This window comes from Dreissena polymorpha, chromosome 15 (genome assembly GCF_020536995.1).
Source record: "Dreissena polymorpha isolate Duluth1 chromosome 15, UMN_Dpol_1.0, whole genome shotgun sequence".
Lineage (NCBI taxonomy): Eukaryota > Metazoa > Mollusca > Bivalvia > Myida > Dreissenidae > Dreissena > Dreissena polymorpha.
Genome location: NC_068369.1, coordinates 33,357,811 through 33,483,695, shown reverse-complemented (window position 1 = coordinate 33,483,695; position 125,885 = coordinate 33,357,811). Strand labels below are relative to the sequence as shown.

Genomic DNA, 125,885 nt, shown 5'->3' with positions numbered 1-125,885 from the left:
AACAGCAATTCCGAATACTATTATAACAAGGTTTCCTAGGAAAATGCTAAATATGACTTCTTGAATAGAAAGTAATTAACATATGTGATACATAACGGAAACCATACAATTTAATTCGTTAACTACATATTCTTGAGAAAAAAATGCAAAAATATCAATATACTGCTCAACCTAGTAATGCTTTAAATGAAGATTGAAATATGATTCGTTAATAATTTTTTTTCTAACGAAGTTTGTTTGCACTCTTCTTGTAATCTGATGAGTGTGTCCTGCTTTGTATCTCCAGTCTGTTTCGAAACTTTCATGTACGCGTGTGTTCATATTTACAAGAACACGTTATGTAAAGAATCCGATTTACTTAGGTTGGAATGCCCGAAGTAATGTCACTATATAATGTTTAAACATGCTAAACTATTACATAGTCTAATTTTAATCAGCATGCATGTAGATACATATCATTATTGTTAGAACTGGCCAAACTTCTTCTGGATAAATATTGTTCCATGCCGTTATTTGTGATCACGATTTGCATGTCAAGCCAGGTTTAGTCATTGTTGTTAACACATTCAACAACAGCGATCGTTTGTTTGTTTGTTTTTTGGCAGCGAATATTGAACAAAGCATCAGTCATTTCGAATTCAAACCAGAAATGTTGCTTCAAGGATCAACATGTTGTAGCTATCTCCCCTTACAACAACAGCTTATCCGACTTAGGCAGTTCATCTTGCTTAACAGTAGTGTTTTTGTAAATGTAAATTAACTAAGCCGTATTAATTAAATGACAACATGTATTTCGGCTTTTAAATACAGTTAATCAAATATGAGTCTAACATTTACACAAGGCCTATGGAAGATTGGTAGGGTTTAACTTCCTTTATTAGATATTCAATATCTATTTGCGTTTAATAACTTCAGCATTTCATTCCAAACGAAACAAAACTGTATATAAACCGATCATTTATCTTAATATAACTAAAGGTAATTCGCCAGCCAATATGTGTTTTAACTGTGCGTTCTATATACAGGTAACACACTGGTACAGCTATTTGAAGGATTAAACACGCTTAGTGTGATGAACATTTAATTGCTGGATATTTTACTTACTTATTTCGTATACTTAACACATACAACTATATGCTTAAAAGTATTGTGCGTAACTATACACAAGCAAAATTAAATGCAACAAACATGTAATTATACATATTCAGGTTGCTTTGGTCCTTGTGTTTCGTGTTTGTATGTTTCAGTTTAAGTGTGTATTTTTATTATTTAATCTTAACATATAACATCCGTATGCATGTGCCCATAGGACATCGAGGACCCCATATTCCCCTTTTTATTAAATATGCTTATGTGGAAAAGAAACTGATCCATTTATGCAAGTTCACAAGTTACTATGTTTTAAAAGTTTAACTTTTAGTTGATCGCGCGACACAGTTGTATATTGCCGTTGTTTAAACATCCGATTTTTTACCGAAAACATTCAAATCGATATACACATGGGCTCGTTCACATGATTTGCATTCAGGGAAGTATTAATAGGAGTTGATACAGCTCATAAATCAAAATGGCTTATATAATGTAACTCATTCAAGTGCTGCACGTGTTATGACAAAGGACCCTCGGTCGGCCTATGCATGGAAAACAAGTGTATTCATTAGTGGATATATTTCAATTCAGGTAAATTCACTTAAGTCATTGCTTGCTCCTTTGTCCCCATTAATTTGCAACTCACCTCGTATATACGTGTTTTAATACATCATTTTACATAACTAAATCAATGAAGTACATGTTCCGAACGTTTAAACTTTTTATGTATTGTGTCGGGTTCATATCATACACGAACTCAAACGATACATTTTAAGAACGCTGTGTATTTCGATGTGACGTCATACTTATTAATATTATCATGTTTTACACAACTCATCTGTTATTAAATACCACTTGAACAACTTCATCTTAAACTGCGTCTCATGTATATAACGAGCTCTAAATGATGCACATTTATACCACCGCACTCTTCGGAATGCTTGTACAACTTGATGAAATAGGGCAGTCACAACAATGCACGAGTTAAAATGTTCAATGAACTTGTATGCCTATAGTGTTATTCAACAATAACGGACGTAAAATACGAATTGAAATGAAATACTTCTTATCAATTATACCATCTAAATAAGTGAATATATTTATATTATAGTATTACACTGATAGTAGAAGTTACTTATAAGACTGTATGTACTATAACAGAAAGCAAATGTTTAGTAAAAGTTACCGTTGCGCCCATGGTGATATGTTACATTTGTATTACTGCACTAGGATTTTTCCGGGTTCGATATAATTTAAATGTCCCACACCTCAGATATTGAATCTTCAACCATTATTGCTAATGCAGTAACATTCTCTGTCAATAACACTACATTATGCATCAGTAACGGGCTCTATTCTACATTTTAACGCGGTATCATAAATGGGGATTTTAATTATGTGCATGCACAGTACAACGGAGTAGGGGTAGTAACTGTGAACGTGGTGCTCGATATATCGTCCATTAATACACAGTGCTTTGGAGTATCAGCACATGGTAAATACATTGATTGCTTCGTTTGTATTTGCATTATAAATATTCATAAAATAACTTAAATGTAATATATGTAACTCAAATGATATCAAAGACGAGTATCATTTTGAATTTATATTTCCTCTTTATACCGATATTCTTTTGTTATCAAATACTAAAACCAAGGTCCTAAATCGCTATATATTCTAAACGGCTTTTAAAATGAGAACTGATGTATTAAATTCAAAAGTGGAGTAATATATTAAATGCCATTGTGCATTATTAGCGCCTTATTATATACAATGTTGGTCACTTTCGTGTTACTATGAATGTGCTTATTGCTTATATATTGTCAGTTTTGTATGTATAACGATGAACTGGATTTTTCAATTTGTATGATGAAACTTTCTGTTCTGTTTATTATCATACGTAAACGCCGATGTTAGTGTAATACCTAAATAGTAAATATGAATACAAAATTGAACGAGCATACCATCATGTTTTAACATTTTTCTCTTTAAGTAGCGCTAATGTTCGGATCGTATGTTTTGAGGCACATCTAAGCATAGCCGAAGGCTTATCTAACAAAAATCATTTCCGGTTTATTATGTATTAATAAATACGTTGAACATTATTTATCAAATGGCATTATTACAGAAATCGCACGCATTGTCAACATATAAATTAGGCGCTCACTTAAACATATAGCATGCATTCGCCACAATAAACAAAACTTGCTTTTTGCGTCAGATGTAAACACCTTTAATGTTTCTTTTCACAAATGGTTAATAAATTCTTACCTCATTGATAATTGCATGATATGATTTTTTAAGTGGATGCGTGAAATTACACAGAATTTACACAATTAATTTCGATTATATTCTGACAAAGTTCGTATATGTGCGATGTGCGTTATATGACAAAGTAGTTTGAACCTGGTCATTGCATCAACAATTCGCATTAAATAGCCTTTTTACGCTGAGCAAATTACCACACCAGTTTATACTATACTACTAAAGAACCTAACGTGTACGTACGAAGCCATAAATGTCTAAAAGTTAACCGGATATTTTGTAACCTTTGCAAACTGCATGAAGAATATTCACACACATACTTTATGGGTCAAAAGTCATGGGGGTAAAATGGGTTAAAATGAGGACATGTTCACTCATTTTCTTAATAACATTCGACGCACTTGCTACTAACTTTTGTCCCAGGGTTCAGATCAAAATTCCAAATAGTGCACCGTCGCACATATGCTTATAGCTACCATGTGTGCAATTTCAAAGGTGCTACTGCTAATAGTGTAGGAGGAGATAGTGGCCGACCACGCCCACCCAAAATTTTGTTTTAACATAACTTCTTCATTTATTCACCAATTTACTTCAAATTAATACTGAACATCTCTTATGACAACACGGTCTCTCGACCACCCATGTCCACATTACCCACCCCAGGGCCAGTGATAAAGGAAAAGGCAGCTTGTTTCCCGTCTTCTTTCAAATTCATCGAGAGGTCCACGGGTCCATTTTGTTTCGTAATCACATTTTTTCGTACCCATTATTTGTCCAACCTAATTTTCTTCGTTCCCAAATTTGTCTTCGTACCCAAATTGTGTTTCGTACTCATTTTTTTCTAGTACCCCAATTTGTTTGGTACCCATTGTATTCGTACTCACATTTTTGTTCGTACCCAACTGTTTTTCGTACCCAAATTATTGTTTTGGCATAATTCTTTCGTACCAAAATTTTCGTACCCACATTTGTGTTCGTACCCAAAATGTTCGTACCCACATACACAATTGTGGTAATGTAGATAAACTTTAATTGATGCTTTTATATCTATCCTCTTCAAAAGAATCGTCACACCAGAACTGTCAGTACTTTGATTCTTATTTGTCATTGATTATCCTCACGCTACGAACTGGAGCGGGGGAATTATGTGGTTATCTCCGCTGTTTGTCCGTCCGTCCGTTCGTCCTGGCCATTATCTTATCCTACACTATTAGCACTAGAACCTTGAAACTTAAACACATGGCAGCTATGATTATATGTGCGACAGTGCACTATTGGGATTTTATGATGACCCCTGGGTCAAAAGAAATGGGGGTTTGGATGGGGCCGGGTAAGAGATTTTCAGTCATTTTTTAGGTTATTTTACTTTAACTTTTTCATTTCTACACCGTTTTACTTCAAATTGAAACTGAACATTTCTAATGACGATACGGTCAATCTCAACTACATATATGCATGGCCCCATTACCAACGCTGGGATGCCCCGCCTACATAGACTACACCCACCCAAAATTGTGTTTTAACATAACTTATTCACCAATTGACTTCAAATGAATACTGAACATCTCTTATGACAACACGGTCTATCTCGACCATCCATGTTCACATTACCCACCCAAGGGCTTCTTCCACACAGGTCACACCCGTCCAAAATTGCCTTTTACTATCACTTCTTCATTTCTACACCGATTCACTTCGAATTGATACTGAACTTTTCTTATGACAATACGGTCAATCTCAACTAGGCATGGTCCCATTACAAACCATGGGGCGCCCCGCCCACATTGGCCACGCCCAGCCAATATTATGCTTTAACATAATTTCTTCATTTTATTCGCCAATTGACTTCAAATTTATACTGAACATCCCTTATGACAACACGGTCTATTTCGAGCATCCATGTCCACATTACCCATCCCGGGGCCCCACCAACATAGGCATTGACCACCCAAAATCTCCTTTAAAGACAACATCTATGCGCCGTGGGGTAACTCGTCGACCTCTGCCGTGCCATTTTTTTTGTTATATTAATGTATTCTTCAACAGCTTATTTTAAACAAGCGTCCGATAGTTTACAAACAGGCTTATGGCTACAATGGTATTATGTAGCGACACGTTGAAACCCAAGAAACGTAACCATGTGGGAAACGTTCGTGACAGCAACGGCTGAAGAAATGTAATTTTGATTAAACTAGAAAAAACATGTAAAGATACACTAAACTTATTCGATACGGCCAATAAGAACATAATGGCAATGTAACATTCACCGTGTAATTGGTTGATATGTTATGGCACTTATATGACTGCATATACAATGTATTAAAATGTTTGTTACTGGCGTCGCTTATTCGCAAACGTTGGTGTTAAACCTGATCGACTGTATGCATTAGGCATCATGTTTCGAATATACTAAATTGATAAGTATTCTTGTAATCTGATGAGTGGTTCCAACGTTGTATAGGCTGTTGCTTCGGAAAGATTATTGTATGCATGTTTTCATTTTCCCCAAAACATATTTATGTTAAGAATCCCATTCACTAAATTGGGAATACAATACATATAAATGCTATTTTATTTAACAACAACGTGTCATATTATATCATAATCTTCAGTAAGTGTACATTCATGTGGGCGTATAAATTAAACTAAACAAACACCTTTTTATTAAAAATGTCCTTTGGTGTGCTAATTCTATTAACGAGAAACCGTAAAACACTTCTGAAAACTAAATATGGTCAACTATTTTAAGGAATGTTCGAATGAATGCAAAGACGTTGGAATGTACAGCAATTGCCTTATGATACTAAACTCGATTTCGTTATGCGATATTTATTATCGAAGTTTGTGTACGGTGTATGTATCAAGCCTTGTTTATTTTTTATTTTTTTTTGCTCAATCAAATGAGGCGATTTGATTATTTTGGTAGCGAACATTTAAAACGATTTAAGTCAAGTACGAATTGAGACCATCAAATGTTGTTTCAATAAACAGTATACCGTAGCTATCTCCCTTTACTTCAACAATGTATCGTTGGTGAGATGTTTATCTAGCTTAATGCAAGTAGACCAGTAAGATCTAGATCTGATCATTAACTTACATATAACGATATGTATTACACCGGGTACTTTTTTGTTTATTACTGTGCGTGCTTTATACAAGCCTTGTTTATTTTTTATCTTTTTTTGCTCAATCAAATGAGGCGATTTGATTATTTTGGTAGCGAACATTTAAAACGATTTAAGTCAAGTACGAATTGAGACCATCAAATGTTGTTTCAATAAACAGTATACCGTAGCTATCTCCCTTTACTTCAACAATGTATCGTTGGTGAGATGTTTATCTAGCTTAATGCAAGTAGACCAGTAAGATCTAGATCTGATCATTAACTTACATATAACGATAGGTCTTACACCGGGTACTTTTTTGTTTATTACTGTGCGTGCTTTATACAGGTATCGCAATGGTACCGCTATGTGCAGTCGTATTGATGTTCTAATGTTTTAATTATCAATAGTTATATTTGCTTGTTTGCTGTACATATATACGTTATATACATATATATACGTTTATCTGATTACATTATGGTTATCCGTACAAATTAAAACTAACATGCAACTCAAAATAAAGCTCACGTATTAGTTGCTTTTCGACCACTTTATAATGTACGTACTCTTATGCTAAAATTGGCTGTTTGTTATGTGTTCTTAACACGTAAAACACATGAAAACACACATAAGAACTAGACATATTTTCGTAGGAGACGGATGAACCCAAATCCGCTTTTGTTTTAAAACTACATTAACGTAAACAAACTGATATTAGTATAATACGCATGCGGTAAAGAAAAGCTCAGCTCTTAACTTGGAAACCGGCGTTTTATGTTTGCATTTTCTGTACATTTATCAATAGTTTTAAATGATTCATGATGATACAATACCACAATATCTAAAGATCAATATGAGATAAAGATACAGTGTATCACGATCGACAGGAAACACTTAAGCTCTTAGCAGACCCAACACTAATCTGTTTCAAAACGATACCTGATTAACTTTATTTCAAACTTCTTTTTATATATATATCTTGATTAAACTGCTTAAATATATTATATTGCTATATTTGCAATAATTGTAACACGTGATGCAGGAGGCCAATTACAAACATAAAGACTAGCATGGAGACTGAACATTGTATTGGAGACTCCAAAAAATACATACTAGTACATATGTTATAGTACATTATTTTTCGTACCTGCATAAACTCAAATTCTAGTGTGTGCTGAAAGACATTACATTTACAGTGAAGGAGCATTTGCTTTCTAACAAGTAACCGACATAACACGTTTTTACAGTTCAATATTATCTGATAATTAATTCAAGTAAAACACTGATTACCAGCGTTAAATTCTAGTAAAGTTAGTTAGTGAATTAATTTATATAACATGATGCCACTGTTAGAAACAAGTACACTAATAACGGTGTGTTTTATTAAAGTGTGTATTGGAAGTTACAGTATGTTATACAAATGCTATAAATCATAATATCGATCTGTTATAACGGGATGATTAGTCAATCAGTTACCCTTTAATGCGCGTACATATTGCTGTGTATTCATTAATATTAAATTCAACAGCTTATATTAAGAACAACGCCCAATATTGCACACACATGTGTATGGTTATATTCGCTTTATATAGAGAAATCACGAACCTCAATAGACATAGCCACGTGAGAAACTCTCGTCACATAAAACATTTGGGAACAAACATATGGGAAAACACAGAATAAATGATGTATAGTAAAATATATTCGTGGAATATAACATGGCATCCTCACATAATGCGATACAGTCCATCAGAACACCATTGCTTGCCAGCAAACGTTGGTGTAAAACGAAACGTTTAATATAGTTAATGTCTAATGAAATATTACTCATTGTACCACCGGTTAAAGTTTTATAGTTACATGCGTCATAAAACGTCGTTGATCGGGCTGACTAACATCCTCATTCAGTTCGGTTGAATCTTTATGACCGTAAAGAACGGAAAATAATGTCGCTTTACAAACTTGTCTGTGTTTTTGTCCTGGCTAGCGCAACGGTGAAAGGTAATATATGTTGTTTCATATTTACATTTACGTTCGTATTAAAAGATCTGATTTCTTGAACATACTTAAGCATGGCGTGGCCTAGAGTATCATTTGTGACGATGCGGTGGTTTTGATGAAATGTATAATTATGTCGTAGATAAGTCAATGTTGAGTTCATAATGTTTTATGTTCCTTTATATTTATAAGAACAACTATTCAACCTTTATACCTTCATACTAAGTCCACATGTTTCATCACTCGTTTAAAGTTGTACTTTGTATGAGTATTAACATAAACAAAGTACACTGCAGTTTCACAAACTGGAGATGAATCTTAACAATCACTGCGGGGCCTTAATGGCACTTTACTTATCGACCACTAAATAAATACGGGACCTAGGTAAAAACACTGTTTTTATCACATAGAGTTTGGTTAAGATATTTATTAATTATTATGCCATCTATACATCAGAAATAACCATGCAACATATCAGCTATTCTTTATTTTAATTTCAAGGAGGGAATTTTCTTCATTTGTTCTTTTTAATTTTATGATCGTAATTACCTTTATAGCGAGTGTATGGTAATAACAACAAGTTATATTCTATCACAGGCTCAATAAAGCAGTTTGTTATCTATTTTTTCTTTTTTACCGATATAATCTATTAAGATCCCGCGATTTGTTTATGCTGAACACTTTTCTATTCTCAATAAGTATTTTTTCCGGTGCTAACGGATATGCTGATTTTGTTATAACGATTTAGTGACGATAGATTTAAGAAGAAAATACACTAGTAAATTATATATGTTTACTAAGTGTTTATAAAATCACTACACAGAATAAAAAGAACATTTAATAAATCCTTGTGCACATATATAGAAATATAAGTTAGTTTTGATGTATGCTTTAAATGAAATCAAGAGTGGCTCAGGGCCCTGAGCAAGTGGAAGTTATGGAATGAACAAGGGTGTTATGTAATGAACAAGGGTGGAGCTATTATTGGATCATAAATATAAAGCAACACATGTATATATTGTATATTCTATTATATAATTCAGTAAAATACCTTTAGGTATAGCGGCGTTGTACCAAATAATGGCTATGTTGATGTTGTTGTATATATGTGTTGATTTGTGTGCACTCATTTGCACAAAACGAAACCGACACTGGTAGACTCATAATTTAGATGGAAATATATACAGTGTGAAACGTTTTAATACAGTATTGAACGTGTTTTTTTTAATGAAGTTTTTATGTTAAACGTACGTAAATACATCGCCCCTTGATGTAAAGTCTTTCTTTATATATCACACGTTTTTTATGCAGATTTAATGATCTGTTCACTACACTTATTCTGATTATATTCTAGTATTTGGTACGGATTGTGTAGAGACCAAATTAAACAAGTGCATGTTAAAAAGAAGCAATTTCACTTTATTGGCAGGTATTGTTTATCAGGGTTGTTATGAAGATAATCGTATCAAACGTGTCCTTCCGTATATGCTGGTAAACTCACCAAACAACAACACACCAGCGGATTGTGCACGTCGTTGCAGTGACTACAGATATGCTGGCGTACAGGTCGGGTTTGTCTTATATATGAGCCGTGCTCTGTAAAAAGGGGTTTTAGTACAGTCCTCACAGGCTAATCAGGGACGACACTTTCCGCTTTTATGATATTTTCTGTAAAGAATTTATATTCTTGGCAAAAAAACAGTTCAGGTGGAAAGTTTCGTACCTGATTAGCCTGGAGATATATATATATATATATATATATATATATATATATATATGTGCAGTGAAACAAAATAAGTCAAACTTTCGAGGGTATTATACTAGAACCTTTCTATGCATTCCGCATAACATGTTTACATTTAATATTCTCAAAAGCGTATGCCTTATTGCGAAACTTTTTTTAACATGATGCATTTATTATTGTTGTTCAACACAAATCTAAAACTTGTCCATTGTGTGTACGATCACAAAATGATTAATTCAGTATGTACTTTCCATAACTTGTGCATTTAGTACTGGTCGGAATGTTATTGTGGTAATACGCTGAACGCCACGCTAATGCCGGAATCGGAGTGTAGGCTAAGCTGTCCTGGAGACAAACGCACGAAATGTGGTGGTCATTCGATGATAAGCATCTATACAAATTGGGGTAATTAATATTAATTACATGTATAACCATTTTTATACGTGAAACAAGTTGATGAAGCACATCTGTACGTTTGATATCAAGGTATACAATGTTAAGCGCAATATATTGAAGACAAAACCTATACACGTCATAGGTAACATATTATATTATGTTCAATAGTTAATATTTTTAAGATTTAGTTCAAAAGTCATTTCAGCTTCAATGTTTGCCAGTGCAGAGGATCCATGGTTGTTCTTTGTGAATGGATGTTGAACCATGTGAAAAAGTATTCATCATAAACGTGCTCATAAAGAAATGATCTAAATGCATATAATCGGACACATCACATCCTTATTAATTATATATGTATCATAAGTGCCCACATTTAATTTACTCTTCACAGCATGCGGACCACCCCCTACAATTGCAAACGGAAATGTAACGTTACGCAAGGGTATCAATGTAACATACGGTTCAATCGCTGATATTTTCTGTGGCTCGGGTTTGATCAAAAAAGGAACAATCACTTGCCTTTCAAATACATCATGGGAACAAACGACTTGCGAACAACCAAGTAAGACTCTACACATGTGTGTTACGTTTATATCTGGCATAGTGTTGTACGCATGTTATGAGATTTGAACGACGCATGCGAGTTTCGAAATGCTATGTATGTATTACACTACAACACATATAAATATGTCTAATAATTGAATAATGTTGAACATTTTTGACAATTTGAACATTGGGCGAGTACATTAAATTGCTTCAGAAATTTGATATTCCTTAATTCATCGATTGAACTTTTCCCATGATTTATTCACTATGTTGTACTTTGCTATGATTTACATAACACATTGTTAAGGATGATTCTTGAAAAGCAAACCCTATATTTCACATTTTTCATGTACCGCAATTTTTCGAAGTTTTCGGACACTCTAAGTTTTTGGACACTTAGTTTTTGGAAACTCTCTTTGTTAACAAAAACTGATACTGAATGCGAGAATTAAGTGAACCATACGAATTGCGTTAGTTTACGAAATCGTAATGTGTACCGATTTTAGTATATGATTTCATCCAATATCTTAAATTATGATAATTTGAATTCCTTTTAATGTCGATAAACTATTAAAATATTAAAAGCGAAATGCCCTGTTTAAAACGTGTGTGTGATAAATGGGCTGCAAATGTACAGCGACACATTTGACCATAATAAACAAACGATTGAAGAACAAACACCTTAATCATAATTGCCATAGTTGTTTAAGTCTTATAATATTAAATTCATAATACAGTGTGGCAAATGCTAACCATATGGCAGGTGTCGTTAGACATGAGAATATCCTTCATTAATACAATCGGTATAATATTGTAGTGTCTCCAAAATTTCAGACATTTTAAGTTGGGCGGATGTTTATGTGTCGGACACAAAATATATAGTTTTATTTTTTCAAAAACTTATTGTAATCACGGGAACATTGTTATCATATGTATATATGTCGAATAAAATATGGACTTGAAAACTGTCATTGTATAGATGCTTTCCCATATGATAGTTCAATGGCATACTACATAGCTCAAACGATCCAAATAACAGCCATAGTAATATAGTGTTGTCTTGAATATGCCTTAACTATGTGTTTCAATTTGCAATTAATCGAATAATCCTAACTTAAATTTAAACAACGTTAACTATGCTTGATTATATTATACCTAGCATTAACTGATTTTTGCATTTCCTTAACATGAATATTATCTTATTATAACTGTTTCGTTCATATATGAATAAAGAAATAAACAATCTAGTGTTGTCACTATTATATATGACAAAAAGGTGTTATTGTGTTTACTAAAGTACAAAATAGCAGCCTGTCACTTACTAACCTCTGACCTAAGTTATCAATGTGAAGACTACATCCGCCATGTTATAAAAGGAACCACCAGATACATTATGTCTCTGAAATTGAAATGCCTCTTTTCGATGTGCGTATTCTACTCATTTGTTAATACAGGATCTAATAAAAATCGGGGCCTGTTCGCTGAGAATTATAGCATTAATCATTAATTACAGTAAGCGTAACCAAACAAAAACATAACTCAGCCAGTTAAATGCGAAAGAAGCATGCTTTTAAACATTCAGCGCATTTTTTATGTTTTATAGTTGACATTTTTGGCATTTTGTCAACACAGGTACGTCGAAGCCCTGTAGTTTGTACGTTTCTTTTTACTTAGCAAGAGGAAGAGTTGTCATACATTTTGGGCTTTGATAAATGTTAAAATTAAGTTTAATATGCATGCGTGTGTCGGTTAAAGTGCTGAATATGGACAGACAATCAACTTATATACATGTGTATACGAAGGTTTCAGAAACATCTACCCCGAAATATTCAATAACTTGCTTTTCACTTACAGAAACTGAAACTGTTTCTACCATGAGCACAGTAAGAGTAGTTACAACGAATTCGTCAACCCATGAAGGATCCACTACTGGTAATTATACTACTAAACTTCCTTCCATCTTCTTATGGTTCTTCTCCTGATGGTATTACCTCAGGAAATACAAACCATTCAAGTATTCGCCGGGAAAGTATCCTAGACAGTTTAACGACCGCACATCTCGACGGTTGTACGACAATATATTCCATATAAATCATCCCCTCAGGTAAAAGTGAAATGATAGTACGACAAATGTTAAACATATAGATTGTCCCAATATTGGTCAGATCCTCTAAGCTTGTACTGATATCGGGAAAAACTACGCGCTGAAAACAATACTGTGTTTATATTTATGACTGTGTGCGCAAATCGTTCCACTCCAGTAATGATGCCTTAGACAAATATTATATTTCATACATGTTTAGCCAATTTGCACGAATCTGATGCGAGAACTAATGTATATTTATCGTAACGGAATTTAACAATATTCATAAAGATCAATATCAAGTTTGCATCGGCAAGTAATACTAGTATAGTTGCTAATCTGGGATTGACGTGTATGACAATACATTTGCAGCATCGCTTTTGATTAAGAGAGTTGTGCATGATTGACAAATACAAATGTTAGATACACATATTTACTTTACAGTAATGATTTTATATTAACATTTGTTTCAGCTGTATATGTAGGTATCGGTGTTGCAGTTGGATTAGTGTGCGCAGTCGGAGCAGTGATTGTCATTATTGTACTGCGAAGAAGGTATTGCGTTTAATGTGTAATAAGTTAATGTAATATCCATGTCAAATAGCTTAATCATACATTTAAAATGTCTCTTTATTCGAAATAATTTATAACTGTGCTACACACGTTAATGGTATCACGACAAATATAGCAATACAGATAAAGATTGTTGTTATAACTGGTACTATGAATATTCAAAATGCCGTTCCAAAAATCGTTTAATATCAATATAGTTTTGCTAGAACGTACATGCACTCTTAATTTTGAAGATTAGTTTTATTAATGGTTGCATGTTTTTATATGTTATACATGAATAATGAAACATTTGATGTTATAATTAATTATATGTTCGGATGAAACAATTTCAGAGGTGCATTTGCGTGCAAAAATGGGAAGAATACTGACACAAATGACACTTCTGCCGGCGGATCACACACGTTAGGAATCCGACCACATGACAAAACCTGTGAAAATCAAGTCTATTTCGTGCAATCATTTAAAGGCACTGTCGATCATTATAACTCAGCAGAACCAGCTGAGAGCAATTGTGATGCTGATCATTATTATTCAACCGAGGTCACTGACCAAACATATGAACGTATGCCTGATGGCAACGATGAGTATGACCACACAACGAATACCTTATCATCTGAATCCGATAGCAGGAAACGGGATAATATATACAACAAACCTAAGATAGAACGGCACGGAGCCTATGACCACACAGGAAGACTCGAGAATAACATGACTCGTACAGGCGACGACTACGACACAACTCAGTTTGTGGGCAGGAACGATGATGTCTCGGACTATAATCATGTTGTTAGTACAACCGTTACACGAGGATATGGAAAGAACAATTATGAACAAGGGGGCTATGATTTGTTCCATGGGATAAAGACAAAACTTCCACAATGCGACGATACGGATTATGCTCACGCCAACATTTAGAAAGTCATTGAGTAAAGAAATTATGGAATATTTATTTTTGTATAGATGTAAATTCACGTGTAGGACATCTTTAGTATATTAAAAAAATATATCATTAATATATAAGGTGTAACACCTGCAATATTTAAAGCATGTTCATAGCATCGAACGATTAGTGGAGTGATTGTATTGGTACAATGTTTTGCGCGTGTACTTCAAACATGATTGCATATACGTACATGTTGCAGTAATAACAAATAATTGTACTTAAGCCACACAGTTGCCGTAATTAAGTTCCTTATATTAAGATTGGAGATTCAATTAGCTTGCTTGCTGCATATTGCATTACAAAGATATCTCAGGTAACTGGACACTTTATTTGGAAATGTATCTATGATTTGTTTCTAAACTTGTACAAATAAATTAAAGGTCATGTTCTTAAATTGTTACGTCGAAAATTTAATATAAACGGCCGCCGGTTAAAAATTGTCAAAAGCAAATGTTCGAAAGCTTAAATACCCTTTTTCTTTAAGGTTTGCCTCTTAATTTATGCGATAAATACGTATTTATGAATACAATCGATTATGTTTTCTTTAAAACAAATGAGATTTTATCACTATGCAATGTACATGTATGTGTAAAATAAAATCTTACTATACCATAGTACAAATTCTGCCATCGCATTTGATTTTTTAAATTCCTCAATGGACGTTTTCCTTTTACCATGGAATTGTTTCTAGTGTCGAATGCAATTTGTGTTCCACTTTCTACATAAGAAAATATTCCATTTGATTTTCGATTGTTTACAGTATTTTGTTTATACTTATTTGTGGAATATTCCTATAACTGTTAAAAATTAAATGTGTTTAGAATAATACGAGTATACATTCTTTAAAAGGCGTTTAAATTCTTAAATACGAGAAGAATTCACGCTTTTAAAATTTCCTATATGGCAATGAGTGTATTTTACCATCTGAAAAGGGGAAAAAGAAGATAAATCAGTTGGGACATTGGGACATTGAAAGAAATGAGAATAGTATATACAAAACCTCAATAAATCATTACAAAGAAGCATTGTATCGCACACTTTATTTGAAATATGTATATTTAAAAGGAAAACAGTACCCATGCGTGCGAAATCTCAGTTTTGCAGTGTTTATCCCGTTGGACGTTTAAAGACGTTTATAGATAAAGTTTTCAATGACGACTTTCTCAACTCCGAAAACACAAGCATTGATGTTCGCGAAGTTCACAAATGTGCATTCTTGAAAAAGACATTACTTATTATGTCCGTTCCGTCGTGTTGTCACTTAACGCATTCATATTTTCAGTGTATACATTTTGAAATGCTTTGAATCGGTTTTAAAATAATGTGCACATTCTATTGAACTGGTATTCCATTTAAACTAGAAATCTATTCGATAATAATTGAAAGTATATCTTGTTTAAAGATATATTTATTGATTGGAAATACGCATGTTTTTACTATCATGTATTGACAGTCTAAATAGTAGATACAACTTAAACATAAACCTTTAACATGAACATATGTAATTAATGATATATACAACACGTATAACTTGAATACTAGTAATATACAGGTATTTTGTCATGTTTCATCTTTTTAAATGTGTAGTTCTTGGTATAATTTGTAGTTACGTGAAATATTAAAGTGTAAAAGAATGCGTCTTTAATATAAAGCTAAGAACTAGCATATAACTATTGTTGGATAGGTTTCAAATTGTAATGTTCTGAAAGTGTCAGTCCAAACAGCCAAAACAGGTCTTATTAAGTCATTTATTGTTAAATATATAGTAAGTTTTCAGCTAAAGAAACATTATCTGGAATACTTTGCATTGGCTTGCATTTTATTTTTAACACTAACCAATTGCATATTTAATACAGTACACATAAAACTACATAACACATTACCATAATCAAGCTAGAACGGTCATTTTGATACCTTACAGGTTAAAATCGGATTTAGGTATATTTGTATTTACACGTGAATTGGTGAATAATACCAGGCAAAGTATAAAGTTCGGTGCGATATTAAACATTAGACAATTCGGGGACATAAAATACTTTTGATGGGATGCATACATATAACTTGTTTGTATTTCAATTTGACAATTGCATTTGACTGGTGATTACATAATTATGTTTCTCAAATGAAACAGTTGATGTTAAAACAAGACAAAAAATGATTGTGATATATTGTTTAGAATTATTAATCGCGACTGGTGTATTTAATGTATACATATTTTTATTATTTCGCATACAAAACGTGAACAAATATGTATCCAAATAACCAATAGGGTGAAATTGTACAATTCCATCAGCGAGATAATAATTTATAATGTATTTGTATAATTTAATTGGTTTCTTATATATGGAAAAATTAAAGAAAAAATGACAACAGCAATCGTTCGCCTTGAAAAGCGTTCGTTTAATCAAGAGGTAAAAATATAAGGGTTATTGAGTGTCATGGGAATTTGCAAAACAGCATAGGTTAAATAACAAAACCACGTATAGCCAATACCTATTTAGACATTAACAAGTAGATATATAGCGATTCATCGATTTTACTAAAAGTTCATTAGCATCTGTGACCTCAAATGAACAAAATTCACGTTAAAACAAGGTTTTATTTGTTAACACCATGACGTTTAGGACCACTATTGACATAAAATTAACATGTGCGTGAATTGAAATATTTCTGATAGGATCCAACGCATATTTGTAAGTTTATTTAATCGACTGCAACACAAATAATATTGTTGTATACCTAGTCTAATAAAGATACATTTGTTATTCTATTATTCATCACTTCCGATTGTAAAATCCCAAAATACCTATTCGGGCTTAATTTTTTATGCAATTACTATTTAACGTAACATATCCCGACGGCGCTTTACTGTTAAATGTTCATTGCGTCTTGGTGTTCAACAAATTACACGGATTTTCATTTTTTTTAAACTTAATAATTAGTAAATACTATAAAAATAAACGCGAAAATGATGGTGATGAGCGCTTGATTTTTCAATAAAATCTGCAAGTAATACTGTTGATTTCCGTAAATAGCATTCGACCTCGAATTATATAGCTCTCCTTAATAAGCCACCTTTACTATACCCTTCAACTGTCTACGACATTTATGTAATATTTATAAAAAGATATCGAGATATTTGATTGACTCATTGAATTATCCTTAGTTCATTCGATCTTTCTTAACGAGTGTGTAGTCCGAAGAGTCGGATTGGACGACCTTGAACTTCATACTATTTATGGCATCGTAATCGCCACCTGTATTGCCTTTGATGTCATCACCTGTTCTGTCTGCGTTATCAGCAGTGAGTGGTATATGATTATAGTCGCTAATGTCATCCTTCACATGGGTTAATACTGCTAAAGTTGTATCGTAATCGTCATCTGAAGCCTTAGCCCCTTCCTGTCCTTGTATTCCTTGATCATAATCGCCTGGTCGGCCAATCTTGAGTTTGTTGTAAATATTGTCCGGTTTTCTGGCATTGAAGCCTGATGTTAAAACATTGGTTGTACAGTCATAATTACCGTTCTTCTCAAAAGATTCACCTGTCTCTTGTAGGGTGTTATCATCTTCGTCCATATTTGCCTCACTTGCTTCATTGTAACGTTCAACGTTGTCTTTAATAGATTGCTCACATTTCTCTAGGATAAAATAATTATGATTAGGCACATTCTCTTCAATGCTTTTCCCGTGACTCTTATGCTCTTCCAATTCCGGATTGTCTTCTAGATGTTTCTGATTTTCTGTCTTTTTATTGCAAGGTATTGATCCTCTAAAAAAAACAACCGTGTTATTCCGATACACTACACAACAGTTAGAACGCATAAAATAAGTAAATACATACACATTCAGTAGCATCAACAGGGCATTATTGTCACCGCTTCATTGGCATTGATTCATATTTCAGAGGATAATGATCATTTGCTGTACATATGGACCAAAACAATACTTATTGATGAACCTGGTCGTACTTTTAAACCAGAAGCATAAGAACATTAACATTCTGAGTCACGATAAAATGAGACCAAAAAGCGCTTTATTGTTTTTGTTTTAGTTTTTCAAAATTGGAATTTAAGTTTCACAAATAACATTACATGTTTGTTTTGTGTATTTTTTCTAAATACAGAAAATAAAGTAGACACCTTGTTGCGTGTATGTCACATGTCTGTCAGAGGGGACTAACACATTCATAAATAACTATAAATTATACATTAAATAAATCTAATTGGTATTTATATACAATACATTTATCTAATTGGTTCTATTACGTGATTTGATATATTGTATATGTATTTAAGAGTAAACACAACTAAAAATTTAGATATTAAAGGGAGATTATACGATTTTGTCAAATATTTATGAATTTATATAAAATGTGTAAAAAGGTATTATACATATATTTCAATATAAATAAAAATAAAAGTTAAGAACAACATGTGTCGAAAAATGCGAAATAAGCCAGATATTTTATTCTGAAATCGAAAATGTATGTACAATCGAATTCGCAAGCATGTATATCAAGCATGTACGATTTGAATCTAAATTTAGTTTTACGGATCATTTTAATTTCCTGCAACGATATCTATTCATACGACACACGAACACTAACTCCGATCCTAAAAAAAAGACGAATGCTTCGGTTATTGTAGGAAACTATGTACGAAACATCTTCGTCGCAATTGGCTCTTGGCGCTAATTTGTCTTTGCTGCATTTTATGAAATTCGTCTTCAATGTATAATTTGTATTGCCTATTTTGTGTAATTGTAACATATTTTTATCAATATATTACAATTTAACACATATACAAATCGTATAATCTCCCTTTAAAAAATCACTGGAACTTATAAAACCTTCCCGTCATAGCATTGGTAAACAAACGTATACATCACACAATTATTTGATATTTTACTGTCAGTTTGACCATAGCCTTTAATGCAGTATTATTGTCTGCTATTATATATTATATTTGCCTCATTATTTTAAAATCTGTAAATGGACTGGACTGTAAAAGCTGGGGACAGGTTCCTTACGAAAATAAATTGCGTTAGTGTGTATTGGCATTAAAGGTTGTTCACATCATCTCGAATAGGTGTACAATTAAGTAAATTCATAACGTATGTCTCGGCATGAATACATGAAAAACAGTTAAATGTGTAACAAACCTCTTATATAAGACAATCACAACTACTCCAGCGATCATGAATATAAATCCGATGGTGATACCAACTGCGATAGCAACAGTCGATGTTTCTGTAAAGAAACGTAAAAACACACTATAAATTATTTACATGACTACACGAATTAATATTGGGTTATCATCAATGATGATTTATTTCCTCCTGAATACCAATAGCTATCGGTTATTAACTTCAAGGTATACTATTGTTAACGCGACATATTTAAAATCGGTCAACATAAACAGCAAGTTATTTCCAAATTGTGTAGAACCCTTTAAAGTTATATATTTATGGGCGAATACGACACTTAATATAATAATATGTTCTTTAGTTGTCATACTCTTCTTCAAGAGAAATTGTAACCTTGTAGTTATTAAAATAATTTTGACGCTAGCATGTTTTTATCAATATAAATTTTAATTTTAGCTTGGCTATACTTACTTTCATGTATGAGCAGAAAACGAACAATGTTACCACATAAGCTAAAACCTCAATATAAGTGTAAAATTCTATTATAACACTTCTCGACTTATGGAGGAAATTAATCTGCCATAAATACAATTATGATAGATCATCATTCGTTACGGCTATATCATTTTGTTAGCAAAACTTTCAGTAAAAATCTTCATAGTAATTGTGCGCAAACACTGTTGTGGCAATTTAATAAAATAATAATGTTTAAATGACTAGGTTCAACTAAATGTTGTAAACATCTTTTAATGCTTGCTTAAATGATAATGTTTCTGTTGCTTCGAGAAATATCCCAGATGATCAATATTTAAATTTGTAATGCAGCAATAAAAACAAACAAAATATGCACAATTACCATTAGTATTGACTATTGCAAATATGTATTGCCCGTTTGGTGATCCGAACGTGATACACATCTTTACAATATTTACTATTTGCACATAACATTTCATTCTCGGTGAACAAATTAAAATATAGGTTATGAAACAGAAAATTTATATCGACGTTTTAACGTAAATGAAGAGTTACTGGCAATGTGTACCTTGAACTTGCGATGTTTTGGTATGTTGTGCTGTTGACATCAAAGTCGTAGTCCATGAAGTTATTTTTGCAGTGTTTGATTGTGTTGCAGCTGTTACACAAAACTGATCTTATTGTTTCGATTAAAATATTTAAACCAATGACACACATAAATAATGTTCAGTATTAGTTTCTGATATTTCATTTAGACATGTTTTGTTCACGTATATAAATAATATTTTATGATAAAGGCGTAACCATTTTTTTAACTATGCACTTTAAATGTAATGTTGACGCATGCATACTTATAAACGAAACAAAATTGATTGTTTACCATCTGCTGGTGGTTGTTGAGTGACCATCATGGTAAATGGTGTATTTTGTTCCACTGTACTTGGAACTGGCGGTACTAAAACAAATGAATATGAAATATTTGCATGTTATTGTGTTATTGTTTGTCATTTCAAAACATTTGCATGATGTAATTAAATGGTGTTGTGCTCTAAACACACCCGATATAATATTAGTATACACATATAGATTACCTCCAATACAAAGTCGGTGTCTCAGTCTGTCGACCTTAAAATCAATGTTGCCGTCAATTGTAACGAAAGCAAACACTTTCTCCAGAGCCCATTGATCTAAAATGTACGCATTCAAGTTTTTGTTCATATTATACACATATTAATCGGATGGCAGTCTGGTTTTCTTCCGAAGTAGCGCTGCTAAATTTTTAAGTATTGACAGAGGCCGTAAGGCCTAGGGCAACAGTTCAAACTAAAACTCTCGATACTGAAGGAAAACAATTTGACAGGCTTTTCCTAAACATAATTGAAGTCTTCGTTTTATTAAATGCTTATTAAAATGATTTATCAGTTACTTAATGTAACTTTGCAATAACTTCTGCGCAGTTTAAATAGTGAGATATCATACCCAAATCAAAGCAACAGCACATAAAAAAATGTTGCCTGCTATGTTCAACAAAGCGGTTGATAGTTTTAAATGCGTTAAATAAGCATGTATCATGTGAATAATGTAGTGTAATGTGAATAAGGTACTTAATTTATATTACGCATCATCATATATTATAAATCTAGGTGGAGATGTTACTGTTCATTATTTGTTATTATTCTTTTATTTATATTGAATAAAGTGTTTTTTCCCAATAAGTTAAACAAAGCCATTACCGTGATTGTCAGCATTTAGCAAAGTATGCGTTTGTATAACCCCTGTCCAGTGAGGTTGATCATCTGATTGACGAAATGTCCCAAATTTCTGTCCATTTTGTATACTTTCAATTGTTGCCGGCATCAGCCCATTGTTCAAACAAACTATATTTGCTTCAGACCATGAAGTCGGCAATTCATTCACATCTTGGACCGCAGCAACTCGGTTGTTATCTCAACAACAAAACGAAAAGATTTCCTTATTGTAACTGTGTATTAACCCATGACACTAGTAAATTTTTATTTAAAATTTAAATAAGTATTTATTCGTAAACATACAACTAATATAGTTTTATAAAAGGACCCCGTTAATATACCTTTTAACACACTGCTGCAAAGGAGTCTATTAAATCGGCCACTGCAAGTTCCCCATTTGGAACTTACATAGTAATAGTCCAGGCAAGACAAACCATAAGTAAAAGAGGGCATGGCCTCAACTGAAACAGATGAGACATAACCACAATGTTGCTATGCATATATATACATATTATATATATACCATGTAACCATTTGCATATAACCACTGTGAAAAATACTTCAACATTCAAAGTCAAAAGTAAGAAAGTTTAGAGTATTCATACCTTTAATAATATTATAAACTGCGTACTTATTTTCTTTTCCACACATATATTGATGATCACAGCTGTAGGTACATGACGTTTCGTTTAGATTACCAAACTTCGCCATGCACACGCATTCGATATTTCCCTGCTGCTCAAAAACAAACATTGCAACTATAAAAAGACAAAAAAGAAATTACTCTTCGCGCTTTTTGATTCAGTTCTCCTAACATACGCAAGTCATGAACCTAGTTTTAAAGAGGGTATTTCTGATTGGTACTCACATTATTTATCGTATTACTGTGTGTTAAAAGTTAAACATTTCGCTGAAAAGTGAACTTACCGGCTAAAGAATACAATACAAATTCAAAAGAATAGCATTTTCCTAAAAAGCCTACTATATATCCAACAAATACGAGTATACTGACTTGTGATGTTTTAACCCCAAAGGCAGTTCCCATGCATAGATGGCAGCAATCACCAATGCTTTTCACATGTATTGTGTCATTAGTATTGTTTATGGCACATCCTTAAGCATAAAAAGGGAACATGTATACTGATAATTCAAAACAAGATCCTCCTAATGTACATAGTAAAACGATTAAGCACTTCTTTTGTCTATAATGAGACTTAAGAAAACTTATCTCGTCATAATTGATATACTCGTAGTTACCAAGATAGTCTAACGCTACAGTAGCGTTTAAGTAGCCAATCCAAAATCCGTCTGCTGGGATATCAGGCAATGTCTCGTTCAATTGCCAACCTCCGTGTATAGAATACTTCAATTTCGGAACAGCGAGCGTGCAACCTGCATCAGTCCAATTGGATATAGTGTAGATGATATCTGAAGCTGGAATATGTTGGATATGTGTTTTATTGTTATGGTTAATAAGCTATTATAACATCATAAATCTGGATATTTTTTAACATTTTACATATCAGCTTTTTAAACATTTTCAATAGGGCGTGTTGCATTGGAGTCATAGATTGAGTTGGACGAATACGTCGGCTTCTTTGATAGTGCCGCTGTTTGTATTTCTTATGTGTATACATGGGCGGCCTTTTTTGTTCGAATTGATTCAGGTGTTTTCTGTCTTAGACAGTTTTCGTTGGGTGGGTTTGCTTAGGTGTTGTTATAGTCATGGAATCACTCGTCTTTCACGGGTATATTTTTTCGTAAAACCGAGACTATGTAAACATGCATGTAACTGTATTAATATCAAGTTCGTTATGTAAGAAAGTTCAGATACGCTTGAAGAAGTCTAATATTTTCTGAAAAACCCATATATTAAGTTTATTTCGGCTGTTTTTTGTTTCTATATTTATAAAAATATACGAGAGCATTTTTAGTTTGTTCGTGTGGGTATCGATGCTTTGTACGTTTCGTTACACCATACTTATCAATTAATTAAATTGGTATATGCACTACTAATTTATAGATTGTACGTTATTTATGTCGTCATAACTTTTGTTGAATGCATCGAATAGGCATACTAGTTGTACATCAAAGCGAAAAAAAAAATCAAGATCAGTTTTAACCCGTACATTTTTTCTGCACTCTCCTGTTCTTTTTGAAATTGCAACTTCCTAGCAACTTCCTCGTCCACAAGCAACACACGTTTTCATTCTCAATCCCGTGTTACACCATTCAATATCATATTTGTATCATTATATCATAATTTAACCAATACGCTGGGTTATCCAAAAAAATAATTGTTTTTCTCATACTTGAATTCGGACCTCTACCATTGACCGGTTGTGCCGAGATACATTGTAATCGAATACAGCGATGTATTGACAACATTACATTTGAAATCGCCATACATATAATCTACAAGTTCCGGCATAACAAGTTTTAAAAAGCTCCGTTAAATTATGCGCTTTATCTAAGATTTTACAGAAAATAACAATGATATCAATGTGAAATTTAATGTAAATAATAGAGTATTTGACAGCGGTCATTTTGATACCAATTGAACATGGCAGAACGGATACAGAATTGCGCGTTGATCGCTACAAAAAAATCCGGACTTGAAACAACAAGTGGACCGATGGAAACAAGAGACTACGAGTTAAATAGTGAAAAGGCAATGAGAAAGAAACTCTATGCGACCACAAGGGACCACGCGATTGTCAAGGTGACTGGTGGTGGGCTGAAAATCGAATTTAGTACTGGTATGTATGAACTTTTCAAAAGCTGTGCTGATGAGTTTTACCAGTCTGAAACTTTGAAATTTAAATGTCAAAAAACACCAGTGTATGATAATATTGGTAGTTTAGTGGAAACTAAATACAGGCTATCATCCGGAAGAAATGGTGTGTATACAATTAACTTGTATCACACAAAATGTTCGTGTCTGGTTAATGGGAAAATGGTGAATCAGTTTGCGGAAAGTGACTTATTAGAAATCATACAACTCACTTCAAATAAATTAATAACAGAAAACTTGACCGTCGATGAAGTGAACGCAAAATTTCAAGAAATTCTTCAAGAATGCATGCTAGTGTTGACAAATAAACAAACTGAAGAAAAAGATGTATGTTGTTTGAGACCGGAAATAAATGATTTCAATTTCATGGTAAATACCAAGCAACCTGAACATTTCGAATCGGTGTTAAAAGTTCAACACGTGAAAATTGACGCAAGTACTCAAACGGAGAGCACTGGGATTGAATTTGATTTTGAAACACTTTTTTGTTTGATTCAAACCATTCAAAAGTCTGTAAGTGATATGCGCAAAGATGTATGTGAGCACAGCTTAAACACCAATCGCGGATTCAATGAGATGAAAGACATTATCCATAGTGTAAAAGTAATTAGTACAACGAATTCCCGAGGTACGGAAGACAAATGCGATTGTTTACAGGAAAACGTTCAAGACCTGAAGCAAACACTCGACCAATTAAATATATCTGTACAGAAAAAATTTCAATCGCTCGGAGATATACTTAAGGCAAACTCCCTACCAAGTGTTCTTTCCAAAGGTTATAGGAATGGCTCTGTAGAAGCAACAAGTAAACGGATGTCCGATGATTCCGTTGAAAATGACACATTACTAGAAACCGAACAAATGACACTTGAGCCTAGCCCACAAGCGATCTCCGATATACAAGAAAGTACTGTGCATTTTGAAGAAGAAACCAATAAAGGCGAGCATAGATCGAACATTACGCCACAAACGTCGAAGACGTTACTGATTGGAGATTCAATTTTGAGAGGCATAAATAAGCGAGGATTATGCGAATCTGTGGACATATGCACTTTGCCAGGGAAGACAATGCTGGATATCTGTGAAAAGCTGCGAAAAATGAATATCTTTGACTTATCAAAAATAATAATATTTGCTGGTGGGAATGATGTCTCGAATGGCCAGCCAATTTCAATAATCAAAGATGTAATCTTGCAGACTTCGCAATGCATTCAAGATCAAACAAATTGTGAAATATTTATTTGTAAAATAAGTCCTCGACGTGATGTTGATGTACGCGATTTCAACTCAATGCTAGAAGATGTATCAAGCGAACTTCCGGTAAAGCTGATCGATTGTTATAATTGTTTTGTGTACGGAAACGGACAATTGGCGAATCGACTATTCAGACCTGATGGAATTCACCCAAGTAATTATGGATCAAGTTCACTTGTGGCAGCAATCAATGAAGTAGTGCATATAACTAAGAAAAGAATGCAGCAGCAACAACAACAACATCGTCAACTTGATCAAAATCAGCGGAGGCGAACTTCTAACGGTGACTTCAAAAACGGGCATCGTGAATACCGGAGCGCTAAACCGAACTTCCAATACGGGCTTCATGGCTTTAGGAACGGGCATCGTGACTTCCGGAACGGTTATCATGACTTCCGGAAAGGGCATCATGACTTCCGTAATGGGCACCATAACTTCTTCAGGCAGCATGATCTAAGGAACGCACACCTGGACACCCGGAGTGAATATCAGGATTGTCATAATGAAAATCGTGACTTCCGGTACGTTCGTCGACACGTCAATCATGAAAACAGTCGACACTGCACGAACTGTGGACGTCAAAATCATGTTACACGTGACTGCAGACTACCCAAAAGACAATAGGTTACTGATGACAGACGTACTACATCGTTATATAGCACAAATAAATTTGACATTTTTTCGTCGGTATGTAACCAATGTGACTCGCACAAATGTAAGTGTAGTTTAATTATTGCTAATGATGATACAAATCAACATAAACCACATTGCTTAAGATTGAATAATATTAAATGTAGCACAATAAATAATTTAGACACTGATATATCATCCCTGGATAGTAACGTTCTTATGGAATCTCACATACAATCTACTTTAAAATGTAACATAAATAATGATTATTATATTCCATTTACATATAAAGGTTTGCATATTATGCATTTGAATATCCAACATTTATTGCCTAAATTGGATGAAATTCGTGTTTACTTACACGAAAATAGTTCTTTAGATATAGTAGGCTTTTGTGAAACATTTTTAAATGATAAAACGGAGATTAATACAATATCCATTTCCGGTTACAGCATTGTAAGACGTGATAGGGCTATTTCTGCTGGAGGCGGTATAATAGTTTATATAAAAGATAGCATCTCTTTTGTACGTAGACATGATTTAGAAAGTGACGATATTGAATCTATTTGGCTACAAATCAACATTGTAAAGTACAAACCATATCTAATTAACTTTGTTTATCGCCCACCAAATAGCCCTCAATCTTGGATTGACTCATTTGAATTACAGATAAATAAGGCAGACATGGAAGATTGTAATATGTATTCAACCGGGGATTTTAATTTTCATTGTTTAAGCCAAAACATATTTAACAATAAGAAATGGGAAAAACTTATCACTGATTTTAATTTAAAACAACACGTGTCTTTTCCAACAAGGGTTACGGAACGTTCATCATCAATATTAGACCATTTGTATTCAAAATATGACAACATTTCTGAGATAATCATACCAAAAATAGGCATAAGTGACCATTACCCAGTAGTTTTTACATTAAGCGTCAAAGGTAAAATTGTTAAAACAGATGATCATAAAATTATTAAGTACAGATGTTTTAACAAATTTAATGAAATCAATTTTCAAAATGACTTAGCAAATGCTAATTTTGATATGGTTGAAACAATAGAGGATGCTAATGAGGCATTTGAAGTATTTTATAACATATTAAACTCAGTCCTTAATAAGAATGCCCCTATCAAATATAAAAAAGTGAAGAGATTACAACAACCTGGTTGGTACAACGAAAACGTAAAACAAGCAAGGTCTTTAAGGGATAAATATAAACGTGAATCTAATTGGCCACAATATAAGTTGTGGCGTAATAAATGTAACAGTGCAATCAAAATGGCTAAAAAAGAATATTTTTCGAATGCGGTACAAAACAAAACAAGTGCGAAATCGCTCTGGAAAACTATTAAATTAGCATCAAATGAACACACAGAATCCTCTATTTTGCCAAATGTAATAAGGAAGGATGATCGGATAATATCTGGTAAAACAAATGTAGCTAATGCACTTAATGATCACTTTGTTGACATCTCGAAACTTATTAAAAAGACTAAATTTGCTGAACACGATTTCCACTCACTAAAAACATATCTGGATGCTAAGCTAGAGTCTAAGCATTTCTCTGTTCAGTTTATTACCACATCAGAAGTTAGTACTTTAATTAATCAACTTCATTCAAACAAATCTGCTGGGGCTGATGGTATAGGACCCAGCATTATTAAACTTTGCAAAGATTTCATTATACAACCAATCACTGCTCTTATAAATAACTGTATATCACATGGAACCTTTCCCGACATGCTTAAAATTGCAAACGTAATACCTTTATACAAGGGTGGATCGGTAGAAGATCCCAATAATTATAGACCAATATCACTTTTACCTACTATATCTAAAATATTTGAAAAGCATATAGCTAAACAATTGCATATATATCTAGAATCTACAGGTCTATTAAACAAAACCCAGTCGGGTTTTCGCAAATATCATTCTTGTCAAACAGCATTGATTAATATAGTTGATTCATGGCTTAAACAAATTGATAATGGAAATCTGGTAGGTACAATTTTCTTGGATTTTAAAAAAGCATTTGATCTTGTGGACCATAGGGTTCTTTTACACAAATTAAAACTTTATCATTTTAATGATAGTTCATGCGACCTATTTTCTTCATATCTCCGCAATCGATTTCAGTTTATCAAAGCAGAAAACACTACCTCTACTTGTAAAAGCATCATTGCTGGTGTTCCCCAAGGATCTATTTTAGGACCTCTTCTATTTCTTATTTACGTTAATGATCTTTCGCTAGATCTTACATGTGATTCTGCAATGTATGCTGATGATACAACATTGCACACTGTGGGAACAAATATTCAAACACTTCAAAATAAGCTACAAACAAATCTTTCAATTGTAAATGATTGGTGCCAAACTAATAACATGATTATTAATCCACTAAAAACTACTTGTATGGTATTAGGGTCAAAACGGAAAGCTCAAAACATGACAGATCTAAAACTTAAAATTTCAGATACAATTTTAATGTTTCTTTTGCAAAAAATAAAACCATATTTAACCCTTGAAATGCGTAAGCTCTTCTATAATGGTTATATCTCACCTATATCCGACTACGCATGCGTTACCTGGAGTTCAGCGGCCAAAACGGAAATTAATAGAATAGTCAAAATACAAAAGCGTTGTGGTGCACATATTTTAAATAAAAAGTACAGCACAAATTCAAAAACACTATTTAAAGATCTAAAATGGTTGACTTTCGAACAGCGTAATCACTATTTCACGTCAGTTATTGTATTTAAAGCATTTCACAATCAAACCCCAACATACATACGTGACCTTTTGACACCATCACAAAATATTCACTATAACTTGCGATCTTGCGAAAAGGGGGATTTAAAGCTAGTGCGAATACCAAAAACAAACTATTTCAAACAATCGTTTGAATTTTCTAGCAAAACAATTTGGAATTCGTTACCCCAATCTATACGTCAAACAAACAATTTAATTACATTTAAGAAAAAATTAAAAGCTTATCTTTCTTCCACACTTTATGAAATAAACTGAACATGCTTCATGTTGTTTTAGTAAATAACATTAGTTTAATGTTTAAATACTGTTCTTGCATAAATGGTTATTGTAGTTTTATGTCTGTCATTTTGTTTTTAATTATAATATATATCATTATATGTGTATGCATATATGATTCTTTATGTTTTGTTCTTATTGCTCAAGATGAAATATGATGTATTTGTTGTAAATTGTTTCTTGTTAGAAGACCTTGTTGAAAATAAGAAATGTATTATATAAATTGCATATTATGTAATTTCATCTGATGTATTTCTTAACAAGTCTATCTTCTTTAAATAAAGATTTTATTATTATTATTATTATTATAAGTTCTCCGATCTGTTTACGGTAGAATTGACAAATTTGACAGACTTTGTTGACGTTCATCGATTCCAATATTTTGCCAATACTTGAAAATAAAAATCATCAACAGAAAGAGAAAGTGTACATACAAACCTTTAAATTTTGAAATGCCAGCAATGAAAGACACATGTGTTATTGATTTAGTACATTAGTATTTACACTAGTTGTTCCTATTTGTTAGAATACCGTTTTTTAGTTAGTGCTTTGTGAAATAAAAGAGTTGACGTAGTTTTAATTGTTAATGTAACGTGAACTTTATCCAGTTGATAGCGTAATCAACTGCAACCATATGCTGTATGCGAGTGAAAGAGATAAACAATTTGACCTTTCAATATTTTGAAGAACCAGTACAAAATACAGATCAGAATTAAAGTATCTCAAAATGCAGTTACTTAGTTTATAGTGAGTATACACAAAACGCATAATGCACATGTGTCTTGATATTGCAACGAACAATTACTTTTAAAGTGAATCTGTAATAATTAGAAAGTAGCTTTAGGCAATTAATTGTTCGTCGCAGTACTCTTACCCACACGAACATAACTTTACGGAGAGAACATATTTCAACATGCACACGGCTAACTAAATCAAATGCCTCAAGTGTACTTATTTACAACGACCATATTTCCTCAAAACTTAAGTCCGTTATGAAATTCAAACTTTTTTGCGGGTAATAACGCAGCAAATAATAAGTCGATGATTTAAAACTTTAAGTGACATATTACGCTAAAATCGACCAATGTTATGCAGATAAATTGTTGAGTCAAACATGTGTTGTATCATACTTCGTAACATACATTCTATGGAATGTAATTCAATTGAGGATTGCATTTCAACATAAGCATTTGTATTATGCTCATTCGTCTTACCATCTCACGATGTTCATATCAAGCATAAGTTATATCGCAACAAACAAAAGCTATATTAACATCTGAATATATGTATCCGTTCGTGTGGCATGACGAAAAATCCTATAAATGTTGATTACGTCAGCAAACATCTTCAATACATTGTTATGACTTAATACAGTACAACCTGTGCTTTTTTAGAACGAGTACTTACTGCAGTAGACAATATATATATACACAATAATTAAAGGAGCGTTTTCCACTTGAAACTCAAGCAAATCATTTGCAAAAAGTTAAGGAGATCTTCCACATAGTTAATGTTTTTATGGAATGGTTTATCCGCCAGTACATGCTTGTTGCTAAATGACAATTTCATATTTCTAAATGACAATTTGTATTCCTTATTGCCAACTCCACTTTGACGTATGATAACTTGCATTTGAATTCTGTTGCATTACAAGTGTATGTTTGTTTCTTGCATTTGCTATAGAAACAATTAATTTTTAATGCGCCTTAAGGCGTATGTTCGGTCCCTTAATGAATACTATTTGTTTTTGGTGTAATGAAATTTGCGTTCAGCTTCGCAATATTGAAATGTTAATTTATACCACTGCTATTTACTTCTGTGCTCGCCTAAGTGCAGTTTACTTTGTTGCTTCGATGATCTTTCTATGCATGTACAGCGTTATTTTATTAGATAGAACCAATAATAACGTTCTAGCGCAAATATAATACAGGGAGACAAAAAAAATCTAGCAGGTGTACGATAATTTCCGGCGTGAAGACTACTTTTGTGGAAACAATTATATTGGCGTCCGAGCTTGTTTTGCTGATAGTAAATACCGCAAAGAGATGTATTCGATCAGAAAAGTGTATTTGAAAGAATATGATATATTCAAAGATTTTAAGACATAATGACACTTAGTTGTATGACCGCGTTGTCAGTGCTCGATACGCACGTGTTTGAATGTGTGCATACGCGTGTATGCGTGCGTTTATATATGCGTGCGCGCATTTGATTAATTTCGTGTTGCGTCATGCCTTGCAGCATGCTTAGTGCATATTGCTTTCGTTTTGTTGAATTGCTAGTGATAATACTAGTGTAATTGCTAGTGTAATTACTAGTGTAATTACTAGTGTAAAGTCGGAATGTACAAACAATATGTTGGTAACGAATAGCACAATACAAAAATAATTCGTCATGTACCAAAATGTAATGGTAATATGTCATCATGGATTTGTCGTTAAGCAATATGCATTTGTCATGATGCTATATGCAATTGTCATTTAGCAAAAACGAATTGGCTGGCGGACATTCCCTTCCATATGTTTTATGTGTAGCATGCCCGATGCATATATATATATATATATATACCACTCCAACGTGATACTGCGATAATGCTTTCAGAGTATTGTTTTCATTTCTACCGTTATATGAATGTATAGCATACTTTGAAGCGTAACTCTAATAATAAGACAACATACTTGCTATTTTATGAATAGTTTACTTTGCATGCAATTAATGTTTAAAAGCTATAAGTATAACAAAATTGTTTTACAATGTGACAGTGAGGTAATACATGTAAATATGATGATACCAGAAAGTGTGTCGTCGTGAATCATTCGTTAACTTCTGTGAAGATCATCGGAGGGGGTAATCGCGTGACAGATAAGATGGAGACGTCCATGCCGAGGCAGACATTTTTCGTAGTTTTATACCCTTTATTACTTTTATTATTATTTTTTATGCCCCTCACTTTCCAGCCATATTAGGAAGAAAGTTACTGGCTTTTATATTCGCTCTATATCTCGACTTTACTCGGTGCAAAATTTCTTAGCGGAATGACCTAATTAGGGCTCCACTAAGAGAATTTGCGGGGAGTAAAGTCAAGATATAAAGCGAATTTAAATACATAATAAACGCTAATCACCATTTTACTGATATGTCTGGAAAGTGAGCGTCATTTACAAAATAAACAGAAGTAATAAAGGGTATAAAACGGCGAAAAATAACTGTCTCGGTATGGATGTCGCCATCTTGACTATCACGTGATTACCCCCTCTGATCATACGGAATCAAAAATATCGATGCGACTTGTTTAAAGGGACTGTCAACCAGATTGATGAAAAAAATAAAAGTTCTAAAATTGCGGGTTTTTTACAATTATTAGTTTATATTGATTAAAATATCACGACTGTAATGTTACATTACTTGAAAAAATTGGTAATCATCATCGTCGCGTGGTAAACCCGGGAATTGTGCATTCGTAGTGAATTGTATATATTTAATATATAAAATGATCTATCTACTTGTGTTATTTATAGTGTGTTTATCGCTATGCCACCTATTTTCGCGAAGTACTTTCGATTTCACATCGCGAAATTTGATTACCAAATATACTGAAAATATGAACTTTTTCAAGTAATGTAATATACCAGTCGTGATATTTTAATCAATATTTTAATCAGTGTAAACTAATAACTGAAGAAAATGCGGTATTTTAGAACTATTCTTTTTTCGTCAATCTGGTAGATTAATTAAAATTAATTAAAAATGGCCTTCAAGGTCGTCTGGATATATTTAAGAGCAAGCTTAATCAGATTTAGCAACTCTCGTTTGAAGCAAATCGAATGATACGTTGTATATGTATGATGTATTAAGTAGCCACTTAACGCGACATCTAAATCGATGAACTTGCTGAAATTGTACCTACTATTCAAACCAGCTAACTAATAAGGAACATGTTTTCTTCGGCCTAAGATTGTATGAATTTCTTGAAATATAAAACGGGGATTTCTATCCCCTTCAACTGATTTGAGAAAAGTACATCTTAACTTTTTATAAAGAATAACGGCTGTAATGTCGCGTAACTCCTGCTGTAGAGCTACGATAACTTTTAATAAATATACCTGTGTCTAATTGTTGCGTGATTTATAACATCCTATAAATACATGTCCTCTTTGTTTTTATAATGTTTATCTTCTTACCATCCGCGAGTATTTATTATTTGTAATCTGTAGCATATAGTATTAGAGTATTTACATAGTTTGATACAGCGGTTAGTGTAGGTCGTTATCATATTACGAGCGTTTTTATCTGAACGGGGATTTTATTGGGTCGAATGTATCAACAATTTAAAGTCATCATGTTAGATACTAAGAAATTCAGCGTACATATTTGTTCTGGATGCTTCCGAATGTGTTTAATTTTACATAAGATATTTTGTAAAAAGCATTGACATCTATCGGGCTCAAAGTTGATTAAAGATGTATATACATAACACTGTATTTATAAACACAAACATGAAATTGAGCGTGTATAACTTCTCAATGTCTTTCCGGTATCCACTTTGAATTCGCTTAGCTTTATTATTCGATTAACGCTTTTATACGTCAAAGTTAGTAGTTTAATCCTACTTTAAAACTGTCATTGAGTGTTGCTCATTAAAAATGTAGCCCTATAACTCTGCGGTTGTTCACGTGGTGTCATCGTATTCATATAAAAGATACACTGACTTTACCAAAAAGAATCGATGAAATGATCCGTATACAAACTATGTTGAGGATATGAAATTATATAAACATCGAAACACAAGTTTTTTCTACCAGCTACAAGTTACCAGTTAAGCACCATAGTTTTCTTTTACTTTCTTTTTTGATGTTGTTAAAGCAATGCTTAAACAAGTTATTTGAATCATGTAATATTATTTACCGGCTAGTCGTGGGGACAAATTGTCAGGTTATGGGGATTGGCGAATTATTTGACCATGAAACTATATGTTATAGGCACTCGCTCGCGTTATTGCATGTTTAATAACAATAGGTTGTTACAAAGACCAAAAACAATTTAGCGACATACAAGTCAGAAACTGACAGTTAAAGTTTGAATGCAGGGTTAGTATGTTCATAATGATGAGAAAATAACTCTTGTTAAACAGTGTTTCAAAACATTTTACTGAATATATGTGAGAAAATGGCCATAGTAAAAACCGATCGCCTCCGCCGGACGTATTGTTAATAAACAGCTCTTTACCTGTTGTTTGTACACGGTGCGCATTCTTTAAACTGTGTTGAAAAATATTATGTTGAACAGTCTTTGAAATGAATACGTTTCTTATTATGTGCAATATATACGCAACGTATTATATGTATCATAAGCGTCAAATGGTTTGTGCAACATATATCTTTAACAGTCTGTTGAAAAATAGATTGGCAGCAGTCTGATCAGCACATACGTTCAACAGTCTTCGAAGTATTTACGATTAATATTCAAATCCCTTGCATTTACATGGAGATATTTTGAACAAACTGAATATCGTGATAGATACCTAATGATATTCATAATCTGCTAAAAATAAATAATGTGCTGCTTTATTGACCTTTAAAAATATGTCTTGTTTTCCTTTTTTTTTTACTCTAACCCGTTTGTTAGTTATTAAGTCATATCATATATGTTTTTGTGAGAATAAACCATTGATCAGGGGAAATAAAAAGTGATCTTAGAACAAATATACCAAAATATGTTTCATATTTAAAGCAGTAAAAATACAACATAAAATAACCATATATTCATACATAGCATCGATCTAGCAACGGACATTATACTTTATATCTTAAATACGGTGTAACAGGCCATTTCCCCCCCCCCCCCCTGGCCACTTTTCCCCGGGGGAAAAAGTAGCCTAGGCCAATTCTTCCCCCCCTAGTCCAAGTCTTCCCCCCCCCCCTGATTGTTTTCATTTAATATATCTTTCCGTCTACATCTTTCGGCCAGTTTCCTTCCCCCCCGGCCAGTTTTTCCCCCCTACCTTGTACAAGTAGTTTTAACAAAAGAATTTGATAGAGAGTTGCTTAAACTGCCTCAACACTCTTGTCTTTTATTTTTCTTATCTTTTACATTTATTCTTCACGTTTCGGCTATTTTTCCCCCCTGGCCAGTTGTTCCCCCCTACCATGTAAAAGAAGTTTTAACAACAGAATTTGATTGAGAGTTGCTAAAACTGCCTCCACCCCCTTATTGTTTATTTTAATTATTTTTTACATGTATTATTCACATTTTGGCCAGTTTTTCCTCCTGGCCAGTTACCCCGCCCCCCTACCTTGTAAAAGTAGATTAAACAACAGAACTTGATGGAGAGTTGCTAAAACTACCTGTACCCCCTTATTTGTTATTTTACTTCTGTTTTAAATGTATTCTTCACTTTTCGTCCAGTTTTACCCCCTGACCAGTTTTTCCCCACTACCATGAAAAAGTAGTTTTTACAAAAGAACTTGATGGAGTCAAGTTGCTAAAACTGCCTCCACCCCCTTATCGTTTATTTTACTTATCTTTTACATTTATTCTTCACTTTTCGACCAGTTTGTCCCCCCTTGCAAGTTTTCCCCCCTACCTTGTTAAAGTAGTTTTAACAACAGAACCTGATGGAGAGTTGCTAAAACTGCCTCCACCCCCTTATCTTTTATTTTACTGATCTTTTACATTTTTTCTTCACTTTTCGGCCAGTTTTTCACCCCTGGCAAGTTTTTTCCCCCTACCATGTAAAAGTAGTTTAACAACAGAATTTGATTGACAGTTGCTAAAAAAAGTACTAAAGATATTTTAACCCGATTTGACATTTGACCTTGATTGCCCTTTTATTAACTTGATACTTGTATTATTCTATCAAGCACATCTGTACAGAGGGGGTGAATTGCTCAAGGGGAGAAAAATGGCAGACAGTCGCGATCATGTTAAAATAAATAATTTAGGTGGGGAAAGAATTGGGTGAATGGGACAAAAATGGCTGAGAGTCATGTAAAATAAATTCTTAAGTAGAGGGGGTGGGGGGGGGGGGAATTGGCTGAGGGAGAAAAAATGGCAAAGAATCATGTTGCAATTAATTCTTTAAGTAGGGGGGGGGGAAATTGGCCAATGGGAGAAAAAATGGCCGAGAGTCTTTTTGCAATAAATTCCTTAGTGGGGGGGGGGGGGCACGGGAGAGATTGGCAGAGGGGAGTAACAATGGCCAAGAGGCATGTTAAAATAAATTCTAAAGTAGAGGGGACAATTGGTCGAGGGAAGAAAAAATGATCAAGAGGCATGTTGCAATTGATTCTTTAAGCAGGGGGAGGGGAATCGGCAAATGGGAGAAACAAATGTCAGAGAGTATTTTGCAATAAATTTTTAAGTAGGGAGGGGACAGATTGGCCGAGGGGAGAAAAAATGGTCAAGAGTCATGTTTAAATAAATTCTTAATTATGGGGGGGGGGAATTGGCATAGGGGAGAAAAAATGGCCAAAAGTCATGTTGCAATAAATTCTTAAATATGGGGAGGGGGGGAATTGGCAGAGGGGAGAAAAAAAGGCCAAGAGTCATGTTAAAATTACTTCTTATGTAGGGCGTGAAATTGGCCGAGGGGAGAAAAAATGGCCAAGAGTCATGTTGCAATTAATTCTTTAAGTAGGGGGGGGGGAAATTTGGCCTAGGGAGGGGGGGGGGAAGAATGGCCGGGGGGAAAAATGGACCGCTACAACGGTCAATAATGCTTGTTTAACGCCATTTTTCATATCAACGTCGATAATTACACAATTTTACATTAATGTTGAATGAGATTTTAATTATCCAAAGATGTAAAAACGACGGATACAGAAAATGTTCGTGCATACGTTGAAGTACGTTTGGACAAGATTAAATTGTACACGCCGAAAACTCACACATTACACAGCGCTACCGCTGTCAGATTTCATGAATACTATCGAAATATACCATACTTTGAAACGTAATTTATAAAAATAATAGACCATCATTGTTTTAAATAAATGAGTTATGTTGTATTCTGCTACTAATAGTTCAAAGGTAAACATGCACAACCGGGTAACAATTTGTAGGTGATATGATTGAAATGATGATATGACTACGTGGAACGTCATCAACTATTCCTAAATTTCTCGGTGAACCAGGGTTGTGAGTGCTACTTGCTTAGATGAAAATGGCTTAAATCAAGGTTGTCAGAATACATTCAACAGCAAACTAAATGCGATAATCTAGCAACAATACTTTTCAGAAAAATCAATAACACTGCCTACCCGTGTTCCTGATCGCTTTGTCAAGTATTCACTTAACGCGAGATCACAATCAATAAACTGATTGAAAGTGTACACAACTTTTAAAACCAGCTCACTTAGTATGAACTGCGTTTCACCTGCCTATGGTTTATAAAATCTTGCCAGTGTTACACTATACACTGCTTTACAACACTTGAAAACAAGCTTCACATTATTGAGACACGTCAATTCATGTTCTAATTAAGATTAATTATCACTAAATGTGTTGCGCAATGTATCAAGTGTCATACATTAATGCCCATTTCGTGATTGTTAGATGTATGTCCTGCTGATGCAACTAAAGTACACGTTTTCATATTTTTAAATAATGCTTGAATCCACCACAACATCAAGGGATAAAATTACATCAGAAATTCTATTAGAAATGAAAGATATGGAATGTTAATTAACAGTTGATTCTTAATTAAAATTCTTAACCAAATAAATACTCTTACTTTCACTTGCCTGCACATTTAATAGATCTACACAAGAATAATATATTTAGGTAAAACACCATAGCGTCACAACAGTTAAAGGGTAAACACATGTTATATTTGTGAGCACATAAATATGAACATAAAACTATTTACCGTTTACTGTAACGGTAGCAAGTATAAAAACACACGCACGTGTGTTACTCCACATTATTGTTCGTTCTTTACGCTCCAAAAGATTTAAACTGACTGAATAAGGAAGTAAACTCCGACCAACTAGCGCAGGTTCGCGGTCATATAAACGAAGTCGACATTTTAACTGCGTGTTTTAATGTGTTGATAGAAAAAACTTAGTCATGTTTAAATATTGCGGTAATGGATAAGCGAGACGTGTTCATAATCTATTATTCAGCCATATCCATTGTACCCCCAAAAAATAAATCGTCTTCTATTTTTGTTCCGTAATATAATGATATAATTCTTCCTAGATGATGTTGTTACTATTTGGTAATTTCCCTAACACCATTTGGACGTCAGCGGCGACCTGCTGTTAGTCAATATATGTTTAAACAAGATATATTAGTCAAATAAGATAGGTTTGAAGGCAGGTGACAAACTTATAGTCTAGTAATACCGCCCGCTAAACAAAGATGATTGGTCGGCAAAAAGGGTTAGGCGGTATACTGTATCAAGTCGTCCGGACGTATTTTGGTTTCTGGCACACGTCAGCGTTATGGTCTGGGGCCTATTTTAAAAAACTTAAAGGAGATTCACACTTTAAACTTCACACATGTAAATACATGTAATTGCGGAAAAGTGCGAAATACAAGAGACATAACTATTGCCTTCATTTTTATAGTTATTGACCTTTGTTAATTTGTGTACCTTAATTATTAGTGTTCGGATTAAATCTTGAACAATTGAAGAATTATCAACTTGTAACTGTATAAGTGGGTATATCACATTGAAATGGTGTAAAGTGCACGTGTAACCATTTAGGATCGACTTTCGTTTAGCGTGCGTCTTCCGTCTCGAGTCGAATGTCGTTTCATTCAAACGAAATCTCCTGAACCGCTTGGCAGATTAAAAAAAAATTCTTCTTTTAAAAATGATTATTTTTTTAATCTCTTTTACAGATATTCTACTAGTTTCTGTCCGCTGCATATGGGGATTGACAGAGCTGACTATAGGTTATAAAATATTCAAACTTAAAAAATATGTCTTTCTGCTACCGCATTAGACCTCATTGTGATATATGGTGTATAACATAACTTGGTAGTTGTATACTAAGTTTGTGCAAATCGTGCCCTAAGGGCTAAAATAGCAAGGCCCAATGTTTGGTGGTCTTATATCGATTGTGTTCAAATCATGCTCATTTGAATCAAAACTTTGACCAATGCTTAAAACATTGTCGTTGCATTAACTCCTAAATTAAATAGAAAATACTCATTTCATGCATAATAACCACAAGATGAGCGTTGTCGATCAATAAATAATGCATACGTATTAGTTGCTATATACATGCTATTCGATGTGATTACGATGTAATTTGGTCGAACATTGTTTGAAATAATTTTAAAGCAAACATAAAATTAACCTTTAACAGTAAATGTATTAACGTTAAATTTTTAAAATCACCAGCAATACACAACATTAACCATTGCATAAGCACACTGCTTTTGTCACTGGTTATCACGTTTCCTTAAAATATCAACTGTACAAGGAAGTTAACGGTTCGCGAGATAGGGTTGTTCATGTAAAACGTGTATCATTGAGTTAACTTAAAGCCACACAACTTGAAATGAAATACATGTTAATCAATACATATAGGTGCAATTTGAAAATGTACAAAATTGTCATTAAATTTATAACCTAGTTAGTAAGTAATTTATTTATTTTTTTAATTTAAAACCGAAAGTAGAATTTCTATACGCGATTATTTTTAAGATTTAAAGCGCAAAAAGACGGATTTCTACCTTGTAACCACCAGGTATATTCTAATTGGCATATATAAAATTAAATCTATAGCCTAGTTAGCAAGTAATTTATTATTGTTCAACTGTAACGCTTTAAAAACCGAAAGTAGTATTTCTAGACGTATACGTCCATTTCGACAAACGCGATTATTTTTAAGTTTTAAAGAGCAAAAAAGACGGATTTCTACCTTGTAACCACCATATATATTCTAATTGGCATAGATAAAATATGTTTCTTATTTGTACCTAAATTTACTATGCCATGTACTTCATTTCAAGGTGAAGGGGCTTTAACATTCTAACAATTCAAATAATTGTGAAAGTGTCGGTAGCATAAACTTGGGATTGTCCATGTTTTTGCTGTCGGTGTCGTTATTTAAACTATTTTCTACAACGCTGAAGCAATATTCAAGCTATGTCACTAAGAGATAAAACTTGTAACTTAGTTTATTTGTACACACATTTATAAAATACAGATGAGAAACGGGTGTCAATACGCAGTTAGAAGTTATGTTAAACACAACATAACATAAGCAAGTGTCTTTCACATTAAATTAGTAATAAGAAACAAATGCCATCTTTTAAGACCGTACTCACATCAAAGTCGTCCCCAAAGAAGTAATAGCCACTGTATTTACAAATTAGCACTTATAGTTATGCGATGTGATTGTTACGTTTTCTTACATAAAATCCTGTTATAAGTACACACAGAGCAAAATTAATTTATCTATACTGTCATTCTACAAAAAAGGCTGATGCTATATTATTTAAAATGTAAAGTGATCTAGGAATTATATGGTCTAATTCTGAATAAAGTTTAAAATGACTAAACCCGCTTTTATACAAGAAATATAATATGCGCGATACCGTCACCTAAAGCAAGGGAATACTTGCGAGTAAATGTTCACTCAAGTACATGATTGACAAGTACTTCAAATATTTGTTTCTGATAAAATGTATTTCTATTTAAGATGGTAAAACAATGATATGTTTCTAAACTGTACACCATAGTTCTTGTTGTTGTTGCATTTGTTGTTAAAATGAAAAAACATGTCTTATTAATGTATTTTTCTATGAAGCTAGAATGCAACGCATAGTCAATTTGGCTTAACTATAGATAAATTAATATTTAAAAATTCACGCAGGCAACGCCGATACGCTTCAAATGTATTTTTCGGAGTATTTGAAAAAGAAGATGTACGTCACAAAGTTCTGTTACATTTATCATTCAATCATGCATTTACTTAATTCTTTCCTAAACTCTGACGTGAGCATAATCTGCAGAGTCGCTTGGGGAAAATTTTATCTTCTGTCCATTGATAACTTCATAGTCATCTTTTAATCCATTCAGTCGTGCACAGGTTGTACTATCAGGATGCGGGATATGGCTATAGTCTCCGTCCCCGTCGTTCCTGCGCGCCACAGCAGTTGTATCGTAGTCGCTGCCTGCTTTGGAAATGTTATGCCCGAGTCTTCCTACGTGAGCATCGTCTCCGGGAAGGTCCAGCTTGAGTTTGTTGTATACATTGTCTGGTTTCCTGCTATAAGTTCCGCTTTGTAGGGCTTTGTTTGTGTAGACGAACTCATCTTTTACACTTTGATAATGTTCATCTATTTCATCGATTGAATTGTAATTATCGGTCTCAGTATTTCCTACGTTTGGTTGATCCGCTTTGTTCTTATGAGCTTCCCTTTCGTCCACTGATTGTGCGCATTTTTCCATTATACAATTGTTATGATTTTTTATTTCATCTTCATAAGATTCATTAGATTTGCTTGCACATTCGCGTGATTCTGAATTAGTTTTGGCATTGTTCGATTCCAATCTGCAAGGCAATAGACCTCTGAAAGAGGATCATCAAACAATTACGATCTTGTTATTATTTGCTTCTGTATATTTACAATAACCGAGATCGTGAAAATCGCTGCACAATTGATGAAGATATGGCTGTTCAAAGCGATGCACCCGTTTTGGGGTGATTTTGAGTTGCATACCTTGTTATATATATATTTAATAGTGAATTTGTTTTTCATAAAATTAATTTTTCGTTATAATATGATTATTTATCATTCAAAATGATGTTTCCACTAATTAATATCATAGCCACACGCAAACCACCTGTGGGATGAATAAGCGAAATTTAATATGCGTATATAATAATCAATGCAAAAATCAAATCACCGTACCTCCTTTTTAGTACAATAACAATCACGGCTCCACCTACTGCGAATAGAACCGCAACTGACACACCGACACCAACACCAACACCTGAGTAATATGTTCAGTTAATACAATGCTGATTAAGCTATCAACATTTGTATTATAAACCCGGCGTGTTACGCTGCCAAGATATTTTTTTTTCAAATCGGAATTTCAAAAGTAATGTTGGCAATTGTAATTGTGGCATAAACAGCAAAACATGGATACAATACTTACTATTCGAATCAACGTTGGTCGAAATTTGATCCTCAACATGGTTGGCGTAGGTGCTGTGCGTTGAATCTTGTGTCTTTAATATCGTTGTCGTAGAAAGTGGTGTAGCATTCGCTGTAAAAGGTTATATAACGTGATGACACGTCACAACATATAGTCCTAATTGACACAGTATAAATGTAGACCAGTTATAAATCAATGTTGACATGATATATAGCTTTAATGTTAATTTAAATATAAAAATGTATTACCCGGTAATTTACCAAACTTTTATGTTATCAATATAATCACTGTAACCCATTAACGATTGTTGACGGCATATCAACCACGCATGATTTTGATTGTGTTTAAAAAAATGAACTGCACGTTGACATTTTTATGAACTATCCGAGTCTACGAAGCAGAATTATAATTTTAATATTAATTTTATTCCATCACAAAAATTATGTATTCCACTGTGATGAGCAATATTATCTGAATTCGAAAATATGGGCAAAATAAACAACGAACTCATAATCATAACAATACAGACAGCTTGTGTTTGCTGAAATGATTATTATGACATCTAGTTTACAGAGAGTTAAACTATAACTTTATGAAAATATAGTGTCACTGTAATGATTCGCGTTTCGTCAGTAATCTGTGTTGTATTTTCGCTGAATTTTCAAATACGGTTTCATGTATGTTATATTTTATTTATATCTGTATTATTATATTATTTATATTTTATGTGATATGTAAATGCTTCAGATCATTTGATGTTTTGCTTCCGACTTGTATTAACGTGTACATGAGGCTCTCATTCACGCAAAGACACTCAATGGTAATGACTGTCATTAAGTGTATCAGTAAAGTACGTACATTTATTTTTAAATACTTTAGTCTTAACATGTATAATCAACAAATATATATGAATGAATCGCATTTTGCTGAACATCAAAGGTTCACGTAGTCATCGGTGCTGTGCGTTTGCGTGTGTGTTCAATGTGTCTGTTCTTATTTGAACAATAACATCTGTTGTAAACAAAAATTGCATTTGCTTAAAAATAGTTACCTTCGACACATATAGCTTGTTTAACATCCAAGAATGACAGGTGAATTGTTTTATCATTATCTGTAATCCATGCATATCCCTCCTCTGGTATCGATGTACCATTGCCTACAAAACATTATAATCACATTTCCTTAGCATTCATGTCAAAGACAAAACTATAGCCCCGATGATATGTGGTGGTCTTTGTTAATCTTAACCGTGGTTATGTGTAAGACATATGATGATCAATCAGTGTTGATTCAAAGAAAAAAATTTACATTGTAAATAATTGTAGATATTGTTCGTTTGAGATAATCTAAATTTTATGTAAGTAATTGTTCCTTCCAGATGAGTATACCATAAAGGCAAAGTCATCTTATTTCACAACACAACATGCTCGCATAGATTTTATAATATCGTAACACACCGCGATATCAATGGTTATATCATCTATGAAGTTGTATACTAATTTGTGTTAGTAATTAATACACAATTGGTATATCAGAGGTATACAACAATTTAGTTTAAGATTCACACTACAAAAAAAAAATACACAGAGTACATTGTTACAGCAGAACATGCTGTAATTTCATGTTAAAGCGATAATTAAGTTTGAAATTGCACATAAGCTGTTTGAGACACACACCCGAAGTTAACATGCTTACGTGTTTTTTTTTAGCTCACCTGATTGCTCAGGTGAGCTTTTGGGATCGGTCTTTGTCCGTCGTCCGTCCGTCCGTCCAAATTTGGTTGTTAACACTCTAGAGGCCACGTTTCTTGTGCAATCTTCATGAAACTTGGTCAGAAGATTTGTCCAAATGATATCTCGATCAAGTTCGAAACTGGGTCATGCTGGGTCAAAAACTAGGTCACTAGGTCAAAAAAAAGAAAAACCTTGTAAACACTACAGAAGTCACATTTCATGCCCAATCTTCATGTAACTTTGTCAAAATCTTTGTCTTGATGATATGTTGGTTGAGTTAAAAAGTTGTTTCGATCCGTTGAAAACATGGCCGCCAGTGGGCGGGGAAGTTTTCCTTATTTGGCTATAGAGAAACCTTGTAAACACTCTAGAAGTCACAATTATTGCCCAATCATCATGAAACTTGGTAAAAACATTGGTTTTATAGATATCTTGGACGAATTTGAAAATGGTCCAGATTGGTGAAAAAACATTGCCACCAAGGGGCGGGGTAGTTTTCGCTCTATGTAAATAATGAAAATGTACCGGTATACATGTCAACACACCAGAAGTCACATTTTTGGTCCAATCTTTATGAAATTTGGTCGGAAGATTTGTTTCCTAGATACGAGAGTTGAGTTCGAAAATAGTTCTGGTACGTTGAAAACCATGGCTGCCAGGGGGGGGGGGCGCATTTTTTTATATTTATACAGTAAAATAGCTTGTGAACACTCTAGAAGTAACATTATTTGCCCAATCATCATAAAACTTGGTGAAAAAATTGGTTTTATTTATATCTCAGATGAGTTTGAAAATGGTCCTGATCGGTCAAAAAGCATGGCCGCCAGGGGGGGAGCAGTTTTCCTTATATGACTATAGAGAAACATTGTGAACACTCTAGAAGTCATATTGTTTGCTTAATCATTGTGAAACTTAGTCAATACATTGGTTTTATTGATATCTCGATACGTTGGAAAATGGCTCAGATCGGTGAAAAAAAACACTCTTTTTAGCTCGCCTGATTGCTCATGTGAGGTTTTAGGGTTGGTCTTTGTCCGCCGTCCGTCCGTCCGTCCACATTTGGTTTGTAAACACTCTAGCATTCACATTTCTCAAGCATTCTTTATCAAAGTTGCTGAGCAGCTTTATGTCCACTTGATAGTAGTCAAGTTTTAAAACGAGCAAAATCGCAAAATACATGACAAAATTATTGCCCTTAGATTGTCAAAATTTTCATTATATTATACAAAATACCTGAAAACACTAGACGTCACAATTTTGTTTCAGATTTTATGAATCTTGGTCATAATGGTCATGAGGGGTCAAAATATAAGTCACCAAATCAAATCTTACGAAAACCTCATAGAAACTCCATACCCCAGAGTTTTGGCCCAATAATGATTAAACTTCAACAGGATGTTTGTCTGCACAATACCTAGGTTCAGTTTGACGTTTGGTAAAAATTTAATGAACCGACTCATCTTAGGTGAACGAGCTAGGGCCATTTTGGCCCTCTTGTTTTGTTTTTGTGTGTTTGTTCTTAAACTACACTTCTGAAATAACAAATTTAATAGTACTCACATATTGTCGATTTCTTAACTAAAGTGTGGGCTCGTATTACTCCTGTCCAGTACGGCTGACTTTCCGGTAACCCAAATCCAGCATTCATTATGCTGCATTGTGACGCTGGGTACATGTTGTATTTCAAACAATGAGGAATGCCAGTTCGCCACGTTATTTCTGATTTGTCGATGACACTCGCCTTTGCTGTTGAATCTATGGAAAAAAGTAATTTGTCAGTACATTGCCAGGAAACATCTTTTCACAAGTCATTTAATCCTGGATAAACATGATTAAAGCTTGTTGTTGGAATGCTGTTTATAATGTTAGTCTGTATATAAGACAGGTAAAACACCCTTAATCTTTATGTAGTTATTTAATCTTGTTGGTTTATAGATTCCTTTATATAATTTTAATATAATTGAATTGTTCTACAAGTAAGTATAAATCAAAACATATGTTATGTTAATACCTTAAAATATTATAGGTTTGTAGCGACTTTAATTTATGATGTTACCATTTGATGTATTGTTGTAAATATTGTATATATTATAGCAATACATTGATTAGTCTAATATCGGTCACAGTCACATTTAGTTTATGTACCTGTATAGTTTTGTTTGCTGCACATGACTTTTCTTTGAGTGTCTTCGCATCGACTCCAATGAAATGTCGGGTAATAGTATGTCAGACAATCAATTGTCGATAGGCCCAAATTGTCGATAGACCCAAGTTCTTTTACTGCGGTGACTTTCAAGAATAAAATGCAAATATGTTGGGGTCATTTTTTATATAAAGTATGTTAAATAATAATATTTCTGCCCTGGTTTGCTATTTAAACATGTGTAGTACATGAAATAAATTTATGCACAAGAAAATTCGTTCATTTGAAATCGCTCTTCAAAGTGATGTTGTTTATGGGTGAACCATTCCTTGTGGTATGGTAGAAAAAACAATAAGGAATGATAATGACCAGAAAAGGAGTACACTTATTTAAAGTCATCACATACTGTTTTATGCAAAGAGAAGTAATTGCTAAATAAGGAATATATATTCACAATTTATATTTGTCCTCAGTGGGTATCCTTGACCTTACCTCTGTGGTTATGCGTCTTGCATTTTGACTCATCTCAAGTTGATTGACAGAAACTGCGATAAGTTCCATGGCTGCTGATATTGTTATTGGAGATACAACTCAGGACATGTAAAATGGTATGTTCATGTATAAAAGGACCATAACTTCATTATTTACAAATGGTTTGTTTCGCAATTTAACGTGCACCGTCCCCTTAGTGTTCATATGTTCAAGTAAAAAAGAGACATTACTCCGTTATTTGCGAATGAAGTGCGAATCCTCTTCTACATATATACATTAATACCAAGTTTCAATGAAATCAGTTTGAGCAGTTTTGAGAAAAGGATCCGGACAAAACAGACGGACATTTCTAAAACAATATCTCCGCATGTGGCGGGGCATAATTCGTATATAAAAAATTAAATACATTTTGCGTGTTTAACTAGTTATAAGACCACTGTTATTTTACCAGTTGTCTGAGTGTATATTGGCCAACAGTCGGTACACAACGTGTTGGTCATTCCAAAGCACTGCTTCAAGAGTATGTCTACTGATCGAAGTACACACCGACACTGAAACTGTTCCAATTAATAATACAATATAATATTTTCCATATTCAACGAAGGTTTTAAAACGGTACCTCTGAAAAAGGTAATGAAATCGGATTTTTTTAACATATCTCATGGTGTAAGGTGTGTATTCGTGGTTAACTAAATATTATACAAAGGATCCGTCTACAAATGTTGTTCAAATAATGCCAAACACGAATGATTTTATATTATCGTAATTCGTTTTTAAAACATTGCTCAAATGAGCGATCAAGTCATATCTTGCCCCGCTTTTTTACATATTCATTAACCCTTTTTGAAACTTATATGATTGATTATTATCGGACTTCTGCATGGTTGTTTACGCGGATTTATTGTACGTGTGCAACACTGTTTTAAACATATAACGGCGCTGCGTTAACAAACTATCTATTTCTGGCCTTAACTGGTTGAAATATGTTAGTAACTTGAAACCAATTTACGTTGTTACAGACTTTGGTACAATTTAATTGAAATTATGGAATTAGTATTTACAGAGGTTGTCGCATATGTTGACTTTATTTTATGTTACAAACAATGCATACAACGGTTTATAATGTGTTCGGTTCTAGAGTGCCTGTCGATGATACTTTTATAAGTTTACTTCAATGGGTACATTGCAATGCCTTACAATAAGAGCTCTCATTAGTATATATGAACAAGTATTGATAGTATTCATTCTTTTAAATTTTGAAAACAGTATTGCAAGACATGTAGGGCAAAGTGTGCTACGCGGAAAACAATACGAATTCATTAATTGAGACCAAATTATCTTACATTTATTGAGACCGATGTATAACCAGTCATATAATGCTATACCTGTAATGACTGAATAGCATAATGATTTCCTAAATAAACGTTTTACGTGCTCAATGTTTCTTAATGCAACACATGTAAGTTTTTCGGCAATAATTTGTATTAAGTGATATCAAAATAAAATGCTAAGCACACGTGACCTGAGCGCTCGATGCCATTGCAATAGTTCCGAAAAGGCCACCACCACACACGTTATGGCAGTAACCAATGCTTTGCACTGTATATATTTGCTCTTTCGTCAACTTCGCACAACCTGAAGCAAATTCCAAGTACAGAAAATAATTCTATACCTTTCATTATGCTTTCCGAATTGGCAATATTATTGTATAACTCAATCATGTGTCTTCAACTCTTGACTTTTATAATACACTATTCTCCAATATTAGACCAAGATATGATGCTTATTTTTAAAAATATAACAGTTAAAGTGACTATACTATGTCTGTCAGATATATGCGATGTTTGCTTAGTACATGCTTCATGTACAATATTCAATATCTCATGCATCCACAATTTCTTGCTAACTTTGTTGATTGTATAACCTTTAGTTTATAATACTTATTATTTTATAACAATATCGTTATATACTGCATTTATATCAAATGACATTAAATAAACTTTGGTTTTGTAATCGGATGAAACGCATTAAATTTATTTAAATATAAAGAAACAAGAAAAACTATGCACACTTTACCTAAGAGCAAAAAAGGAACCTTTGTGGAAATATAACCAACCCATGCTTCAGATCTGCTTGGTAACATTTGTATCGATTCTTTAATTTCAAAACGGTTGTTCTGATAATCAAGCTCCGGTTCTGCCATATTACATTTTACATCGTGCCAGTGGGTAAGTGTGTTGCTTAAAAAGTATTCACCTTAAACAAAACAAACACATTCGATTAATAAACAAGCGCCATGACTATTTTAGAAAATAAAGTTTCGGGCACATTACGTTGAGACAAAAAAATGTAAGGAACACCTTGATTTTGAGCCTTAATTAATGTTTCAAAATTTGTGGAATATGGTTCTTGCCAGTGGCATTTTTACCAGAAACTTTGCTTGTTAATCCTAACAGGAAACAATTGACTCTTAAAGAAATGTTATTATGTGCCCATGAATAATACAGGAATTTCGGACAGTGGTCCTCGCGGATATTTGCTCCTACGCTATGTTTGACACTGGCTGACATTGGTTCCTACGCTTTTTTGACCTCTAGGACAATTGTTCCTATTTTTGTTTACAATTCCGATAAATGTTTGTTTTTAATTAGCACGGACATTTGTTCATACATATTTATGGCAGCCTTATCAGAATAAGTAATCTTTACGTATACAAGAGGATGAATTTGAAGGGTGAAGACCTTTGCAAAGATATCCCCTGTTCTTATCTTATCTTCAAAACATAAATAACATGAACACATCTGATATCAAAACTTTGAGCACAAACAACCACTTACGCTAGGTTTAAACGTAGACAACATTTTTAAACTAATTTAAATAATATTATGATAATTGCTTGATTAAGAGGTCACGACAAATTAAAAATAATTAATAAATCAAATATTAATTATATTTGACACTTCGTTATTGTTTTTCGAAGTTTAATATATATATATATATATATATATATATATATATATATATATATATATATATATATATATATATATATATATATATATATATATATATATATATATATATATATATATATATATATATATATATATAAATGCTTTCGAATTTATGTTAGATTGTAAAGTGTATTATTGTAATGATTAATGATGGTAATCTAGCATCATTGTACATTAGTTGTATGATCACATGTCGCTAAATAAGCAGTTTATGATTAATACGTATATAAAGCAGTTAAACGAAAACAACGTACCGTTGACTGTAAAAACAAATGCAAGACATCCAAAACTGTTCATCAAATTCATATCTTTGTTATCTATAAAGCACACATGAAATCCAAATAACGATGAAATATTTGTTCAACGTTTATTCATGTCTCAAACAGGGAAAGTAAATACCCGTATCAGGTTCACAGTCATAAATTTTGAAATACTTCCGTGTCTATATCACTGAATACATAAATTGTAGTTTAAAACAAACACAACACGTTTTGAACACTAAATATCTCCCTCGCTCACAGTGATGGGCATAATCTCTCTTACGTTTGTGAATAAAATCAATATTGCCTTAAAATGTAGAGATGATAAGTAATTTAAATTAATGGCACCCTTTGCAAAATTAAACACATATTTCGGTATCGTTTTTCGGTCAACTAGATTCTAGAGAATTGTGTTGAGAATTTATTAAAAAACTCAAAACAAAACAAAATGATTTACATAATAAACACATCTGCCAATTTTCATAAATAATGCCACCCCCCCCCCCTCTGCCGAAGAAGCAGTATATATTCTCTGATCAAGTCCGTCTGTCCGCGGTAGGTCGGTCTGATGGTCGGATTGTCGTCAACCATTTCGTTTCCGAACGATATCTTGAGAACGCTTAACAATCATCAAATGTGTTACTAAGGTGGCAAAGAACACGCCTTCAACGTTATTCTGATATTATGCTGCTATTTATTTCTGCTTTTATCTGATACCTTATATTATTTGTTTTTCAGTGTACAGCCAGCCATTTATGTCATTCACGTTTGTTTAGTAAAATAAGATTGTTGGAATATTACTGGACAATTCATCATGAATTGTGTGTCATTCAGTAAAGTTTTTAACGTGAGGTTATATAGTACATACAATAATATTGAGTTTGTTTACAAGAATCTAAATAAGGATGAAGACGAATGAATCGAACTCAAATCACTAGAAATTATAATTATCTCGATTTTTCTCGATTTTGCTCGAATAAGTATTATTGTGTTCCTCGCTGTTGACAAGATTTGGCCATTCAAAAAAGAGAACTCCTTTGGGATATTCAATATATACCTGTACATTCTTTTCAAGCGATGGACATTTGCACACACCTTTTTACAACCAATGCACCTATCTGTTTATACCTGTTTAAGAGTGCTTACAGCCATGAGTATCAGTTGATAATTAATAATTTAGTTGATTTCTTGACATTAAAAGAAATATTGTTTCTAAGGATTCAGAAAACATTGAATGACATTGACAATAATTTCAAATTAATACAAATTAGTTTTTCACACATATTCGGAAGTGATAGTACAAACGTCAATAATTTACATTTGTAAGCGACACAATTGACACAATTATTAATACCTTCCTATATGCATACCATTATTTCAAAATATTGTTGCAAGTTTTGGCTATTGGAATAATGTTGTTACACATCTTTTCCTGTTCTATACTTTCTACCGAATCTCGAACCACAACTAATGTACAGGCGTGACATCGAGTGATTCGTTAAACGTAGCATTACAAGTGGCAAATGCACTACTGAAAACGTTTTCCGCTGTAGATAAAGTACTAAATTGTTGAAGGATGTAATGCAACAATTTGCATTCTCTTGAACGTTAATAATTCTAAAAGTGTCACTATTGTCAAATAGTTAAAGATAAAATGCAGAAGATGCTTTAAGCAACTACATGATACTTTCTTAACTGTATCACTTACTATACAACGTGTTTTCCGTGGACAATCAATTAATTTAACATGCTACAAGAGTTCGGTCCACCATTCCGGCCTTATGTTTGATTTGAGTTTTCCACGTTACTGAAAAAAGAAGTGATGCTTCAGATATGATAATTTAGAAACATATAAAGCAGCGAATTTATTTACAAATGTGTTGTTATTGGTTATCGATGCATTCATTCGAAATAGACTCCCTTTAAAGTGTTACACGTATAAACCATGTATTTGCAATGAATAATTTTCAATATGTACGCATTTTAACGGCATTTCATTGACAAACTGTAACAAGGTTTCATTTGACATGTATTGGAAATGTATGATAATTGTTTGCTGTTGTTTTAGTATTTTCGGATACAATTAGAGGTCGTAAAAGCGATATAGCTTCATCAATGTACAGTAACATTCAGAGTGAAAACGCCTGAAATAGTCTACAATTCAGACGTAAAAGACGCATAAAAGAAGCTTTAGCCACGATTTAGTTTCTCAACGTTATCGATATGTTTAAGCTTCAGACACGGATAATACATACTGTATTGTTGTATGCTGAAAATACTTCAAATTCAAAAACCGTTTTAAAGTATGTCGTTGTTTATCATAACATTACCTCTTTATATATTTGCACTTGTTTGTAAACAGTCAACAATAGTGAAATTGAAGTTAAATTGTATCTAGATAAATATTTGTATCCATTCAAATAATGTATTTAGTATTTCTTGAGTTGTAAATCGCTCACACAACGGCAATAAGTACATTATTTTGTTCTTGAACAGAAATGACAGCGTTTATTTTTTAAGAAATAACACGCATAGGTTAAGGGTTTTAATATTACAGTGTCCGTTTTGAGGAACATTATGAAACCCTATTGCCTCTTAAAAGAAAACAGTCAAATGTGCTGCCCTCCTCCTACAGCTTTTGCTTGTTAATTTTGTCAACATCATAGCTTTAAACCTGTATATAAGACTTGATCATATTTCGAGCAAACGTCGATGTAGATTTTGGAAAACGTAGTTACATGTGGCGTAAAACTGTGTTTTTGTGTTTTATTAGATCATGCTCTTTGATTTCGATTCAAGTGACTATACATTTGGATATCGCGATAGTAAGTATGTTTGTTGTCATTTAACTTTGTAATGACTGATACAACTAACACAAAAGGGCAATTCGTTTAAAAAATACTGTATTGATAGTTTTAAATATAGTGTCTATTTACATTCAACACTATTTACAAGCATTTACAATCTAAGTTAAATCACTGCAGATAAAATGATATATTAACCTTTTTACTGTTTTGAGATAATAGACACCACAGGTAGGAAACAAAGCTACCAACTAACATATCTTCCATTCATTTGAATCCATCTTATATAAACATAATACAAATGTTCCATCAGGGGAGAGCCTTATTAATTGCAGTTGATCCCTTAATAATAGCAAAGGGCCAATTTTTAAACAGTGTGACACGAAAAAACGTACTAGACAACATACACACACATATACACAACAAAACAACTTTCAACGAGACGAATCCTAACCAAGCTTCCGCATTGTTTGATAAAACATCAATTTCTTCTTCAACCTCAAAATGTGCATTCTTGTACGCAAGCCTTGGTTCCGCAAGATCGCAAAATGATAAAAGCCATGGGGTTGAGTCACTGCTTAGAGTAAATTGTTCAGCTGAAATCCAAATGAAATCATTCTATGCAAAAGGTAAAATTGAAAGTGTTTAAGACTTTTTATTTACAATGATAGAATTAAGAAACAGATTTTAAAAAGTTGTGCGTGAATATATCTTCGTATCAATACGTCAAAAGACTACTTAAAATGTTGTTTTTTTCACTGGGGTTACTTTTGGATGCGTTCCGAGTATGGCATAAGAACTGGGAAATAAACGTTTCATTTCGTTTCTAACACAACAACTTAGCTACCATTGAAACGTTATTACATATGTGTTCCGATATATACGGTTACTGTTTGAATCCCTCATTTAATAATGCATTTTATCGTAATGCTTACTCATAAAATAAAATAACGATTATTTACATGCATACAATGACATAGTATTATAAATTATTCAATACTTACCTTTGATCGACTGATTTAACAGCAGGATAAATCCAATTAGTCCTTGCCACTCCATGTTATATCTGCTCGGTTTGGTGCAGAACACTAACACGTTTATTTTCATTTATGAAACAAGGAAGAAATTTTCGATATTTGATGTGAATTACAATAGCGTACGCGTTTCCGCTTTTCTCAGTAGCATTTTCGTCCCCGAAACTTTTAACTATTAACTTACATTTTTGCTTTACGCATTTTAATTTTACTACCAAAAGTCCCAGAATAATTGATGTTGATAAATGCATGTGATAAATACCAAATCAAACTTGTAAATGTAAGAGATCGCGGCCTTGTGTATAGCATACATATAGCAACAAGTGATGTTTTATTTTACAACAAACAGTAATTATTTTTTAAATTAAGTGCATGTGAACAACTGAACAAAAACATAAAAACATTGTCGTATGATGTATTATAACAGCAACCGCAGCTGATGGATGGCATTATTTTCATTATTTTAATGAAATGTTCATATTTTATTATTATCGCAGGCTTCAGATATAGGGCGTGACCAGTAACCTTTAGAACACATTTCATTCCTTAGGGTTTTTTCGGAATATAATTATACTTGAATTTGTACTTGAAATATAATTCAACAAAATTATACAGAAAAATACACTCGCACAATTGAAATCACAGATACATGTTAATGAACGATGATGATTACTCTTCGTGAATTTAACATGTGAAAATATCATGTATCATTTATCATTTAAGAATGTTATAAAAGTCTTTAAATTAAGTATGCTTTTTACCATGTGAACCATAGCTCTTACAAGATTTGAAGATATTGCACTTGGAAGAAAGATGTTAAAATTGTTACGGATATAAAACAGGAAATACATAACTCCGAATAAAAATAGATCTGCTTATTATAAAAATTAACATACTTTAACAGGCGTTAAACATATTTGCCAGTTTTTAATACAATTATGTACTGCCCACTTGCATTCCAAAATATTATTCCGTTATTTTTTTATCCAAAACGAAAGCATTGAATTTAACCTGTACATAATAAATATAACTTATAATTTCATTGTCACACTGATCACGAAATCTATATTTTATAAACTATGATATGCAGGTCGACATAAACCTCTCGAAACGAAATCAGCATGAAGCCATTACAATCATTCAATGGATTCCATATATGGCTACACCAAGTACATATTTTGTTTAAACTTTACTATTTAAAACATTTACTTAACTGTAAGGCTACATTATGGTGCAGTATAAAAGAGGGTACAATTATTAAATAAAACTGTAATGATTTGATTCTGCTAAAACACGGTTTTGTTCTGTGCATTGTTGGGGGTTTTCATACATGATCAATCTTCCAAGATGTACTTTTTCTTGTAGGCCAATATCTCCCTATTTAACTTTCATGATTAATAGTCATAGACATCATCATCAGCAGCAGCACAACCACTACCATCATCATCACGATCATTATCATCGTAAGTTTTATATAATGTATGTCAGTGCGGAAAATCAGATCAGATTAACAAACAATTACTCTGTTACAGCGGTTCTTCTTCAAATGTGCAAGTTATAAGTAGGTTTCAAGTTCGTAACATCCGTTCAGAATTTAAGGCGTTACGTATTTCTTTGTCCTGAAAGTTGTGCACTAGAAAGTGAATAAGTCGAGGAAGTTATCAAAAGGAAGTGAATAAATGTGCTTTTTAAATATAGACTGACGTTCACTTTCACATAAATGTCGGAATTAGACAACTGAGCATGTGCTCCTATTCCACAAAAACAAATCCATTGGGGTAGTGGAAATGAGGATACTGTTAAAAGCTCACCCATGCCCATGACTCAGTTTCTTGCATATCAATTAATAGTTTTAGCTTAAATTTTTATTTTAATCAACACATGAACTATAATGCCGTCCCAAGGTTTATGAAATTAAATATAAATAACTGTAAATTACAATAATTAAATGGACGTGTTCACATATTTTCGATTTTTTGAAAATTGTCATTTATAAGATCACAAATATTAAATGTGTTTAGTCATAAAAACGTATTATAGCAAAACCAAACATCAATACACGTATTTCTTTTCTCTGGGATTCAAACTTGAGATCTCTGGAAACACAATCTAGGGCGCTATGATGACCCACAATGCTTTAGTTCAAATTATACATATCATGAAGCAATAACGGAGTTAATGGAGTTATTATAAATAAATCATTTGTTAAGTGTGTGTAAAACTTAATAAGTGTGCTTATTGAAACGATCGTTTGTTTGCAAAAACAAATCTATATTTCGATTTTTAGTCTACGCCATTTATGTCATTTCACTCCCTGGTAAATCGTTTTATTATATGTTTTTTTTTTAATCTATGAGAAAAGGTTCATTGAGCGGATGTTTTCGGCGAAGTTGCAGTCGTATCATAATGGCTCATTGTTGCGAGGCCTCTAATCTGACCGTGTATTTTGACTGCAGCATAGTCACCCTGGCGGTCAATCCTCAGTTTGTTTTAACCAGTGTCAAGATTATGCTGCCATGTAAGCACTGTAATCGTAGTCATCAAAGTCGAATTCGACGTTTCAACGTTTGATTGATGGAATGGTTAACATCATCTTCCAAGTTTGCTTCGTTTGTTTCTCCTGGTTTGTTGTAATGATCAATGTGTTCATCCTATGAACGTGTGTGTGTCTTTAGTACAAAGTAGTTGTGGCTTGCTACGGAGTTGTCGAACATAGCTACATTCAATGATCGCACTTCGAACAATTGTGTGTCGTCTGCATTATTGAAGGTCGTCGTCTTAGAAGATGTAAGCTTTCTTCTGAAATCAATAACATAATGTTGTCATTTCAAACAACCAGAATATTGTCAGCACAATTCATTTTAAATGATAAGCCATTTCAAAGCTTTAGTATGGTACATGTAGGAGGTGACCTTCTTCACCAAACGCACATGCTTGCGAGGATGAGCCTTAAACCCGGGTTGCCTAGGCTAGAAGCGCATGCACAGAACACTTCTCTAACCGGACAGCCTTTGCGACGATGTATACATTTGATTTATCATACAATAGTTGTCAGCTACCATCCAGACATTCATTGAATTGAACCATGCGTCTCCTGATGATTATAAAGCATGGACAAGAAGACGCACTCCCAAATCTGTTTTAGCATAATGCTTCGGTTAATAAATTGACATTGTGAAAAAACAAAAATAATAAATACAATAACACTTTTGATGAGAAGTATCCTTATAGTTTCTGTAGAATAATAGCTGATGATGTATCCAGTACGTATGCTCCATTCGTACGAAGCATTGGTTGCGTACTATACTCCGTTCGTACGAAGTATTGACGGTATAATATACTCAATTCGTATGAGGCATTGACATCTCGCCAACTGCCAATCAGATTCTTATCTTAATATCGATCAACCAATCAGGGATAGATTAATCGGGCGCGTCGTTTGCAAACGACCTATCCGCCATTTTCCTGATAAGCCGACTGCCTAGTTCGCTTTTTTAACGAGTTTTGTTTATTTTGTTCGAAAAATAATCGAAATGAAATATGGTACAACGGTTTAAATAGGGTTTATGTAACTCATACAGTCGGTATTCTAAATGTTAGTAAGAGTAATTTAATTTACACATTTCCAACGCGGAAATGTGGTCTTGTGCGAGTGGAAGCTTAGTGTAGACTTACCGAAATCCGCCTTATAGAACATTGATTGATTTAAAAAACTAACAAAATATCATAAAAGCAATATCAATAATGATTTATATCAAGTGTATATGTAAAATAATAGGGGACATTGGTACCCACTATGCGACACTTAACGATCTCAACGATATAAATTGCTTGCTATGTGTCAGAATCAAGTGAAAATAAGTTTATGTTACCATTTTAATAACAGGGTATCGATAAATGTCATCGTATAAGAGTTATTTAGTATTGATATCACCAATACACGCAGTACCTGCGGGAGCGTCTGAAACTGGTAGTTTTATTAAGTAGCCTTACCTAAATTCTCTTCATAGAACGCTTATGTATATCAGAAAATGACCAAACTTATTTTTGTTTTGGTTTTTCTATTTAAATTATGATGATTGCTTAATGTTCCATAAGCAATGTTTAAAATTATTAATTTCTCTTGTATACGTAATAACAAGGGAGATTTTGGTACCCTCTCGGCGTAGGAAAGCGTGTTAAACTTTACAGAAATCCCAGTTTTAAAGCGTTATGTCGTGTAAAATACGTAAAAATTTCGTTAATATTGATGTAAATAGCATGGGAAAATACCAGTGTAAAAGTGTAACTGAAACAACCATTACACGTAGTAACAGGTTATATTTCGGTAAGCGCAAAAGCGTTTGAGAGCATGTTTAACGTACCGAAATACCTGTTATTTAAGCTAATATTCTTTATAAACTAATATTTTTTAATTCTGTATAATAATTAAATTACACAAACCCAGTGTAATAGATGGTAAGAAAGAAGGCCACAACAATCATCCGGAATATCGCATAATCTATATGCAATCTATAGGCAAAGAAGCCACTTTGGTGTTAGATTGTCTATGTTTTATAACCGCTAAGCCACGTGATTAAAAGGGCGGGGCGATCGTCGTCCAGGCGAGATGTACGCATACTCGCTTAAACTTATTAATCATAAACGGAATATTTACATTCATTCATTTGGTACGGCGAATATGTCATAGGATAAATGGGACAATTATGTTAGTTGTCCGCGTTAGTTTGTGGTGCATCAAATATTTTGATAACCTCATCAGGCTCTGCAAAATGGATTTTATTCTCTCTCACGTATCTTAATATTTATAACTTGATAAACCAATTATCTGACTTTAGCGGTGATCACAAACAGGCATATGCAGTGTGTACTTGTATTAAGGAAGTAGTTAAACGAATGTTAAGTAGGCCTATCCGCCTTTGTGAATGATTTCATATTGGACGTTTTATATAACTAACATTCGCGTATTTAAGTAATTTAATGTATTGCTAAAATAAAAGTGTGTTGAAGGTTAATAAGCTATTCATGAGTTGTTTGGGCTTTCGGAAGATCATTTGATACATAAAAGATTGCAGGTTTTGTCAATATAGATTAAGATTCGAGTATGTGGGGTATGTCCTGCAGATGCTATTAGCAAGTTTATTAAAATCGGTAAAAAGTTAGTTTCCATAATAGGCTGCGATTTGTATTTGCCGATTGTCAAATGCGCCTTAAAAATCTTATTTTAAAGCTATATCGACTGACTAGTTCAGTTTGCCGATATTTTGTATACATTCGGTACTTTTTTTAAATGAATGAAAGAAATATCTTCCTATCTACCGAGTCAGGACCAGAGGGACGAATATTAAGTTATGAAAATAATTTTATGTTAAAGTATTAAATTATAAAGAATAACTTTATTCCCATTGATGTTACTCACACAGACACATAGCATTGCGAAACCTAGTCACAAACAACGCAAACACATGTCTTCAACATGAAAACAGCTAAATAAAATTAAGTTCTAATTTCAATTACACAAGATTTGCGTTATCTTCATTTATCGGTGTGATTTCTACACATCAAAACTTGCCGATATCATTATGAAATAAATAATACTCGCTCAATACGAGTTGTTTAATGTTCATTAACATGTTACAATACAAATGGGTTACGAAATAATTAATATGATGCCAGGTGAAATTAAAAAAATTGTTGAGTCAATTTTTATATTAGACAAATTGTAGAATTTTTATACAGGTTACCGGAATCAAAAAAGTAACTTTAAACGAATGATATTAGCTGTCATATGCGTCATCCAATCTTCTTAAGTTTAACTCGTTTAACTGTTATATGCAGGTACATCACGAATATAACTCAGCGACAACGATGAATACAATATGTATGTATTTTGTGTGAGCCACTCAATCGAAAATGGTCCAGCTAATAGCGTTTTTTTATGTCGAACCTTCTTTTTAAAGGCTATATTTCAATAAAAAAAATATATGTTGTTAATTTACCTTACTCTGTTTAGTAAACCACAAACGACAAGGTAAAACATGAAAAGGATGCTTGCATTATTTGAAGTGTGCAACGAGTGCAAGTTTGAAGTTAAACCAACCTATGGGTAAAACTGGCTCTCAATGTTATGACAAAGTTGTATGGCAAAGGGATACGTTGAGGAAACAAGCCCGAGATGCCTAAATTGGAACATCAACTAAGGGAAGCCTAATTAAATACATATGTTATGATTAAAATATTTTTACCAAAGAGAGCGTTCTAATCGAAATTATGTATAAAAAGACTGGCAAGCTCGAATAAAACCCTTTCTATAGTATGTATCGAATTAAATAGAGACAAGTCCACATTCAAATATTCCATGAAAAATCAACACTGTAATCAAGTACTTTTTCAGCAACTTTCCCCGGGGCAAAACCATCGTACCTGTTTTGTGCTGTACAAAGTAACACAGCTGTTCACATAAATGTTCATGCAACATACGTTGTCACAAACGTCACCATTGTCATCAACGCTAATTATACGAAAAAAGGGGCTATTTTATATTCCGTGAGTACTGTTTACAACTTAAAAATAAAAAATTCTTAAGAATATTAACAAGTGCATATAAGGCAGATTTTTATGCTGCTTATGGCATTTTGAAATACATCATAATTACTTTATTTAAGCCTGTTGTTTTGTTCAAAATTCGATTTGTACTACACAGTTATGCTTGACGCAACGTGAAATTTTGTCACCGATTTTAGACGTTTTCAATGATTTATTCATATACCTTACGACATCGGCACAAACTGCAAAAATTCCCCGTCTTGTATGCAAAAATAAAGTTCTTAAAGGTGCGATTACATTCTGTCCAGTCCGTGTGTAAACCCCTGAAAACCCCGTTGATCTGCACCCTGGTTTATTAATCATCGGTATTCTCCACTCATATACCGCATATTATACGACATTACATGTATATGATTGAGTCTCGTTCAATAAGAACTGGGCACAATGCAGAGGTTAATCAGAGACGACTCTTCTCGCCTAAACTAGACTTTGTTGAAAAGTGACTTTATTTAAATGAAAATTTCTATACAAGATGAAATTGTCATCCGTGATAATCCTCTGCTCTGCACATGCCCATCTGAGTCGACACTTTGAATTACACTCTAGCTGCAGACGATTTATTGCTTATCTTACGGAGAATTCCGGAGATAGTCGATGTATCACGATTGAAATTAATCCTTCTTACGGAGAAATCCGGAGATGTATCACGATTGATGTAAATAGTCCAGTTATGCATATCTTACGGAGAAGATTGTCGATCTATCACGATTGATGCATTGAATTATCACTCTGGATCCAACTGGCTTTTTATTGCATAAGGAAGCCTCTGGTATAACGTGGGCGCCATTTTTTGTTCGGACTTCTTTCAAGCAAAATGGCCGCGCCCATCGACAGTTGTCAATTGAAGGAAAACAAAGTGCAAATCATGCCCAATACTTAGGAACGCGATACATAAAGTATGCAGTGCAGTAAGGCTATAGATTGCCTCGATTTAAGACCAAAATTATGAACGCTCTGTCCTGGGAATTGGAGAGGAGCAAGGAAATTTTGGATATCTAAGTTCTGTAGTAGCGGCACCCTGTAATAGCTATAACATTGTTTTTTAACTTCTACCCATGGTTCGAGTTGTCGTCAGCAGTATTTCTATGAAACTAACAATACAGATTTGTGTTTCATAGCTATAGTGCTTAAGACATAAAACACAATCATCTTCGAAGTCAAGTTTCTTGGAGCAAGTTTGTGGTAAGCATTTATGCAATATTGTTTATACTTTTTGTCAACACAGCTAGATGCACATTAACTTTTCATGGCCAGTTTCCGAGACTTGCCATTCAACCATCTCAAGTATTCTAATTGTCTGGTCAAAAGTACAAGTCCGTGGTCATCGTATGTTGTAAAACTAACATATATCATGTGTTTCAACTTTGTTTTTTTTAAGTATTCATTACATTTTCATAAAGCAAATATAAAATATCAAAAACACACATTTTAAAATTGTGTGGGCAATTAATTATGTTTTGTAAGCTTTTTAAACAACCCTTTGGCCGAGCTGGACGACACAAGAGTTGAAATTTAATGTCCCTGTCCAACCAGATTGGTTTAACCTGGAAGTAAATTATTTAAGTTAATGTAATTCAGTGCATCTCAATTATTCTTATGAAAAAAAGCTAAGAATTTAGGTTATTTTCCCAGGACTTCTTTGGAACCAAATATTGCCCATTAAAAAAATCAGCTCAATATTAGTGGAGTGTCAAAAAGTTGGTTTATCCAACCCCTACTATGATATTGTTTAATCAAATTTAATATAAAAATAGCGTACATGTACATTTAGCTACAATGACATAACATTTTCATATTACTGAGTACTCCTCAGAACAAAATTTGTCAAAGATTTTGTAGCAGCACAAATGAAAATAAAAAACACACTTGATTACATGTACTTTCTTTTGATACAAATGCATTCTTACTAGTATGTTAAACTGACATGTGATATTTGCACTGATCCAATAATTAAAATGTGAACACGTGTAAAATAATATGAGTTAACTTAGAAAAAATAGTTGCTATTGTTCATTTAGTTTTTCCTTTAAATATTTCAGTTAATAAATGTTGCAACGAGTTACTTATTTAGTTTAAAAGGTATTTAGAAATTATCTTAGTAAAATTATTAATGCAATATTTTGTGAACTATGCATACACTTTTTAAGAAAGCCGCCCATGCAATGTAAAAGCAATACTATGGAAGAAAACAGCTTATGTTTAGCATAAATATATAATATTTTCTAAACTCTAAGAGAAAATTTACAAAGGGTATTTAAATTACTGATTTTGTTATGACATTTGGGTTTCTAATAACAAATTAATCAGCCTTCTGTCCACTATTGTTTATTGGAAAATCCAGACAGAATCTATAAGAACCCCAGAATGAAACTCAAAGCATGTAACAAGTCCATTTACCCGAATAGACTACATTAGTATTGTTAAACTTGGTTGTGAGAGTATTACATTAAATTATTAGAGAATAATAGAATAAATAAACCAATAAACATTTGTGTAATAACAACAACTGCATTTTAAATAAACAGTCATTTCTTAGTTCTTTACAAAATTAATATCACCCTCTTTTAAATTTTAGTTTAAATTGATTGCAATTTGAAGTAATCAGTATACATTTTTAATTTAAAAGGTGACTTACATGTAGGTGTTTCCCTGTATCAATATAATCTTACTGTGACTCAATAAAAAAAAATTTGGCAAAAAACTAAAGTAATAAAAGCCTTTCAATATAGGTAAGTGGCAAGGTAACACAATCATGTTTTACAGTTATTATTTACTTTACTTTATTCACACTTTTTCTTTAAATATATAATTATGTTGGTTGGTAAAGCAGATTCTTGATTTTCCAGCACTGAGCAGGATTTCTTAATTAGTATAGGTCTCACAAGACTAGTACACAAACAATGTGTTATTGATGCTGATTCTGTACAAATGTAAGAAAAGAACAAAAGATATAAGTAATATTTTTATTACTTTAAATAACAATAATAAGAAATAAGAGTATGCTCCATGGAAAATTTCATACATTAAACTTAAATTTAAAATATAACAAACATATAATTTATTTGAATTATAATGCTCATCAAGCCTTAACACACTGTGTATGTACATCTCGTTGTCCGGCTTGCTTAAACCTTAACATTGGCTCTAAAATCTCAGTGGTTCCATCTACAACATTGAAACTTCATATGGGTCACTAGGTCAAAGGTCAGGGTCACTGTGACCTCTAATATTCTTCTGAAAAGCTTTCATTTATTCAAAACTTCACCCGCAGCCGAGCATTGGCATCCGCTATGCGGTGCTCTTGTTTGCCACTGTCCTCAGCACAAAACATATATCTGCATGTGCATACAACCAAATCAGTTATACTGTCACTTAATTATAGTAAATTTTAGTAAATTATAGGCTTTAAATTGTATTATGACACCACTCACGATGTGACTATACAATTATACAGTTACGGGACACATTATCTATAAGAGAAATTCCAATACATCACCATATCATCTCAGATTTGAGGCAGATAATCTATTGTTTTTTTAACTGCCATTTTTACTATTTCATATTTTTATTATTTTATGTTATGATGCATTGATCTTGTTTCTGAATTCACCAAGCAATCTATTATCATGTTAAACTTTTAAAGAGAGAACGTTATCTGATATTAAAATTATAAAAATATAATATCTACAAAGTGAAAAAACTTCAGTTGAATACTGTGACCAACTAAAATTTGCCAAAGAGCAAAATTTTAATCAGATCTTAAATTAAATTAAATACAAGTATAAGGAAAGACTCTGCCTCTGGGATCCCAGTTCAGACTTGTCAAATCTGCAAATTTGCCCTTGGCCATATAGAATTGGGAACTAATTACCATCAAGTCATGTTAAAAGGAGTAGGGTGTAGCATGCTTTTATTTATCTCTTGAGCTTTCAAATGAATTTTATGGGTAATTTTCATACAACAAAACAGAAGTGGCAGATTTTTTTTTCAAGCAGAACACATGATTCATACGAATGATATCATATATTGTATTTTACCTTTGACTTTGAAGGACGACCTTGACTTTTCACCACTTAAAAGTTGCAGCTCCATGAGATACACATGAATACCAAATATCAAGTTGCTATCTTCAATATTGCAAAAGTTATGACCAAGGTTAAGGTTTTCGACAGACACACACAACAGACAGACAGGCCAAAAACAATATGCCCCCGATCATTCGATCCGGGGGAATAAAAGGTTATTTAAAGATGATTTTAATTCACTTAAGCATATAATTAAAAGAAAAAGTGCATTTAATGCACATTTCATGCAACAGTAATTGCATTGTATTTTTCTGCATTTAGTGTGCGTTCAATACACTTAAAAATGGAGACAAGACACACTTTTAACAGAAAGAATGTATTTTTTCAGCGTTTTCCAGCATTAGTAATCTTCTAGTGAATTTGTATCATCACAATTACACTTTACTAGGAAATCAGTATGTTAACCCTTTTCCACTCAGAGCTAAAGTGGAAATTGCTATGTGAAAACAACATAAAACCAGAACAGCTTGCGAGTAACTCACAGTCTGTTCTGGTTTTATGATGTTTGCTGCCCATCAGTATCTAACGAATGAAGATGAAGCCTTAAAAACTTGAATTTCATATAAATAATAGTGAATAAAATTTAAACAGTACCTAATTAGTAGCAATAGGCCTTATATGGTATACTTGTGGTAGAAATAATGCATTTTGTAAAATACAACACACATGTCGATAATACCCGAAAGGGGAGTTAGACAGTATATATAGATAGATAGATAAATACATTACTTAATCAATATAGCTTCCCATACAGTTCAATACAATGTTCAATTAAATACACAATGCAAAGTTGGAATATGACATCAAGCTTGGAATAATCTTTTCAATAATGTATAATATGCTGTTATAATTTAAAAGTGAAATAGACACTTGCATATAAAAACTGATTTTACATCAAAACTAATTGTTAAATTTGATTTGTAAAAACTTAAAAAATGAAACAGTTTATAAATGCAGTCAAAATAATAAAATGTGCAATTACTATAAATCATAATGTAAGAGAAACGCGCTTTGGTACTAAAAAACTAATGAATATTACAATAATACATTCTGAATATGTAATTAACAGTTTAATCTAAGAAAATCACCAATTCTTTTCATATCAATGTACATGATTCTGGCATTGTTTGTGCAACTGTAAATACTATTCTATGCAGTGAAGTAAATTTTTCATTTTGAGAGCATAAATTGTTGAATTTGGCACAGTAAATTGATATAAAATGTCCATCTAAGTCAAATTTAGTTTTAGATTTATGTTAGAAGATTCTAGAAAACCAACTCAGGTACTCACAAAATTTAAAGGTATTAATTACGTGTATGGGATAAAAATGTGTTCCTTTGTAAAAAAACTTTTTTTATGTACTGTTGAAACATTTAAATCTAAGTATGATATCGGATACTGGAAATTTAAATCATTGAAGTTTTTAACACAAAGTGATTATCATTTCAACATTTATGACTTTCTTGATGATGAAAGTCCTGTATTTAATCTTACACACAAATGACGGTGTATATTTTTGTTAGTAATGATTTCTGTGATAATTGTGAATAAGTAACATTTATATTTACCGTTTGCATTTATTGCTTCATTGGAACAATATAGACAGACATTGCGCTTTGATGGTTATGTTCATTTAAGCCCAAAAAGTATGGTAATTAAAACTTTAATAATACAGAAAGAAAGCACTGTTATATTTAATCATTCTAGAAGCACATACCAGTATATATTAAAAATATTATCAGAAAAATGTCAAAATATAGTGCTACATTTATGAGTAAAACAAGCAAATCCAGTTGCATAGAGCTGTTTATTGTTATTGTAACGATTTTCAATATACATATACATGTAGTGTGATAATAGCATTTCTTAAATAATATGCAATATAAAATTGCAAAGATATTAAATATATATGTCATGTTTTTACCAGGCATTTATTTTCTTGCAATGGATAAAGAAGGAGCGATATTGATAGATGCAAAATTGAATAACATTGTCCACTGTTTACTTAAATTAGTTGGACTACACATATGTATGCATTAAGGAAGTCATCATAGTCAGAACTGATTAGTACCCAACATAAACATTAAGAATACACTATAAACACCTTGATATTGACCTGATTGCAAAAAACATTAAAATGCGATTAGCTGAAATCCGTCAAAAATTTTATAGTTTTTAAATACTGCACTAAACATGACATTGTCTTTCGCATTAAAATACATCTTTTTTTAGACTATTTTTACAAAACGTGACCAGGAAACATCTGGTATTTCTTATTCAATTTCAAGTTAATTAATTTTGGATTGATCAAATGTGAAAGGTCAAGCAACTATGTCATGTTTAAGGATAAAACATAGCATTTACTTGATTGAAAGATGTTGCCCAATTCTAGCAGGGACCTATACATACCTGTTTGTATAGTCCCTGTTCTTATTATATACTTTAAATTGCATGTTTATATAATATATGTAATAGTGAATAAAAACAAACAAGTACTTTTAACATATTTGTGAATAAATTATTTCATGGTTCAGAGTGAAAATGGATCTAATTGGCATCTCTCTGTCATTTAACATGCCATACACTTACTACAACAACTATTTTGGTTCCCTGAAAACAAGACACTTCTGTTACTGTAGCCAAAATGATTAACCAAATGTAAGCGCAAGCATGTGGAATTGTTTTGAATGTATGAGAACATTTCAATGTCCATTCCTTTCCTGTTTTTCAAAATGTCACCGTTGTTATAATAACACAGTCAAGGCACTTGCAGGTTTACCGTTGCAACCTGCTCTACCGTTTTCTTGCATGTGTACTTTTCAAGTGTTGTAGGTGGTTGCATATGAATAACTCTTGCAATCGAAGGCGGGTTTAGACCCATAACTAAGGCAACTGTTTCAAGCACTAAACAAACTTTTGGATTTTTCTTTCTGAGCTCAGAAATAATGTGAGCTTTCATTCTGTCCTTGTAGTTTTTGAGAAATTGTGCTACAATTCAATCTTCTGGTTGTTTACTGGATTCAGGACAATATGCATGTTTTCCTAGTTCATAGCAAAGTTGTTGAAAGCAATAGCCTAGAGATTCCAAATTATCACAGTACATAATTTATAGTGACTATAAACTCAATATGTTGGTCTTTTAATTCAGACAGCACTTCATGCATTATCATATCATACTTTTCATATTTGTGAATATTTGGCATTCTTTCTTATTTTTCCCCAAAAAATATTAGGGCAGTCAGGGTTGGCTAATACTTTTGTCGTGGTCTTGAATTGGAGGTTTCAATAAGGTTTTCTAAAGCATTTGGTGTTGCTGTTGCTGTTAGTGCCAAGTAAGGAATTTTGGGAAACAAACATGTCAGGACTCCAAGTCTGTTGAACGCTTTGCAGAAATCTGAATCCCTGTAAAAACAAGACACATTACAAATATGATGTTGTTCTGTCGTAATTTCAGCAATCCATATTTAATTTATTTTATAACACGGTTTTTGAATGAACTGGAAAATTCTTTAAACTAGGAATGTGTCCATAGTTACTCAGAAATCTATGAATAATTAACAGTCAGATATATTTATGAATAATCCCTAGGTGTGGAATAAGCAAATTGCTTATTGTCATTCAACACTATACAACAATCGTGGTAAAGATCGCGAAACATCTTACTACCTGAAAAATAATGCTTTTTCCTGAGCCAGTTAGAAGAACTTCGATCGTATCTTTCAAATCATAAAGACTCTTTAGGGCTTTCAATTGGTAGTCGCTAAAACTAAACTCTATATTCAGCTTGCTCGTCGTATATTCTTGGTCAGACTTGAAATCCATTTTATTTTTAACTCTGAAATGTAAACAATACCATGCAATATACCGTTTGCCGTAAAAGTCAACTTATCATTTATTATGCAATTACATATAATTCAATTGCTTGTTTTTGCATAAAAAAATAATAAGAAAATGATTTGGAATGGTAATAATGCGTTTACCCTCTATGTATTGCATCACTATTTTTATGCGTAGTATATCGCCTTATAACGCAGGCGGATCACGCGTTGGGTGTATCAAAGCCAAGATGGCTGGTAGTTAGGTACGAGTCTACTCCTTACGGAGAATCCGGAGATGGACGAAGTGTTACGACTGATTGAATTATGTCAAGTTTTCCAAGAACAAGGCTCTTATGATTATGTTTATGTCTATTCGACGTCGACGTATTTCTGCAAAAAGTTTCTACAGTTTATCTATCATTCACTGGTATTCTCCACTCATATACCGGAACACATTACAAATAACGTGGTTATTATTCGATCAGTTCAACGTCGACGTCGACGCAAGAACCGCCCGCGACGTTAGAGGACGACGTTCACATCCGACCAGGCGCTGAAGCTGAATCTCGAGTACGCGCGCACCGACTACGTCAGCCGACACCGACGGTTCAAGTTGGCGGCAACGCTGCAGCTAACGGAGAGTCAGATAAAAATCTCGTTCCAGAACCGGCGGGCAAAAGACAAGCGGATCGAGAAGGCGCAGATCGACCACACTCTGAGGTAATATATTGTATAAATTATTGTAGCTCGCTCTGTGTAAATGGCATTTTTTGAATTTAGTAAAGTGCCGTCCCAGATTAGCATGTGCAGTACGCATAGGCTAATCAGTGACGACACTTTTCGCCTCACCTGGAAATTTGCTTTTCAAAGACTTTCTCTAAACACAAAAATATTATCAAAGCGGTTAGTGTCGTACCTGATAAGCCTGTGCGGACTGAACAGGCTAATCTGGGTCGACACTTAACGCACATGCATTAAAGCTCTTAATAACTATATTCGTCCTGATGCTGTTTCTTGGTTTAACAAAACAAACTTTTTTGTAGACGAGTAAAGTCGCTGATTTCTAATTTTGGAAACAAATTAGGAATTTAAGTTTGATTTAAATGTAAGGAATTGATCATGCGAATGGCGTCTCTATCTCACAGATCGATGGGACTGCCGTATGTGCAGATGTCATATCCGTCACCAGTTACGCACTCCGATTCCTTCAGCACATGCGCAGTGCCACTTCCGTTTCTCACATCACTTCCGCTGAGGTAACCATAGGGACAGTTCATTATGGTTTCCCACATCATTTCCGGTTAAAATGCAATTAAGAAAGTTTCAATTCCGGTTCTCACATCGCTAGCGGTGAGGTTGCCATCGCGAAAGTTATAATTCCCGGAACCATATCACTTTTGGTGAGGCTGCCATAGCGAAAGTGAGCGATGAAATAATCAATACAAAAATGAAACATTATATTTTATATGCGTTTTATATTGTGACGCCCACAGACTATTTAACTCAAAGATAAAGCTAAGCAAAACAAAACCCAATCATATGCGGTGGACCTTTTTTTGTTTTAAGTAAGCTCTTTCATATTCAAAGTCTGTAAAAAAATAATCTTAAAATAACCATTTTTATGTTGTATAATACAACCTACATATGAACTCGATGAGCAATTGAAATATACGACAAGTGCCCGCTTTGAGGAGGGTATATTAAGAAAAGTTGAGAATTGTACGCGATACTTTAATTTTTGAACTCTCATCTGTCTCGTTAACATGCCACGTGACATAGAATGAGTGCATGCTAGTTTGAATGTCTATAGACGAGTGACGAGTGACGTCACGCTCATTCGCAAAGTATGAGGGCGTAATCACGTGATAGTCAAGATGGCAACGTCCATGCCGAGACGGGTAGTAATCGCCTTTTATTTATGTTTTTACTTTTGTTTAATCGCTCACTTCCCAGTGTTATAAAAAATGTCATAAACGGCGAAAAGTACCTGTCTCAACGTCGCCATCTTGACTATCACGTGATTACCCCCCTCTGATTGAGCTTTGATTTCAATATGAGAACAATGGAAGTTCATTTAACAATTTAATTGTATTGAATGTGTATGTGCGCGGAAGTATGACTTAAACTACTGACTTTACTTGTACACAATATTGACGGGAGGGCATACAACGTTTCGCATTGTTGCATTAATTGTATTCCATTCGTTACTAACGTGACTGTGAGGTGTTCGTGTTGTTTTTTTCGAACTTCGCGCGCTGTTGCTATTTAAACACGTCGTTTTACATATACTATGACATCAAATGTAGACAACGTATCGGCACATGTCAATGTCTAGTTTCATGTACGGTTCATTCATTTGTTGTTTTTACGATTTTTTTTCTTTTAATTTAAAAACAATCTCGACAAGCCAGTATTATGATATCTTTAGGAAATTGGGATTTCAAGAAACGTGACAACAAAAACTCATGTTATTTAAACAAAACCCAACCAACCAACAAACCAAACAAACAAATTCACACACACACAATTTTGTCTTCCAAACATGCCCTCAGTTTTTGGGGTAAATATATAAAAACATCTTCATGCGTATATTTTCTGTTTTGTCCTCGACACGTGGAATGGTAAATTAAGAGGTAAATTTCTTAAACATAAGCAGTTAATATTTTGTCTTTACAACACGTGACAAAAATTGTTAAAAGGGACTTTTCAAAGATTTCGGCATGTATTGAAGTTTGTCATTAAATGCTTTATATTGATAAATGTAAACATTGGATCTAAAAAGCTGTACTAAAAACACTAAGAATAAAAGTAACCCTCAACTGGGCTCAAACCATTGACCCCTGGAGTAAAAGTCTATCGCTTAGACCAATCTGTGATCATAATATATTTGTTGTATGTTATACTTTATAATAAGCAATTATCGTAGTGTCATATTTTAACGACAACAACAAAACTCTCCAAATTATGAAATCGTTTCGCGTTGCAACGTTTTATAATGTTCAGTTTTTTAAATCGTCAAAAGATGCATATAATGGATATGTTAGAGCATGGTAAATGTTCAGTATTAATGATTCCTTACAAATACCATACCTACAACGACAATTTGCGAATCTGATTTTTTTTAATGTTGTCAAATTTGCAAAACGTGAAAAGATCCCTTTAAATTGTTAATATGTAAACAAGTACAGTCGCTCGAATATTATTCACATTTGTTTTAAAAGTACACTTTATTTATTTCCCTTTAAATAATAAGCTGTCGTGATGTTGATGATATTTCTCAAGTGCGTTTCCTGAAGAAAAATTGTCTGCGTTATGACTTGGTTAGTTTACTCTATATCAGCAGACGACATAAATCAATCTATCTTACGGAGGATTCAGGAGTTAATAGACGTATACCTCTCGTTCGGAGGGTTCCGGAGATAGCCGATGTGTATATCTAATGGAATATGCAGCAGATAGTAGATGTATCACGATTGGTGATGATTGGTGATGATTCATCAAGAGAAGACAGAAACATCTCAAAGGTTGTGGCACTTAAAGCATTTGCAAAGTCCACCACACTAAAGTGCATATTTTTTTCTTCAGTTTTATTAAAGGGGCGACTTTGCTGGACGGGTGTGGAGAGTGGGAACAGGGCGCATACGGATTTGGAAATGACTGTTCGTATGTTAACATGCAGAGTAAAGTATAAAGTGATGAATCTTCACACAGATATCCGCGTGTGAACCTGCGCGCCTGGGTGTTTTTATTCAGTTTTTTTTCGACTTAACTGTCTCCCCCAGACTTTTACCTTAATTGACCTTTTTTATTGCAGAAAAATATCCTAAGAAAATTTCCGGCAAACAGGCTCAAATGAATAAATGGATTTTTTGTATTAATGAAAAATAACAAAACTGCGCGAAATAGAAAGCGTGGAATCTACAAAACTTTATCCCATTAACATTAACAGGTAATTCAATTGACTATCAATTTTGCGTAGTATAGCGTGAATTTATATGAATGGAATTTAGCACTGCGTTTTGCAACGATGTAAACTGCGCAAAACTACAGTAACAAGGCTGAAGGGATACACCAGCTTCACACTCAATTCTAGAAATCAATACAGTTTGTGTGTGTCCCTTAATGTGTTTGCGGACAACTAAAGTTATTGGTATGCGTTGCAAGTCAGTCTGCTCTTAACTACGCTAAGAACAATAACCACCACATCTGCCTGTTTATACTTCACCACTGGTACACTGCAAACAGTGTGTGTGTGTGTGTGTGTGTGTAATCAATAGTGTTTAACAGGTTGTGCGACGACATTGGCCAGTTTGTCATTGAAATCTGTTCATATTGGCTGCTTTCAGGGAAAATGGGGCTTAATGCATGTCAAATAATTGGTTCCCAGATAAGCATGTGCACACTGATAAGCCAGTGCAATGCGCACAAGCTAATCAAGGACGACACTTTCTGATTTTATGGTGTTTTTCGTTTAAAGAGAGTCTCTGGTACTGGGATGACAATTAATGCATGTGCATTAAGCCATGTTTTCCCAAAATGAAGCTTCAATTATCTTTTCTATGAATGATTTGAAAAAAAGATAACAGTGATAATAACTTCAAAGTAACCACGCTGACAAGGCAAATAAAAAATCTTCCAAATGAAAGTAACAACCAATTAGTTCTAAATGTTTACCTTGTGGCATTGTTTAATAAACATCTAAAAGAACCTTTTCACAGCTTGTCATTACATGCTTAATATTGATAAATATTAACATCGGATCTTAAAAGCTCCATTAAAAAAAAGAATAAAATTAAAGAAACAAAAAAAAGTTACCCTCAACTGGGCTCGAACAACTGACCCCTGGAATGAAAGTCTATCGTTTAGACCACTAGGCCATCCGTGCTCATACACTGAGAGATGTATTTTTTACTTTATATAAGCAATCCTCGTAATATTAAAATATACAAAGACTACAACAGAACTCTCCAAATTATAAAATCGTTTAATTTTGTCAATTTAATAAAACGTGAACAGGTCCCTTTAATGTTTTCAGACTTGCAAACTGAATGAGTTCAATACACTGTCAGATCTTACATCACGAATAGCTTACAGGTTTAGTGGTTGCCTGTTAGCCTGGGGCCAGTAGATTTAAGCCCAGAAACTTTAATTTCAAAAGTATGTTACAGTTGGGCTTAAACGCAGGGCAACTAGCTTTTTCAAAGCTTGAACAACTCAATCCAATTAAACATAAAATACAAATTGGCGACTGTGGATCAATTAGGCCTAGGAAATGATTCAATTCCGGCTCACAACAAGACATGATGCATTAAAAGTCTGTCATGTAGTAAAAATTGTTGCTTAATAATTTAAAGAAAATATATAAAGTATTAGATACACATACCACAAATTGTACATGATTCTAGGCTTGTTAGTCTTTAGCAAGGCAACCAAAATCATAAAGATGGTTACCAGTGCAGCTACCCATTTCGAAAAATGAGACATATTGTTGTTATTTTGTCTAAGTTATCTCTATAACATATATTTGAGGATAAACAGTGCACACACATCTCGACCTTTGCTTTAAGATACACTCTTTATAAATTTGAATGGGTTGTGTTCATTTAAAACTTGCGATAAAACAAAATATAACTTAATTTTGAAACTGAGTTGCGTCTAAGATTATGCAATAGCGAACAACTTCAGTGCTTTCAGCGCTTTGATTTAACATTGTCAGCACTTGAACTTTTATACTTCAAAGGCTATGTTATCATATTTAGTAATTTATTAATGGCTACCATATTGCATTCTGTGCAATTGTAATTTTATAATTGTTGTTACCAATCCGGATAGTTTTTTAAACATAATATTTTCTTCTTTTTTTTCAAAATTGGCCTTTAGACATGTTAAAGAATTAAGTTTCAAACAATACGTAGATCAAGGAGTTGAATCGTGACCTCATTTAAAATGCACGACATTCCATCCCGCTAGGTATGAAGGTCAGTTCGCGGTCAGTATGTCCCGGAATCGACATTTCAACGCTACCGAGTTAACTGGAATTATATTTTGACCAGTCATAACTTTAAAATAAGGTATACGGCTTCTATAATTATCATGCACACAGTGCATGTCAAAAAAATATTATTTATGTACTATCAACAATAATATTATAAATACTATTTTATATTGGTTTGATAAAGATTATTTCACCAACGTGAGCAATATATTTAGCATGATCGTGATCACTATGGGCTCTATCAATAATCGATTCAAATAACAATGTCCGGCACTGCACTAACACAGGTCTGTTAGCATAACGCGTGTAAGAATTTATATATGCATGGATGATTCGCGTTTGGCGGTTAAACTTTTTTTTTATTTTTAATTTCCATTCTTTGTTTGTATGTATGCATATATATGATAAAAAGTATATAGAAATGCGATATAAGCCACGAAATCTTTCGCAACACCCCGTTATTGACTGTCGTCTAATACAACTAAAGACTGAAAGGAAAAATGCATTTTTTTATCTCATTGATACAACTTTCTTGATTGTCACGTGATTGTCCCCTCTGCTCATAGTGAGGTTAAACCAAATCTTTTATGTTAACACCGTCTGACTTGAGAAGGCTACGATACGTAATGTTATATAGAAATCATTTAAGTATGGTAGAAAAACAGGTAGTTTTGGTACTTTTATTGTAATGTTGTTATCTGAATAAAACACACTTTACAAACACATTACTCTTGCTTATTTTAATGTATTAAAAACTAAGTATGTTTCGGCCATCAGTTTCATTAATGTTAACATAAAAACAAGCAGTGTCGACAAGACGTCAACTTCATACATTAGTGAAACATTTGCGGTTTATAAATAACACATGATATTACACAATACAAAGATGATTCCGATTAGAAGCAACGGCCTATCAGTAGTGATGTAATTATATTTTTAATCATTATGTTGTTTGGGTACTAACTTTTAGCGGTATTTTTCGCTGATTAATGTTTATGCTTGTTTTTTTGTTGTTGTTTTTTTCCGTTCTATACATTTTATTATCCTCGTCAATAGGTTTTGGGGGTCGAGGACATCCCTCTTCACACCGTACATCAACACATTATATATACATAGAAGATACTAATGCATGATTTACAGTTTTGCATGGTAAACTAGTGCAAATAACTGCATAATAAAAAAGTACTGTTATAAACGCAATACATGAATACCATTTACAGTTTTAAATATACGTCTGATTTATGCAAGTCACGATGCAACATTTACAGTATTGCTTAGTAGCCAAGTACTCGCAGTTACATAATAAGAGTTATACAAAAATGCATGAAAGGAACATACTACTTGCAACATGTAGTGAAATTAACAATATATGGGATAAATTATGCAAGTCACATTTTTTAACGATACAGACTAGCAAAGTACCCCAATCTTTATTTAAGGTTATAACACAAGAATCTAGGTTGCAGAAGACAGTTAATGCTTGTTATATCTGCACAATAGCATTTTGAACTTTTTTTTACAAACTTTCACCTGATTGTTGGGTCACAGTTTAGAAAACATTAATTTGTTATACTCAAGTATACGGGAAATACTACATTTGATTGCAATGACATGTTGAATGTTATGTTTCAACACGTTATTAACCAATCGCTCGCATTATTATGTATTGCTCATTTATGTTTCGGCGGTGTCCATAGGTTAACGTTAGTCTATTTACGGAGTCGGGTGAAATATATCTATAGACCGAATCTGTTATGATTATGTGCTAAATCATCGGTGTGATTTCTGTGTGACTATCATTCACTTACGAATTGAATTGCATTTCCAGCATTGTATTCGTATATGAACTATGAAAAGGGGGCTTAATGCATGTGCGTAAACTGTCGTTCCAGATTAGCCTGTGCGGTCCGCACAAGCTATTTCGAGACGACAATTTCCGCTTTTATGATTTTTCGTTTAAAGATGGTCTCCTCTCAGCAAAAATCTTGTTTAAGTGGAAAGTGTCGTCCCTGATTAGGTTGTGCGGGCTGCTCAGGTTAATCTGCCGCCACACTTTACGCACAGGCATTAAACACCTTTTCACAGAGCACGGTACATTTGTATGTCAACTGTCGAGCAAATAATGCTCTTAGCCCACACACATCGAAATTCTTATATTAAACTTAGTTACTCTGCTGAGTATAATATGCAATTTAAATATTCAAATGACCGCTTAGGAACTTTATTTCCTTAACGCTTGAGCATCGCTTTGGAGTAACCGGGCTTCATGCATGTGCGAAAAGTGTCGTCCCAGATTAGCCTGTGAAGTCCGCACGGGCTAATCTAGAACGACACTTTCCGCTCGAATGTCATATTTCGTTTATATTTGGTCTCTTCTAAACCAAATCCAGTACGGGCTTAAATTATCGTCCCTGATCATCCTGTGCGGACCACTGTAAGCAAATGCACTAAGCCCCGTTAACCCAGCTCATATATACCTTTGTCCGGACACCAGTCTACGAAGAACCCTTAGCCCCGTTTTCCCAGGTATAAGATCATATACACCGTTTCCCGGATGCCAGTCTACAAAGAACCTTTAGCCCCGTTTTTCCAGGCCGCGGAGTATATTCAACTATGCCCGGATAAAAAAGTTGTTTTATAACTGGGTTTCAAGGAAACAAATACAACAATTAATTCGAAATAGAACAACATTGCAATAGCAGGTGGTGGGTTGATTGTGTTCTTCTCTTATACATTAAAGTAAACGCACAACAATTGAAATTAAGGAAATTAAAGCGATGTTAAGAGCATATTATATAAGAATGAATAACATCATGTGTTATCATGAATTGATTGGTCATTCGTGTTAAAATTATATTAATAAATGTAGCCAACAACTAGTGATTTAGTGACTTGTGAAATATGCTGACGTGTTAATCTGAGACTTCTGTGAAACGAATGTGCTGTACATTTATTTATAAGGTAAACTAAATATGGCATGTATTATTGCAAAACTATTGACAGTTGCCAACGAAAGGATCGATATAATTCTATGTTATTGTTAACTGTTTGGGATTAATGATTTGATAGCGAGTCATTTGCGATCTCCCTTTTATATGAGAATCGATCTCGGACAACGGGGCGTAATGCGTGTTCGCAAATTGTCGTCCAAGATTAGCCCGTGTCGTCCGTACAGGTTAATAACGGACGACACTTTCCGCATGGATTGTATTTTTCGTTTACATGAAGTCTTTTCTTAGCGAAAATCCAGATTCTGTAGAAAGTGTTGTCCCTGATAAGTCCATGCAATGGCTTATCTGGGACGACACTTTACGCAAATACATTAATCCCCGTTGTCCAAGAGCGCGGCCCATTCTGATTATTTATATTAATGTCTTACCGTCATTCCAAATCGTTTTCAGGTGTTTGATCAAGATATCTGTTATGCTTCTTGAAAAAAACACATTAATTATTGCATATACGATATGAACCAACATACTAGTACTCACACAACTTACTTCAGAGAACAATTAATTTCATAAATTTAATTTCGCCTACTCTTTACTGCAAATGTATGAACTTTTGACTTAGTTCACGCCTAGCACAATTCCGATAATTCGTTGGCATTAATCGTGCCTTTCTTAGAACTTGAACGTGGTTGGGAGTAAACTATATTTGAACTAGGAAGTTTCAATTCGACTCAACACCTTAGTATCCCGTGCTCTCTTGATCGATTTTCCGGCGTATCACGTGCTCATCCGGTAAACCGATTAGATTGATTTCCGGTCGAAAGGGCCGCTGGTGCAGAAAATGGAAAATAGGGATCGCAAAGTGCGCATTATCGTCGAAATTGAATAAATGGACATTCATCTATATTTGTTATACGTTTTGTGTCTTGAGAAAAATATGGGTTATTTGTTTGTGAGTGTTTATTCTGGTTAAGCAATATGCACAATCAAACATAAAACACAAACACGTTTTGTTGCGATTTTGTTACTCGATTTGATATTTTAACTAGAACAAACAAATTTGAAAAATACTGTTTATAGTTATCATTCTAAGTTACCTAGAAATGTTATTTTAGGAGAAAGTACATTCTCACCAGCTGTTACAACAATACAATAAAAAATATTGTAAAATATGAGCTTCGTTCTGGAAAAACGGGGCTTAATGCATGTGCGAAAAGTGTCGCCACAGATTATCCTGTACAGTCCCCAACGGCTAATCAGACACGAAACTTTCCGTTTTAGTGGTAATTTTCGTTAACGTTTAGGAACTGAAAATCAAGTTTGGGCGAAAATTGTCGGCCCTGATTAGCCTGTGTTGACTTCATAGGCTAATCTTGGACGCACATGCAGTATGCCACGTGTTTCTAGAGATAGGCTCATATTAATAATATGCTAGTGTTTTTTCACAATTTTAGGAATGGGAAAATTTGCGATGTTTTAACTAAAATTGGGAAATTAGTGTCGTAGTTGTTTTGTTAAAAATGCTTCACAATTTAAAATACAAGTGTTTTATGTACTACATGTACTAACGTTGAACTTTTATGGATAGGAGATGAACAACATATTGAGATCTAAAGAAACATTTTTTTTGGAAACCTTCCATTGGGAATCTTTGCTCCCATTGGGGAAAAATATTTACTTTTTTTCCAATGGGAATGGAGCCGAATACCGAATCCGATTTTGAATGAAAGAAACACACTGCATGCTATTTCTACTCATCTAGACACCGCCATAAATGTCCCATATTTATTTGTGTGTACTACATATTTAAAATAGAGAAAGTTTAATATGTAGAAAATTGGCCCGCATCCGAGACTATGCCTTTTAAATGTTCGTCTGGAAACGATCATTATGTTTTGATGGTTATTTGATATCTCACTGTAGAACCTGTTTTGAATTAAACGTGTCTATCTTCAAACCAAACGGAGTTTTCGTATTTAAATTGCAACCAAACAACGAAATTGAACTTCGGTCGTTCGAGATAACTCATCGTCATACAGCGTACTAGTTTATAACAATACTCTATGAGGATGTGGTATATAAAAGATCTCGCCCTGCGTTCACAAAATGACCCTCTCTGATTGCGAATTCCTCTCTTTTTTCCGCAAACCACAGATCTTATTCGCACCTTCATAAGTTATTTGTTTCAATGATATATTTAGCTAAGTATACAATGTCAATTAAAAAAAATACGCGCTTACTAATATGTCGCATAAAGTTGTTTAAGTACTCGAAATTTGGCAGATAACTTTTTACTACCGATATACTTTTGAAGTGTTATGTTGACTTTTTTTGTACTGTTGACCGTATTTTTTTTATATAAACATACGGAGGTCAGAATTTGGCCCATCTTCACCACAACATTAACAACGAACGTTCCGAATGCAAATGATTCATCATTTTATATAAGCAAAAGAAAACTTGAATGTTAAGAAAATAATCAAGGTAACACTGTAATATTACGAGCATATTTAACACACTTTCTGGGGTAAATATTTGTAAACACTTGTGATAGAAGAATGGACATTGTCTACGATATGTCCGGGGTTTCGAAGTCTGGATTTGCCGCCCTGCGATCACTTTGTAAATCATGATTCCTACTGACTTTCATTATTGGAGTTTTAGGTAAGTCAAATTGCTTTATTTTTCAAAAATATTTGTTCGATCGTTCTTTGAGATTTGTTGATACTCACCTTAATTTATAATTTGGAATCATAATTTGAGTTACATTGTATCAATATCAAGTTAAAGGGACATGTTTTCATATTTATGTTATGATGTCTTTTCCTGAATATACTATCACAAATATAATATTGAATTGTCCTTAATAATTGAACACGCACAAAAGGTTGACAACAAAATATTGCTAAGTAAGGCAGTAGAAAGATACTAGCATAAGTATCTACAACGCTTAATGCTTAATTTTGTTTATGGACTGTGTATGCTTACGAAAACTCAAAATATCATTTCATATCAATTCGCAGAACATTACCGCTATATTAATAATCGACGTATTTTTCCAAATTATTAAACAAAAGCGATACAACGGCTTAATTATTTTACCGATTTGAATGATGGCTTTCCGTAAATTAACAAATATTTAAAACATTTTTTTTAGTAAAAAGCGTTATTTCGCTCGTGTTAAGATTATTGCATTCGTTCTTTTTTGACAATGTGGCAATTATTTATTTTGAAACTCGTCAGTTTTCCAAACTGTGAACAGGTTTCTTCTAATTTCCATAAAAACGCGCATTTGTTCTGCTACTGAGCAAGGTTGTTGACGAGGAATACTTTATGGGGTATACGTGAGGTTGCTAGTCTATTTTAAGATTTATGTGTTAAGAAGTTTCGTTAATCCAAGATTTTTTCCGAGTTCATCTATGTCGCATGAATTATCGAGTAAAAGCAACCCCAAAAACTCAACGTTGCCGCCCCCTTAACAAACCACAAGCAAAAAGCACCAAAAACAAAACGAACAACAACGACACACAACAACAACATAAAAAACACACAAAACAAAGACTGACACAAAACAAAACACAACAAACCACGATTGAACTATTTTCTCTTCAGAGTAACGCATGATTGTGTTTGTTTTTGTTTTGTTTTGTTTGACCACCTACGTTGTCTGTCATTTTTTATAAAGCGTTTTATGTAAAAAAAGCAAAATACCATATTTGCTTTGTTTTACCTAATATAACATCCGTGGATGGTCAGCGTTTTTAACTATGATGAGATATTCTGCCAGTAAATACAGTATTTTCTGCGGTACAATTGAACAATATTTTTGCTTGCTATTGCGTTTTATGTGAATCCCTTTTACTAAGGGAAATCGGAAATGAGTCTGTAAGCCGAGCTCTTGGAAAATGGGGCCTGATGCATGTGTGTAAAGTATAGTCCCAGATTAGCCTGTGCAGTCCACCCAGGCTAATCAGGGACGATGCTATCCGCCTTAACTGGATTTTCGCTGAGAAGAGATTTCATGCAATCGAAAAAATACCGCAACAGCGGAAAGTGTCGTCCTTGATTAGCCTATGCAAAGTGGACAGGCTTATCTGGTATGGCACTTTATGCACCTGCGTATGCTTAATTTTCCCAGGGCGAGACTTAATATATAAGGATAAGCAGGTAAAATATTGAAACGTCATCATCATCATCATCATCATTCACAACATGGTAATATTAAGAATTACATTCTCCTTCTTATTGATATTTTATTACTAATATTAACTTTAATTTTTATGTAGAAATATGTATTCTATATGTAAATTGACGAAAGTTAACGTTCTAAACGTTTAACGTCTGTTACTCATCGGTCCTTCGTTCCGTTAACGTTACCCTGCCCTGCGGTTATGAACTTTCACTAACGAGATTGTTTAGTATGATAATCCATAAAGCATCCGGCGATCAAAAAGTTTATCAATTAAACCTGCACCAAAATGTGCGTTGATACACCAACGATACATTCATATTTATTTTTATTATGCCACGACTGCATAGTTACGTTGGAGACGCTGACGTGATATTTTTAAGTGTTATCGGATACCCACCCGAAAACACTTTTAGGCTCCGCCCATTAATGACATTGTTTAACTCCACCCGAATGTGTTCATCATTCTAATTTCTAGCGTTCCATGTTTTATAATACTAAGTCCCGCCCACTCGGAGAACTACTTTTTGTAGGCGTGGAATGTCGCTTATTTCATTAAAATGTAAACAAACCAATCCATTCACATTTTATTCACAACATTAATAAACATGTAGTATTTATTGAGAAAACGCACATATGTTATGAAAGTAAAATAAAAACGAAAAATATGAATAAAAAAAGCAGTAATCAATAAAAAAAAAAGAACACAAATACTAATTGGGCCGCAACCATCATTTGGTGCAGACGACCGCAACAGATTTTAACTAAAAATCTAACAATAATCATGTTAAGGTTTTACTAAAAGTAACAAAAAAAAAAGACTGAACAGGTGTTTGATTAAAGTCAATAAACATGTCTGATTTTCCAAATTTCAAAATTGATTTGGAATGGTTAAATGAGTATGAAAATAAACAGGTAATTTTGAATATGACCGAAGTCGACCACAACATAATGTCAGAATTCAATATCGACCCTTCATTTTTTGATGATGACATGGAAGAACCATCCTCTAACGAAATCATTCAAAAACCACCAACAGAAGAGCAAATTCTAGTCTCAAATGAGCTAAAAGAAAATGATCATAAATCGAAAGAAATAAAAGGCTTTGCGCCAATAAGCCTAGGAGACATTGACAAATACAATGCTCAGCAAAAAAAACAAATACACAGTCAGAAAGCATGACTCAAATTTGAAGAAGTTGAAAACATTTTTAAAACAACAACAATTACCTACTGATATAACACAAATTGAAATGAAAGAACTTGATAACATCTTATGCATGTTCATTTTGTCTATAAGAAAAGAAAATGGTGACGAGTACGAAACAACCTCACTGTGATCTTTTGTATCAAGTATAGACAAGGAACTTCAACTTAATAATCATCATTTCACCATCGCTAAGGGACAGCGCCATGGATTCCCACGGTTCAGGGAAACACTTTCTGTAAGTAAATAAATACAAATGATGCACTTCGTTAATATTTTATTTATATGTTGTTAAAATAAAAAAATCTTTTTTTTTAATTTTTGAATGTTCGTAAAACTATCAATGACAAAGGGCTTTTTTCCCTTCTGTGAGAATTGCAATTTTTCTCAATTTTGGGAAATTCGCAACTAAAATTTTCACAATTTCAAGTAGTAAGCAACTAAAATTTTCTCAATTTCAGGAAGTTTGCGACTCAAATTATCACAATTTTAGAAAGTGTGCGACTCATTTATTTTACAATCTAGAAAGTTTGCGACTCATTTGTTGAACAGTCCTCGACTTATTATCTTCACAATTATGAACAGTACGCGAGGGGAGGAAAAAAAGCCGTGTGACAATGTATCAACTTAATAACTAACACACAAATACTATAATTTTGACATTCAGAATGATTGAAGGTTACTTGATTTTCAAACCTTCTTCCAGTCTAAAATGAAAAAAAAGTTAAGAAAGAAGGTAAAGGAAACAAGGCGAATGCGGCCCAACCAATAGAGCAGCATGAAATTCAAAAGCTCTACGATGAAAGGCAACTTGGTAATGGAAGTCCACAGGCCATAATAAACTCTCTATGGTTCCGATTCACAACAAACTTCGGCATGCGGAGTGTGGAAGAACATTACAATTTACGGTAAAAAATAAAATTTTGAACTTGCTGGAATACAGAATATTTACGATGCATCTTGACTTATAACTATAACTTAAAAATGCAAATTTTTCCGTCACTTTTTCTGTGTTATAAATATAAAGGCGAACTATGCCTTATAACGCAATAACAATTCAACTTTCCAGTGTCTGCAATTTAGATTGTACATGTATCTACAAATGTGTTCGTAGAGTGTTCTGTCGCCACAACTTTAACTGAACATAACATTGTTTTCACTGGTCGTCAACCTGAAAATTAAAAAAATAAGCCCTAAGAAAAAACTAAACCAAACAGCAAATTACAGAACTGCTCGAGTAATAAAAAATTAACAATTTCTTGTTGAACAATTAATTTAACTTGAAATCTATAACATTTGAATATAAAACATTAAGAAAATATAGCATAAAAAACTACTCTCAAAAGTAAAGAAGAAAAAAGAAAGATTCACCTTTCCGAATTAATTAGATGGGGTGATGTGAAGCTGTGCCGAGACGTAGAGGGAGATGAGTATCTGGAGTTGGTCGAGAGGCAGACAAAGACTCGAACGGGTGCAACTGACGAAGCAAGAACTGTGCCGCCAAGAATTTGGGCCAATGATGAAGACCCATCCAAATGTGTGGTCGCAACCTACAGGTTCGTTGTTTCTGTAATGAAATAGACAAATATTATAATATATTCTAAAGAAAAAAAATAATAAAATGTCCAAATAAGTTAATCCACATGATTTTTATATACAGAATTGAGAAAACCCTCTTAAACGATGCAGAAAAAAAAATTGTTAAAAAAAGTTATAAATAAACTTAATTTATTTAATACAATTTTTTTAAATTTTTAAATTTGTATTATAGAATATATGCGTCAAAACGGCCCCATCGGTTTTCCGAGCCCAGCGACCCATTTTACTTGTCAACAAGTACAAAATTGTACGGCAAGCCTCGCCTTTTCCTACGCCACATCAGCCTCGTCTGATATCACATGATATCAAAAGTCACCAACCATATATTCTCTATATGAATAACGACTATTGAGCAACAAAGACGTGTATATGTATAATGTTATACATGTCGGAATCATGTTTTTACTATGGATTTTCTTATTTTTAATGTAAGCCTATATGCTTAGAAGTGAAAAAATGCATACATGTTTGAAACTTGCTTAGATTTGATTAAATTGCATTTTGGGGACTTTAAAATGAGTGGTAAGTTAAACATACTTCATATCGTTTTAATATTTTACGATGTTTTAATATATTTATTTATCTATTACTAATTTTTTGAGAATAAATATCTGCCTTTCATGTTGCTATTCGTGTAAGGCTCTGTTTGACAATATTGAGGCTACTGTTTACGGAAAATAATGTTTCCGTGAATTAAGTATCGTATACAATATAATAACTTTAAAAGTAACACTTAACTTGCGTATATAACGTCATTAGCTTTCCATACACTTTACATATTTTTAAGTGATCTACAAAATTCAACATGTCGATTTAAATATTGAACATTTAATATTGAAATGAATAGACAATTTAATTAAATGCCGAATTTGAGCCACCTTATTTTAATGCATGTTATTGATTGGTTGCATTTGTATATGTTTTTTTTCATGCAGCTATACTATTTACTCATATTCTCTTGAATTATCAAGTGCGCCTTTGAAGATTTTACGTCACCCATTGAGAAAAAGACAAAAAAACAACAAATGTTTTAAAATCGTGACACAATAATTTATTTAATATAATTACTTGAAATATCAGAACTTAACAGAACAGAACATAATTTTATTACACATAAACGTTACAGTTTCTCGCCTTAAACAAAATAATAATAATACAAAATACATGAATATAGTAAGTGGATTTAGCAGGAATATCATCGTTGGTCAGTAATACAAGTAAAAAACGCATTTTTAAAGCCAGTTTTTATAGCGTCCTAATACGCTGTTCAGCTCATTTTACTCTTCGACTGTTGTTGAAAAAAATGCCACGAGGTTGACACTAATCAATCAATTCCGCTTCTGGAAATCCCGTTTTTTAATAAAAGAGGCTTACCAGTGCACGAACGCCTTGCAGTTTTAAATTCGTATTTTTTTTTTTGGGGGGGGGGGGGCGGGGTGGTGGGATGGTGGTGTGGGAGTGTTAAGAAATAAGGGAAACTACTTCAATAATATGTTCATTTCATAAATAGAAATGACCTCCCATGTCACTTTAATTTAATTCGGAATGCGAGTTGCTAATTTTTTTTTTCAATCAAATTATTAAATTTAAAGGTTTGTACATTTGTACTCTAAGCAAAATAAAGTGCATGTTTTCTTGTTTCTTTTTCTTTTAAATTTTACAATTATTGTTATCATTTATAATAATCATACATAAAAAGCACGTCTGCAAACATTGGGTATATATTGGTATTACATGTTCAAAAATTATGTTTTAGGCATTTAAGAAGACTTCATTTATGGATTAATTAAAACACTAGATTTAACAATTAATGTTGATTGTGAACATGTATGAAATGTTTATAATCTGCACCCGATTGTTTAACGCTTGTTTAAGTTACCGCTTCGTAACTTTCAAACCTTGGTAAGTTGGCGGTTATTCAGGTTTAGTAACATTCAAGGTAACTCGATTGTATAAACACGATATACCACAAAGTAACCTACCCGCGCATAGTGAATATTACCGTCTGTAAATTTAACCAAAACATTCCCACAATGAAATTTCTAATGACGTAATTTTCGCGCGAAGTGTCACGCTTCGATTTCGTTAACAAACAAAATAAACAGCGACATGTATTTTTTTATCAAATTCATTTACAATTGAATTCACAAATAAAATAAAGTGTTCATTTTAACTATGAGTTCATCAAATTATTTAAAGCATTTACGAACATATGACCAGGGAAAAAGGTATAATGATGTCGGTATTTGCATCATTTAGCGGAATCCCTGGTGCTTCTAACTGCGAGAGATTTTTCTTGTTGTTTTAAGTGATGTAACCATGGTCGTCGTAAGATGCTAGCTTATTCTTTTAATTTGGCTTGTAGTTTTCATGACTGCGTTATAAAATAATAACTTTCGCCAAATAACGATTTTTACACATTCAAATCACAACGCTGAGTATATCGGTAACTTGAAATTACATCCGAAAATCTGTCTGTAGTCCAAGAAAAGTGCGAGTCTTTTTGACGATTTATTATAAACGCGACTTATTTCACATGTACTGTATATCGACATATTTGAATGGTCAATTTATCACATTTTCCTTATTTCGTGCAATGTGCATTGTTTATAATGCGTGCATATACTTTTGACATTTTAAACTGTACAGCAAGCATTACAAATATCGCACAATACATAAATAATCTGCAATATTTGCTTTCCGATTTAATTCACGTAAGGCTTGGAGATAAGAAAAGTATAAGATTGTAAAAATAGCACCACACTGGAATTCGGAATGTCCAATTTTGTACACGGGTATTATGCACTCATTTATCTGTTGTGTAATGGAATGTTTTCCATTCTTTGTTTATGTATAGATTAAATAATGTTCTTGTACAGTAAGGGCATTTACCATATACAAATAAAACATTGTGCAAGTTTAAACATAATTATGTTTGTATGCAAAATTCTGCAAATGTAACCGAGTTTACCAACGGCTATTATTTGATAAACTGCTCCGGTTCATTTGAACAGCAGTAATGTAGAGTACATGACGCAGCGTGTGACGAAGAAGAAAGTTTATCGATGGCATAAGGGTCTTTATTTAACTATGCTAAAATAATTATTAAAGACTCTAAATGCAAAATCGTCAATTATTGAGTTAAATGAATTATTAATAGCTTTTAAATGATTATTAAAGGTAAGATACTAGTTCGAACGTGTTTATGTTTCTGTTTGTACTTTTGTCGTTCCCTTTTCTCGGAGAAATGATTTTAACTTGGGCGCCATTGATGCATGATCACACACGGCATACCCATACAAGAATATTTAAATATTTAAATAAAAACACGTTCTGTGCGTACTTAAGGTAGTCGTCCGAAGTCGGAAAACGTATTGCCGTGTAAAGTAAGTCAAATAAAGTATCAGTCGCTGCAATTGTCTGTTTACTCGTCGAAATTTTCAAGGTCGTCGATGGTTAGCTTTTATAATGTCGCGCGACTCGGCCATTTTGTGTAAGTAAAGTCCCCGGTTACTTGTACTTACCCACCTAGAGAAGCAGGGTATGTTTTAACTTGGTTTTAATCGATCGGTATATAGATACCAAATTTTATACAAACGCTTACCGACCAGTAACCAACAAGTTACCGACATTTAACCGCCGGTATGTGGTTAACCGCCGGTTTATCTGTTTATACAAACGGGTTTTGTAGTGTGATTTAACGAATAGATAAAGAGAACTCGAATACACTGTTATCAAATACAAATCAATAGTAAACAGTCAATTTTTGAATTTATAAGTGCTATGTTACAATAGATAGACGAAATGTATATTGTGGAATCACTTAAGGCAGTACATGAAATTTCGAGCGCTTATTTCCGATGGAGCATTTAGATAAAATGTTCCTGAACCGCTCTAAGACTGTGTATAGAATAAAGGTCATGAGGTACACTTCAAGTACTTCTACCATTCTATTTATACCTATAAAACACGTTTAAGGGACCTTTTCACGTTTTGGACAAAATGAAAAAAAAGTTTCAAATTCGCAAATTTTCGTTGCAGTCATGATATTTTGAGGATACAGTAATATTGAACATTTACCATAGTCTAAAATATCCATTATATCTTCTGACGACTGATAAAAAATGAACATTATAAACCGTTTCTAACGCAAAACAATTGAATCTTTTTGAGAGTTCTGATGGTGTCGTTATATATTTTGTGACAATACGAGGATTGCTGATATAAAGTATAAAATACACCTCTCACTGTATGGGCAAGTGTGACTGAATGGTTTATATATAAAAATGTTTTTCCAAGGGTTAGTTGTTTGAGCCCGGTTAAGGATTACTTTTTTATTTTTTAAGTTAATTCTTGTTTTAATTACTATTTAGTTCCAATGTTTACGTTAATTAATTTAAAGCGTTAAATGACAAACTTCAATACATGACACAATCTGTAAAAAGGTCCCTTTAAGCCGAATTGTTTATATTGTTCATTTGTTTGCTAGCGGAAGATCTCATAGTGCATTGTTTTGTGCTCAACCAACATGGCGAGTTACGAAAAGACAACTGTACCAAAAAGTAATTCCTCCGTCTGTGTAAACGGTAAGTAAAACTAACTCGTAACGTTCGATTAAACGTTGTCTATCGAATGAACCACAACGATTTTGAGTCTAAATAAACAGGAATTACAGTTAAATCGCGTTTGTAAATGGTGACTTTTTTAATGACTGTGAACCTGTAGAAGGTTATTACTTTTGTAATAATTATTTCAAAGATGCTTATGCTTGTTGTTGATTATACTTATGATGATTGTGATGGTAACCCTGTTGATGTTGTTTTTGCTCTTGATGTTTGTGATTTTCCTGACAATGAAGATGAAGAATGAGAATAAGAATGATTAGATGATACGAATGGAAATCATGTTGTTGTTGTTGTTTTTGTTGATGAATGCGTTACTTGTGGTGGTGTTGACGTTTGCGAAGATTATGTCAACATTAAATTTTGATGTAGTGTAATTATATTCAATAAAAAGAATTTGCAGTTCTAGAGCGTATTAAACAAATAATTACCATTCATAAGAAAGACAATGTGTTGTTTATTCATATTTTAAAAAAACCCAATAACTGACAATTATATTTCGACTTTTACAATAGTTATAGATTTGTTACGATTTTATGTTGTAACTATGTTAATTCGGTATTCACGATCGGGGTTTATGTTTCGTTGTTCAATGCGTAATGTAACAATAGCACATTATTGAGAAGAACGATGATCGAGAATGATATTGAATTTGTTTGTTCACCCTTTCAGCAACTGTTCACGACACTATAAGATACGACGAACAAGAGACGTGATGCCGACCTACGATCCGACGTCACCGAGCACACATGTTGCATCATCAGCGGTTACATCAGAGTTTTTGACGTCACTAGTTACGTCGAAAACTAACGGTGGCGTTGATTTTATCACTAGCGCTGCAAACAAATCGACCGACTTGCACAATTCCACCAGCGACCATAAAGGTCGTGACAAGGCTATTTAGATCACTGTGTAAGGATTTTGTTATTTCTTCTCCACGACCCAAACCCCTTCAACCCAACCCCATCTCCTTAAATAACAGTTCATAATAATTTTAAGTGCATTATAATTAATGCGTGTTTAACACACCGCAAAACCTATGAACAAAATGCAATGTGCATATTGTTTAGTTTTGTGCAATGCTTTCTGTGTATGGTAAATTTAATGCGGATCATGGTTAATCATACCCCCTAGTATATATGCCTATCGTGTTTTTGTGTGACATTACATACGAGAAAAACTGAAATGATATTAACAAAACTCTGTGTTTTTTTTCTGACAACCCAGTGATGGAAGATAAAATCCTCATTGCGCTTATCTGCGTGGGAGTTACCGTGGTAACGGCGTTAGTGGTCGCCGTCATTTGCTGCTACAGAATCAAACAGTATCGCCTTATTTTGCATTATATTTTCCTTCCGCGCCTTGAAACTGCATATACTTCTTTCATTTGAGCCATAAACTCAACACTTTTATTCACATTTGATTATAATGATCTATCTTAAACACGCACATGCGTCATATTTTAATGTAACTAGACTTCAAAATGTCCAGAAAATCGCGTCCATGAACTGAATGAAAGATGCAATATAGTGACGTAATATCAGTATGAAAAGGCGTGAAGCTTGTTGATTCGTTCTGCATTCAGTTAAAACATCAATAGAAACTGATTAATAATGTGCGTCTATTATTATTATTATACGATAAATGTATTAATTAATTTCTTGCATGTATTGAAATGTAGGCGCACATGAATTTGTTTGGTGATACAGTTGAACGAGATTAATCGTCTAAATGTCTTAACTGCATTTGACGTTTAATCAGAAGTGAGAGGTCAAGAAAGTAGTCCGCTAGGTACATGAAGCAGCAGTGTAAAGGCATGTAGGCGCTTATCTCCTCCTACACTATTAGCATTAGAACCTTGAAACTTACACACATGGTAGCTATGAGCATATGTACGACGATGCACTATTTGAAATTTTGATCTGACCCCTGGGTTAAAAGTTATGGGGTACAATTGGGTAAAATAAGGACATTTTCACTCATTTTACTAACAACATGCGACGCAAATGCTGCTAACTTTTGACCCAGGGGTTAGATCATAATTCCAAATAGTGTAGGAGGAGATAGTGGCCGACCACGCCCACACACAATTTTGTTTTATCATAACTTCTTCATTTATTCAGCAATTGACTTCAAATTAATACTGAACAACTCTTATGACAACACGGTCTATCTCGACCATCCATGTCCACATTACCAACCCCGGGGCACCACCAACATAGGCATTGACCACCCAAAATTGCCGTTTAATATAACATCTATGCGGCGTGGGGATACCAGTCGGCCTATGCCCCGCAACTTCTAGTTTATGTGAAAGAAGCAAACACATTCGGTTGAAGGTGAGTTGCTCACATTTTGATGCAAACGCTCATATCATATTTGTTTATATATGGACCGGGCTCTGTGAAATAGAGGGATAATGCACGTGCAGTCCGCACAGGTTAATCAGGGACGGCATTTGCCGCCTAAAATTTATTGTTGCTAAGAAGAGACTTTCTTGAAACGAAAACTATCATGAAAGGGGAAAGTGTCGTCCCTGATTAGCCTGTGCGGAATGCACAGGCTAATCTGTGACGACACTTAACGCACATACATTAAACCCCTTTTTAACAGAGCACGGTTCATAGTATATATTTAATACTCTGTTGACATGTAATTGTGTATGAGTCTTTTTCTAATTTATTTCAGTCGCTTGTGTACAAGTAATTCATCGATGCTTTAATACAACTACACTATATCGTGTTTGAGTCCAACGCCATTTCGTAATAAACTAAATAATGTCTTCAACGGTCTTGAGTTATAACATAATTATTTATAATAAATCGTGCAACCTTCGCAAGATGACATACACCCACACTGAATGTTTATCGCACTGGGAAATACCAGGAAATATAATGTGGAGCAATACTAATATACCACTAAGATTAATTGGAGAACGATGGATAATCTTATTAAATAATACAATTCACTTGAAGCGAGTTATGCATAATACTTAAGCCTAGTGAAGCGGTATAAACAACTAAATTGTGACTCATTTCAGACACCAGAAAACATAGTTAAACGAGTTAAAATACATTTAAAGTAACCTGTATTGAAACGTCGTTTTGTACCGGTTTTGTTGTAATTCTTAATAAAAATACTTTAACAACAGTCACATGTCTATTGATAGAAATCCCGCTCTCAGGACATTTATTCTGCAGGTTTCATGTATGCTAATAATTAAAAATGCTTCATAACATATACATGCCGGAATCGAATCAAAACTCACAGAACCGAGTTATCGTCTTCATTATGTTAATGGATATAAAAGTAACTTAAAATCAGTGCATATGCTGGTTGTGTGGCGGATACAATTTACAATGAAATTATGTGTATTTTATCTCAGTTTTTGAGGGCCATGTTGTAAATAAAACACATACATAGCAGAAAGAACGTTTATTAGAATGGATGAATTCGATTTCAGTCTTCCATGTCTGAACGCAAATACCTACAGAGACAGTTCTATGTGTTCTGTTCTCTATACGTATTCGGAGGTTCAAGTACAGACTACATTACAAAGCAAGTATTTTATTGTACGTACACGTATAAAAACACTGTTTGTAGTGTTAAAACAAGTCATTAAAAAAGAATTGAAGGAATGACTCTTTTTTACAAATAATATTATTTTTTTGTTGAATATATCTTAGTGTAGATAGAGACATGTGATTACGCATCAGTATACTGACGACCAAAACATAAGAAATAAAACCAAATAAAGTTGTTGTTCTTTAGGTATCAAACCAAATAGAGTCGTTGTTCTTTAGGAATCAAACCAAATAAGAGTTGTTGTTCTTTAGGAATCAAGCCAAATATAGTTTTTGTTCTTACAGAATCACACAAAATAAATAAGTCGGTAGTATGAAATCAAACCAACCAAAGTAATTGATTTGATCGCGCGAGATTACACATATTGCGTAATAGTCTATACTGCCAATCTCAATTAATACCTTGTCGGTATAGGGACATAAACAATAAAATGGTTCTCACGTATTTGTCAGAATAATTAACAGAATTTTCATTGATAAATGACCATTGAACAAAAAATTGCACCATTGTATTAAGCACAAACTTATTAACAAATAAAGTGAAGGAAGCCTAAATATATATCTACAGCTTTCAAAGATCTAAACACCAACTAAAAACATATATCACCGGTTTAAAAGACAAGTAAAGACATGTTGTTCGAACGCCTATAAACACATTTAATACAGTCTGTTATTTTCATATCTTGCTATGCACTACTTAGTTAATATATAACTAAGATATAACCTTTCATCAGCAAAGGGACGTTTCTACCAGAATGAAAAATGACAAAATGATAAGCATAACACGTGTCCTGTTCGCTACGTCCCTTAATGTTTACAACTCAATTTGTTCTATGACAGATCATATTTTCCCTTGAATTATAACAATAAAGCGCTAAAAAGTAGTTTGAAATGAACAACAACAACGAACACTTAAAAACAAACTTATCTAAAAATAAAAATATGTATGATGTTATCCCTCAAATTAAAAAGTCATAAATACGTTCATTAAATTAATAAAAATGCCTATGTGGTAGATTACTTAATATAAAGTCATTGTTTGTTGTTAATTATTATCGTTTGCTCTTTGTGTTGGAAAAAAACTTTCAATCGTTACTGTGGGCTTGCATTAAAGGGAGTTAAGAAGCAATTTGCTCTCAATATGTGTAACTGTTCTTCAAAAACTTTGTTTGCAGTACCACAACTTCAAAAAGGATTTTTAGTTAACCTTCCGTTTATATGCATGGAGAAAAAATGCCGATTCCCCTCTTTTAGGCGCTTCATTATATGGTCTAATCTTCAAATGATCTTAATCATAGAATGAACTAAGTCAGAACGTTTTTTGTTATGGACAACATGAAATAAAGATAGATATATCTTATGTGACTAAAAAGGCAATATATACCCATGCTTTCAATACACACATAAGACATACATTCTATTAACGGCTAATAATGAAGTATACATGTTATATATCACATTAAACATGTATGATGTAAATATTTTAGGTAACATGTCTAGTGAATAAATAATATAACATTAACGTATAATGCCTGTTTCAGAATTTTTACTTTATTATCATGTTTCAGGAGAAAAATGGCAATTAAAATCGATACAAAATATGCGTGATAAAATAAAACCATAGATATATTTTGAATAAATACAAAATCGAATACATTATATGACCGGCTAATAATAATTAATACATGTTATATATCAATAATATATTAATGAAGTAAATATTTTAGGTACAAAAAGTAGAGTTTACATGCCCAAGTGAATACATGGTAGGGCATTTACGTATAATGCCTTTTTGCAGAATTTATATATGTTGAAGAAGAAATATGACAATGGCAATCGATACAAAAAATATTAGTGAGAAAATAACAACATAGATATATTTTGAATATTTACAAAAATAACACATACTTAAGGTTTCTATATGTACAATTAGCTATAAAGGAGAATTTTATGAGGAAAAACAATAAGAAGAAAACATACCAACAGCAATTAGAAAAATACAATTTGTAAGAGTTGAATAGCTCTACACGTTTGTAATATCATGATTAACGTACATTATTACATGGTATTTGTGTTTCTAAGTTACAGTATTCACATATTTACATAGTAATTACGCACAATGCGTTTAAGCCTTTTTAATAACTTTTGACGTTTTTTTGCGAAATTAGGTTTTAAGTAAACAATATTCATGCCCATTTGCTTTTCAAAGTTTACATTTCACGTAGGAGTACGTGGTGTGTAACCTAACTCTCATGACTTTATTAACCTGCGTTATCATTTTGCCAATACGTGTTTGTGTCGTATTTCCGTTATGTGATCGATTTCAGATGCAATTTGTTTGTGGGGTTGAGGGGGTCGAATGTTGAAAGGATGAGTCACCGTCATGGGGAATGAGCTGCGCTGGATTACATCCTGGTAAGTTTTATCTGTCGAAGCGTAGTTCGTTCCAACCTATCACGATAACCAAAAATGTTATGTTGATACAGAATCAGCCATGAACACATGTCATGTGGTTGTTATTATACCGATTCATGAGTACATATTAGTAGTTTATCATATTTGAAAACGAAATATTAGATCGTTGCAAGCGATGAAACAACTGAATGTAACTACCTCAATATACGTTACACACGTCATTCTGTTCTTCATTCTTCATAAACGTTTGGAAAGAATACAGATACAAAATATGATTGATCAAAAAATAGTTTGTATGTACCTTTTAATTGTGTTAATAAGATTGAGTAAATAGTATTGATTATAATTAAAATTTTCACTTTACTTGTAGAAAGAAGCCGCATAGAATAAAAATGTAAACACCAAGTCTAAAATAAAATGTATACGCAGTGGTAAAGCGTTCCCAATATGTAGTTATTTAATTATTGCATGAAATATAGCAATTGGCTATTCCGATGCGGTTTCTATTTTCTTAACGCCGGGACCCAACAGTGACGATTAAACAACTGAGCTTTCTGAGCTGCTGGTTCCGCGCACTCTACATTAAACACGTCCGAGGGAATTAAACTGTAGCTACAAACTTTCTGAACGAGTTAAAAAAAGAATTAAATTGCCTTATCATATGTTTCGATATTTGCAAAATAAGCTTAATTTGGTTTTGAGCATTTCAACATCTTATCATACATAGTTAAAACTTAAACCACACCACATCTATGCCTGTTTGGAATCGTTGATTAAATGTGTACCTTATTTAACAAAAAAAGACGACATTGTGGCCTCGAATTCGGTATTTGTTTTCCCTGTACCATCATATTCCGACACGTCGACATCTTCGTATTGTGGGTCCCCTGGATCGTCATTTTCCGACATTGTGGCCTCGAATTCGGTATTTGTCTTCCATGTATAGTCATTTTCCGACACTTCAACATCATCGTATTGTGTGTCCCCTGGATCGTCACTTTCCGGATTGTCGTGATTGTTCTCTTGTCTTTCGGTCACTTCAGATTGTGTATCAACTGGAGTGTCACTCTCGGCTATTCGACCAATGACATAAGACGTTTCTATTGAAATGAAGCTGGGTTCCACCACGTCACTCTTAGCTATTCGACCAATTACATAAGATGTTTCTATTGACATGAAGCTAGGTTCCAACAAGGCAGTGTACATATGCTTTTCTGGTATCTGTGGATTAATTCAAAGGTATTATAGGAATATTTAAACTCCAGAGGCGCCGCTAGAGGAAACATTTTGTTCACCCACAAGGCCACTCCAAATTGATATGTTGGTCTACGGAATTGTTTTGAAAACAAGTTGAAGAGGGGAGAGAATTTTTTTTTAACAGGAAAATTCTCGAGAGAGCGAAGAGCGAAGAATAAAAAAAATCAAATTTCGATAGAAAACATTTGCATTATCAAGAAATACAGGTTTAAACAGCTATATTTTACATTCAAATCAATTCTTATGAAAAGAATATTTATCGACCTCATATGTATAGAAGTAAGTAGTGTATGATATTTGACCACGAAATATACATGTAACCATATCATTTAAGTGAGGGACACATGTCTACCTACTGCTGCTTATATTTCTTTGAAGTTTTAAACAGTGAAAGTTGTGAAAAGGTATACCATGTTGCAAGCTTTGAAAAGGTATATTATGTTGCAATAACACTTGAAGAGGGACAATCATCAAAATGATAATGACAGACAGTCGGACAAATGCCATGCATTAAATTCATTGTCGCTACCTTATTTTAAAAGGCGCATATCGATGGTTAGTACGGCATGTATTTTTTCTGAAATAAATGTATACATTACAAAGAACTTATTTGATGTTTCTGAAATACACGGACCTAGTTGTTAAACATGTTCTGTCAACCATGTATTTTAAAAATTATAAAACATTGTGCCTATGAAACTTTTAGAACCAGCATTTAATGATTTTATGTTTATTTTGTGTTCACTTAAAATTGTGTTATAGGAAAAATGTGCCTATATATAGGAAAATATGCCCATTGAATGTAGAAAAAGTATTTAAAAAATCTTACGTTATGTGTCCCGATGTTGTTTGAAAATTGAATATGCTTCAACCGTATATGTTGATAGTTGCATGTTCGAACGTGAACAAACAAATTCTAATACGTCACAGAACGCAGAAGATGTGTTTATATTATTAAGGGTTGACTGCAGCAACTTGTCACCGCAATTTTTTAAAACGGTCACGACAGCGAAACATGTACTGGTCGTCTCGATCGAATTTTTTAGCGTCTGCAGTTATCGATTAAAAGGGTTACGAAACACTATATTTGGCATTCGTATTCAGCGTCAAAATCGTTTCTACTAAATCGCGTTTTCTGTGTTTTTTTCACAATTTAAAAAAACAAACATGCGCTATGGCTACAAAAGGACACAAACATGTGTGCTCGCGGTGAAAAAAATATTTTTTTCCATTTTGAAAAAATAGATGCGGCAAATCCGACGACCAACATATCAATTTGGAGTGGCCCTAGGGGTTTATTCATGGCGTATCATAATTTGCATGTACAACACAGACAAGAAACACAACAAAACACAAGGAAAACATTAAGTATATCTTGGTACCATGCCTTTGCCAGATCAATTGAATCAGTTTAGTCTGCAAACACGTGCAACTCAAATTAAACAATAAATAAGGGGAACTAAAACGCATTCAATACGATTACCATTTCATTACTCTATGGTAGGAAGGAGACCAGTCAACAGAGTTACAACTTATTGAGGTCGCAAAATAAGTAACACCTGTATGTTTGTAAGTTTAAAATTGATTGCTTTTCAAGTTGTTATAATACACTGTTTCAACTGTTAAAGTATAATTACATTAAATGCCGTATTAAGCAGCGATATAAACATACGTTAATAGAGGCTATATTACGCGAAACACTGCTTTAAATTTCGAGCGAATACATTTATCATTACTAGGGTCAAACGCGGTTAACGGACAGGATATTTCAATATATTAAGTTATAATATACATTTGTTAATAAAAGGAATGCCAGTTTAACTTGTGAAAGTACGTTCTGTCTTTCTAAGTCAAATTTTAATTTCAGTTATGTGTTAAATTTGCAGTTCAAATATTGGACCAGAAAAGAACTGAACTAAACCGTATTTGTACCATAGGAACATCCATACATATCAAAGCCAGCCAACTAGAAGCATATCAACAAACCTGGAGTGAGGTGTACGGTGTTGCCTCACGCCCTGTTATATCGTCGGAAATGACATCATTCTCAACGATGTTGACGTAGTAACCTTCTGCAAATAGGTCAAATATACCAGGATCACTTCGAATGCGTTGAAAAGTATACAACACGTCATATGTGTTAATGCGTTTGGTTTGTGTAAAAACAGTGTTAATACAGTTGGGTGTATAACGTTTTTGTAAGCGAATAAGCTGCATATACAGCATATACCGTATACATTGTATTATATAAAATAACTCACCCTGCGGAATATTCAAGGGCTGTATAAGTTCGTTCCTAAAAAGAAACAACGCAGTTACCAATATATTTATTAGCTTCAGATTTATATTAATACCGTTGATTTCAATTCAATTAAACCGTTTTATTGTCAGACTTATTTAATTAAAAGTCTAGACATTACTAAAAATTAATATTTATAATACGTATAATACTTACTTTTGAAAGGTTTTTCTAATGTTGTTGCCTGTATTTGGAGTGAAAACATGTTTCGTTACTAAACCAAACGAAATAGCATACATATTGTTGCAACTTGTGTAATATATATGACTTATAAGGACTGATTTGTTTTGAAAAATATATGTGGTTACTGCAATAGTCCAATGGAATAATATGTTTTGACAACATGTTTTATAACATATTTTAGTAAAAGATCTGCATATGAACAAGTATGAAATGTTGCTAACCGCGTTTCCTCTTGATACATATACAGGCGACGATGAAGATAAGTGCAGCCAGACAGGAGCCAATTGTTGTTGCAACCCATAAAAGTGTTGACGATTTCATAGCATCTTCTTTGGCTATAACAGAAATAAATCAACGTAACAAATATGTTAATATGGAATCCCTACTAAAGCATGTGTGTTTTAATGCAAACGAATATGTAATATGGAATACCTTTTAAAACATCTGTTCTTTAATGCAAAAAAAATGGTATTATGAAAGACAAACCTTTACTTTATCTTGCATTTGGAATACATACATATTTATTTACACATGTTACAGATAATGTTTATATTTAGTTAAGTGTTATTATCATAAATACGTCTTATATTAATAGTTTTATGTACGTTCTAATTACAAATGATTCTGACAGGAACGTGTTGTCGATTGGAACTTAATACACTATTATGATGTATTCTTCCTATCAACAACGCGTGGTGTGTAATCTTGCCCTATGAGTCTCATGGCAAACATGGGTTTTATTTGAAACATAATATCAACACAAGTCTATTCAAAGCATATTTGTGGGGTCACAACCGGCAATCACATGGTCAAATAATCTAATTCACAAATATATGTAAAGCAACATGTATTTTAGAATCTTCTTTTCTTTAACAACAGGGCCTAGAGTTAAGATATCCGGATTGTCAAAATATATCATTTTGCTCAGGGGTTAATACAGGCCACTGGTGTCAAAGACAGTTGATCAATTACCTTAAATATTGAATGCGATAATGCTATTTTACGGTTTGTATCCAGTCTCTTAATGCCAAACGTTCTTTATGGCCGGAATGCTCCGAAACCCGAAAAGAGATTATCCGGTTTAATTTTTTTTCCATATGCAGTATACCTTTGAAATCCCCGGTTTACCGGACTTTCTGCGTGTGCACGTAATACGATTATTAAAGACACCAATATGACACAATATAAAGACTTGCGATCTCTGCATAGTCAATCGCTAATAATATCCACGATAATTTTGGTTTTTACTTTTGTTTTAATTCAATGGTGTTGATGCCATACTTAATAAGCAAATTCATTTATTTGCAAATTTATTTGCAAACTAGCACATACATTTGCCAATTTTTATTACAATTGTGATCGAAAAATATGTATTTAAATAAAACCATTCGAATGGGTATATGATATTCGTCATATTCACATTCGATTGCAGCAAATTCAGTAGAGGAGGCAATCTGGAAAATAATGTTTAAGTATAAACCGTGTTCAATATAACTTAATAAAACTGTCGTTATTCGTATGCTTATGCCATGTGTTAGTTATGTATAAACCATTCTCTAAACGCTGCATTGACATCTTATACTTTGCAGTTGTTTCTGATTTCCTATGTTCAGTTGGATTTGCCATTTATATTCAGTTCACACCCGAAGTCCCGAAGGTAAATAACCTAACGTGTGGATTTAAAGAATGACATTTGTTAGTTATTTACTAAACAATTTTGTTTCAAACATGTGGCCCATGATGTTTGGTAAGTTTTACCCAAAGGCATGCTTTCAACAAACTTTATAGAGAACTATTATAAAAAGCTTAACACCAAATACTTTACTCTTTATCCTTGCAGTTTAAGACGAAGACATTTAAAGTTGTGTCCTTATATATCTATTTAAAAATGTGACTTATTAGGCGTGTCCAGTTTAGAACATAAACAACATAAAGATATTACAAAAACAATATTTCACCATGACCGTTGCGGTTTGAGACAAAATATTTTACAAGTTATTTACTGTATAAATCTCTATACATCCAGCGACCATGGGGAGTGTTACTTTTTTGCCCAAGGATAATAACTTCATAAAACTTTGTACAGCTTCTCTATCTGCTGTTCCTAATTTGGATTTATAGTTTTAGGGAATGATGTGTTAGTACTTGTTTACTACATACATGCACGTCTATATAAATCAGAAGATCCCAAGGGTTTGATCAGTTTTGACCCTAGAATCACGACATAACAAAATAGAAGGACTCAAAAAATGTTGCACACCAACTATTCAACTCAGGGTCCTTGCGGTTTAAGAGGCGACTTTTAAAGTTATTTTCTACGCAAGTCTACATAAATCATGTGTCATCTGGCAAGTTTTAATCCCAGCTGCATAATCTGAACAATATCTGCAGAGTACATTTGGACCATGTATCATAACAAATACATGTACTTAACCACTGGCCTTTAGGGTTTCAGAGGAAATTATTGTACGGTTATTTACTATATAAGTCTGTTAATAATACTGTTAATCAGGTACCCCGTTAGGGGCCATTATACACCTCCTCATGTGCATAATTTGAACAATGATTGTAGAAGAGCACCGACGATGGTGAACACTAACTATTGAATCTCTGAGAAATGCTGTTTCACAGAAGTTAAAGTATAAAAATATTTTTAGCTCCGGTGACCTACATATGCAGCGGACCGAAACGGTTTGAATCACCATGAAAGCAGTTCATCCCATGATCATTTAAGTGAAGTTCCGTTTATATATACTCATCGATTAAAGAGCAGAAGTCGTTGGAAGAAAAAAAAAAGAATGCACACATGCATTCACGCACTGACGGACATCTCGATATAGGTACTTAATGAGTCAAGAGGCAACGGTTCACCAACTGTGCATATTCTGCATACGTATTCCTTTTCTATTCACATAATTATTACAATTCAGTAATCTATAGGCTTAGTAAGTTTACACGACACAGCATTAAAATGACCTGTCAATAAAATCATTGGAATTTTAACCAAAATAAATTCAAATACAAAATACACTAAATTGCTTTTGGTTCTTATTCATGAGAACCCATTTTACATGCATTAATTAATTAATTTTAGAACTTGTTATTGAGCTATGGCGTTTGGTTGAGGGATTGGGTATGCATAGCCTAATATGCAAAAGGCGAGCTATTTACTTTTACGGTCGCTGTTCAAATCAGACGATTTGTTTGTTGCGCTATAGGTAAAGTCAACGCCATCGTTAGTATCCGACGTAAATAGTGACGTCACAAACTCTGAAATACCCGCTGTTGGTGTCACGGATGTGCTCGGTGACGTCGGGTCGTTGTTTTGCCCCTCCGTCTCGTTTCCCGTGTATGTTATGGTGTCATGAACAATGCCTGAAAAAGGTTAACGAACAATTTAAGCATGATTATGTTTTTTCGATAGACTAGTTAAATGTAGAATTAATTTTCATAATAATCAAAACTAAAAACAACCACTTACACAACCACTTCATCATCATCATCATCATCATCATCATCATCATTATCATCATCATCGTCATCATCATCATCATCATCATCATCATCATCATCATTATCATCATCATCATCATCATCAGCGTCATCATCAATAGGATAAACTAGTTTAATATAGACTTGTAAAGCAACATACCTTTTAAAATACTCATCTCTGAAACACCAATACATATATGAGGTTTTCGAAGAATTTTATAGTATCTATAAGGAACTGTTATGCCCAATGTGGGGCCAATTTTGACCCCAGACGTATTATACAAACAAAATTGGTAGATTACAACTATATAATGCTACATGCTCATCTGGACCTTGTAGTTGTCGAGAAATTAATTTGATATGTAATATTCTATAGCATTATTAATATTAAGTATGTGACTCCTGAGGCCTGACCATTTTGGATCCAAGGGATATTATATGAACCAACATATGGCTGTTAACAATCATACCGCAAAGCACACCAAATATACAGTCCATGTTCTATGTGGTTTCAGAGAGTAACCAAAGGATCATTTATGTTAAGTTTTGCTAAAATATGCAGGCGCTGCAGGAGATGGAAACCTTAGAACACAATTTCACGGACTCACGCAAGCATTCACGCACGGACTGAAGGACGACGAATATCACGGTATCCTAAATGCTTCCCAAGAGCACTTTGTGCTCAAATGAGACAAACACTTAGTAGAGGAACACTGTATGATATAAAACGTCAAATATTACACCTCTTGGCCTTTTTAAGAGACGATATTTGTATTTACAATTTAAATGTATCTTCATACAATATGTGACTCTGGGGCTATGCAGTTTGGAGGGGCACGATTCGTGGGAAATAATAAGACGATGTTACAGACCAAAATAATGCAACGCTGACCATTTAGAGATGTTTAAGGTTATTATATATATATATAAGCTTATGTAAATCACACGAACACAGCGGCGTTCCCAGTTGTGATCTTAGGACCATGATTTAAACTAAATGTGTACGAGAACTATGTTTTATGTCGCATACCGAATATCAAACGTTTATGTCGAGTCGTTTTAGAAAATAACATTTAATATTTTCTAGTTATTTACCAAACAATTTTGTCTAAAACATGTGACCTTTTTACCACAAGGCATGCTTTCAACAAACTTTACAGAGAACTACCATAACATTCTAAACAACAAATACTTAACTCCTGATCCTTGTGGTTTAAAGAAGAAGATATTTAAAGTTGTGTCCTTATTACATCTTTTTAAATAAGGTAACTTCTTATGCGTGTCCAGTTGAAACCCTAGAGGCAGCATTTTAACACATGTTTAATAGAAACACTACGATTTACACATAATATTACGTCACCCTGAACATTGCGGTTTCTAAGAATATGTTTTGTTTTGAGTTATTAACTACATACGTCATTAAAGACCATTTGACCTCTTGGGCTTGGTCAATTTCGCCCCAAGGGCGATTATTTTAGCAATCTGTGAACATAACAATAAGACGATATTACAAATACAATATTTAACCCTGTCCGTTGTGGATTTAGAAAAAAATATTTTAAAAGTTATTTACTTTATAAATGTGAATGTTGGCAGGGTAATAATTTCAACAAACGTTGTAGGATACATCTATTTGATGTTCATATCTGGGATTTGTGCGTTTAGGGTTTAATGCGTTTCAACTTATTTACAACATAAGTCTATATAAAGATACCAGGGGTCAGTTTTGACCCAGAAGCATGATATAACAAAGAAGAAGAACTCAATTAGTTGCACGCCAACTTTAAAACTCATGATACTTGCGATTTAAGAGGCGATTTAAAGAGCTCTATACTACGCAACTGTACATAAATCATGTGTCAACTGGGGTGTGGCCAGTGTTAACCACAGCCTCATAATTTGAACAATATTTGCAGAGAGCTACTGGACCATGTTACATAAAAAAATTAAACCACTGAACGTTAAGGTTTCAGAGGAAATTATTTCATAGTCTATAATTTACTAAATAATGCAATGTATAATGTATACTGTGTTAATCAGGTATCCCCGCGTAAGAACATTATACACCCCATGTGCATGATTTGAACACAAAATGTAGAAGAGCGCCCGACGATGGTGAACACTATACATTGAATCTCTGAGGATTGCGGTTTCGCATCAGTTTAATTATATATTTGTAGCTCCAGTGACCTACATATGCAGCGCATCGGAACTTTTTGAATTGCTGTGAAAACAGGTCACCACACAACCATTCCTGTGAATTTGTGTTCAAATCTGCTTATCGATGAAGGAGCAGGTGTCGTTCGAACAAAAAATAAACGTATGCACACATGCAATCACGAACTGACGGACGACGGATTTCTCGATATAAGCACTTTATGTGCTTAGAGGCAACGGTGCATAAACGGTGCATATGTTGCATATCCATTTTCTAATATATTCACATAATGTATAAAGATATAACGCATTATCATGTTTGTTAAGTTTTGTTAAAATCTGTCAGCGGTTCAGAAGGAGGAAAACGTAGAACAAAATTTCACGGGCTCACGCAAGCATTCATGCACGGACTGACGGACGACGAATATCACGGTATCCTAAATGCTTCCCAAAAGCACTTAGTGCTCAAACCTATTGTTTTATAACCATTTTAAGAGACGATCTTTTTTATTTACAATAAAGATATATCAATATAGATGTATCTTCACCTCAATGCAGTAATTTGCATGATTTGAACACAATATTTGTAAAGGAACACCAGACGTTGTTCATATTAAATATTCAAACTCTGAGCCCTGCGTGTTCACAAAATATATGTTTTAATTTAACCCAAACGGATTTTAAGTGTACCCAATATTACATATATTTTGAGCTCCGGTGTCCCTCATATGCAGATGATCGGAGCCATTTAAATTAAATTAAAGAAGATCAACAGAGGATCAATCATGTGAAGTTTTGTTCCAATATGTCAATCGGTTTAGGAGCAGATATTGTTGAAAAAATAAAAGGACGCATACATCCACTCACGCACTGACGGACGACTGATTATATGATATCCTAAAAACTAACCAAAAGTAATTTAAGAGCTGACGAAAGCTTGAAACGGTGCATTATAGAACATATTCTGCAAACCATTTCATTAAATATTGTCATTGTGTACATGCGTGTGTATTTGCCTAATAAGTGTATACGACATATAATTTAAATTCCTTGGCAATTAAATCATCGGACTTCATACCAAAAACAATCAAAATAAAACATATTCTTAATTGCTTTTGGTTCTTTTCTTCTGAGAACATTTTTTTAATGCATTGATTAATTAATCATGGAACTTGATATTGTGGGAAGGTGTTAGCATTGTGGACGGGGTATGTATGCCTAAATCCACACACATTGAGCTATTTACTTTTAGGGTCGCGGTTTGAATTGTGCAAATCAAACGGAGTGTTTGCTGCACTTGTGGTTAAATCAATGCCAATTTAGGTTCCGACAAACTTAGTGACGTAACAAACTCTGAGGTACCTGCTGATGATGTCAGGGGTGTGCTAGATGACGTCAGATCGAACTTTGGCACTCTCGACTCGCGTTCGATGTATTGTAAAGTGTCGTGAACAGTTACTGAAAAGGTGATTAAACCATTTTATCTTCATGCTTTTTGTCAATATACCCTTAATGTAGTTTGTTTACAGTAAAAACATATATCTGAATATAAACACATTCATAATACACAACTTGTTTCTTACTTTGATTAAAATGTTAAATTAAGAAATCTTCAAAATATCTTCCAGTTTAAGCAACATTCTTTCTTCATGTGGACGATATTATGCAAACTGATGAAAAACTCAACATGGAATACCAATTATGAAAATACTTTCAGAGTCATCACACATAAATAGGGTCATAATTGGTATGTAGAAAAATAACAATATTTACGTCTTAAATACAGTCAACATAGTACAATAATACAGTAAACGAACAAACACTCGATCACGCAAAGCTTAAAAAAGCATTCACCATCCCATTTTCAAAATAATCAGTTTATTTAGAAACCAAACTAAAATCATCATCATCCTCCTTCTCTTCCTTTTCCTTATCCTCCTCCTCATCCTCATTCCCCACTGCATCATCATCACCATCACCACCATCATCATCATCATCATCATCATCATCATCATCATCATCATCATCATCATCATCATCATCATCATCATCATCATCATCATCAGCATCATCATCATCATCATCATCAGTTTTGCTAAAATATGCAGGCGCTGCAGGAGATGGAAACCTTAGAACACAATTTCACGGACTCACGCAAGCATTCACGCACGGACTGAAGGACGACGAATATCACGGTATCCTAAATGCTTCCCAAGAGCACTTTGTGCTCAAATGAGACAAACACTTAGTAGAGGAACACTGTATGATATAAAACGTCAAATATTACACCTCTTGGCCTTTTTAAGAGACGATATTTGTATTTACAATTTAAATGTATCTTCATACAATATGTGACTCTGGGGCTATGCAGTTTGGAGGGGCACGATTCGTGGGAAATAATAAGACGATGTTACAGACCAAAATAATGCAACGCTGACCATTTAGAGATGTTTAAGGTTATTATATATATATATAAGCTTATGTAAATCACACGAACACAGCGGCGTTCCCAGTTGTGATCTTAGGACCATGATTTAAACTAAATGTGTACGAGAACTATGTTTTATGTCGCATACCGAATATCAAACGTTTATGTCGAGTCGTTTTAGAAAATAACATTTAATATTTTCTAGTTATTTACCAAACAATTTTGTCTAAAACATGTGACCTTTTTACCACAAGGCATGCTTTCAACAAACTTTACAGAGAACTACCATAACATTCTAAACAACAAATACTTAACTCCTGATCCTTGTGGTTTAAAGAAGAAGATATTTAAAGTTGTGTCCTTATTACATCTTTTTAAATAAGGTAACTTCTTATGCGTGTCCAGTTGAAACCCTAGAGGCAGCATTTTAACACATGTTTAATAGAAACACTACGATTTACACATAATATTACGTCACCCTGAACATTGCGGTTTCTAAGAATATGTTTTGTTTTGAGTTATTAACTACATACGTCATTAAAGACCATTTGACCTCTTGGGCTTGGTCAATTTCGCCCCAAGGGCGATTATTTTAGCAATCTGTGAACATAACAATAAGACGATATTACAAATACAATATTTAACCCTGTCCGTTGTGGATTTAGAAAAAAATATTTTAAAAGTTATTTACTTTATAAATGTGAATGTTGGCAGGGTAATAATTTCAACAAACGTTGTAGGATACATCTATTTGATGTTCATATCTGGGATTTGTGCGTTTAGGGTTTAATGCGTTTCAACTTATTTACTACATAAGTCTATATAAAGATACCAGGGGTCAGTTTTGACCCAGAAGCATGATATAACAAAGAAGAAGAACTCAATTAGTTGCACGCCAACTTTAAAACTCATGATACTTGCGATTTAAGAGGCGATTTAAAGAGCTCTATACTACGCAACTGTACATAAATCATGTGTCAACTGGGGTGTGGCCAGTGTTAACCACAGCCTCATAATTTGAACAATATTTGCAGAGAGCTACTGGACCATGTTACATAAAAAAATTAAACCACTGAACGTTAAGGTTTCAGAGGAAATTATTTCATAGTCTATAATTTACTAAATAATGCAATGTATAATGTATACTGTGTTAATCAGGTATCCCCGCGTAAGAACATTATACACCCCATGTGCATGATTTGAACACAAAATGTAGAAGAGCGCCCGACGATGGTGAACACTATACATTGAATCTCTGAGGATTGCGGTTTCGCATCAGTTTAATTATATATTTGTAGCTCCAGTGACCTACATATGCAGCGCATCGGAACTTTTTGAATTGCTGTGAAAACAGGTCACCACACAACCATTCCTGTGAATTTGTGTTCAAATCTGCTTATCGATGAAGGAGCAGGTGTCGTTCGAACAAAAAATAAACGTATGCACACATGCAATCACGAACTGACGGACGACGGATTTCTCGATATAAGCACTTTATGTGCTTAGAGGCAACGGTGCATAAACGGTGCATATGTTGCATATCCATTTTCTAATATATTCACATAATGTATAAAGATATAACGCATTATCATGTTTGTTAAGTTTTGTTAAAATCTGTCAGCGGTTCAGAAGGAGGAAAACGTAGAACAAAATTTCACGGGCTCACGCAAGCATTCATGCACGGACTGACGGACGACGAATATCACGGTATCCTAAATGCTTCCCAAAAGCACTTAGTGCTCAAACCTATTGTTTTATTAACCATTTTAAGAGACGATCTTTTTTATTTACAATAAAGATATATCAATATAGATGTATCTTCACCTCAATGCAGTAATTTGCATGATTTGAACACAATATTTGTAAAGGAACACCAGACGTTGTTCATATTAAATATTCAAACTCTGAGCCCTGCGTGTTCACAAAATATATGTTTTAATTTAACCCAAACGGATTTTAAGTGTACCCAATATTACATATATTTTGAGCTCCGGTGTCCCTCATATGCAGATGATCGGAGCCATTTAAATTAAATTAAAGAAGATCAACAGAGGATCAATCATGTGAAGTTTTGTTCCAATATGTCAATCGGTTTAGGAGCAGATATTGTTGAAAAAATAAAAGGACGCATACATCCACTCACGCACTGACGGACGACTGATTATATGATATCCTAAAAACTAACCAAAAGTAATTTAAGAGCTGACGAAAGCTTGAAACGGTGCATTATAGAACATATTCTGCAAACCATTTCATTAAATATTGTCATTGTGTACATGCGTGTGTATTTGCCTAATAAGTGTATACGACATATAATTTAAATTCCTTGGCAATTAAATCATCGGACTTCATACCAAAAACAATCAAAATAAAACATATTCTTAATTGCTTTTGGTTCTTTTCTTCTGAGAACATTTTTTTAATGCATTGATTAATTAATCATGGAACTTGATATTGTGGGAAGGTGTTAGCATTGTGGACGGGGTATGTATGCCTAAATCCACACACATTGAGCTATTTACTTTTAGGGTCGCGGTTTGAATTGTGCAAATCAAACGGAGTGTTTGCTGCACTTGTGGTTAAATCAATGCCAATTTAGGTTCCGACAAACTTAGTGACGTAACAAACTCTGAGGTACCTGCTGATGATGTCAGGGGTGTGCTAGATGACGTCAGATCAAACTTTGGCACTCTCGACTCGCGTTCGATGTATTGTAAAGTGTCGTGAACAGTTACTGAAAAGGTGATTAAACCATTTTATCTTCATGCTTTTTGTCAATATACCCTTAATGTAGTTTGTTTACAGTAAAAACATATATCTGAATATAAACACATTCATAATACACAACTTGTTTCTTACTTTGATTAAAATGTTAAATTAAGAAATCTTCAAAATATCTTCCAGTTTAAGCAACATTCTTTCTTCATGTGGACGATATTATGCAAACTGATGAAAAACTCAACATGGAATACCAATTATGAAAATACTTTCAGAGTCATCACACATAAATAGGGTCATAATTGGTATGTAGAAAAATAACAATATTTACGTCTTAAATACAGTCAACATAGTACAATAATACAGTAAACGAACAAACACTCGATCACGCAAAGCTTAAAAAAGCATTCACCATCCCATTTTCAAAATAATCAGTTTATTTAGAAACCAAACTAAAATCATCATCATCCTCCTTCTCTTCCTTTTCCTTATCCTCCTCCTCATCCTCATTCCCCACTGCATCATCATCACCATCACCACCATCATCATCATCATCATCATCATCATCATCATCATCATCATCATCATCATCATCATCATCATCATCATCATCATCATCATCATCATCATCATCAGCATCATCATCATCATCATCATCATCATCATCATCATCACGATCATACAAACATACACTTATTACCACTTAGCTTGAATATAAACAACTTTTCTCGTTCTCATGGACGTGCTGTTCTTTACCTACTCGGACAATCGTCCTGGTTCTTGAATTCCTAGGCATAGGGACTTTTAAACAAGTGTGTATCAGCCGATTTATAAACAAAGTTCAATCGATCATAATGAGTTATTTCTTCTTACCATTCACGCATGCATATGAATAGTTTTTGGTACAGGTATCTGGTACAAATTCGTTTCTGGTTTTGAGCACAAAACAATCCACTGAAAGGTATTCCGCTAGCAAAAACAAAAGTACGCAATCAGCAATAAAATAAGAAGTGGTATAACACGTATTTGACAAGTTGTTCGTGGATCATCGTTTTTTTGCAATCATATCTTAATAGAAATTGTCTAATGATTTAACACAAATACATTTGAAAAAAAAATAATTTTTTATTAGTTTTTTATATTATACAAAAAAGCAAAATAATATGTAAGACTACAAACTCATATAGCAATATTAACTATAGCGTTGTTATTATGGATAACCATCGACCGAAATCACAAGCGTGTTATCATTAAGGTTCGTAGTGGAACATAGCTGTTTATCTAGTAGAGCGCTTCTTTCAAATCGAAGATCTCAGTGGCCGAGGGTAAACGTTAAAGGTTTCGCTCCAGAAGTTCGAATCCGGATTGACGCATAAACGTTATTAAATGTGTTTTCGTGTTTTAATGAGTATTTTAGACTATTTCGAATATTTCAGTTTTTTAAACAATAATTAATATTTGTTCCAAAGCGAAATTATTGGACCGAGACACATTAAAGGAATCATTCTGCGGTTAACAGATTTCATCTATTTTCAACAACAAACACTGTTTAATTAATTTATGTAAGGAAACGATTAGCATACAATTTACTACTTTAACAACACATTACATACAGCTTGTTTACGAAGAGTTAAATGTTTAAAAAAACATCGAGCTTGAAATATGTTAAATGAATGTATGGTAGAACATAACAAATGTTTTTGTATTTCGGTCAATCATTATACGTGATATGATCATAATAATAATAAAATAAAATGTATTATTATGTTGGTGGTTATGGTAAGGCAAAGATAAAGCCGAAGTGAACGTTTTCTGATCACTGTTAACTCCGAAATGAGATCCATTTACTTATTACACGTAAAGTAAACAAGACTGTCTCAATATTTTTGCAATTTATTGAGAAACAAGTTGTATGTGTCTGTTCTGAGTAACAAACTAATTAACATTTCCCCTGTTGATCTCATGTGGACTTATAAACGACTGCTTGCAATCAATTAAGTTAAGTCACAATTGATGCTAAGTTGGAATGCGAGACCCTTCAAACGATAAAATCCGTCAATCGAATCACCTATTGTTTTATTTATTTTATTTTAACTTGCGAGATTCAAACTAACGACATACAGCACAATTTATACAGAGCTCTGAAAACTGAGCTTAACGGGCAGTTTGTTTATACCCACACTACATGAATCATGAATTACAAATATACTTACAGTTTATAAATGTCCCGACGTCTACATCTTGTATCCAATACATTTTAGAAGAAAGCTCTCTAAACATGTAAAAGTTGGTAAGAGTCACAATTGGCAAATCTATTTGTGATCCACTGCTTTGATTCTGACAATATTTGCGTCCTTCCTCAAACTGCATGTTTTTGGAATTACCAACGAAAGCTGTGCCTTATACGAGACATAAAACACTGTGTCAATTTAATCAGCAAAAAACAGTATTATTCTGTTATAACGAAATCACGCATCTGTACAGAGAGGTTACTTTTACACAGAAAAAGAAAAGATACATATGTGGCTAGGAATGAGATTTTAACCCTTTTGGCGCTGACGTCGTTTCCGAGAAAAATGACTTAAACTTGTGATTACCGTTTCGCGTACTTTGTCATCTAACTTCTTGTGATAAAACAATAGTTTTATTTTGAAGAATAATCTAAACCAAGGTAATTTAGTTAAGGGAACAATACTTTTCCGTATTTTGTTTTGGATTTTATATGGTTTAAATTAACCTCGGCTTATTCAACATTTAATCAATACAGTAGGGCATAGTTCGACATTGTTCATTTTCTGATAAACTTCCTGCTTTTTCAAGGTGAGTTTTTCTTACTTTTTGAGTTGTTTTTCTTCAACAAATTGCAAGTTTGTTTGTAAACTGAATCTCTTCCATCAATCATGGTGTGTGTATGAGTCGTTGTGGCCTTGTGGGTGTCACAATGACGATTTTAGACGATATTGCTATGTCAAGTGTGTGTGTTTTTCCCCGAAAGTTGTCAAAATCTAAAACACTTCTCAATTTAACATTTGTTGTTGAACGTTTCTATAATGAAAGTAATAACATTGCGTTTAAAAGTCGTGTCCATATATTACCCTTTTCGTATTCTTCTATCATTTTATGAACTTAAAGATAAGTATTGAACAGATGATCAGTTAACAACAGACAAACTGTGAACTGAATAGGGTTGTATAATCAACATTCAAATTTCCTTTGCAAAGCTTTGTGTAATAACAAATTTATTCGAAGTGACTACACAATCAATGTGTCAGCAATATTATTAATTCTATTTGATGATAATTGTTAGTATATTTTTTATGTTTCTTTTTTTGTCATATGTTCTAGTTGCTTAATTATGTCCATATACATGGCTGTGTTCATGATCAAATCGAAAATATTTAAATTATTGTCTTAAACTGCAACTCTTCATTCATTTATTTCAGCTAAAAATAAAGATTGAGCGAAAAGCCAAAGTGCGAACACCAAAAGATGTGCTCATTATTATCAGGTATGATATGACCATGTAAATAATGTAAAATTAACACCAAACTGAGCACCTTTGACTTTGTACATTTTTCAACCCATAACCTATAAGCGCCAGCACATCTTCTATTCAGGAGGAGTGCTGGATTGGAAGAAAAAGAAGACTTACAAACTGCATTTTTTTTACCTTGTATGTGTTAAACTTTCAAACCGTTTTTTCCTGTGTAATAAAAAAAGATTATCCTATGCAAAGGATGTTTTGTTCAAAACAGAGAATTATGTATTTAAAGAAAAACATGAATTTTGTTACAGGATGGACAACAGTTTACGCTTTTGATAAAGCAGTCATGCCAAGGAAGAGATTAGCATGTAACCAGCAAAGTTCATCATTGTCTTCAACACTATGGTGACAATAATTAATACATGTATGATAAAGTAATTAATAAATATTATACTTTGTATTATTTTTTAAATTTAGAACATTGACTAATTTCTTGTCTCTGTGCTTGTCTGGCAAACATGGCGAAAGACCGTCACAAGTTACAGGTCAGACAGGCCTATGAGGAGAAATAATTTACAGGCCAGTTGTTAATTTCACATGCCTCAATTGTAAGTGTTTTATCTTGGAGGGACATTGCATAGTAAATTCAAAAAGGGAATGTTAACGTGTGGTTGATTTGTGAAAGGGCAAAACTAGTGTGAACAGCCTGATTTGAAGAAATAAATGTGTTGTTTCAGTTTGGGAAAAATATTTACACATATAAGCATACACAATTGAATTTGTATGATGTATTAAAGACAGATTTCAGAGAGAGATTTGTACAAAACAATAATATTTTAATCTTGATGATATAAATTTATTAATAATTTGTTATGCTATTTTCACAAAGATTAATTTTATAAAGAAAAATAACGATGAAGACTAACAAATATTGCATTTAATATTGAATATGATTTCAATAAATCGTGGACAAGTATGTGATCTCCATTCTGTGATGTATTATTGATGTGTTCGTAGAAGGTTGCTTATAAGTTATCAGTTATTTATGTATTTTTTATCATTGCAGATCTACGAAAATGCATGTTGCCAATCCTGGTGCAACCTGAGCTTACCAAGTTTACATCTTACTATCAGTTTGGACATTGTGTAGATGATAAAATGGACAATATATTCTGTTGTGATTGACTTTTTTTCAACAGATACAGTGTTTTATTCCAGACTTAACACATCATTTTTCATAAAGGAATAACAAAAATACAATTTGATTGATATTCATGAATTTGTAGTACATAATATCAACAATATGTATCTTATGTTGCTATTTTAGCAGTCTGTCATCCATAAGTGAGCATATTTAGCATGATAAGTATGTTTAGGGAATATAATGTATACATTTTTGTTGTTTCTGCAAACTAAGTCAGATACATGAAAATCTGTTTTATGATTAATAATAAAAAACTCACACATAGTGATCTCACTATAAAATATTCTGTCCAGTATGATAAATATATTGTATTGTATGCCTGGTATGGGTTCTAAAAATAAAATCACAAATACTGTTGTAGTTCATACTGACAACAAGATATGTAATGTAAACACATGTAATCATGTTATCTATACATGTATATTATTTTTACCGGTAAACAAACATTGTGGAGTGAAACGTTCAATCTATGATGATGTGTGCCATTAAATATGTCTTGCTGATTGCTATTATTTTGTTTAAGTTAAAAATCATGTTTTTGAACCTCTACAAATGAAAAAAGTAAATTTTGTTTTCTATCTATACTTATGCTAAGTTTGATAATATACTAACTATACATATATTGTTGATTACACATAGCATGTAAATGCAATTAAAATGCACTGTTGCCATAGCAACTGTAAAGTAACTTAATTAAATTAATCTAATTAATTTTATCAATTGCTTAATAAAATAGAATTGCTAAATAAAAACATGTCTGGTAGTATAGATGCAAAACACAAATTGTATCATGAGCAGTCATTTTAGTTTCAAATTTTAAGCTTTACAAACTGTTCAATTTCTGAATACACGCCTATTTCAAGAAAATGTGCAAACATTTTTTTCAATAATAAACATATTTATGATGTACCATATCTGTCTAGGGCATTCTTTTTTATTTTGCTGTTATGATTATGTCTTAAATTCTTTAAAATGGTCATAAAAATAAAAAAGAACATGTTTGTTTCCATGGCAACCACAAGTATTTATGATTTATAATACTACAATTAATTCTGTATTTTGTAATCTATTATGTACATCGACATATGCGAATAATGGAGTTATTATCAACACGAACTGATCAACATAACATGTACTGATACTTATTGAATTAAGACGTCATTTGATACTTATTGAAGTAAGACGTCATTTCATTAAAAATGGTGCTATTTTGCGTTTATGACATGAACCATAAAAATGACATAACTTCGTCATTTCTAGGAATTGGATGCTCAAATTTCAGATTTTGATTTGTCAGATGTAGCACTTTCATAATATATGCCTAACTACAAAAGTCATTTTTTTACAAGATGGGTCAAAAACTCGTTCCCAGCCACATATAAAACATTATACATTCAATAAAAATAAAAATATTGCATTTGTACATTTGAATAAATACAACGATTAGCTATTGTTTAAATGTACTGAACGCGTGTTCCCTGGAACTAGACTTTTGGAATTTTAGAAACAAGGCGTTGGAAAGTAAATAACAAAACACTCATACAGAAAATATAATAAAAATGCTCCCTTGTTTTGCAACAATTATTTGAGCAAAAGTTAGTGTATGCAATGCCATATAATGCACGACATACATCTAATTATGCATTGGTATGCACAATGTCACTTACTGTTCACACAACGAACATGGGCCCCTTCAGTGTTCGGCATTTTAGCGAATATGAAGAATTTTTCTGAAACAAAATTAATTATCAATAATTTACGCGTACAAACTAGAGTGCAATAATTAAATGATATTTAAGGGTTAATGCCAAAAGGGACGTTTTTCTATAAATGATTTGCAATCATATAACGGAGTATTTTGCATTAAATATTTGTATCGTATACACCCGGACTAAAAATAACAAAAGGGTCATAATTGCCTTTCAGCCTTGAGTTCACTGACAACAAATGCTGAAATTTAACCAGGCGGTCTAAGAATAGACCAAATTTGACCCAGCTTCAAACATGACCTTCATATTCTCAGAATAAACATTTTAAACAAGTGTAGAGCGGTAACACGTTTATTTAAAGATTGGATCGGCCAATTGCTCAGACAAACGTCCCGACCAAGATGAATAACTCGTGAGTCAAAAATGTTGCTCCTAGAGTGGTAAGAGTTTTGTATATATAAATATTTGACCCGGTGATATAGTTTCTAGACAAAAGTGACTTTGAAATAATCATGGCCTAAATATTTAAAAGATAAGCATTCGGACCAAGTTATATCAAAATTGTGTTTTTAATGAAACATCTAAAGTGCAGAGGGGTTTATCACGTGATAGTCAGGATGGCGACGACCATACCGAGACATTTATTTTTCGCCGTTTTATACCCTTTATTACTTCTGTTTATTTTTTAAATGACGCTCACTTTCCAGCCATATCAGTAAAAAGGCTATTAGCATTTATTTCGTATTTAAATTCGCTTTATATCTCGACTACCCCGCAATTTTTTTAAGTGAAGCCCTAATTAGGTCATGCTGCCAAGGAATTTTGAACCGAGTACAGTCGAAATTCAGAGCGAATATTACTATGAAATAAAAGCTAGTAACTTTCTTCCTAATATGGCTGGAAAGTGAGGCAATACAAACCAAATAATACAAGTAATAAAGGGTATCAAACGACAAAAATACCTGTCTTTGCATTGACGCCGCCATCTTGTTTGTCACGTGATTATCCCCTCTGGAGTGGTAACAATTTTTGTTTAAGATTTGACCTTGTGACCGTTTGTTGTAAGCACGTAACTCTGGTTCGAACTCAGCTGAGATTTAGTCAAGATAAACCTGCTTACCAAGGCGCATTCAGATTGATTAATAAATAAAGCCTCCATAGAGGTGACAATGTTTTTGTAAAAAATTCCCGGTGGCTTAGTTTGCAGACAAATTGTTGACCAACTTTAATCAAGATTGATCGAATAATGTGGCCCCTAGAGTGGTCACGAGCTAGGCGTTGACTACGCACATAATACAGCGCACGACGACGGATGTCGGACATAGGGTGATCACCGTTATCACTTAGTGCTTCGGTGGTTTAAATTACAAAATTAAAGTGTACTAAAATACTTGAATTTAGAAATTAAAAATAAATAAAGGCAATCATCACCAACATGAGGTATATACGACTGATTGAACAATGTGATTGGATTTTAAAGTTGTATTTAAAGCTGCTTTATGTTTTACTCATCAGGTTACAAGAAAGTTATGTACAAGCGCTTTCTTCCCTCTAGGAAAATCGCTCACAGGAAAAGAGATTAATCTACTTGTTTACAAATTCTATTATTACTGCTTTTACATCGACAAATGAATTTATTAAATGACTATTTACATAGTAAAGCAACGTGTCTTTTGATTTAAATAAAACTCGATGTACATGAAAAAGCTATCGTAACCAGTCTCTTAATTCATTTGTGAAGATATATGAACTGCGCATAAAGCGTCCATTCCTGCACAATGTTTGGTTGTTCTGTAAGGAATGTATTTTAAAGGTGATCCTAGAAAGGTATGTACGCATTTTTAAGTTGTTAAACAATTATGCTGCAATTTCTTATTGAATCTCAATTTCGTCACGTGTTGGGTTTACCTAGGTAGTTGGCTCGCACAGAGAAGGCGTTGATCCAAATGGGATATGCTATGTTAAGGTCAGACGTTATATCCCAGCCCGTAGCCATGGCCAAACCATTTTGTCGACATTTTATGTACCCGTCATACCACGTGCTGGATGGGTATGTTATAAAATCGGCCTCTGAAATTGTTGTACATCATTACTTACAGATTTAGTAGAAACGGCTCTAGCATGAATTGTTCGTTCGTTTGTTTGTTTATTTTACCCAGCAGAAATACGTTTCAGCTTACCCTTTTATATTAAAAGGCGCCCTCACTGTTATGTTACGCTACACACCCATTAAACACTTTTACTTTGGTAAACATTAAGTTGTCTTGAAATCCTTAAATTTTTTACAAACTTGTTTTACTTGATCTTATTTTACCATACATAAAACACGTTAATGAGTTTTCAGATATTTGTATACGTTTTAAGTTACCCTCATACTTTGGACACCTCACTTAAAATTTCCCTTTATTCAACCATGTACGGAGAACCAAAATGTATCAGTCAACGTACGTAACATTTTGCCATGCTACTAGACACAAAGACTGATCTTTCATGACACAAAATATATGTCTCGACATTTTGTCAGAAAAATAATGTCATGTTTGATAGATTCGATTTGTTTAAAATTAATCTTTCATATTATGATTTGTTTGCGTCACCTTTCCTAACAACTTGTCAACTAACTTCTTTTTTGTTCGTTTGAGCTATATCAATGAATTTTCCTAATTGTTCTGTATATTTCATAATCCTCCTTTTATGACTTCATATTTAATCAATTATATCGGCATACGTTATGCGTTGACTCAGAATTTTGAACTGTATATATTTAGAATGGGATAATTTTCTCTTCCGGATATACATTTTATTTGTAAAATGTGGCCACATACAACACAAAAGTGAGTACAACAATATTCGACTGAATCACATACATTTGCTGTATATTGTGGAAAAGCATACCTTCCACTGACTTAATGCTAGTACAATCAAAACAAATATCATATGTTGCTACTTTGACATATACAACTAATGAACAGTTAACATAAATTGGTAGTGTTCAGATTAAAACATTGAAAAAAAAAGGAAAATGTATTCATCAGAGGTAATAAGACAACTGTGGTTAGTCGTATTTTGTTGATGCTGTTTGTTGTTGTCGTGTGCTTTGTTGTTGTTGATTTGTGTCGTTGTTGTTTCTTGGTTCTTTCGTTTAGGGTAGGGGGAAAGGTTGAGTTTATGTTGTTGTTTTTCGCAATTGTTCAATAATCCTGTAACGCAAATCGGGTTATTGGAACCATATACATTTCTTTGCTTTAGCTTTATAACACATACACCCTGTACTAGACTAGTTACCTTACATATCCTCAATAATTAAGTCCTCATTAACGATCGTGTTCGGTCAAATTAGACTCGTAGCGGAACCTTTTATAGCCTTTTATGTTTTTAGACAAATAACATAGGTCAATGGTTTGTTTCAATTTGGCATTCCGTTATCGGCCTCACTATTCATAAGTAAGCTTAATCAGAAGCAGTGTACGTACTGACGCCAGAACCTTACTAATGCCCTTCTTTGAAGAATAACGCAATCAATTCTTACGAGTATTGTGCGGTCGGCTCTGCGACTGGACCCCTGTAAGCTGGGCTTGACCAATAATCCCGAAGCCGCATTCCGAATTTTGAATTAAGACCATACTTGTTAATTTCTTATTAAGCTAAAATATAAACCTATTGCAATATGCAATCAAGGAATAAACTGTCAATTATTTCACTTTATTGTTCATGTAATAGTATTCACACATTGACACGAATGTATTTTAAAATTTGAATTTTGCATACACATTACATTCTAACATGAAACTTATAAATTTGTGAAAAAAAACCAAGTGCGAAATCGAATACCGCAATAGAGAAAATTGTCAGCTTTACATTAAAGTATCTTAACAATGTATTTGTATAATACATGTAAACTAAATGATATAATAAGAAATATTGAACCACTCTTTTTCACAGGACTTGTTCACAGCATGACGAATTGACAATTCGCATCAAAAGTCACATACTCTGGAAAATTAATGAGTTCACACAGGTGAAAAAGCACTTTTGAATAGGACAACTGTTTAAACTATCGGTTAATTTATACATTATAATCAATCCAAATCAACAAAACAATAATGCGTCTGCTACACTGTTTACCTATAATTTTGAAAATGATGGTGATAAAAACATAGCGGTCGAACTGGTGAAAATGTTTTCAACTCTTCTCTTTTGCTTGTATTAATATTAAAGACTATTCCTTAAAATCAATACGCATCTGCATATATAAATTGTGACATTTTAAATTTAAAAGAATCTTTTAACAAGTCACTTTATACGATAAAGAGACAATGTAGATTACAATATGATTTCAAAATAAACACAAAGGTAATGTGGGACTCGAAACGAATTTCGTAGCTTCAGTAAATAAAACATATCTAAATAATGAATCTAAAATAATGTTTGAACAATAATACAATTTGACTTACCTAAAACTCCAATAATAAAAACCAGTATAAATAGTGTATGCGTTGCTTTACTTTTCGGTCGCAGGGCGGCTAACCAAAACTTCGATACCCCGTGCATGTCAACTCTTCTGAATGTATGTGTGTTGTACTCCAGAATGTTTGTTAAATATGCTCGTAATATTACATATTTTCCTCCATAATTTTCTTACAATAGAACTGTTATCTTCCGTTTATAACGTGATCAATTCAGAACATCCGAAACGTTCATTGTTATTGCCGGAGTGAAGGTGGAGCGTATGCACATGTTCTTTCGCAATATAATTGTTTATCGACACAGTCGCCTTTCCTTAATTTTGATAAGAGCCCTCATGCTTTCATGCCGTGACGTCAGAATCCCACGAACGTTGTTTAGTTGATGTCATCAAAACTATTATTTCGAGTTTTTGTTGTACTGCATTAAACACATTACAATATTAGTACAGACTTTTTGTTTAGAGGAAAAGCTCTTAAAATAAAACTAAAACTATAAAAGCTGAAAGTGTCGTCCTTGATTAGCCATTGAGGACTGCACAGACTAATATTAGACGACACTGTTCGCATATACCTTTAGCCAAGTCTTCCAATGAAGTGTCTCACTGATAGCAACTCTCTTATTAAGATAATTTAGGAACATGTTCGCCATAGTTTTATGTTGCAGCAACAGTTCATAACATAATAACGTACATTTGGCAAGATTCGTGTACTACACTTAATGGTCCGTCATTTACCGTTACGCTTTCGTCGACGACAAAAGACTACGCACAACGTCATCAATAAACGAGGGATGCATTCAGTGTAACAACAAGCGGTATAAACAACGCAATGGTTTCTACAAAGAGTGACTGTTAAACAAGTGTAAGACTAACAACATGTTTTGACAACAGCAATATGCGATTTTATGTTAAGTGTTGGGTTTAATCTGTTGGTCTGTATCGTAAAAAGCAAGAAGATGGTAACACAATACAACATTGGCAATTATGGTATACCAAAGAAAACTGAATTTTTAAAACATGTTTAGGTTAATCCATTTCTATCCGAAACCATGTTGTTTGTGCTTATTTAGGTATTTATTTTATATCAGCAGCAGGAGAACATTTCCATCTTTACGCTCATTTCTGTGGGCGTGGTTGCTAGCATAGCTTCCGTTTTGGCAATTACCATTTACTTCAGACTAAAAAAGGAAAGGTTATTGGTCAAGTGTTATGGTTCTTATATAAACTGCAATTTCATTTTTTTAAATAAATGCATATCAAACAAATTAATAGCATAGTCTTAAAACATATTATGTTGTTATGAAAACCAAAACTCACGAATGCAATCAATAAAACATACTCTGTCAATACTCATGAAAATGTCGGGTGCAATCGTTTGCAGCTTTACTGCAATAAGTGTTATTGTAGAATGTAAAAAAAAGCAACAACAGAAAAGCGGAGTCATGCGACGATTACTGGATGACGCCGGATATTGTCGAAAACAGACGGAGATTGTCGAAAACCGAAATCTGATATGTATGAAAATTGTAGAAATTCCTTGGTTATCTACTATAACACGAAGGAGCAGTTCGTCGTAATATCTCCACTGTCATCTGAAGAGAACTGAAAATGCCACTATTGTTTTCCTTTTTCGTATTTTGTTTTATTTGACGTTGTTTCAATGGCCAATAAACTACAGTCGCTGAAGTTCAGAAAAATGGGGACACGCATTTTGTGTTCCAAGATCTTAACATAATAAATACATTATTATTAAAGATTGTTTTCGATTGTGTTTAAACCTAGTTTAGCACGACTGTCACAAAAGCCTTTGGATTATTGAAAGCTCTCGGTTCAGTTTCCTGGAGAGAAAGATCTTGGTTTCTTTAAAGAGGTTTAAAGAACGCTTCCACAGTGTGGATTTATCCCGTGACCTCCCGGTGCCTAGGCGGATATTGTATCCACTAGGCAACGTTGATCTTCTTTTAGATTTATCCTATAGCCTATTTACAAATACACAACGATTTAGAGTTATGATACATAGTGTTTAACTCATTGCAAATAAATATCATTAATGCGAACATAAGTTCGATTCATACATGATTGCATTGAAATACGTTCTCTGGAAATCTTTTTTTAGTAGTATTACGACAGTTATTTGGCTCCATCTTCATGGACAAAAAAGAAAGTATCATTTAAAATGCAAAAATAATGACAGCTTTTAAATAAAGTTTAATTAATCGTTCAACGTGATTATTGTTTAAGAGGTGTACGCAAATGAGGCACAAATGAGTTAGTTTTCTGCTGACAGTAAAAACATATTTGCAATTCAAACATCTTTACTTTCGCTGATTTTCTGTTACTACTTATTCTGAACGTTTATTCTAAAATTGAAATCATCAGCGTTGTACCTATGTTGCCAAAAAGTAATTAGAGTGTATATACTCACTGTAATCTGTATGATCGCAAATACTAATGTTTCGTACATTTACTCTTTTATTATATATTTCGGCCAAAGGCCTTCTTCAGTAAACGATTATTAAGCCAACTTTATATAGCGTTTAATTCTGTCGATCATAACGGAAGTAAATAAAAAAATATATAAAAAAATATATATATATACTTTATTTTTATTTATTTTTATTTTTGTATTTACTTCCGTTATGATCGACAGAAGAAAACGCTATGTAAAGTTGCCTTAATATTTGTTTACTGAAGAAGGCCTTTATCCGAAATATATAATAAAAGAGTAAATGTATGAAGTTTTAATAATTTCCTCCCTCTGGAGATCAAATACATAGAGAACTAATGTTTCGGTTATCCCAAACCGCTTGAACAATCACTTTTTAAAACGGTAGTAATATTTTGAGTCAGTGTTTTTGTTTAATTAATATTTGTATAATTTGATTGTATCTTTTAACATAATTGTATTGTTTTAAAAATTATTGCCTATCTCAAATGTTCATACTTATTGGCTGCCTTTATGTCTTTTTTGTTTTTCAATTCAACTTGAATTTGATTAATTTGTTGAATCTTAAACTCTGTTTATTAAATATAAACTTAAATTTTGGATTTAATTTATGTCAACAACATATAAACAGACAGTAACAGTAGCCTATATCGATACGTCATTTTATACCACCTCAAAGTGAAGCTAGTTATATATTTCGCTACTAATGTATATGCCGGTTATATCCTGAAATATATGTTTCTATATTTATTTTACCAGTCCTTATTGTTTCAAGAGAAAAAGGCCAACAGTTTGTGTTTAATCTAGCATCGCCCAAATATTCATGACGGTAGGTAGGCTTAACGTTTGGTTTTGTTACCTATTTACTTTACACAAGTTATTTCTAAATCTTATAACATAACTTAATGACAGGAATCTTCCATATATTTTTGTATACAATAAAGACCTTGCAGTAATTGTTGTAAATATGATCGAAATGTACACCAACGTTTCAAAACTCTACCTGGAATACCAAAAACCAAGAGACGATGGTCGGCACGACAAATTAGGATCGGATGAGTTGGTTGACGAAGTCACATTGTATCCCTTATACTGAGCTGGTCACACATTTTATCTTATTATCAAATTTAATTATTGGTTAAAAAGTAAATATATTTTGTTGTGATATACTTTGCTTTAAGCAATGTTAAGGTTTTACTCTTATATATATATATATATATATATATATATATTTATAATAATAAAATGTTTGCAAATGACACAATACGTTTAAAGGGACCGTCAACCAGATTGACGAAAAAAGAAAAGTTATAAAATACCGTATTTTTACAATTAATAATGTATATTGATTAAAATATCACGACTGGTATATTACATTACTTGAAAAAAGTTCATATATTTAGTATATTCGGTAATACAATTTCGCGATGTGAAATCGAAAGTACAGCGTTACTTGTTTATCTGAAACAAACATAGTGGTTTTGCCTTAAAGATTAATTTTTTGAAACTACAACTTACATTTAACTTCCTCAGTTGTAGGACAATGTCCACTTGTCATCTGGCACGATCCGACGGCTTTAGAAAATATAGTTCATATCGTCACATTTTATTTCTTTAAATTAGGCTAAAAACTTTGCTTTGGTTGAGTCGCATGATTGTTACATGTATAAACTCGTTCCGTTTTATTGATATATGATTTGAAACAAACATAGTGGTTACGCCTTAGAGATTTAATTTTTTGAAACTACAACTAACATTTAACTTCCTCAGTTGTAGGACAATGGTCACTTGTCATCTGGCACGATCCGACGGCTTTAAATAATATAGTTCATATAGTCATGATTTCATTTCTTTAAATTAGGCTCAAAACCTTGACTTGGTTGAGTCGCATGATTATTACATAATATGTTATTATATTATTCCGTTTTATTGATATATGATTTAATCTGCATCAATGAACATACAATAATTTCAAAAATGAGAAATTTAAATAAATAAATACATAAAGAAAGTCAGAAATATATAGATAAATAAATAAATGAATAGATAAATACATTCAAGCAAGCAAGCTCGATAGCTGTTTAGGTGACACTGTGAAATGATTGCTACATCTTATCTGATTAAAACGTAAACGCAAACAATGTTTGCAAATACGTTTGCGTTTATCAAAGGTATTATAAGAGACTTTTCAGTTAGCTTTTATACTTAAAAAAAAATAAAAGAAAGGAATCTTGTTTAACATATTTGTTAAAGGCTGTTAGGATTCGATTAATAAAAACAATAAACTATAGGTTTCTAGAAATATAACAGTTTATACGACCTTAGGTACTGAGTATTGAAACATTTATCAAGAGAGAGATTCACGTAAAGTTTCGTAAGTGTTTTTACAGCAGTGAACATATCCACATTGTTATTTTCACCGGTGAAAATAACACATTTTCGGAAATACGTTTTCTATTTTTAGATTACCATATCAAGATAATCATATTTTTTATGATCACGAGTGAATTAAAATCGGTATTCCACCGAATC

The 125,885-nt window shown here is 33.2% G+C and overlaps 4 protein-coding genes and 1 long non-coding RNA gene across 21 annotated transcripts; 1 reads left to right on the top strand and 4 right to left on the bottom strand.

Moving 5' to 3' along the window:
* Nucleotides 1-8,383: 8,383 nt before the first annotated feature.
* On the top strand, nt 8,384-15,241 carry LOC127859847 (uncharacterized). Its single transcript, XM_052397381.1, has 7 exons — nt 8,384-8,459; nt 9,886-10,022; nt 10,470-10,605; nt 10,988-11,158; nt 12,997-13,074; nt 13,699-13,780; nt 14,131-15,241. The coding sequence occupies exons 1-7, from the start codon at nt 8,405-8,407 to the stop codon at nt 14,711-14,713; spliced, it is 1,242 nt and encodes a 413-aa protein (XP_052253341.1). The 5' UTR covers nt 8,384-8,404; the 3' UTR covers nt 14,714-15,241.
* Nucleotides 15,242-16,133: 892 nt separating this feature from the next.
* LOC127859843 (uncharacterized) lies at nt 16,134-38,889 on the bottom strand. 4 transcript variants are annotated; one of them, XM_052397368.1, is made up of 11 exons: nt 38,707-38,889; nt 23,369-23,545; nt 23,124-23,224; nt 22,717-22,846; nt 22,453-22,572; nt 22,097-22,309; nt 21,455-21,550; nt 21,244-21,318; nt 20,932-21,021; nt 19,905-19,992; nt 16,134-18,513 (listed from the first exon to the last, which is right to left on the bottom strand). In XM_052397368.1, the coding sequence occupies exons 1-11, from the start codon at nt 38,759-38,761 to the stop codon at nt 17,904-17,906; spliced, it is 1,755 nt and encodes a 584-aa protein (XP_052253328.1). In that variant the 5' UTR covers nt 38,762-38,889; the 3' UTR covers nt 16,134-17,903. The 4 variants fall into 4 exon arrangements, with proteins under 4 accessions (XP_052253328.1, XP_052253330.1, XP_052253331.1 ...); XM_052397370.1 differs by lacking the exon at nt 38,707-38,889 and adding an exon at nt 38,099-38,304; XM_052397371.1 differs by lacking the exon at nt 38,707-38,889 and adding an exon at nt 33,944-34,005.
* Nucleotides 38,890-40,955: 2,066 nt separating this feature from the next.
* LOC127859844 (uncharacterized) lies at nt 40,956-50,736 on the bottom strand. Of its 3 annotated transcripts, none has more exons than XM_052397373.1 (10): nt 50,600-50,736; nt 49,408-49,587; nt 48,854-48,966; nt 47,780-47,888; nt 46,842-46,985; nt 46,257-46,451; nt 44,015-44,119; nt 42,964-43,074; nt 42,714-42,795; nt 40,956-42,370 (listed from the first exon to the last, which is right to left on the bottom strand). In XM_052397373.1, the coding sequence occupies exons 1-10, from the start codon at nt 50,649-50,651 to the stop codon at nt 41,782-41,784; spliced, it is 1,680 nt and encodes a 559-aa protein (XP_052253333.1). In that variant the 5' UTR covers nt 50,652-50,736; the 3' UTR covers nt 40,956-41,781. The 3 variants fall into 3 exon arrangements, with proteins under 3 accessions (XP_052253333.1, XP_052253334.1, XP_052253335.1); XM_052397374.1 differs by having other exon boundaries at nt 40,956-42,352; XM_052397375.1 differs by lacking the exons at nt 49,408-49,587; nt 50,600-50,736 and having other exon boundaries at nt 47,780-48,966.
* Nucleotides 50,737-53,491: 2,755 nt separating this feature from the next.
* Nucleotides 53,492-54,514, bottom strand: LOC127859848 (uncharacterized). The gene is made up of 2 exons (XR_008039476.1): nt 54,414-54,514; nt 53,492-54,005 (listed from the first exon to the last, which is right to left on the bottom strand). It is a non-coding gene; the product is annotated as an uncharacterized LOC127859848 (long non-coding RNA).
* Nucleotides 54,515-92,932: 38,418 nt separating this feature from the next.
* On the bottom strand, nt 92,933-125,083 carry LOC127860609 (uncharacterized). 12 transcript variants are annotated; one of them, XM_052398814.1, is made up of 15 exons: nt 124,872-125,083; nt 118,351-118,512; nt 116,401-116,463; nt 112,259-112,444; nt 110,919-111,014; nt 109,966-110,061; nt 106,262-106,357; nt 102,422-102,625; nt 99,472-99,585; nt 99,224-99,251; nt 99,030-99,064; nt 98,755-98,840; nt 96,297-96,732; nt 95,710-95,746; nt 92,933-95,547 (listed from the first exon to the last, which is right to left on the bottom strand). In XM_052398814.1, the coding sequence occupies exons 2-13, from the start codon at nt 118,436-118,438 to the stop codon at nt 96,298-96,300; spliced, it is 1,527 nt and encodes a 508-aa protein (XP_052254774.1). In that variant the 5' UTR covers nt 118,439-118,512; nt 124,872-125,083; the 3' UTR covers nt 92,933-95,547; nt 95,710-95,746; nt 96,297. The 12 variants fall into 12 exon arrangements, with proteins under 12 accessions (XP_052254774.1, XP_052254772.1, XP_052254765.1 ...); XM_052398812.1 differs by lacking the exon at nt 124,872-125,083 and adding an exon at nt 120,897-121,285 and having other exon boundaries at nt 102,530-102,625; XM_052398805.1 differs by lacking the exon at nt 124,872-125,083 and adding an exon at nt 120,897-121,283.
* Between the last annotated feature and the right edge of the window lie 802 nt (nt 125,084-125,885).

What these genes read in the sequence shown, in the direction of transcription:
- LOC127859847 (XM_052397381.1), top strand. Translation starts at nt 8,405, where the DNA reads ATGTCGCTTTACAAACTTGTCTGTGTTTTTGTCCTGGCTAGCGCAACG. An exon ending in ACAGATATGCTGGCGTACAG is followed by an intron (nt 10,023 to 10,469) that starts GTCGGGTTTGTC and finishes TTGTGCATTTAG; the next exon opens with TACTGGTCGGAATGTTATTG. An exon ending in CCATGAAGGATCCACTACTG is followed by an intron (nt 13,075 to 13,698) that starts GTAATTATACTA and finishes CATTTGTTTCAG; the next exon opens with CTGTATATGTAGGTATCGGT.
- LOC127859843 (XM_052397368.1), bottom strand. Translation starts at nt 38,761, where the DNA reads ATGTGGAGTAACACACGTGCGTGTGTTTTTATACTTGCTACCGTTACA. An exon ending in GCTAAATGCTGACAATCACG is followed by an intron (nt 21,551 to 22,096) that starts GTAATGGCTTTG and finishes CGTACATTTTAG; the next exon opens with ATCAATGGGCTCTGGAGAAA. An exon ending in TCAACAACCACCAGCAGATG is followed by an intron (nt 21,022 to 21,243) that starts GTAAACAATCAA and finishes TTTGTGTAACAG; the next exon opens with CTGCAACACAATCAAACACT.
- LOC127859844 (XM_052397373.1), bottom strand. Translation starts at nt 50,651, where the DNA reads ATGAATTTGATGAACAGTTTTGGATGTCTTGCATTTGTTTTTACAGTC. An exon ending in GGTTCCTTTTTTGCTCTTAG is followed by an intron (nt 48,967 to 49,407) that starts GTAAAGTGTGCA and finishes AATTTGCTTCAG; the next exon opens with GTTGTGCGAAGTTGACGAAA. An exon ending in GACCAACGTTGATTCGAATA is followed by an intron (nt 42,796 to 42,963) that starts GTAAGTATTGTA and finishes CATATTACTCAG; the next exon opens with GTGTTGGTGTTGGTGTCGGT.
- LOC127860609 (XM_052398808.1), bottom strand. Translation starts at nt 120,993, where the DNA reads ATGCACGGGGTATCGAAGTTTTGGTTAGCCGCCCTGCGACCGAAAAGT. An exon ending in TGTGCGAGCCAACTACCTAG is followed by an intron (nt 116,464 to 118,350) that starts GTAAACCCAACA and finishes ATTTTGTTTCAG; the next exon opens with AAAAATTCTTCATATTCGCT. An exon ending in ACCCCTGACATCATCAGCAG is followed by an intron (nt 106,358 to 109,965) that starts GTACCTCAGAGT and finishes TCACCTTTTCAG; the next exon opens with TAACTGTTCACGACACTTTA.